General features: G+C 40.2%; 3 protein-coding genes across 8 annotated transcripts; 2 read left to right on the top strand and 1 right to left on the bottom strand.

Moving 5' to 3' along the window:
• The first annotated feature begins 79,166 nt into the window (after positions 1-79,166).
• Positions 79,167-82,466, top strand: MOCS2 (molybdenum cofactor synthesis 2). The gene is made up of 3 exons (XM_087759807.1): positions 79,167-79,377; positions 79,759-79,880; positions 82,328-82,466. Exons 1-3 carry the CDS (start codon positions 79,366-79,368, stop codon positions 82,452-82,454), a joined length of 261 nt encoding a protein of 86 aa, XP_087615933.1. The 5' UTR covers positions 79,167-79,365; the 3' UTR covers positions 82,455-82,466.
• A 1,231-nt stretch (positions 82,467-83,697) lies between these two features.
• LOC104012502 (molybdopterin synthase catalytic subunit) lies at positions 83,698-118,294 on the top strand. Of its 6 annotated transcripts, none has more exons than XR_015705242.1 (5): positions 83,698-83,833; positions 84,665-84,818; positions 86,239-86,362; positions 88,633-88,699; positions 109,671-109,805. XR_015705242.1 is itself a non-coding variant. In XM_087759804.1 (5 exons), exons 1-4 carry the CDS (start codon positions 83,713-83,715, stop codon positions 116,895-116,897), a joined length of 447 nt encoding a protein of 148 aa, XP_087615930.1. In that variant the 5' UTR covers positions 83,698-83,712; the 3' UTR covers positions 116,898-116,906; positions 117,950-118,294. The 6 variants fall into 6 exon arrangements, 5 of the variants coding, with proteins under 5 accessions (XP_087615930.1, XP_087615929.1, XP_087615932.1 ...); XM_087759804.1 differs by lacking the exons at positions 88,633-88,699; positions 109,671-109,805 and adding exons at positions 116,850-116,906; positions 117,950-118,294; XM_087759803.1 differs by lacking the exons at positions 88,633-88,699; positions 109,671-109,805 and adding exons at positions 116,847-116,906; positions 117,950-118,294.
• On the bottom strand, positions 88,634-142,338 carry ITGA2 (integrin subunit alpha 2). The gene is made up of 29 exons (XM_009464886.2): positions 142,139-142,338; positions 133,990-134,099; positions 132,724-132,815; positions 128,948-129,062; positions 128,432-128,559; positions 127,128-127,276; positions 125,840-125,990; positions 125,249-125,414; positions 123,871-123,944; positions 122,273-122,411; positions 120,106-120,251; positions 119,241-119,384; positions 116,894-117,097; positions 115,953-116,089; positions 114,297-114,436; positions 113,168-113,319; positions 112,001-112,111; positions 111,331-111,413; positions 110,368-110,509; positions 108,625-108,717; positions 107,824-107,900; positions 107,642-107,725; positions 103,952-104,054; positions 103,009-103,119; positions 102,379-102,483; positions 101,943-102,056; positions 99,552-99,641; positions 95,948-96,064; positions 88,634-95,189 (listed from the first exon to the last, which is right to left on the bottom strand). Exons 1-29 carry the CDS (start codon positions 142,336-142,338, stop codon positions 95,100-95,102), a joined length of 3,567 nt encoding a protein of 1,188 aa, XP_009463161.2. The 3' UTR covers positions 88,634-95,099.
• Between the last annotated feature and the right edge of the window lie 1,841 nt (positions 142,339-144,179).

Below are 144,179 nucleotides of genomic sequence, written 5' to 3'. Positions count from 1 at the left end.
ATACAATTATATTTACCAGCTGGCCAGACTTTGACATAACAATAAGCAACTTTCCTTTAAAATGTCTTCATAGTTTTGAAACACACTTTTTCTCAGCTGGTCTTACCCCTGTGGAAGACTAACTCATCTCATTTCATACCCTAGTTACAATACGATTTGGATGGAGTTCAGGAACAAATCTCCTGTTCTTAAGATCTGTATCCCAGAGCAGTGCTCTCACATTAATGTGAAGCATGTGGCTAAATCCCTTAAATGACTGAAAACTTTGACCATCATCTTTTTTTTTTTGGCTTAGCTCCTACTGTTAATCAGAAGATATGTTTTTTTGTTTTTTGTTTTTTGTTTTTTTGAACGTATCCTTTCAGAAAATAAAGAATAATGTGAAATCTAGATGAATGAGATTCCTCTGATAGTTTTCAAATTCTGTTCTTTCCAATTTTCATTATCCACCCTTAAGAATTTAGTCCATACCCAACTCCACACTACGGTTGCATTGCTAACAGTACATAAGCTAATTCGGTTAAAGCCAGTTCAGTTGGGCTGACAAGCTTCAATATCCCACTTTGACTGCAATGTAGGCACACCCACAATGTGGGAGAGGAAACAGAAGTAAAGCAATATGCCCAAGATTACAGAGGAAGCCTGCAGCTGAGCCAGCAAGGAACTCTAGACTTGTGGCTTCAGGACCAGTGCCTTCTTTTTCTTTCCAGGAATCTGTAGGATGTATTCTACCTTCCAAATTTCAGGCACAATGGGATTTATAATTTTGGAATTTATGATATATTGTGTTTTGATTCCTCTCATATTCTGTATTTTATTTTTTTAATCACATGAAGTGTTTGTGGATCTTGTCTGCCTAGCTTCTCTTATCATGAACTGGGGATGTTGGATGCCTGCAGAATTCTTTTTCTGCAGTTTTTTTACTATATACAGAGTTAAGACTGAAATATTTTCTTGCTGGTTTTTGTACTTACTAAGCCTGAGGCATCACTGCACTACTGTAGTTTTAGGTAGTAAATAATCCTTTTCCTCCATTTCCCACAGTGATTAGTGAATTAGGCCCAGTGTTTATGTGCAATTAAAAAAAAAAGAATAAAAACAAAAATGATAAAAATAAAACAATCTCTAGTGGCTCTTGGGGCTAATAGGAAAAAGTAGTAAGGAAGCATCCTCAGAGATTGTTTTAGTGTGATGTAATTTTGCTGGTACTCAGACAACATGGGAAGGAAGACCTTGGAAATACTTAAATATAAAGCTCCAGTTGATTTTAAGAGAGATTGCACATTAGGGTGGAATTTGGCCTTTCTAATTCACAGTGGTCTTATGATCAGACTCAGGCTTATTTCAGCTCCAGCTACACACTCTCCCTCTCCAAAGGCTCAGTGCCATGATCCTTTCCAGGACTGCACAGGAGGGGCATTTATAATGCAAAGCGAGGCACTGCGGCATGGTTTATTCCCAGAGCTGCCATTGTCTACCTGAATGACCTCAAACAAGCCACTTTACCTCCTGAGTTTTTCCATCTGTATAGCACTTTGAGATCTGCAGATGAAAAGTGCTATATAAAAGTGAGGAATTATTATAGGCATGGCTTAATGAAGTTATTTGTTTGCAATCAGTTGCTTGTATCACACAGTATGTTTATATTGCCTCTTTACACTTCACAGCAACATTTTCACTCTGATCAGTACTAAGAACAGGGAGGACGTGACTAGGAAGATGACTCATATGATCCTCTAGGATACAGAAATGATATCAATTATGCCTGCTAATCCTCATTATACCTGTCTCAGCCTTCTGGGAAAGAAAACTCTTGTTTTGGTTAGTCTTTTCTTAAGCAGTGGGAATTTCCCAAGTAATGTTATTTAAATACCATCTCTAAATAACCACACTAGTTCCCAAGACTGCCATTTGTTCTGAGGGTAAAAACAGCACAGCACATGCATTTCTCTGGATCAAAGCAAAGAAATGCCTAAAGGTTTAGTTTACTGGCATTACCTAGGTGGTTCTGACTCTCCAGTTTCCTTGGGGGGTTGTACTTGCAGTAGGCAGACTGCCTGGCAGAGCACAGGATGTGGAAATACATAGTGCAAAGAAATGCTATTGCCATGCAACAGTGGTTCTCATTGCTTTTATTTAGGGATGCTGGGCAGGCAGAGATTTAGGGGGGCAAAGTGTTCAGCTGTACACCTCCTTCCTAATTAACTTACAGTGTGGCCAGCAATAGTAGAGCACTGAAAGAGACTCCATTAGCCAACAGATCTTATTGAGAAAAATAAAGGGTGTGTGGCTCAGAAAAAAATAAGGCCTTCATAAAATTATTTTATTTGGATCCTTGCCTACAAAATCTCAAAAATAGTTGATATTCCCAGCTGCCCCTTTGGTCACTAAGATAATATCCAATCTTGTTTAAAGTCGTTCTTACTAGGAGAATGGATTTTCTTTCATCCCACAGGGGACCATTTCACAGTCTGATACACCTCATTCTCTCATTCGTCCTCCTTTCCTTTTCTTAGCATTTTGGTTGTCCTAAAATAATTCCTTTCCTATTAGACACCTTTTAAATATTTATCCATGTGGCCTTTTTTTTTTTTCTAGTTAACCAAATTTGACAGATTCAGTACTTAATCTTACCTATTAAAATCAATTCTCCACACCTCTATTCTTTTTTATTGTTCCCTCACTGCTCTCAAATACACCAATTTTTTTTCAGCACATAAGTTCCTAAAACATAGTGGACGGTTCTGGATGGAATAATACCTGCAATGTTCAGAAAAGGACTTTTGCCATACTGCTCACTGAGGATGTTACCCTTGCCTATGCAATTCATAGCTGCATTACCCTTTTGGATGCTATATCCTGTTCCCAGTGCATGTCTAACTTTCTGTCCACTCTCACCTCTTAACTTCTTTAAAATCACTGTTTTGCAAATTCCTCCCTTCTTCTGAATGTGTTTTCCCTTATATTCATAGGCCTCTTTAAAGGCCTTTATTTCTTTTCTCCTGTTCATTTTTCAAATCTCCCTGGATCCATTAATGTTATTTTATATCTTCAACATTTGCAACACTTACTTTAATATTACTTGAGCTCATATAGGCGTTTTGTTAGACAGAAATGCCTATGATCGACAACGAACAAAATAATTTCAAGTTATAAAATTCATCCCAATGAAAAATCCCAATTATGTTATCTTTGATGAAACTTGAAAGTTTGCAAAGCTCACGCTACAAAAATCAGTAGCGTCTTTCCTCTCACTACAGACAAGAACACTGATATTGAAGAAGCAAATCCTCTGTGAAAGTAGTTTGAAGCAGAGGTATTTTCCTGATGAATGCTTTCTGATTAGGGAGTGGTTTTGTGAACATGCAGCTCTTGTTAATCTTCTTGGGACACTTCCCAAGCTAAAAGCAGTATGGTCAGACAGTTGATATGTCAATTACATTCATATTGAGAGATTTTAGCTTCTGGATATTTCCAACATATCCAAAACCAAGGAACAGTTCAGAAGTCTTTGTTAAAAAGGTTTGGGGAAAAGATCACATTGCATGCAGCAGCTGTTTGCGTGGATTACCTAGTCTAGCCATTCTGTCAAGGCTAAAAAAAATACTGTCTGAACTGCAGGGAGAAAACAAGTCACTGAAATGTCAGTTGAAGTAAGAACGTGTTACAAGCAGCATGGCTGGACTTCCTCAGGGGTCAGACTCCAGCATGGACAAGTAAGTGGGACAATTCTAAACAAAGACCCTGCTTGGCTGTCCCATTTAGAGGTATTTTTGGAGTGAACAAGCTGAAATGATTATTTCATTGCTATGTAGAGCCTTCAGACGTCTGTTGCTTTTTATTACATATTTATGATCAAATAGAACAAATCTATATCCAAGGCTGAGAGCTTCATTTTATACAATGGTGGTACTTGGCTTGGCTTTGCTAGGCTCTCTGTGGTCTTCCACCATGTTTGTTTCCTCCCTCCCTCCTTCCCTCCCTCCCTTCCTCCCTTCCTTCCTTCCTTCCTTCCGTCCTTCCGTCCTTCCGTCCTTCTGTCCTTCCATCCTTCCGTTCTTCACTCCTCAAAAGAAAAATAACAGCAAAAGCTTCTTAGAGGTATCTGGCTTTACCTTTCTGAAACCTGCTAAGATGCATATTTATCCTGGAAGTCCTCTGCACTCTAGTCTGGTCTACTCTAAAATAGAAAGTTTTGGTTTGTTCTTGAATCACTCTTTAGCATCCTAGCTTCCATTTCTAAGCATTAGCCACTCTCATTTTCATGGAAAAAAAACATTAAAACTGATCACAGGATTTCTGCAGCAGACCTAGACCATCTGCAGTAATGAATTGAAGATATGATGATGACAAAGCAATAATTAAAACATGCCCAGTGACAGTCTGTTGACCCTAGATGGGGCATGGTGGACCATGTGGGCAAGTTTTCTCTTTTATAATTGTTAGTTAGTCAGCAATACAGTCATCAAAATTAATACCCACTAATGACGATTAAGACCTGATGAGCAGTTTTGATTCAGACTATTGTTGTTTATGATATTTTATTTCCTTTTTTCATTTTCCTATGGAATTACATATTTTGTTGTGTACTCTTTGCAAACACTCTTTACTGACATAATGGAGGGGGCATGGCTCCCTGGAAATCAGCACAGTTTAAACCAGTCTTTGCAAGTTTTATTCTTCTTTTAATCCCTCCCAAAACTTTAAGAAACCCCTCATTTAGTCACTCATGTCACTTGCTTTCCCTCACATGGGGAGCTGGCTTCATTTCTCATTGAGAAGACACAAACACAGCTCCGTACTGAGTCACTCAATGCTACTTCTAAACTAACTGCAGGAAAGAAAAAACCCAAGGGGTGCTCCTTCCATCAGAAAATGACTGCATGATATATTGACACAACAAATGAGGCTGATGTCCCTCTATAGCTGTCATGCTGTGGACCTAATTAGTCCTGAACCCCCAAATAAGAACAGCCATGTCAGATCTATCAACATTTTAGTTGGAGGGAGGAGGAGGAAGAAAGTCACTTGTGTTTTGCAAGGTTTAGTAAAGAATGATCCACGGGTATTGTCTACCAGCCACTTTCTGAACTTTCTGAACAGACCGAATCTTCTGCAGAGCCCTAAAAATCTTAATGAAGAGGCTGCAGACCCAGAAGAAGTAGCAAGGGCACTACCTTGTGCCTTGTGCAGGAGCAGGAGCCAAGGGCTCCAGTCTTCTTTCCCTCCATATGAAGAAGAGCAATTTATACTGTCTTTCTCATGTGGGCGCAGTTAATGTATGCAAAGATTTGTCAAGTTTAGACCAGCCTTTAAGTTTTCCGGATTTGCAGACTGCTGGAGATTTCCCAGTGGACATTCAAACGCTTTGGAAAAAATCTATTAGTAGGTTTTTAAGTCACCTAACAGCAGGCTTATTTTTCAGATTTGCCTTTTGTGGACCCCTCCCTCCATCCCAGGAGTCCAGAGGCAACAGTATGAGCATGACTGGACTCAGAAAAGCAAGTGAACTCCCACCCTGATTGTATCTGATTTTAGGTACTGGCACAATGTTGCCAGTTAAAACTGACACATTCTTTTCCTTCTTGTCTAAGCCTCAGCATCATGCTCAGGAAATTTCATATGCCGAGAAAAAATTATCTTATTGAAAAAAAATGATCTTCTTAACCACTGATGAGTTGTATGTACAAAATCAGTTATTTTCTTAGACATGCATTTTGATCAACTCCCTGAGGTTTTTGGGGCACAGATCATCGATGTCTCACTAGAACTGTCAGGACACGTATAGATTTCCCTCTTATTGTTCATTACAAGATAACATAACTCTAAATCGGGTTAGTGACTCACCTCCCCCTGAGGGGATGCAGTTGTAAGAGAGTTAATTATTCACCTTTCAGTCGTGGAAAGAGTCCATGCAGCTGTTGGTATTGGTCTGGCTTGTCTTCCCCCAGCCACACCTACAGAACATCAAGGAACTTACAGGGGGAAGGGGTTGGGGTTTCTCTTTCTTTCTTTCTTTCTTTTTTTTTTTTTTTTTTTTTTTTTTAACTGACCAGGCAAGATCCTCATGTGTATGTGACTCAATAGCTCGACTATGAACTCAGGTTTCATGAATGTGGAGAAATCTCCCTGAACTTTCACTTACCTCCCTGAACTTATGCTCCCTCTCTCTGTTTTAAAAGAAACCAAACAAAACAAAACATATTTTGCACTGGACGTGGCTAACATTCCCTGATCTAATCTGGTCTGCAGTTCACATTTTGAGTAAGAGGCGTATGCAATATTACGCTCCACTCAACAGGACATATCTCTAGGTCTGTAAAGTCATGCATTACCCCTCCCTTTCTCCCTCTTGCCCACTTCCCCACTAGCTGCCCACCTAACAACTGACCAAATCATTAGTAGGAAAGAATCCCCCACCTATGTTTTAATTTAATTGGCATTACACAGCCAACTGTCCCTACCAAGCCCCTGTTCAAAGATACAAAGCCTCTCCATTCTGCCTTGGGTTTCCTTTAGCACCACACCAGTCAGCACAGGTAGTAACCTCCCCTACACAAACACGCACACACACACGCACACACGCGCCCTGCATTGTTTCATTCTTCCTATTTCTGTCCTTGTCAGCTGTGTCTGCTTTCACTCAGCACTTAACTCTTTCCCCATCGGCAGCAAACCTAATGGCAAGTACAGAAACAGTCCTAGGAGTAGAGGTCAAAATCTGTGACTTCCTTCCAGGCACTGGGCTGCAGAAACACGCTTTCTCTTGTGCTCTGCCTCTTTAGCTGACTTGGTCTTAGACCTCTTCCAAGTCTGCTTAGCGACAACAGCTTTGTAAAGACAACCATTTCCTTCCAAGTGATCTGTGGTTTAGATCTAGCAACTAAGGTATTGTGCAAATATGGTTGCCACCACCAGCACCTTGAGAGACTGGATGAAAGCACCTGTCTGGGACAGAGAGTTCTGGGAAAGATGGTTGCAATGTGAATAGGGGTGCCCTAGTCACAGGGAAGAGTATTTACCATCTCCTAGTGGAAGACCTGACCTCAGCAGAGTATCTTCTGGTAGTTCAGCTTTCCCTTGATCTGTATAGGCTGATGTGTGCTCCTGGATGTGGTGCGGGGGGACAGGCACGTACACGCTTGATGTCTCCTGCCTGGGCTGTGTCTGGCCCCTGTGTCTCTGCTGTGCCTGTCCTGTGGAACAAAACCTGCCTGGGCTGTATTCCCACACGGGACATAAACCAAGCAAAAAGAAGGAAGATTAAAGTGTGTGTTGGAGTAGGACAATACTGTACTGAGCTTTAAATAGAGCAGGAAGAGAGATGAAAACTGGCTATAGCAGGGTATTAGATACTTCCCTGGAAGTCATGTTCATGCCCTGCCTCCCAAATCAAGAAGAAAGGATTTAAAAATCAGTCTTCTGGATTCATATCACAGCCCACTGGTAAATTAACTACATTAAGGTGTTCAACCATACCAGCCAGGCAGAAAGTCTTGCTTCTGGCTGCCTTTTGTGTCAGGACTAGTCCCACCTGTGTGCTCTGAATGTACCTGTCAGCTGGGCCCTGCATAAAGGGAATAAAGGAGAACATTTTTAATGCTGGGTTGAAGCAGGGTTCAGGCAGCTCAGGGATATCAGAAGTTTTACAGCTGGACATAGCCCCACTAGCATGTGATTAGGCACCTGCCCTGGGATTTTGAAGCTTCCTGTGATACCTGTATATTATACTTGAGTGCCTAACTTGGTGGGAAGGTATTAAAGTTTTGGGTTTTTTTTAATAACGCCCCCCCAAAGTAAGATTTGAAAGGTATTTTGGTGCCTGAAGAAACAAATAGGCCTTTCAGAAATGTCAGTTGGGATTAAGTTATTTGAAAACTCCACCATAATAGGAATCACTTAAAATGGCTGATGGTCACAGAGTATTTTTGTAGTGGTAGAGTATTTGTTAAATGGTGTTTCTGAATGCTGTTAATTCCGCAGGAGTGCATATTATTCTGTTTACACAAGGCCTACACAAGGCTTTTGACCATTCTGGTTTTATTAGTTTTATATATTGCTACTACCTTCTGTTTATAGTTGCAGCATAACCTGTGACAAGAAGCTGAATGACCATCTAAACTGACTGTTAAAGACTTATGGGTACTTTACTATAAAACACCCTTATCAATTCATGTTATCTCAGGACGCTATAAAACACTGTGTGGCAGCTTGCTATTATGGTAACCCAGAGTATAATAAACAAAGATGGAGGACAGCATGAGTTGATTCCCATAAAAATGTGTCCAGAGAACTTAATATCTATGCCATAAAATATGTTCACACTTAGCTTCAGTGTCATCTCATTTTCTGTTCCACATATATATATATAGTAGTGTATTTTTCTAAGCAAATAGAAAAGTATATATGGAACATATGGTCTGCTAGGAAATATAAATATAAATGACCACATATGTCTTCATTATTATTATTATGCTTTCATTGGAAGGTTCAAACTCCAGAAAAAGGCGCATATAAAATAAATATATAAGATAAATGGATAGAAAAATTGAAACTTTCTGCTCCAGCTGAACTTTCAGCTCTAAATAATTCTGGCCCCCATGTTTTCATCATCTGGATCAGGCTGAGGATCTGATTTATCAAATCAAATACTTCAGCTCTTGACTGTCTTTAACTTTGTGACTAATTCTATTGACTCCTAAGGAGCTACTCACAGCTACATATTTGTATATACATGTACATATGTATAAATGTTTATATATATACATTCATAAAACGTATATACAATATACATGTATACACATATTTAAATATATGCATTTAAATATGTATGTTAATAAAGACCAATATACATTGATATATTTGCAGAATTTGAGCCTTAAAAAGCAAAGGAAATTGATACTGCATTTCAAAAGGAGGAGTTGTTGGAAGTTAGAAGACAGAGATTCCCAGGCCTTTTAGACTAATGGTGAAGGTTCATGATGAGCATTTCTTGTAGAGCACAATTGTTTTTCACTGCAAGTACTGAAAAGGGAACTCACTAAATTTGCCCAATGATTCTGACTTTTCTAAGCCACAACCAGACAAAATTATCGATCTGATAGTTTTTACTGTTTGATATGGTTGCGGCCATGGTGGAAGACGGTTTGGAAACAACTAGTATAAAGACTTTTACATCCTTGACAGAAGGCTCATGTGACCAAGTGGAAATGGAATTTGTGTTACCAGATATGCACAGAGCCACTCTTATCTGTTCTTCTAATTTCTCCTGCTGTCACAACTTCTGCCATAGTGCCAGTAAGAAGTGAATCAGTTAATGATGGTTTGAGAAGATGACTGCGAGAGCTAGCAATTTTTTTCATCTCTTTTGTACACTAATGATTGAAAAGTGCATCTTGGGTATGAGTGCTATATTTCACTGCATTTGTCAAATTCAAAGAGTTTAGGAGTAGGCTGTGCCCAGTGCACATTATAAACACTCTTCCCACTTAGGGTAGGTATCTTTCTTAACCTTTCCCAGTCAGTCCCATGTCAAGAGGGTAATCTTGCTATTCTTTCTAATAGGGTCCATATATGATTTAGGTGCTCATACAGAGCTTCTGGCTCACCCACTAGCTGACCTGTGCAAAGGTCTTAATCTCAAGAACTGGAATACTGGCCCCTGATTCAAGCCCTCTGTCAAACAAACAGCAATGGTTGTCGTAAGATCTGCCCAGAGTACACTGTTTAACAAGAAATAAAACCAGACTCAGCTTACTTAAAGGTAGTGAGTGGAGATCCTGCACAATTTCACTGCCTGGCCAATGTAAGACTCTTCACAAGATTTTTCCCAACATCTTTCTTTACAGATAAATATAACTGTAACAGTAACTAGTGATAAACAAATACTTGTGACCAGAGACTTCTGCCATGTTTCCTTTAATTGCTTCCCCACACAGGCTAAGTAAGAGTTGTGCCTTTTATTCCCTGCTTTCTTCTTGTGATCAATGACAGGTTTCCTATGAATTGATTGTCAGAGACTTCCCTACCAACCAAGAAATGGGATCTCCACCACATGCATCTCTCTACAGTGACTCAGCCTTAGCCTTCATGTGTTATTATTGAAGAATCCTGTAACAAGTAATAATAATAATATAATGATAATAGCAAGGCTGATAATAATGATAGTAATGATAGAAGCAGTAGTAACAACAACAAGAAAACCCTCAATAAGCAATAAAGCACCAGTTCTGGAATAATGTTATTGCCAAAAACCCCCATATTTGCTTGAAAGAAGAAACAAATTAATCAGAGCCATGCAAAGATTAGCAAAGAACCTGCCATTTGTTGAAAATAAGCATTTATTCAATTTCAGCATATCTGGAACCAGAAGTGGTCAACTCAAGAGTTACTCACGTCACAGACAGACAGTAGAACAGAAGTAGAAAATATTTAAGCACTTAAAACTTGCTTTTAATCAGAAAATTTCCCAGTAGCTACAGTAGTATGGTACATTCCAGAGGTGGCACAGAGTACAATCATAGCATGGGATGGTCATTAAGACCTGAACACAGATGGACAAAGGTAGATCCATGTTGTTAATGTGAGCAGCTGCAAGGCCAAGCATGAGTTATGATAGGTCTGATACAAAACTTTGAGAGTCTGTTTCAAAGCACAAGAGGGAAGTTTCATGTATCTCTACTCTGAATATTAACAAACATAAACACTAGGCTAAATCTTAATTATGATGGTATGTTTTCCCTTCACATATATGTTATGTTATACCTTTTAATGATTGTTTGAGGTGGATGGGGAAAAACTTGTTTAGATTAGATAGACCGGTTAGCTTAGAGATATATCATAAGGTCCTCCTCGGTTATGGGAGATGGCAAGCAGACAAAATCAATCTTTCTTGACTTATGGGTAGGTCTGTATCGCAGTCAGGATGTGGAGGCTGCAAACATACATATGGAACCAAACCTAAATTAATCTGGTAAGCCGTGAAGATGTGCTGACACAGACTTTAGCTTAGGTTATGCAAACCTGTCTGGGACCTTCTGTGCTTACTTGAGTGGGTAACACATCCTGAAGTTAATGATGCAATGATTTCACTGCTATTGGTTCAAGTAACACACAGTCTGTCAGCCAGCCAGGACATGACAGGTTGTGGCTGGGGAACACTGCACCCCAGTGATCCGCAGCTAGCATAAAAAGCTGGTTGGAAAACAGCAGCGCTCAGAGGGGCCCAAAGTTACACTGCATAATAAACCGGTCCCGACAGTTCCAGAGACCATGGGAGGACAAAAGTGTCTTAGACTTACTATTCCTGCTGCCTCTCTCTTCTCAGCTGTTTCACGCAAAGTCCAAAGTTCAACCAAGTTTAACAGAGCCCAGGACCACTGTGAAGATGTGAAATCAACTGAGAATTAAAGGCTCCAGTACGTTATGTGAAACACCCTCACTGAAGCCTGATGCAAATTTCTCAAAACGTGTGTATGCATCATTTTTCTTCTGCCTTTTCCGCTTCTACATGGCAAACTAGCAAAGAGTGCAGTGTGAAAAAGCAAAAGTTATTGAACACAGAAACACAGGGTTAGTTTGGAAGGTTTGGGACCTATGCATACACACAATGCATTTCAGCCTCACTCATCCTGCCCTCTCTGCCCCAACCTCTTCTCTTTCTTTCTTACACTTTCACAAGTTCTTTTTCTACCTACATTAATTTTCTTGTTTTTAACCACAATGTATATTTGCTGAAGCCTGGACAGTCCCAGTACACTTGAACATGGTAAACACAGCATTTCACCATGGTCTCTATGCTTGGATATAGAAAACATGATATTTCCTGAAAAGTCGGTTGCACTAAACTAAATCGTGTGAAGCACTAAAAAAAAAAATAGATGCAAGGCCCCACAGAAATATAGGTCAGGCTGAGAGTTTTCTCTTCCACTTGTTATTGGTGGAAATTGCCATCCTTGCAAAAGTCTGGTTTTGTCCTTCTGCTGGGTAAAAAGATATAAACCAGAAATATAATAGCCAACACATTACTGTTTTGTAGGGAATTTGGCTTCTGTACGCATCTACAAGGCAACTGTGAATCATGCATATATTAATAGGTTTTAAAAGATTTATCATGTTTTTAACTGATGTGGTGTTCTCAGCAATGATTTCATAGAGACAGTTGTTGAAGATTGCCGTGTTTTGGTTTGCTGGGGCTTGACACAAACATTTTCTTTCTAGTCTCCTGAGTTTCATTTTGGTTTTTGTGTTTGCTCAAAGTCACATTAGCCAAAAACTGCTGGATTTGTCTGATGTGAAACTGAACCAGTGAGAAACCTCTGAGCTTTGCAGAGTTACAAGCTGGAAGAAAAGCTGGGCTAAGCGCTGTTTGCAGTTCAGTGCAGGCTGGTGCTCTGTGGTGAGCTGGCTGGGTGCCAGCGCAGTCAGCCACCATGCACCTTCATTGCCCCGTACAGGTCTGGCTTCATTCAGGCACCAAGAGCTTTTTTCCTTGAGCAGATGCACAGAGCACAATGCAATTTAAAATCTTTTGTTACAGATAATCTTCATCACATATTGTGTGCTTTTGTTTCTTTTCCTACTGTTCTGCGGACACATAACAATGATTCTTTTCAAGGCCAAGGCTATTACTAAGAGGTGACTTTTCTCCCCCTAAAATGAACCTTGACACTTGAAAAATTCCCCTGTTCTTCCTTTTGTAAAGCAGGGATGGGCACGCAACTATTTGTAGATGAATGTTTGCTTCATTAGTACGGAATAATGATAAATGAAGAATTGATACAAGTTGTTGGATCTAGTCAGTAGTCACACTAGCACTAATTCTAGCATAAGCAGTCTATATTTTAGAGATTTAAGCTCTAGGAATGTAACAGCATGCAAAAGGTTAAGAGAAACTGGAATATGGTCCAGGACATTTATGTGGCTTTATTTTTTTAGAAAAGTGAAAACTTGCTGTATTTCAATTAATTGTCCCCAGAGAATGTTCCTAAACAAATGTGAAGTTTTCAGATCAGCAGTTTAAATGCGTAAGAATGAGAAAATAAATCAGAATGAGATCAATACGAAATATGAGGTGTGTATCCAGATAAGGAACAGTCCATATTGAACACAGCTTCTGAAGAAGGGACACACTTTGATAAACGGGGCTTAACTGAAGCTGGAGGTTTCCTGCACTGCCAGGGAAGCCTGCGCACCCCTCGTCATTCCTCCTTTGTCCCTGTCCTTCTCCAGGCTGCCATGCTCTGCCCCTGTGCCCCTTTGAGGATTTCTTTCTGCCTCTGAGTCGGATAGACCAAGTGTAGGAGATAAAGACCTACATCTGAGAGGAGCTCTCACATGACTGGACGCTTCTTATTCTTGCAATCTAACAGCACACATCTATTCCTAACACACTGTATATCATAAAGCTTTAATAACTGTTTACAAGTTATGTTTTTTTGTGACTGCTGAACAGGAGTTTGGCCGTGGCCTTCATAAGATCTTCAGACAAGAAGGACCCTTTCTGCCTGCTGAATCCCCAGTCACCCTGAGACTGAAGGCAACCAAGTCCTATAATCCCTAGTATATGTTACTTTAAGAGAAGCAAGGTCAAGCCTTAGGCACAGGACACATATCCTAAGTCTGTCAATATAATTTCAGATCCCCAACTCATCCCTTTCCAAATTGCTTACAAGCCTTTTATGCATCTGTATTTTGACTAGAAGGCAGTAATTATTCAGGAGTACAGCAGCAATACAGTACTCAATAGTTTAAAACACCAAATAAAATCAAATAATGCATATCCAGGCAAATTTTCTGGGAGTATTCAGCTGTCAAGACATCTGCTCCCAGACTTTCCTGGAGGACCCAAATGAAGATCCATAGCTAAACTGACGAAAATACCAGCGACAATGCTCAAGACAGTTCTGCAAAACTGGGTAAAATGCATCATTTCAAGGTGAAATATCATGACATTTTTTGAAAATCCCCAAACTCTACCTTATCTTGGAGCAGAAGTTTTCTATATATCTTAAACAGCACAGCAGTCAAAACAGAGCTGGTTTGGTCCCACGGATGCCAGGTTGAGGGCTCAGACTCCAAGGAAAAGGTCAGGCTGGGGGACCACCTGCAGTTTTCCAGCCTATTCCCTCCTGAACTTCCAGCCAAATACAGAACAGCCTGATCACTCCCAGCCTACAAAGCTGATCACAAACAATAAAAATTACTATAACAGTTGGATTCTAGTAGTGCTTGGTGTGTGCTTGGGCCTTTCTAAACATATAACCACATGTAGACCTGGCCCCAAGGCACTCATAATCAAGACAACATGATAAGACAGAGTAAAGGAAAATTAAGCATCATTAAGGAAAGGGCAGGGGCAACTTCTTGAACCTGTCATTATTTACTGGTAATCTCTTATCAGAACAGAGGGACACATGGGGTGCATGAAGGGATCAGGACAGGGAAGGTGGTAGCTTTGCAGGTTAACACCCTTATTTTCCTCCCTGCTTAAATACACAGAAGTAAGGCCTCAGTTTCTGCTTTCTTTCTAAGAAAGAAAGTAGGTTGTTTCTATTTTGGCAGTTTATGAGTTTTTAAAAAATAATCTACATCAAAGTCTATGTGACTAATTTCACAATGAAAGCAGATTGGGCCTTAGATTTGAAAAGTGAAAAAACTTGGAAAAGAGAAAGGAAAGAAGTATTTCTGTCGCCTTGTTGCCAATATGCTCCTGGGGGGACACTTAATGAAGGTAAACAAGGATTTCCAACATTGTACATCGTGCAGCTTTTGAGTTCACTGTGTTGAAAGTGTCTTGGCAGTGAGAACTGACCATAGGATGAGTTTTAACCTTTATTTGGAAGAAAGCACAAATAAGAACAGTATCAACACGTGCTTTAAAGGCAGAAGGGTTCCTACCCTTTTGTGGCCTGTCTGTTCCTGGAGGTCTGCCTGGAGATAGAATCTCTTCTGGACTATCAGTAAAGGTATCTAGTGTATAACCTACAGTTATTCCCAAGAACCAGTCTGTGCTTCCCAAGACGTTGAGCCCAGTTCTGTTTCTTTGCAAATCTAAGAAATTCTTAATCATCTTCTGTATTTATCATTCTGATCTTCATTACAGTTTGTTTGCCAAACAAAATACAGACTTGCAGAGCAATAGAGTTAGCATTGGATGATAAAGCTTTGTTGACAATCATTTAAGACATTGCTTCTTTGCAGCTTTGGCCCCAGCCAGTTTAAACAACATACGCCTGATCAAGATTTTGGGAGACATAATAAGAAAACCTCTGGCAATAAAGATGAGATTATTTTAGCCAGGTTCTTTAGAAGCAAAAAACATAGCTGGGAGATAGCAGGTAAGCAAGAAGCTCTAAGAAGCAGTTTTGTGGGTTTTTTTTTTTTAGATTGTCAAAAAGGAAAATGGATCCTTTCAATTTGGAAAAAAAGAGGTCTTCCAAGGCTTATGTGGGAAGTCTTTTGTAATGTGTCTTAACTAATGTTTTTATGACACTGATTTAGAGCATGATAAGTGAAATCCATATTCCTCACTCTGAAAATAAATTATTTGCAGAATTAACACTTTTCTTTCCAGAATGAGCTGGTAAAAAATATGAAAACTGAAGTGACATGCTTTAAAGATTTATAGCCAAACTTCCTCATGCAGACATATATATTTCACTGTAAATTCTTGAAAGACTAGTGGATTTAGCTATGTGTATAAGAAATGTCTGGCAAGTAGAGTACATCAGTACACATGCCAGGTGAAGGAAGGAAGCCCAGACTACAGACAAGAAAGAAGAAAAATACTGTATTTCAGACCTTGAGCAGGGAGTCAGAAGATTAGATTTCAAGCACTGCCTAACCTAATGGGCCTTGATCACGGATGGGAGCTCTAGCCACTTTTCTAAAGCAATTAAAAAGTGATATAGGAAAATAGAAGATGACAGGAACCTCACCACAAAAAGGATTAGAGCAATCTGTTTCCATTGCTTGGGAGCACTGCACCAACAGGGCATAGGTTGTGATGTAAGAGAAGATGACATACCAACCTACCTACACACATGACAGGGAGGTATAGAGGTACTTGACAAAAGGTTCTGGTGGCCAGAATATTCTAATGAGGCAATCAGAACTTCCTGGTAATGGTGAAAATATGTCAAAGCCAACTTTGTGGGATACTATGTCTTGGCAAAGATCTTGCATTGATTTTGCAGGGGGGAATTAGCAATATGCCTAGCTGCAGTTAATGCTTATTCCAGATGACCAAAGTGGTACATATGACAATGATTTTGGCAGCTAAGACAATAGAAAGTATAGATGTCGCACATGATTTTGCATAAGGAAATCATAAGGGACGGTGACAATCATTTAGGACTCGATTTTTATTTTCTTGGGGAATATAAGATTTTCCCCAAAGGTCCCTGCCAGTTTAGTTTATTGCTTAGCACCACACATTAGCAAAACTCACATAGAGGCATTAGCAGACAAATACAGGTAGAGCCCTTAAAATACTGCAAAATTCCTTTAGTTTAAAGGTCAGTGTCAGAGATCACTGGACAGAACACATCATCAGAGTAATTTTTAAATTACAGTACTGCTTTAGTTTTATATGGTAAGACCAGATGCATCTAAAACAACCAACAAATCAACAACCAACAGATAGGAAACTCACAGAGTAAGAAATTAACAAAATAAGCTTCTCAGGGGTAAGTAAAACATTAATACTTTATTGACCTGTTATTACTAGGTAAAGGATATCTTTTCTTCTTTGCATCTTAGTCAAAGGCAATTTATGGTCCAATTCAGGGCTTAATGAGACTGCTGAGCAGAAATACTGACATAAAGAGCATCAGTCAGGAGTAAATGTTATGGTCAACACAAAAATTGTTTAAGAAACATATGATATTCAGGCCAAAACAAAACACATAGCTGTGGACTAGTCTGCAAAGCTACCAATAAATCAGTGTTGCGGCCTCAGAACCTTCAGCGTGCATCACAATCCAATTAAACAGTCACATCCTTCATGAAGGCTCCAGCACAAAGCACCAATCATCTGGAATAGTAGTCTCTGAGGATGAAGCATTCTTTTTTCAGGAACTTGTTACTAAAGTCCTTACTGGAAGTGATCAATCTGAACCCAAACTGACAGTGTTTAGATCAAACCGTAACCTGTTCCAGGAACAGGTTCCATCCTAGGAAGGATGTCTGTGAATAAATTCCATCAAATTAAAGACTGCAGGATGTAATTGTTCATGCATGACTGTATGTATTGCTTAAAAATGAAGGCTATTGGTAGCTAATAAATGCCTGAAAGCAGTTTGAAAGCATTCAAACCGAGATAAATGATTTCCAAGTATTCTTTGATTTAAATGCCCACATAAAATTTTTTAAATTGTAATTAAATTTAGTTAATTTTGTAATTGTCATAATTAAAGATTTCTTACACTGAATTAGCTGAATCAGTCCACAAACCTTACAAAGATACTTCAGATTCTTCCCATTAATTTTCTTCTTAGAAACAACCAAAACTCATTTATCATTGGACCAGTTGAGGATTACACCCCAAGCCTTGAGTGAAGGCTGTCTGGTGATGTGCTAAGGAAACACATGAACCTCAGCCGTCAACAGCCACCAGGCAGGTTTGCAGACAGACATTCCTTGCAAAGAGGAGTACCTTACTTGGCCTTTTATTTTCCTTTCCTCCTGCAGGATTTGGGGTCCACACCTCCATTAATCACCCCCAGGTAGCTGCATCTTTGGTGCAAAATCTGCTTCCTTGTGGCTTGGACTTCCTGAACTCACACTTTGTTTCTACTGCTTTAGATTACACAGTGACTGCTTGTAAGTCAGTGTGGAATGAAGTTGTTATTAGAAAGAGATGCTGTTTTGATTCAGTATTGCTCCAGCAAGTGGCTAAAAGCAGACATTTAAATGTGCAACAGATGAATGAATGTGTCTTGGGATAAATATCTTATGAACTGGAAATCATCGTCCTGTCCTTTCCAAACAACATTTCGATCTGCTTATGTGGTGAACGCCTGTGGTTTGTGGGCAGCTGATTTGGTAGGAGTTACGAAAAGCTCCCAGATAAAGTTAGCATTTAATCTTCATTGCCTCACAGCCTTTATACAGATGTTCATTTTTACATATTGCATGGATATATGACCAAGGTACATGCAGCATGTAAGACCAAATGTCTACATAAAGATTGGGTAATGAAGGTTATATTTTGAAAACAATTGGCAACTTACAAATGTTAAATGGAAATTTCTTAGACTTGCAAAGATCACTGGGAGCGCACGGTCAATAGCAGGCAGATGCTTTCATTTTCTATATTCCAGTATTCTGGAATCTCAGAGATACTTTATTTTTAATAATATTACTGTTTTGTGGATTCTTTTTCAAATTAACTAGTTGAAGTTGCAGGTCTCCATATGCCTTTGAGATGCTATTTCTGCTGTTTATACATGTCCAGATCCTGTTACAAATTTGATGCTGTGTATGGACAAATTACTTACAATAGAACTTTCAGAGGCTTTTAGATACAATGCAAAACAGCATCTAATTAGGGTTTTCAAAAGCTCCAAAGCCAGTTTAGGGTCTAACTCCTGTGAGATACTGGGCCCCATTAGGCTGCACATGCATTTTCAGGTATTTGCCATTCCCTTGACTGACTCAGGCTGCCTGGGCTCATGGGAACACCAGGGTTAGCCAGCACGCGGAGATATTAGCAATGCAGGGCTGGGAGTCACATAAATGCTCAGTCCAGTTCTCTGCCCTGGCAGCTAGCTTCATCCTGTACTTCCATACATTGTGAGATTCAGTTCATTATTGCCAGTGAAACTTTTTAGGTGCCCAAAAGGAAAGAGGAGAGAGTAGCAAAGAAAATACAGAGTGTAATTATTGTATTTACTTAACAATAAGCGTAGACTCCTGTTAATCTAAAGCACATTATTAAGAGACTATAGTATTGATATTGAGTTGTAGAATGATATTATAATGATTCCTGTTTCCAAAATAAATGAGGAAACTCATTAGCTAGCTTTACCTTTGGCCTACAAAATATATCTTGAGTTGTTTCACATGTTCTTTAATGAATACAATTTTGGATCTTATCTCTTTGTTAGCGTGATTCATACTTAATACTTTGAATCAATTCTGAGAAATGAATACTTCTCTAGTGCTTTGTTATGAGACAAGGTATCAACCACTCTTACGTCACAGTAGTGATTCATTAGTCAGACTTCTGATGCTGAAGCCAATCTCGTGACATTTGTATGGAAAACTTCTGTTCTTTGTTGGTAGCTCAAACAGTTCACTAGCTCAAACAGTTCAGTACACTCCACTTTTCATTTAACATAACATTAGTGACTCATTTGTATTTTCGGTTTTAAGCCCGTTTGTCAGGGATTCATGAATGGTATTCTTCTAACCTAGTAATTTCTTTTCTCTAAATTGCTTTCTGCCTTCCCAGACAGTGGTTGTTATATTCCAACAGGAATGTTCAACATTATACTGGAAGGGAACCCACTGTTTACCAACCTGTTTGAAATCAGGGCAGATGAGAGGGCTCAGCAGCTCTGTGAAAGTAGCTTTTTAATTAGATGCCTGCAAAAGGGTTCATTGGAGTAGCATTTTGACTACAGGTCCACAAATTTATTAAAACATAGAAGCTGTAATGGCAACAAAGGCAGGCCGGGGAGTCACAAAGACAATAAAAAGAAGATGCAAGTTTCTAACCTCCAGAGGTCTTTTTGGTTCAGTCTTCTTCATTCTAACAGCATGAAGCTGCTTCTCTTTCTGTCTGTGCAGAATAGAGGAAGGGAGACACACACCAACAAAAACGCAGTGAAAGAGGGGAGGTACCTCATGTCCTTAAAAGGCTCAGAAGGAGTCAGGGAACATGCCGTAACGTTAACAAGACTGTGTGGTTTTGGGGTAAGCATATCAAAAGTACTAAACACAGCCAATAGCAGCTCATGGCAATCCATACAGAAGCCTCTGCCTTATAATTTGGACTTTACTAATCAGAAGTTCCACGTGTTAAGAATTGCAGTGTGCCAGCTAATGCAAAGCTTTTCACTCTGATCCCTCCAAAGAACAGAAGGGATAAAGGTCTAACACAGGGCATCAGTCACCTGTGGATTGTACAAGAGTGGAGGATATTTATTTTGCTTTGGTTAGGTCTTGCTCTGATTTCACTTTTTCAATGGGAGTGTTAGAAAGTGTGATACCAGTATTTATACTATTATTCTAGATGGACTATATATTTTGTTCTGACTGAAAATAATTATTGACACAAAGGTTCAATAATTCAAAGGATATTGTGAAAAACTGAAATGGAAAAGACTCAGAACAATTTGAGAAAAACTGAAAATAAGCAGATTTGTCCTCCAAAGTTTTCCAGACATGGAACCCATAAACCTAGAAACTTAAATGCACTTTTTGTGCTTTCTCTGGCATTATATAAAACATAACACCAAATGTATTTTATATTATACAGTTAATCCAAAATATACCCTAAAGCAAGTCATAAAATGGAATGCACTTACGCACACCCAATTACACTATAAAACCAGAATGCTATATAGTAATTAATCCAAGGTAATTCATAAATCTAAGCAAAACCATTGAGAATAAAGTAAATTAAACATGATAATTTTGATTTGGCATTTAAAATATAGTAAAAATAAAATATAAAACTCTAGGGCTACATTTTGAAAGCTCATCCTTTTGACTTGTACCTGTAAATTACAGAACCAAGTCTCCATAGTAAAAACAAAATAAGTTATGTCACAAACGTGTTTCCTTTGAATGTTTAACTACTACACTGTGCTGACATATCAAATACGTAGATGAGTAAATAGCATACATTGCAGGAGCTTTCTCTTTTAATGATTTCTGTCAGGAGCAAATGTCACTTTTTGACATTTGCCAGCTTGCATGCACCTGCAAATCAGAGACATCTGAAATCCCAGAGAACTGTGCGTTTGGGCCAAAGTCCATTGGAGTCAATGAGCATCTAACCATTGACTTTTACAGGTATCAGCTCAAACTACAGGTGACCTAAATGGCAAGCGTAATTTGCTTCAGGAGCAGTGTTGCAGCCAGACCTGGTGGCTGTGCCTATGCTGTTAAATCTGTGCGAGCTTCAAAACATTCCCAAACACCAGGACATGGACAGAGCAGTCCCAGGCATGAACCTGGGCTATCCACCTTGTGCTCTCCTGAGCAATTCCTAGGCACAGTTTGGGAGTTCAGTGATCCAGAGACTGTTTCCAATAGGCAGTCTTCATGCAGCCAACCTGTGTTGGAGGCAAAGGCATAGTCTTGAGCCACTGGGTGCCAGTTGGCTTTAGTGCCTGGAAGGTTCCCAGGCATGAGTGTAGATAGAACTGCTGTGGGTCAAGAAGTGACTCTTGCAGAGAGTACAATAAGGTGGCCCTGGCCCATATGCTTCTGAGGGCTGTGTGTCTCAGGGTCATACAACAAGCATCTCAGCAATCCCAGCTAATAAATAGAGTAGAACTTGCCATGGAAATACTATCCCCCTCAGTGCAAAAGATGCAGTAAAAAAGTATATTAAGAAACTGAAGAACATGACATTGAAATGTTGTAACCTGCTTGAACAACGAGGGTTGTTGTATATCTCTATATGAAGGATGTGGAAAATTAGCATATAATAGTTTGTTGGTACACAACTCAGCATGTAAAGGTAAGAAAGTGTGCAAAGTATGCAGCGGCTGGGAAAAGCTGATCATCATACATCTGTTCAAAAATGGGGGAGGTCTGACTGTGTAGTGCTGAATCAGCTGCATTTGCATAGTGAGAAACTTGTGATAGCAGCAGGTTGAACTGCAGTGATCAGTGACACTTGTTGCAAAAAGTATGCAGCAATAGCTCTGCAGTACCAGACAAAAACTCCATTTGGTGTATGTATGAACCACATAGGGCAATCCATAAGTATAATTCATTAGGATCTCTCATTTTCATCTCTGGTGTCTTTGTGTCTATGCATTAACCTTTTAATCACTGTAAGCAAGCAATAACACAAGCAGATTAACACATTGTTTTGAATAGTAGCCAAAGAGACCTTTGTGAGAGACCACTCTGCTCACCTTCACTGGAGGTTGCTCACTGTAAACTCTGGGGAGGAGACTGCTCTGCTGCAGGTGTTCTGGGTGGTGGATGGGGTAACCCATCAGGACTGACACCATCAGACCCTGCTGAGCTCTGCAAGGGTAAGGCCAGTGCTGCCATGCTGGGTGGAGTCTACAAGTGCTTTTGGAGAATAATGGGTCTGATATAGCAAATGCTGGAACTTAATCACTTAATAAGTTTAGAGAGCTCAGTGCTTCAACATGAGAAGGTAAGGACTGGCTAGGCTTGGCCAGAATACAGGGAGCTCAGATACAGAGTCAGATTTACCAAATTAGATGTTGAAGGCAAATATTTCATGATTCCCCCTATTTAGATAGGACACCTAATTTTTTTTATGAATTCATTATATTATTAGGATATGGGCCTAAAATAAATACGTATTACTTGGCGAGTGGTTGGACATGGGTAGAAAAACACCTGAATGACATCTGCTATATTTATTTTGGACAGTGGTTCAAGAGCACCCTGCCAGATGCTGATGCTGGCTTGCACTCAGAGGCAGAAGTGCCAAAATGAAAGGAGCAAATCTTCCCTTCCCTTTCCTTTCCTTTCCTTTCCTTTCCTTTCCTTTCCTTTCCTTTCCTTTCCTTTCCTTTCCTTTCCTTTTCCTTTCCTTTCCTTTCCTTTCCTTTCCTTTCCTTTCCTTTCCTTTCCTTTCCTTTCCTTTCCTTTCCTTTCCTTTCCTTTCCTTTCCTTTCCTTTCCTTTCCTTTCCTTTCCTTTCCTTTTCCTTTCCTTTCCTTTCCTTTCCTTTTCCTTTCCTTTCCTTTCCTTTCCTTTCCTTTCCTTTCCTTTCCTTTCCTTTCCTTTCCTTTCCTTTCCTTTCCTTTCCTTTCCTTTCCTTTTCCTTTCCTTTCCTTCCCTTCCCTTCCCTTCCCTTCCCTTCCCTTCCCTTCCCTTCCCTTCCCTTCCCTTCCCTTCCCTTCCCTTCCCTTCCCTTCCCTTCCCTTCCCTTCCCTTCCTTCCTTCCCTTCCCTTCCCTTCCCTTCCCTTCCCTTCCCTTCCCTTCCTTCCCTTCCCTTCCCTTCCTTCCTTCCCTTCCCTTCCCTTCCCTTCCCTTCCTTCCCTTCCCTTCCCTTCCCTTCCCTTCCTTCCCTTCCTTCCCTTCCCTTCCCTTCCTTCCCTTCCCTTCCCTTCCCTTCCTTCCTTCCTTCCCTTCCTTCCTTCCTTCCTTCCCTTCCCTTCCTTCCCTTCCCTTCCCTTCCCTTCCCTTCCCTTCCTTCCTTCCCTTCCCTTCCCTTCCCTTCCCTTCCCTTCCCTTCCCTTCCCTTCCTTCCCTTCCCTTCCTTCCCTTCCCTTCCCTTCCTTCCCTTCCCTTCCCTTCCCTTCCTTCCCTTCCCTTCCCTTCCCTTCCCTTCCCTTCCCTTCCCTTCCCTTCCCTTCCCTTCCCTTCCCTTCCCTTCCCTTCCCTTCCCTTCCCTTCCCTTCCTTCCCTTCCCTTCCCTTCCCTTCCCTTCCCTTCCCTTCCCTTCCCTTCCCTTCCCTTCCCTTCCCTTCCCTTCCCTTCCCTTCCCTTCCCTTCCCTTCCCTTCCCTTCCCTTCCCTTCCCTTCCCTTCCCTTCCCTTCCCTTCCCTTCCCTTCCCTTCCCTTCTTTTCTCCTTTTCTTTTCTTTTCTTTTCTTTTCTTTTCTTTTCTTTTCTTTTCTTTTCTTTTCTTTTCTTTTCTTTTCTTTTCTTTTCTTTTCTTTTCTTTTCTTTTCTTTTCTTTTCTTTTCTTTTCTTTTCTTTTCTTTTCTTTTCTTTTTTCTTTAATGTAAAGGAATCTTGGCAGTAATTGGAAAAAGACAACACAATAAATTGCCTTTTAAATTCGAATAATCAATCCCATCTATTGCTTTGTTCAGCAATGATACCCTGAGTATTTTGGCCAGGTAATATGATGAGAGGAACTAATAGTGCTGTTGGGAATAAAAAATTGTGGCTGTCTGCATTGAAACAGGTGGTATAAATATGTTTCCAGTAATTCCGTGGCTGTATAAATTGTAATGTAATTACAGAGTTCTTTAAATTGTCACAGCTCTATGAACTATCACCTGTGGATTCGTTTAAAACAATTGCCTCCCTCTAGTAAGGGCAAAATCTTCTGAAATAACCATCAAGCACATATGTCTGCTGAGTCTGCAGCAAATTAAGAGATCGGAGGGTTGTGATTTCATAGGTGACCATTTTAGCATAGGCATCAAGCTAACATTTTGAGATTTTGCACCTGACATTGGATCCCTTTGTCTTCTCATTGCTATGAAAAGTTGATGAGTAGTGACAACTCAAAATCACCCCTGTGTCTTCAAAAGAAGAAGAGGAAAAGGAGATGAGGCATCACTGGCAACTACTGTGTGGATACTGAATATCATATAGCATCCCCATCTTTTCACAGAGCTTTTGTCTTTCCACAGGCAGCATCTACATATTAATTACTAAAACCTACTCCTGATGCAGTTATTTTGCGAGCAGTATATGAGCTGTTGATGTGCTAGTGAAGCACAGAAATGAGAGGGACAGCAATTTAACCTAAGCTAGGACCAAGGCTTCAGGGTGATCCTACAAGGTTTTAGCATTGTCTGTCACTTTATGCAGGCAAAAATCTGACTTTGCTGGGCTATGATGTGCTGGGCTATTCTATTGCCCCCCTGCCTTACACACAGATGTAGCACCGGTGATATGGAGCATGTCTTCAGAGTCACTCTTCTTACAGCTGCTCTTCAGCATAGCTTCTTATTTAGAAGAAGCAGGTGACCTCGTGCTAACTCTTTGTACTCTCTGAAGTTACTATGAGCGCTGAGGGCTTTGTCAAGATAATAAAATTAAAAGTGTGAGTTGTTCAGAAAGAGAAAAGCTGCAGCTCATCTCAGGAAAGAGCCTTTGGTGGCCTGTGGGATACTCTCTCCAATCTAGCAACGTTATCTGCTTTTGTCAGAAAAGGTAAAATAAGGTCATACCTCCCTGCTACTCTTGCTTTCCTCTCTTCCCTCCCTTACCCACTAACAGAGGAGCTTTTGCCAGCCTTAATAGAGGCATATTTGGTAAAATGGAAATTATCATCTGGAAAGCAGATAATTGAATTTGACCTATCGTTCCCTTAAATGCTAAAATTGGACCCTGAGTATTTCGTTTAGCTTTCTAAATTGTGTTTGCTTTATATTGATTTTGCAGTGTGGCTTCAGGGTTCTTTACACATGTAGATCTCATTAACTAGTCAACTGATATGGAAAGAGAGGGAAACACTCACTGTTTTTGTGGTGGCTCTTTGACAGATACATACACAAGCTGCTGGAACTGTCAACAAGGACAGCAGATCCAGTCAGATCATCAATCTTTGGCTTTTCTGTGGGAGATATCTTTTAATGATTCCAAGAGAGGAAGCTTTTAATTATGCTGTCACTTCTAAGATAATAAAGTAATGGGCATATATTGCAAGGAGGAACTCGTGCAACAGGAAATGGAAAGCAGAAGCGAGCATGATGCAACATAAGGGTCACCCATCCTCTCTCCATGTCTCGCCATGGGCAGCAAGTCCACTGGTTCAGTAATCCAAACACTGTCGGCAGTGTTTGTCCTAACAAATGCTGCAATATGGATTTCACTGGATTACTAGCTCAATACCAAACCACTAATTACCAAGCATTTGTTTTCAGAGACATGAAGCACACAGGTGTCTACTGCCTACGCTGTCCTACATATCTCAAAGCCACAAAGACAAATATTCAATGAATAGGCCAGAAAAGAGGTCAGAGAAAAGGAGGTCACTGTAAAATTACCTTGAAGCACACTGTGATCCAAAGATTATGGCAAATGCCTATGTTTGTCATGAGTAGAGGTTAAAGTCCTGGACATAGGAACAGAACGTGTAAAAGAGACAAACTCAAATAAAAATAATGGAGTGGGCAATTAGTACCAGCTCTGGGTTTGGTCTAAGAGCCAATGTTTCTCTTCTACAGAATAATAGCTGTGGAGAGAAACTTACAGGCAGCAAAAAGACTTCTGTAGGAAATGTGGGGTCACGGGGGACTGAGGAAGGGGCTGGCCACACCAGCCAGATGGAAATGCCTGGCTGGAGCCATATACAAGTTGTGATTTACTCAGACACAAGTTATTGGGCTTAATACAGGGGTAACGGAGGGAAATTTAATGGCCTGTGACATACAGGAGATGAATCTAGATGATTTACTGGTTCCCTTTGGCCCCCAGGCACTATGAAAAAAAAAGTGGAAAATTTTACATTGTTGTATAAACTTTTTATCTGGAAGAATATCAGATTTTTTTATTAATCATAGTAACCATCATATTTAGCACTTGTGGTGTTCTCTGTGTTTTTAAAGAATCATTTAAATGTGAACTCTAAAAACGTTTATGTGTATATTTGTGTGCGTGCCTCTGGAAGTACCAGAGTTACGAGTTAACTGAGACATTAGGCTTAATGTCCAACATTTGATTCTCTTTCAAAGACTTATCTATAATGACTTCAGAGTAGATCAGACCTCTGTGTTGCGTCTTGTCCAGATAAGTTATGGTGCCTCCAGCATGCAACTGTATGAGTGCTATAAGACATCAGTTCAGCACTGAATCACTGGCATAGCTTCTCAAATCAAAGATGAACAGATCTGTATGATACAGACTTATTGTATTTCATTGCAGTTCACATAGGCTGGGGGTGGGAATTATTAGGTGCACGTATTTTTCTGGCCCCCACGATAAGAATGCAAGTTGCACCCTGAGGTGGCAATTAGAGAGATGAACATGTGTGAAAAACAGAGACCTAGAAAGGACTGGAAGGCAAACTGATGTTTGTTTATTTATTTTTGTAAAGAAGTATAAGCCAAGAAATTTATCAGAGAAACCTTGAAGACCAAATTACATTGCCTGGGATTTCTGTCCTGTGTGCAGACAACACAAACCTTCAAATTATGCTCAGTACTGAATCCTGAGTATTAACAAAACAGGCATTGAAGAACATTTGTAATTGGACAAATCTACTAAGAGCAGTTTCAGTAAAAGAGTGCAAAACACCTGCCTTTTCCTCATGACATCAACAATACCCTATGGGCAGTGAGCTGAAATACATATGTCAACCTGCACCTCTGTAATTGTGACATAAGATACCCAGTCACTTGAAATATAAGAAAAATCTCTGCATTCCTGAATGCAAAGGTTAAAAGGTCTGGGTCTAGGAACAAAGTCCAGGGACATTTTATCTATTACACAAAAGCATGATGGAAACAACTCTTCAAGTTACCACCAGAAACACTTGACAAAGAATGACTTTTTAGAAAAAGCTCTTACATGTCTTCTTTATTATGCCAAAGCTAATGCTGCAATTATTGTCTTGGTCTGACTAGGGTGGGAATTCTGCTACTTTTAGCTAGTTACATACAGTAAAGTATTCCTATATATAGATCTTATTACACACTTCTTCAAGTATGAGGAGAAGTGAAGCTAATCCAATCTAATACAATATTGTGCTGCACATTTGTAGAAATCTTATGAAGAGAGCTTGCCAGAGGACTGCACTATCATGCTAATTAATGAACATGAAAACGGGTATTTTAGCTACATGGTTACTTAACAGGTCATTTTTCTTGGATGCTGTGTGCTGGAAGACGAAAATATGTGACAGAAAAATCAGTTATACGTCCCTGAGAGCCAGCAATCAGAAGTGAATGTTGAATATCTGCCTATTGGATTATATGTTTGCTTTCTCTGCTTGTTATATTGAAACATACTGAACAAGTTGGGAATCTTCTCTCAGGTCTACATGGAGTCTTTTCCACTCCTAAGTTGTTATTTTCAGTTAAAAAAATTCTGAAGCATCTCTCTCTCTCTCTCCAATCTGTCTGGCTAAAATGGTCCAGTGGTCTTGTAGGAGTAAGGATGATAAACATTAAGTAATCCCTTCAAGGTGATTCCTGACAGGATTTATCTTGTAACTTAGAGCATTCACACTGAGATCAGAGGCAATGCATACAACTGCCTGGGGACTTCAGGAAGGCTGCAATGGGGGGCTGCAGTGTTTGTAGTAAGGGGGGGAGGTCCACGGGCTGTTGAAAAATGACAAAAATTGACCTGCAGCTAGGACTGCTTCACAGAACCACGGAGCTTAGGGCAGCGACCGGCACGTGCACAGGGAGGGCACCTGGGTCTGGTCCATTTCAAGCTTGCTCCTGGCTGCCCAGAAGAGGAGGCTGGGTTTGGATGAGGACAGTTCATTCATGTCACGGTTTTGCGGTGGTTTGAGTGCAAGTGGTTAGTGATGTTCTTAATTAAGACTAAAGTAAATTAAAGTAACTAAATTAAATAGTAGAAACCATTAAACATCAGACAAGTCTTCCTGATCTTGTATTAGTGCATTAAATTGAGAAGGATACATACTTGTTTGGGAAGAGACCTCTTCAAAGGGCGGGCGATGACTCACCAAAAATTCAGTTCTGGACTATGAAAGTGCAAAGTCTAGCACTACCAGCCCACCAAGAAGCTACTCCAGCTGTTCAAGACTTCAGATTTAAGCCACCCGGGATGCAATCCTGTATCTGTGCAGGTAGCTGGACAGAAATTACATAAAGAATTAATTAGGCTGTTGGAAGGAAGAAAGTCATTAGTCTCCCAGCACAACATGATGAAAAAAACGGGGCTTATGGTGGAGGAGAAAAATATACAGCATTGCCAAGAACAAAAGTCAACTTGGGGAACACAAAATACAATTCAAGGTTTAACTTAAAATAGCAGTAACTTGCTTTGTTACTGACTAACGAAGAAACATAGTCAGGAGTGTTGAGAGCTAATGGGAACACTGCACACAGTTAAAAGGTCAAAATTTAATTAAACAAATCCATGGCTTAATTAGAACTCTAAGAGACAGAAAACACAATAATGTTAATCATTCTCGGCCTTCTTCATTTCAGAGTTGTCTGTATTGCAAGTAAAATGTTCCTATAATTTTCTGGAACAGAATCTAATGTAGCAAGTTGTGAGGGTCACTAGTGTTTTCTTAGCTGGCAACACAGTGATTTACAGTATTTTAGATTTAGTGTCTCCAGTAGGAAAAAAGTATGGATACATTTTACTTTTTCAAATAATCTGATTCTTAGCTTTCTTTTAAAAAAAAAAATTCTCATGATTCAAAGATACTCAAACGTAAGTTCAGCATCTGCTTTTAGTGTGAGTGGTCCCCCACACTATTTCTTATGGTGTATTGTGTTGCCCAATGTTTGCATCAATGTCATCTTTCCATTTTGTCTTGACAGACATTCCTTACATTATTTATTCCTACCATTAGGAAGACTTATGTTTCTTTACTATGCTGTAAGTCAGGTCCTCATGACTTTCTGACTTAAATATACCATCAAGTCCCATCTTTACTGCTCTTCTGAAGTACCTGCTATTGGGTCTGATCCAGCTGTTCACTGAAATAGTACAATGATTTCTATACACTTCAATAGGCTATAGATCATACCTACAGGATGCAACTAAAGATGATTTCTCTTCCACAGCATACAGAGGATTAAAGCAGCATTTGCTTTCAGCAAATCTTCTATAAATATATATATTCTATAAATATATATATATATTTATCTTCTATAAATATAATCATACCATCATTATTTTTCTTGTCACTTCATAATTATTATTCACTTGGTTTCATGTCTCGCACGTAATACTATTAAGAAAAAGCAGTGTGGTGCTTTTTTGTTTTGTTTACATGTAGTAGGAATGAGAGTATGTATTATCAGTGAGATAAAAATAGCGTTGCAATATTTATGTCCAACAAATTGCTTTTAGACAAGAAGTGTTACTGTCTGGATGGTAGTGTGTATTATTCATCTGCTGTGGTGTTTTAGCTGAAATTGAGTGGTCCCAGAAAAACTTGGTTGTAAAATACCATGTACATTCATGCAGGCGATTAGGATGGCCCACATCCTGTCTGTATACAGGACAAAAGCTGTTGTAGGGCTGCTGTTCTCCATCTGAACAGATACTCTTTAATTGGTTATATCTGTGCTTTTTCCCCATAACCACTGGGGCTTCAGAACTAAAATCCTTCTTTTTTTCCTTTAAAATGTAAGTTGATGTTGTGACTATAACCCCAGAAGCAGTACACTAGATACACATTGGGGAAAGGAAAGAGAAGGAAAAAGCTATGAAGTGGACAGCTTTGGCCAAAACCCAGAGCATACGCATCTGTCATCAAATAATTTACTGTGAACTGCAGAAGAAAGTTTTAAACATTTTATAATTTCTGTCATATCTGTGTGGCAGTATGGTACTCTCCTCTAGCCTGGCCTTGAGGTCTATCCACTCTAACCTGAGATGATAATTTTTTTCCTGCCTTGCCCAAGCAAACAGTGTTATTTATGATTGCAATACAAAATAACTGTAATAGCATTTGGGGCACATCCATTACACTGGTGCTTACAGACCAAATTCAGTGTTAATGAGATCAAGTGCATCTATTTCAAACAGTTGTGTCTCCTTAGCTGCAGTGAAAGTATTTTAAAAAATATTTGCTGTTGCATAATTTTCATTCCCAGCCTGAAATGAAATAACAAAATACTTCTTTTCACTCTTCTAATGACATTAAGAGTGTATAAAGTCATATTAAATGTTACATGAACTTCTCCATGTCATGAATTCAGTTACAATTCTTACTTCTAAATGGGAATAAGATATCAATGAATATAGGTTGCTCCAGTAGTATGGTTACATATGACAGGTGTGGTGTTTTACTGTATACAGCTTTTCAGTGTTTTTAAAAGTATTTGTATAGTTGATATTTTTTTCTGGTAGTCATATTTTTAAAGCATTTTATTTCATTGTAATAACAAGGATTGGCATTTGTCTTTTTCTTGGCCTAACATGCTGATAATGCAGTAGTAGATATATTGAGAAGTTCTAACACCCCTAATTCGTTGGCTAAACTGTTATGTCTCAATACCAACAATTTCAAAAGAAAAAAAATGTCCAAGTAGGATAACATATAACTTTATTTAAATTATTTAAAATAATTCTTTGGAAAGCCTCACCCCAGACATTCTTCATTTAAAGAAGGAACTAGGAAAAAAAGGGAAAGAAAAAAAGAGAAGTGTCTACACAGGGCTCTCCTGTTCTTAATTTTGGTTGAAACCACACATACCCCTTTGAAGTATTGGCTCTAGTAATACACACCTTATCCCTCTCTGTGCCAGCCATATGAACCTATTTACATTGTAAGATTCAGCCAGAGGCCAGGAAAGAGATATGTACAGTAATTCCAAACACAGTCTATAGGAAGTGCCTCAAAGATTTTCATAAAAGTCAATGACACCTATCAAATGGCATTAGAAACATGTAAGCAGGCATGGCCATGATTACCTCAAACTGACATGATAGTACCTGTCTCAAAGAAATTGCACTTTATTGAATTGTCTTTAAACATTTATATAAAGTAACAAAGTCAGCAAAGTAGTTTAAACTTCCACCAAAACAGATGTCAAAGAGTGACTATGCTTTGAAATATAAATGAAGTCAAGGGTCTTCTGTTGCTTTTGAGTAAGACAAGCTGACTGAAATGCAAAACAATTTAAATGAAAAACATTGTTTTTCTGTTGTGGTACTTTTAGCCATAACTATCTATCTGTCTGTCTGTCTGTCTATCTAATAAAAGTAATCTGTGCTCTTAAAAGTAAAGAAACACGACTGAAAATGCACTCCAAAGACAGCCTTTAGTACTTTGGAATAACAGGAGATATTATTTTCCATCCCTGGATCCCTCTTCTGTAGCGGGTACTGCATACCCTTATAAGGAATTACATAAATTTCAGCAAAACTTACTGAGTACCATCAATACACATTCTAGGTATGATGCTAAATATTTTGGAGATTACTTCAGCTATCTAGTTATGAAGAATGACAGTCTGGTGTATGTCATAAATCTACAGTAAATCATAAATCTGACATAAATTATCATAGTAGAAGGGGAACTGAGATAAAGCCGTACACATTCAGTGGTAACAGCTTTGGATCACCGCAGAACATATGCGTGTACTTGACTTTAAGTAGTGAAACCATCTACATTCCTCAAGGGAAATATGTGCTTGGGGGACTTTTTTGCTTATATCACCAAACCTTTGGAAAAACTGTGTTTTTCAGAATTTTCCAGGACTGAATTTTCTGGTAGTTTTTTTTTCACATTATACAATATTGACAGCATTTGTCTCTCTGTCACTGTCAACAACTGATTGGGCATAGATCCCTGGATACTCACACTGCAGCGCTTCTCTATCGTGATCTCAGTCTGTGTATGAGCATGTGTTGAACACATTAAAATGAATCATCAAAAGGCACCAGGTGCATGGAGTGAACAGAGCCATATAAAAAAGCAAGAAAGTTGTAAGTGCTATCATGCCCTGTTTTTCATGAAATAAACATGGGAATACTGTGCCATTCCTTATTTATTATGGTTAAGGGTTCATTTAGCTCCCACAGTAATCCAGTCTATCCCTAGGCCAAAGAGTTTCATGTACTAAGATAGGGGAGATGACAGAATTAACTTAGAAAGTGCTAAATACCCATCAAATAGTTGCTGTGGGCTATGTCCATATGCACTTTGCAACCCATTCTCAAACTCCAGGATTATTTAATAGTGTTTCTGCTTACACTACGATGTCTCAAATTAGCATAACATTTTTGTTCTGGAGGCTGACCCCTGGTGTTTTGGGATATCTGGCTTCCCCCAGGTTCTGGCCATTACCCAAATTCTGGCATTCCTGAACGTCCATATGGACATAAAAGTTGCTGGACTTCAAATTCCAACCAGGAGCACCTCCTGCTCTTGCTCTGCACACATCGCTGGATCACAGAGAGATTTGCAAGGTTCTTGGGTCCTTCTCTGGGTCTCCATCCCTGTTAGTTCAGCCTCAGCTTTGGATTCAATCTGTGGTGAGAGGATGCTCTGTGGATTCTCTGCAGTGCTGGTCAGATCTCTGTCTTTTCACAGATGACGTCCCTTAGGTACCTCACCTGCTCTAATGCTGATGTCCCATGTGGAAGCCAACCAAATTCAGAAGCCAAGCTCATGGGAAAAAACTGTTCCACCAGGCTCTGTGCTAACTTTGCCCCACCTGACAGGGACACAAGTTCCACTCTTTATGCCAGAAGCTCTGGAAGTCGTTCTCCAGCGCTTTCTTAATAATTTTCTGTTTACTACCTGTAGCATTACTAAGATGCCTCAAATGCCTATCAAAGTAAAAATTAGAAATGTAAGATTAATTACTTTCTGAACCTTTTCTCCCAGTGTAAATATAAAGCATCTGGCAGTGAACAGCAGTTTGACACTTCATTTGCATTACACTGATATGAAAATCTGCTAAAAGTAACCAAAGAAAATGTGTGTTTGTTACAATCAAAAAGGTTCTAGCATTATTGCTGGAAGGTTAGGATATATCCTGTTCGCTTTGCTGGTCGCATAGTGAAATTTTCCTTGTCTGCATACTGAACAGTGATTCTGAGAATTCTGTTGAAAAAAATACTGTTTCTTAGTATTATTACCATCAATTGTTCCTGTCACTATTATTACTTTTAATGCAATATGTTACAATTGACAGCTGATATCATGGGCCTACCATCCAAGCTCAGACCATCAATACCAGAATTCAGAAGTGGCCAACACGCTCCTGGAAATTACCTCAAATTCCCCAGACTCAGCCCTTTGTACACACACCACAGAGGAACTGTGTTGGTGGTCTCCGACCTGAGATCAGCTAGATGCTGTGAACCTTTGCTGGAGAGATGGGCAACAAATACCAGCTGGACCATTCAGGTGTCAGTCTTTCTTACCAGGAGCTTTTCTGGACAGTCCTGCTTACACCATTTTTCCCTTTCTTTCCAGCTTTATGCTGCCAGGTTTTGCTGAAATGTTGTCATTGCAGTTGATTTCCTGGAAAATGCTTTAAAAACACATTTTTTTTCTAAACAATAAAAGTGAACCCAGTCATGCTCTCACAAAATGATAACACAAAAGCAGCAGCTCATGTGAAGATACCCAGAAGCACAAGTTAGAAATCTTGCCTTTCTATTGGCAGGCAGCCTCTACGATCCCAGGGCGGGACGAGCAGGAATCATCATCCCACTGCTGTGATAGCACAGCCAGCTGCTTGCTAGCTTGCTTGCCAGCCTGCCAAGCTCTGTGCACCTCATGCAACGAGGGACTTGGCAGCCCTGCCTTGTCTATCCGCACCTCCAGTGCAATATTGAGAGAGGTAACCAATAGCCTTAGGGATGAGGCACTGAGCTGAAAATACAAAGTTTGGGCTTTACCACTTCAAAAGGCTGACAATAATCCTGTCTGCCTCACTAACCATATTTTTGACACTTCAATTTTTTTATATCCCTGCTGGCAGACAGTTATCATTCTGACCCGCACCCTTTGCCACAAGTTGCACAAGATCACCGCACCCAGCACGGGGAGCAGGTCCCAAGCGTGACAGATCCAGACCTTGGCCCTGTTGCTTCTCAGAAGGAATCACCCAAATCCAGCTTGCTCCATGCACATCAACAGGCAGGGGCTGAACAGAGGCATGTTTGTAGGGTTGTATTCTGTGTTGTGCATCTTCAGATCCGGGGTTTGAAGGGACAACATGTAATTTGATGATGAAAGATGAATAATAATAATAGTAGCCTACAATTGTAATGGACCACTGTTGCATGGCAGCCTTTCCCCAGGTCTGAATCAATTTTTTTAAAGCCTAAAGTGAGTCTGCAATCATAAAAATTGGCTCATTTAAAAATGCCTTAAAAATCAGACAGGGAACTGAACAAACCTGTGGCCACTAGACCCCTTCTCTGCATGACCCCACCAGTTAGCAGGCAGGGCTGAAGCAAGCTTGTTACAGCCCAATATTAAACGAACAAAGAGACAGAGTCTGGTTGCACTAGGGTGCACTTTGGAAAGAGAGAATGTGAAAAAGAGGTATTCTTTGGCAAATTTCATTTAAACGGGCTTCAATGGAAATTTAAAGAATTCATTGCATGTCGGTAGCAGAAATACGAGTGCTGTATTCAGTCGTACACCTCTCATTATATTTCTATTTCTAACACTTCATTTTTTCTCAGACAAAGCATTAGCATTTCTTTCATTTCTGTAATAATAAAACATGATATTTATTACTCAGAGGTAGAGACTAGAGACAGAAGGTGGGGAGCTTTCATCCATGGGGACAAGACAAGTGCTCTGTAAGAGCATTACTTAATGTGGAACCATGACTCACATGCAATGTCATTTTAACAGCTTTCTGTGTTTAATTTCCTTTCCTTTAACCAGTAGCCCAACACAGCGGCACTCAGACTGCGGTCTATGGACCACCAGTGGTTTGTGCGTCTCTCCCAGGTGGTCTGGGGAATTAAATGTTTTGGGAGCTACACCATACCCAACAGACCTCGGGAAAGGGAACCGAGTGCTCCAGAAGGTGATTTTTTTCTTGTTGCACGAATTGTCCCCAAAGCAAAAAAACCTGGGAAGCCATTCGGCTGGGGAGCCCTTTTGCTTTAATTTTTGTGGGGAAAAAAATGCTAACGGTTGTGTTTTGGACACTGGTTTACATTCTCAGAGTCTATAGCAGTCAGAAAGCTTTAAGCTTTTGCAAGGGAAGACAAAACAGAGCCACAGATGCTGCAGAGCAACACAACCAAAGAGTTGCAGAGGGGGCTGGAAGCCATGCAAGCTTTATCTGCCTCACACTTTGGGGAGATTTTGAGCAGTTGGATCTCATTACTTAGGCCAGATTTAATCTTGGCTTTGTGCCTCCCACCTCCTGTGAGGTCCCAACATCCTTGAGGGAGAGCTTCCCTGGGTTTCTTCTCCCCTGCTCCTTAAGAGGTTTTGTTTGGCAGGTGGGGGGTAGCAGGTGATGAAGTACATGGACCTGCTCATCTCCAAGCCCACATGATGTATCTCCCACAGAGGGACTGCATGGTGGCATGTCTTGAGGATGGATGCACTGCCAGCGGTGTCCATGGGGCTCAGCAGCCACAACGTCAACCCTGGGAGAGGGAGAGGACACTCACCGCTCTGCTTGCGGCCCTCGTGGACTTGAGTGGTGACTTGAACTTGGGTTGCAGGTGTGGATCCATCTAGCACCCAGCAGCGGCATTTCAGGGTGAACTCCAAAGGAAAGGGTGCCACCTACTGAACTGCCACCCATGACTCCCACAGCACCCGACTTCTCCTTGGAGATCCTCTCCTTGGAGTACTCACTGACCTAGCCTAACCCTGCTGCGGCTTATGAGATCCAGTGAGCTCATTGCCTAAGGGGGCATGGCTGCAGGCCAGATAGGAGAAATGTAATACTTAAATAATGTGTGTGCTTCAGTCTTCAAAAATGCAACAGTTTGGAGAGGGTAAAGAGGATGGGAGAAAACTGGAAAGCTGTTAGCATGTCCAAAATTAGAGCTTGCACCAGAAGCAAGAAAGAGGACAATATAACTAGTTTACAGGGAAAGAACACTTCCAGTAAGGTTCATTTAGCTTATTTCTAGCAATGAAGTCTGTCCTGGGAAATTTCCATTGCATTATGATGGGCTTAATTAGAATTGTTATAATCAAGTAAGTGCATTTGCCAGAGCAGTGGGAAAGGAGAATGCTACCATTGCAGGGTTAGCTGCATGTCCATCTTTTGCTCATCCTGTCCAAGAGTACCTGCTCAGACATTGGTCTTTACTTTTCCTCAGGTACAATTCCAATCGTTTCCCAGGCTCAGAATCAACTTGGGGATGCTCAGTTCTGAGCATTAGCCCCAAATGCCCAACAAGTCCAAGTACATCTGGGGCATGCAGGTCTTCTACAGACACATTTGAAAAAAAAATTAAATACAGAAACATGTTCTGGTTAAATTATTAGGTCATGGAAGCCTGTTCTGTACAGTCTAAACCCTTTGCTGTCCCTAAAAGCTAGATTGACTTCCATGGCATCAGTTTGGATCCTAACGTGAGACCTTCAGTGAGATTAAATTTAAGCTTCACATAGTGATGTCAGGTCCTGCAGTATTCCTGGGAGCCTCATAACTGCTCAAAATTGCTAGATTAGAGTATGGTGTGACCCTCTCTTGCATCCTCACTTTTGGTTTCTCTCTTGCCTCAGAGAGATTTGGGGAATGCTGGAGGCCAGAGCAAAGATGAAATGGGAGCTGCAGGAGACTGCCATAAAGAGGCTTATTTTTGAGAGAAAATCTTCCTACAACTGTTATTTAATGCTGTTTTGGCCTTTTATGTTATATGGGGTTTGACAGGAAGACTAAAGCTTCTTTCTCCTCTTATTTAGGGCTTAACTTGCAAATGTCTTTAGAGCCACAGGTCCTATCTACATTACTGGTATATCTTGCCTGGAAACATTCACGGGAATAATAGTTCTACTTTCACAAAACAGATTTTTTAGTAACATTGAATCAATTCTTCAGAATGTTTTTTTTTTTCTTCCTTCAAAGTGACTAAAAAATTGCTCTATGTTAGAAATAAAAATACCTCAAGAGCAAGAACTAAGGACCAACATCAGAACAAAACTTTCAAATGTATCCAAACAATAGGTTCTAAAAAAACCCTCCCCCCAAATCAAATGGTAATTTTGATATTTCTCCTAATTTGGCACAAAGAAATTCTAAAATGCCTTTTTTTCCTGCCCCCCATCCCTAATGGAGAGAAGAATTACTTTTCTTGTGTAGTCTTTCAGTCAGGGTTGAGGATGCTGAGCATCTTACAAGATCATGCTCTGGAACAACTCCACTGCAAGTCAATGGAATGATATTAGAGCATAATGGGGCTAAAAAAGAGGATCAGGCATGTAATACAACGCAGCAATTCCGAAAGTTCCGGTTTCCTTTCCATAGTCTTACATTACTTGCACTAGTAGCAATGCCATGAATACCTTCAGAATTTCAGTTGTTAACAGTAAGCCATTTTAATACAGAGATCACTTTAAAAATGGTGTAAAACCAGGTGATAGCAAATGCATGCTGCACTACAATCGGGAGATTAGAAGATAACTAGCCAAGGAAACCTAGGAATATTTCACATTTGGCTTCTGGGCTGAGAATACTTTTTGCCAGATTTCAAACAATTTTATTGTAGCTCTTAAAACAATACACCACTAAGCCACCAAAATGATATTTTTGGAGTGAAACAAACTTTCAGTAAAATTTGATACTTCCAAAGTACTGTTTGTAATCACTTGAGAGAGAATTTTTTTTGCCTCTTTTTTTTTAATCTTCTTGTGAAGTGAGAGGAATGTGCAAACCAGTATGGGCTAGTAAAACATATGACACAAAGTTTGGCTCTACTGAAGTCATAATTGGAAGAGACTATGATCCACCCACAGAAATAACACAAATCCTTTAACAAGAGACTTAAGAATAGTTAACTAAAGCCAACATAGCAACAAACTTCCCCTGAAAACACACCTTATCTCAGGAAGTGAAAACTATTCACTGCCTAAATTTCAATTAACTTTGTCATGCTTTTCAGAACCACAGCAGTTGCAAGCTTGATTCACGTTATGATGACAGATAATTGCTTTTACAGGTCTGGCTTGGTGGAACTGTGGAAAAAGGCTTGCCAGACTGTATTACATGAGTGAAAAACACTAAATAGACAGCTAACATGTCTCATCTCTTCCTCTACCTCTTCTCTCTTTTTTTCCCTATCTTTTGTAACCTCCCATAGAGGTTTATGCATGTGCATCTGTGTGTGTCTTTGTGTCTGTGTCAGTAAAAGCCCAAACATTAGATCACAAGTTCTTGTTTATATAAGCTTCAATTTACCCTTCAGGCAGAAACTTAGATTTCCAAACACACAGATGCTTGCCACTATCCAAATTCAATTTGAAATGCTCTGCACAACATCTCCTTTAACTTAACTAACCTTGTATTGTTCAAATACTTCATAATGTGTTTTGATTGCCAAACATCATTACTAACTTTGCCATCGTTAACAAAGCTAATTGAAACACAAATAAATGGAATTCCATAAAATGTCAAACCTTCTGAAAAAAAATTGTATTCATTTTATTAAACACATAAATCTGATTTTACAAATACTTATTATGCAAAGTTATTAAGGAAAGGCTATCACAAAACCAAAAGAAAATGTTGCTACCTGGTATGATCTAGACCCTGAAAGACACCCTACAGGAATCTGTAGGAATGGGCCATCATCTGCCAAGACTCTCAGAACTATAATTTATTCACATAGAGCAAAACCTAAGGAAGGGAGGCAGAAACCCCAGGAAACAAAGCAAGGTTTACTTAGGGAATTGCCAAAGAATGCTCCCCTCAAGGGAAGATTTGGAAGTCTGTGGAAGACAGAGGGAGAAGGGCTGAACCTAGCATGGTCTGGGGAATGTAAAGTTTTCAGACCATGACACACTGCAGTTTCTTTCCGTGGGCACGCTGTGGAGGCAGTAGTTCTGCGCTCTAGAAATAATTGAAATAGGAGAGATTCAGGAAGAGAGAATCAGTGTCGCTGACTTCCAAAAAAGCTCATGCTGCAAATAACACAGAGCAGTCTTCAAGATCTCACCCCTTATGAATTCATTTCAAGAGAATACACAAAGCAAATGTAACATAGTTACAGACAAGGGAAGCAGAAAGTTTGTCATTGTTAATCTCCATTTTTGCCCCCATGTTGCCAGAAAGTAAGGCTGCCTTTAACGGCACTTTTTTTTTCCCCCCAGAGATAACATGGTTTAGAAAGTGGCTGCACGTAACCCTTCCGAAAATCATGAAAATCTCAGTCTGTAGCAATGCCATTATCTGCTAGATTATGTGCTGAATCAGGAAGTGATATTCTGCGTTGAGGTTCTTCTGCAGGATGTGCCTGCTTGTCCCTGATCCACCTCTGTCTCCCAGAAAAGGGATGTGGGTCCCCAGCCTGCAATTTCCATCCTATGGAATGGACATTCGCAAACTCTTAATAGCAATTAGCTGACCCGATTTTACTGTTGTTAATTATTCTCTAATGAGCTAGCTGCTGCAGAGTAAATTTGTGGCAAAGCATTTACTCTGTTACAGCGGACTGTGATTTTGCAGTGTCCTCTACCAGAGATGATGTTGTTTACCTCTCAGTGAAAGACTGACAGGATGCCCTGGGTAGACTGTGAGATAAAGTAGGTAATAGTGTGTGCATGGGATGCTGCCGCAAACAGCTGAAACACTGCACGATTACTTCCTAATTTACTGAATAGTAACTTGCTCTTCTACCTATACGTGTTTGATGTATATTGAAAAGATGTTGTTCTGTGCCCACAGGATATCCATATATTGTCCCATATATTGTTTCTGGCACAACATAAATCTATTGCAGGAATTGTTGCATAGCTTGAAAGATGTAAGCACAGTGCGTTCTCCAAGATTCATAGCAACATATGTCTGTGTATCTTGTTCAGAGCTGTGCCTGAAACATGTTAATGTGCGTGTACAAGTAACGGCACGTAAAGGGCGTTTTGGTTTAGGCACATTTTACCACTGGATTTATATGGGCATGAGGTAACACCTACTTTTTTTTCTTCAAAGAGCTAATCCACATGCATAATTGAAACAAGTCCTTATTCTGCTCACTATAAATATGTACCAGATGTATCTCTTATAAATGTTACATTTTGTAGCATGGTGGGATTTGCTAGTACCTGTGGGTTATATCAACCTTGATCCAAAGGGAAATAAAAATTAAGAGCATTACATTGTAGGATATGGTGTGTCCTAGACATGGTCACAGGCACATTTGTAAGTACAGTAAACAGCTACATTATCACCCTATTGATTTACTTTGTGTAACATGATGGCTTGATTGCTGTAAACAGGAATTATGCCACTAAAATAACAAACAAAATTGATTGTACTGAAGCACACACATTGTAATTTCCACTGGCTTTTAGGCTTGCTGTGGTATACACTCACACATCATGGGGTTATGATTAGCTGTTCTTCATGGTCTAACAAGAGAATAAAGATGTGAAAATGTTGTGAATACACTGCATTGCATCCTTAAGAATTAACTTTAAGTATTGGGCTGCTTGCAGTTTGGAGGCATTTTAAGAGGACTAATCATGTGAGAGTGCCTTGGCTTTAGCTAAATAAACACTCTGGGACTTCCTTCAAAACCCTTCTGATACAATACAAGTCAACCCTTTCAAAAATACGTACCACAGAAAAAGTTGCTACTACTTTGGGTTCTCTCAAAATCTTATTTCTCTGAAAAATGCTATCACAGGATGTCAGATATGAACGGTTTTCTCACCAGGTCCAGGTGACCCAATAAAAAGGCTTTATGCCCATGTTCACCAGCAGAAAATCCTGTGTATAATCCAAAAGATACAAAACAAACTGGAGAAAAAACAACACAGCTTCAAAGCTTTCTGAGATGTTTATCCTCTCATTTGTGCATCTGCTAAAAAGTCTCTGTTTTCACTTAATGTATTAAAAAAATATAGCAAAAAATAGAAAAGCAACTTGTGAACCAATTACTAACAAGTAAAAGTATAACAGATGCAAACAAAGAGCTGCAGTATTTTTCACCATATGTTTCAAATCAATCTTATTCCTTCATCAGTTGGAAACAAAGCATAATGTTGTGGTTCTAACAGTAACGAACCTTGATCTACCAAACCATAGAAAAAACAGCAGTACTTTGACAAGCCATTTGTTCTGTATATCATAAACAGTCAATAGGATTAACTAAGATTCACCGTTCATTTAGAATTATATTATCTAATTATTCCCGTTTCAGCTCCTTTTCTAATTGCCCTCTGGTGTTCAAATTCCTCTATTGCTCATTTACTAGTTTCTGCTCTATTCAGTTGGCATTTTGTTTAACCACCTCCAGTCTGCAATTTCAGGTACACAGGTCTGGAGGCGAACAGGGTGGTGATGAGGAGGAGGACCCAGGGAAAGGGCTGTGCAGGACTGCAGCTGCTTCCCCCTTGCATGATGCAGACGGTGCAGAGCACTGGGGAGTGCCAGCGCTGTGGCTACAGTCCCTGACGTCCTCCTGAGAAATCTACCCACACGTCCAGGTACCTGCACAACATGGCATTTTTACTGTCTTTAAAACAAGCCATTCATCTTGAGGTTAATAGCAAAAAAGCTCTACATACTTTGGTTGCCACAAGACTACCTGAGAACCTCGGCATTCATTTTAAAACTAGAGGCTCTTTCCTGACTTCTATCTTCCTCTCTCTCTTTTATTTTTTCATTTAGGCATTTATTATGGCTTTTGCACCATAGAGCCCAAATGGTACTCCATGTCTGTGAGCCTGTCAGCACACAAGGGGCCTGAGAAGATGATAGTAAGAGTGAAGCACTGGAGAGAACCCCACAGTTTCAAGCTTCAGGTGGGACGCACAACTGGATGATCTCCAGAGAGCCCTTCCAACCACTGTTTCTATCACTCTCCCTTGCAGCTTCCTCATAAATGCACAGAGACAGGTTAGTAAGGACTGCAGGTGCATTTTTGTCACCTGTCTGCATTGTGTGCCGGAGTGGCTAATATCATGCAACGCTGCTTTCGATGTGGATGTTAGGGTCTCCTTTACCACCTGTAAGCAATCAGCCACCATGCCAGGATATTACATGCTGTGCTCACAAACATTTCACAGGTTTGTTGAAATGCAGCTGCCTGTGCACTCAGTGGCTTAGGCAGTGCTAGCAGGGGGATCTTCAATGTCACAGCATTTACAGGCACACTGTTACCAGGTCAGACTCTCTGCTCCCTCCTTCGCTTCCCTCCCAGCTCTCTGCACAGAGCTCTGGTCAGGCTGATGCTAGGGGGGGTAAAAACAATCTCTCTTGCTTTGAGGATGTATGAACTGTAGAAACCAAGCATTGTAGGTCTGCCAGATTCCCAGCTCTCTGAACCACCTTAGCCTGTGTTTGCCAAACTTTCATGATCATTGGCTTATGTTCATGAACTCAGTGAACTTTGCACCCAAAACTAAGGTGAGAAAGCAGTGACTTTTAATGTAAATCAGATCTAACCATGACTTTGGGTGAGCTCCAAAAGAGGACTTAAGCACTTTATTTGGGATCTAGGAGCTTAAGTCCAAAACATGACACTGAAAATACCTGCCTACCCCTGGAGACATCTGGAGTTAATAGGCAGTTGACTTTTTTCAATTTAAATTTTCCTCCAGAGTTCCTCAATTTGTGTATCTACATTCCGTCTTTACATGGACAATCAAGTTTAGTTCCCTCTTCTTTATGAGATGATTCAGAGTTATACCTCCTCCCTTAGAAGGAAATGTCCTGACATCAGACTATAAACTGATCTGGGCAGACGTACAGTCCATCACTATGCCACTGCACTGACAAGATTTCAAGGTTTATGGACCAAACACGATTCAGTAGTTTAGTGGGTAAGTGGCTCAGTTCAGTAGGAAGATTTCTGAGTTCTGGTTTTTGCTCCCAAGACAGTGTCTGCATTTTAGATGAAATAGATAAAATAAAGGAACAATCATGGAAACGGGCACCAGAACTGTGTTCCCTAGCTGTAACCCTAACCACTAGACTATACAGTCATGCTCTGCCTCTCTCAGTCAGTCTTTCTTATTTTCTGTACAGCAGCCCCATTTTCGCAAGGGAGTGAGAAAATTCCTCTTCTACCTCCTGCAGCAGCGTATCAGGATTAGGTAAACTCCTGGTGATCTCCATCTTCTGGAAAGCAGAAAAAGAGGGATTAAAGTATTTTGAGACGAGGAAAGAATTGGGTTTGTTTCCCCTGAGCGCTCTCGCCACTTTTGAAGGGCATAGCACAAGTTCTGGCTACATTTTAAAAGAAACAAATGAGCCCTGCCTAGTTCTTTAGAGACATATACTTTCCAGAGAGGGCCCTGGCTGTACGTATCAAGTGCATAAACGCAATTTCTTGCAGCCCTGAGTAAAGGGCAAGATCTAAGACACACGATATCCTTGGGGTTTCTTTTTTGGCTGGCTCCTGGCGGCTGTATGCTGACTGACATAAGGTAGCTCCTGGCTTAGCTTGCTCTTCGGTTTTTGCTGTCATTCTAAGATGCCTAAATTTGCATGGAAAATTTATAGACAACTAATTTGGGGTTCTGTTTTCATGCTGGGGTACCAGATGTCTGAAAGGTTTTGAAAACCCAGGCTGGGTATTTAAAATGGATCAAGCCTACAGTATGGGAGTACTAAAATTTCTCTCCTTTCTTGGTCTCTCCAGCCTTTCCTGCCCCTGCCCCACCATGTGCCAGTCAGAGGCAGAATGTAAGCAAGACTGTCACTCCAGAACAAGTCCCTTGGTCTCTGCCCCATTATTTTCTCCTTCATTTTCATATTAATCTCTCTCCTCCCTTCCTCCCATGGAGGGCAGCTGAGACTATGTCATCAGGGGCAACCCCCCTTTCTCCTCTCCTCATTTGTGTTTATCCTTCCCATTGGTTAAAATACAATGGTTCCACAATGATGTCACCCAGAGGAGGTGTGTCCCAGCCTCCCTGGGTGCTCGCATTGGCCGGTGCAGAGCCAGAGCCTTTGTTAAGTTAAAGATTCAGATGAAGATGAATTTGCTGTGTCTGCCCTTGCAGGCAGCAGCAACACTCCCGGCTGGGTTCTTGTGGCCAAGAGTCACCAGAAAAGCCCTTCGCTCCTGGCTGGCTGAGTAGTAAAGGTGTAGATAGACAGATGGACTCGATGTCCTGTACGGAAATAAAACTGGTTAAAACACACACACAGAGACTGGATTACGACCTCCTTTTCTGTTCAGTGTCAAGCCAGTATTAGCCAAGCAAAGGTCCAGCAAGAGCGCCATAACTATCTCATTACTGATTTTAAAATGGGGTCATACAGAGCACTTTCTGGCTCATTGGTATCATCCCTGAACTGAGGCCCAACATCCTGCTTTACAGAAAAACAAACCAGTAGCAGAAGTGAAGACCCTAGTACCTGGGTTTCTTTTCCCATGTAGACATAAAGGGGATGACATTATAATACTCCCACTGATGACTGGATGTAACTGCTTGCTCAGGCTGAAAATGGGGCACACAGTGGTCATTTTCCCTCCTGCTCTATGCAAGGACAGTGGGTCCCTCTCCAAGGAGAGAATATTGGCGCTTAATCCCATGCCTTTGCATGCATGCTGTTCTTGTCCAATGGAGTCATTACTTCAGGCTCTTTCCTGACTCAGCAAGATGTAACTAGGTCTTCCGTACTTAGAGTAAGTTTTCTTCACAGCTTTGGTTTTCCTGAAATAAAACCCCCAAATGTAATACCGCAACTGGAGTTATTGGCTCTTACACCAGTTTTGACAGGTACCGTTATGGACAGCTCACAGGACTGTGCCACTGTCTGTGGATGTCTGATCTGCCTTGACTCTGTCATTGATCATTAACTGCAGTCCTTGACACTGCCTTCAGGAACTGAGACAGAGAGCTCCTTAGTCAAAAGGAGGACAGTACCAGGTCCAAAAGGTTCATTTTTTTCCTACATAGAAAGATCGTATGCACATAGAGGCTGCCCATCATCACAGCACTTGAGTTTCTCTATGATTTGGTGTTCCTACCTACAGGACAACTCCTGTGGTACCAAAAAGGAGATGTGTCCCACCGTGTACTCAGAGGAAAAGTATCACAGCTAAGTGACCTGCGCCGTGGCCTGACAGTTTCTCACCCCACCTCTGTCTGGCCAAATCCTACACAGGACAAAGCTCAGGGTGGTGGCTGAGGATGAAGTTTTACATAGCTGAGCCTATAATTTTCAAAGATGGGTTTGGAGTCAAATTATTCTTATTTATCACCTTACCATAACACAATAAAAGCCATGCTGTATCTTTCGTAGTTGAAAATAATGCAGATGGATGACTATAATTAGTTTGTTAATTTTTGGACACAAAGGGCATTGGAGTCACAAAACTATGCAGTATCCCAGAGTGATGGATTTTGCATTTGGATCTCTTTGAATGCTGTCTAAAATGCAAGCAGGCAATTTCCTACTGAATCAGAAGATACTAATTTGTATTGCCCATTCCTTGTAGCCATGTGGGATACACTGTACTCATTAAATATGCTGCTGACACCGTACTGCCAGGAAGCATAGCTGTTGAGTAGGGGCAAAACCCACAAATATTTGATCAGAACATATCTGTCATCACAGCAATGCAGCCACATATCAAAGCAACATGATGTGGGTGGTTTAAAGCAGAAATAGTAGTAGCGAACGCATGGTTTCACTGCTGGGACAGTGGTAGGAATTGATCTTTACAATGTTGATCCCAAATAACCTTATAACCACGAGCAAGAGCAAAGCATAAGCAATGTGAGCCCAGATGGCTCCACTGAAGGTAAGAAGACATGGATTCCCTGAAAACATAAATATTTTTGCTCACCAGCATTTGTCCAAGGTAGAAGTTTGTGGTTTCTCTATCCGTTGACCAAGATTGACCAAGAGTCTTGTTACTTAAAGATACTTGTGCCCCCACTCAGCAAATAATAGACACATGCTGGAATTACTATTCTCATTGACAGACTCACTAATTTGAAAAACCGTGGGGTTAGGGTTTTAAAAAAAACCCTTATGATAATTTACACTATTTCAGCTTTATGAAAAGGACAAAAATCGTATGAAAAGTCTTTGGTTTATACCGCTACCAAGGTGGAAAACAGACATACGGTGCTTCTTTATTAGGAAAATTGATTTGTTCTTAACCAAAACATTATGACTACAACAATACACAAGCTTAGTAAAGACAAGGCAGCTTACAGTTTTCACACATTTTGGTAGGTTATGCAAACAGCAGGAAAAAATAAGGCTATGGGTAAGCCACCTCATGCTAGGAACAGAAGCTGGGTTGTCTTCAGCAGGATTTACCCTATGTTTTTTCTGGTTCTTGGCACATGAGCAAGTCACTGCAAGCACAGTGTGGGTACAGGGCTGCTCGTGATAACTGTCCTGGTGCCTCCTCTTCAGGAAATACACTCCTTAACAGCAGCAGGAGTAAGTTTTTACTTACCAGAGAGTACGGTGTGTGAGGAACAAGTACAGAGCGACCAAGCTAACGCACAGCTCTGTGGTAACAAGTTCATGTGACAAAGTTCAGCGTAGGCAAGCTCAGGGAACTCACCTCCTTCCTGATGAAGACAAAACAACTGTGTAAATGTGCAATGGGTCTATCCATCTTCCAGGGTGTTCTCCTTGTTTACATCACAAATCACTCTTTTGACTGAAGTACATGCTCATTAAGAAATCAGACACCATCTATTACAAACAATAGCTCATTGCCTGCTATATTGCTTATCTTCCTTTTAACTGTTGAAACTGTAAGAAACTTTCCCTAGCCAGTGAAATCCTCTTATTTTAGGAGATAAAGGAGAGCTCCTTTACAGCTGCTGAGGGCGAGGAGAAGGTGGCAGCTCTACCTCTTCTGTTGTTGAGGTCTTCAGTGAAAACTCCCAGTCCTTCTCTGACTTACAGTAACTTGGGTATTCCCAAAGGTAGGAATAAGTATTTACAGGTAGTACTCAAACACTGCAACTACTGCTAATAGTAGTTCTTCTATTAGCTTCAGAAAATACTGATCAAATTTCAAGGATTCCCAGTACCTTTTAGTTTGAATTGGGTTGTTACTGGAAAAAGCTATGCTTTAAATTAATGTCTAAATTGTAAACTCAATCAGATTATGTTCTCAGTATAATATATTAATTGGATGCAAAAGCAAGAAGGATATTGATGACGTGACTCAGAAACTACTGTAGAGTCCCACCCCCAGACTGTGGCTGTTTCTATATTTCTGACCATTGTATGGCATTGCAGTATTTTTAATGGTTTGGTTCTTTCACTTCCAGAACCCAAAACCCAGGAGTAGTAACACTTGTCTACTGCAGAGAGGTGTTGTGAGGTTTTATAAATGATCTGTACTGAGAAAATGTAAGCACTATAAAATATAGGAAGCTAGGCTGTCAAACTAGAGAAGATCAAATTAAACAACCAGTTCCCTATTCAAGCACTTAGCTATGCCAACAGCTACTGGAAACTTGTGTGCACCTGTAGCCCTTGGTGAAAAGTGAGGGACTTCCAAAGCTGAGACTGTTAACTTGGGTGCTCATATATCGAATTAGATTTTTAAAGTTCACAAAGACTTGAAAATGCAGAGCTTATATTCTCCTTTTTTACATAGATATGTATTACTGTGGGTATATATTTAGATATATATTTGATACATAATCTGTGCATTCTGCTCCTCCATGTCTGTATTTCAGAAATTCTCTTGCTTCCAGGAACGATTTGCAGGTGGCTGCAGCCTGCTTCAGAGCACACAGTAACATTAATACAAGCTGACTATATGTTGTTTAGTTTGAAGTTGGACTGTTGTAAAAGTCCTGAAGCTCAGTGTCCTTCTGCCCTTCCATCCTGCCATTACTTTTACAAGTTCCCTCCTCAGGCCCTTTCTAGGATCCTTTCCTGGTTTCAGTTTGTACTAATGAGCTTTTTTATACATGAGTTTACTTTAGTGCAGATGGTATTTGTCCACAGCCAGAAACACTTCCCAAGAAGTACCATAGCTCAATAAATAAGTTTAAAAAGCATCTTAGCGAAAATAAACAGTCAAATGAAATATTGCTTGGATCAAAACAGAGATTAGCAAGTACCAACCCCTATGAGCACCATAACTGGCCTCTTTTCACCTCCCTCCTCTTAGTTTTAACAATTTGATCTAGTACACGACTATAAGAAATAGAAAATTGATTTCATGACTATATATATATATATATATATATATGATTTAATGAGACTTGGTAACTCGATCTGCCAACACCTGTGCTGCATTAAAAACAGGATATTGCGCGTCTCTTTAAACTGTACCAGATAAAACTGTTCACTCAGGGTGTAGTGTACATTGCGTTGCAGGAGTGTGGTAACACAAGTCTCTTAGCAAAGACAGCGGAGAGTCCCTGGAGAAATCCTGGCTGTGGCTTTTTCCATATAGGTAGAATTTCTTCTTTGCGTGCATGCCGTTCATTTTATTTAACTTCCCTTCATTTTAATTTTGCATGTAAAGAAAAAAGAAATGCAGGCATACTGTTGATACTTCATGATAAGCATAATTCCTATGAAAATATGTCACAGTCCCTTAGAAAGAACATATGAATGTCCCATTTACCTGTTTCTCTTAGTGGGCTTTAAGAGTAGGCATTCATCCCCTAGCATTGAAGACTTTATATCAAGATTTGGCTCCAGCATTTGATATACTTGAGAGGAACAAGGTTGAGATACAACCATAATGAATAACATGATATCATCCCAAAAGTGAGGGATTGCTGCTAACGTGTACTGCCACCAAATGGTCGATTAAATGAAAAGCACCAGTTTCCCCTATACACTAGGCAAAATGACCAGTATTCCCAGAAATTACTTATATGTGGCCTGTTAGAAAAACATGTTTTTATTCATAAAATAACAAATTTGATACAGTACTTAGTATTTAATGAATAGAAAATAGGAAATTAGGTGTTTCAGATCAGAATTATTCAGAATTATTATTGAATGAAATAAAAATGTCTAACCTTTTGAAACCCCTTTCCTCTGCTTCATTCTGTCAGTTCTAGTCTTTATTACACCATGCCCTCCCCAAGAGCTGAACATCTCCTGTCTGAACTAGGATTTCCCCCTTCATTGCTGCACCAGGGAGACTTTTTTTCTCTTTTAATACAGCTTTTGTTCCCCAAGCCTATCAACATTATCTTGCCAGGTATTTCCTGTCCCTTCATTACGGCAATAAAGAAAAAAACCCTAACCAAGCTACATGCCTCCCCCTCAGTCTGCATGGCTTTGCCTACTAAATTCATCTTATCCACTTCAAGTTCTGGTTCAGGACTTGCTCCTGGTACAAAGCCTGCAAGAGACTGACACTGGCTAATGGCTGATGACAGAGTCACAGTGGGTCACTGACCAATGCTCTCCTATATCATAGAAGTCCCAGTGCATGATTTAGCACCATTCTTCGTTGAGCAGTGCCTGCCTACAGCAAGCAGTCACCCTGATGCCCATCTCACCTTGTTTACGATCCTACATTTGCTTCCTAAATTAAATTTTAAGTTTTGCAGAGCAAAGCCTGTATCTTCTTATATGCTTGTATAGTGTTAAGCACAGCAGGACCCTCATTGGGACATCTGGGTACTATTACAAAACAAAAAATGAATCATGCCAATAATAACTGGGACTTAAAAAATAGCAGCAAAACTCATGGTCAGATTTTGGTGTTTGCAGCATGGGAATGTAAGAAGTACATCTCTTTTCTCATGGTCTCATGCACAGGCTGTCCTAATTTTGATAGTTGGGCTAAATTAAAAAACACATGGTAACAAAGACTGACTTATTTGAGGTGAGGGCTATTCTTGTACAGTATTTATGTACAGTACTTAGTGCACAGGAGCTCAGAGGGACTTGCAGGCATTGCCCCAGTACAAAAGTGCTACCCCTGGCTCTGACACCCATGCAATGAGATGGAAAGGTCAAGGCTTCCCAGAGACACTCTTCTGCCCCAGACATGGAAGTGGGTGCTGAGCCATGGGGAAGGGCAGCACTCTGCCAGCATGCCACAGACAGCAAAACAGCTAAAACCTTCATAGAATCATAGAATTGTCAAGGTTGGAAAAGACCCTTAAGATCATCGAGTCCAACCGTTAACCTATCACTGCCGAGTCCATCTATACCATGTCCTCAGGCACCACATCTATCCGTTCTTTAAATACCTCCAGGGATGGAGACTCAACCACTTCCCTGGGTAGCCTGTTCCAATGCTTGACCACCCTCTCAGTGAAGAAGTTTTTCCTAATATCTAACCTAAACCTCCCCTGGCTCAGCTTGAGGCCATTTCCTCTTGTCCTATCACTTGTTACTAGGGAGAAGAGACTGACCCCCACCTCGCTACAACCTCCTTTCAGGTAGTTGTAGAGTGCAACAAGGTCTCCCCTCAGCCTCCTCTTCTCCAGACTAAACAACCCCAGCTCCCTCAGCTGCTTCTCATAAGACATGTGCTCTAGACCCTTCACCAACTTCATTGCCCTCCTCTGGACACGCTCCAGCACCTCAATGTCCTTCTTGTAGTGAGGGGCGCAAAACTGAACACAGTACTCGAGGTGTGGCCTCACCAGTGCCGAGTACAGGGGCACGATCACCTCCCTGGTCCTGCTGGTCATACTATTCCTGATACAGGCCAGGATGCCATTGGCCACCTGAGCACAGTGCTGGCTCATGTTCAGGTGGCTGTCAACCGACACCCCCAGGTCCTTTTCTGCCAGGCAGCTCTCCAGCCACTCCTCCCAAAGCCTGTAGCGTTGCATGGGGTTGTTGTGACCCAAGTGCAGGACTCAGCACTTAGCCTTGTTGAATCTCATGCAGTTGGCACCGGCCCAACGATCCAGCCTGTCCAGGTCCCTCTGCGGGGCCTTCCTATCCTCTAGCAGATCGACACTTCCACCCAACTTGGTGTCATCTGCAAACTTACTGAGGGTGCACTCGATCCCCTCATCCAGATCATCAATGAAGATGTTGAACAGGACCGGCCCCAACACTGAGCCCTGGGGAACACCACTCGTGACTGGTCGCCAACTGGATTATACTCCATTTACCACCACTCTCTGGGCTCGGCCGTCCAGACAGTTTTTAACCCAGCGTAGAGTGCACCCATCCAAGCCGTGAGCAGCCAGCTTCTCCAGGAGAATGCTGTGGGAGACAGTGTCAAAGGCCTTACTAAAGTCTAAGTAGACAACATCCACAGCCTTCCCCTCATCCACTAAGCGGGTCACCTTGTCATAGAAGGAGATCAGGTTAGTGAAACAGGATCTCCCTTTCATAAACCCATGCTGGCTGGGCCTGATCCCTCGGTTGTCCCGCACTTGCTGCATAATGGCACTCAAGATGATCTGCTCCATGACCTTTCCCGGCACCGAGGTCAGGCTGACAGGCCTGTAGTTCCCCGGATCCTCCTTCCGACCCTTCTTGTAGAGGGGCATCACGTTTGCTAGCTTCCAGTCATCTGGGACCTCCCCGGTTGACGAGGACTGTTGATAAATAATGGAGAGTGGCTTGGCCAGCTCCTCTGCCAGCTCCCTCAGTATGGGTGGATCCCATCTGGCCCCATGGACTTGTGCACGTCCAGGTGGAGAAGCAGGTCAGTGACTGCCACCTCTTCAACAACTGGGACTTCACTCTGCGTCCTATCTCCATCTCCCAGCTCAGGGGCCTGAAAAACCCGAGGATGACTAGCTTGACTCTTAAAGACTGAGGCAAAGAAGGCATTAAGGACCTCTGCCTTCTCCTCATCCTTCGTGGCAAGGTTACCTTCTGCATCCAACAAAGAAGGGAGATTCTCCCTGGCCCTCCTTTTGTCACTGATATATTTATAAAAACTTTTTTTGTTGTCTTTAATGGCGGTGGCCAGTTTAAGTTCCAGCTGCGCCTTCGCTTTTCTGATCTTCTCCCTGCAAATTCAAAATTCAGCCTATGCAGTCCTCTGGGCAGCACCATGCCTTCCTATCTGCCTGCACTGGATTTATTTATCAACACCCAGAGGCTCGCTAGAGCTAGAGCAGAGGGAGAAAGCTGCCTTTGGCATGAGCCCCTCACTCTCTGAGTTTAGATGGGATGAGAAAAAAAGGGAAAGCAGAAGTGGTGAATGAAGAAAAGATGAAGGGCAAGATAAAGTACGGAGATTGCTGGTAGTTAGAGAAGGCATGTGACCAGCCTGGGATAATAATTTTTTTATTTCCCAGCACTACTCTTAACAGAAGTAAAGCTGTTACTCTAGTCCATGTTTGTTGTTCTGGGGGACGCAATGGTTAGGCCAGATTGAGGCATAGTAGAGAAAAAAGTGCAGCTGAGATCTGAGGCAATGTAAAAAACTGTATTTCTGAGATGAATGGGGCATCAAAGCTGTCACTGCAGGAAGGACAGAGGGTGACAGCAATGCAAAAAAAGCAAATCTAAGTGCTCAACGGACAATTAAAATGGCAACAATAGAAGAAGAAAGTATAAATCCCTTTTATTATTATGCACAGCATAATTTGTAAATATGAAGTTAATTTTTTTATGAAAGGAAATGCTGGAATATAAATACCTGTGGCCAAAAGACAGGTTCCAGTATGCCAAAACCAAGCTCTGGTATGCTGTTCCAGACAGCTCAGTCACAAAACTAGACCTGGGTTAACACAAATGTTAATGCATGTACTTAGGCATCTGAGCACACCTTATGTTTTGTAGACTTACAAAGGAAAGTTAATTCCATTCAATTAAAGATAGTTATGAAAAATTATATCCTGGAGGGCAAGACATATAACAAACACTGAGATCTTATCCTATACTTGTCTGTGGCAACAACACAGGGTCTAAAAAGAAATCAAGTAAAGGGGAGACTTTACAAAACCATGGAAAAATTAGTCTCAGTTTGCATATCCTCTGGAAAATTTGTCACTGTGATGGTTCAGGATTAATTAGAGTTCTGACTGTGCTTTTAAGATAGAAAGCCAAATATCAGTCACAGTACAACAATAATCTGATTACCTCAAATAGTCACACCTACTGTAATGTCCTGAGAGGTCTCTTCAGACCTTTGGTGTCCATCCTACTACACATATGACCCTTCTGCAACTGTAGCTAACAACATAGGCTTGAGCACCAAGACCTCCTCCATATTGATTTATGGGCCACAGAAACGTTGCCTAAAAAGTTGGGGAAATAAAGCCTCCCAGAGAGGACAATAGGTTTTCTCAACAAAACATATGTGCTGAATTTCCACGTTTTTACTCTTCTCTGTTGGTTTCACTCAAGATGCATTGGAAGTTAATTGCTTTATCATTTTTCACATATGAATATTACCCATCCTGGAAAATAATCTCTGCCAGATTTCATGAAATAACAACATGCTTTTGCTTTAATTGCAGGGGGGGGCGGAAAGGAGAAGAAAAAAGAAGAAGCCTTAGTTGAAAATGTAAGACTTGTGCCAGACAGACTGGATCTGTATTTGCAATACCCTTGCTTCAGGGTATTTGGATGTATCCACAGTTTTGATTCAGACCATTAGAGAGACAGAACCCAACTGTAAAACTCTAAGTGAGATCTGAGCAATGCTTCAAGTGTATTTGGATATAGAGTTTTGGCTGACCTATTTAAAGGATGATGTTGTGCAAGCGATTACTCCATAATCTAGCCAAGAGCCAAGACATATTTAATAGGAAAAAGTAGCCAAGACCTAAAATTTTTCTTTTTTTTTTTTTAATAAAGACTGAAAAAAAAAAGGATTATATACCTCATTGTAGAGTTTTGCAGATATCTCTCTGCAGAAGTCACCATTTCTCCTAGAAAAAACAGCATTCGAGTTAGAGGGGGCAATTTAGGATTATTTCTGTAAAACAAGACAGATTTACTGTGGTTCTGAAACAACTGTGATGGTTTCTTTTCCAGTAAGCTGGAAAAGTTTAGTTAGCTACTGCTTAGTGATCTGTTTGGGCAACTTCACCCTACAGAGGATCGAACCCATGCCCTTCTCCCAGGGCTGTGTTTTATCTCTTTCTGGTCTTCTCTTGGCCTCTGCACAAAAACCAAGAGGGTTCAGCCATTATTATTCTAGTTATTAGGTTCCTCTGGAACACTGGACCAAAACTCAAGTGCTGTAAGAAACAATGTATTGCATTAGCACACTGAAAAACAGGACAAGTTAGCAAGGAAAAGGCATCATCTAAATACCGGACAAGGAATCAAGATTTTAATCTGCCTTCTGCTAATGATTTCTTTGTGGCCTGGAGGAGTATCACATATTCTGTCTGCGTTTGCTTCCACATCCTAGCGGCTCAGTAAGAGGATAATGATCTCAAAGCTTGTTGTAAGAATTAGTTAATAACAATAAGTGTGTTGATAAGGTCAACTAGCAGTTTTGTGTAACAAGAAAGTGATCTTGAGCATGAATGAGTCTTTTTTCTGATGAAAAGCTAGTTTAAAGAAAACAGATTTAATCAAGAAAAAAATGCCTTTTGGTCAAACCAGAGTGTTGAAAAGACAGAATGTCTATTACCCAAAAAAGAAGCTCTGGATTAGAAATTCAGACATAGTATTTCCTGGTAAAAAGCAAGGCCCTGTTTGTAAATATTTGCACCAAGCCCCAGATCCACTCAAACACAGATCCTGTCTAGTCTCAGAAAATAGGTCAAGTTTATAAATGTACTAGCTAACATGCGGATAAGCACTACCACACACAGAGCATCATTGCTAAAATACATTAGGTGGGCTGGCTGACGCTGAGATGCTTCTCGTTGTGGGATGACATATTCATTGAATTCCATCCATGTTTGCAACAGCTTGATGGTAATAGGCTCATTTTGCTTTCTCTTCTGAGAAAAACATCCCGTCCTTCCCACTGGGATCTTCAACTCTCTAGTAAGCCTCAAGGCATACCTGGAGACATCTGAAAATAAAAAAAAAGAAAAACATTCCAGGAAATGACATTTGGGATTTAACTTTATATGCAATCAACTGAACAACATATACGTGCAAAAACCACTAACTGTGTAAGTCAGTCTTGTGCAGGCAGGGGAGGGCTGGGAGGCTGGTGCTGGGGGAGGCTGTGCACCGCGTTGCTCTCCCCACTGCAGTGCCACAATGCCTGCCTTCTATTAAACTCTCCTCCTGGTGGGGTGGGAATTCTTGTGCTCCTAAACCACTCATGGACAATTCATAAGCATAATGGAAATTAAATTCATTGAATAAAATATGTGCTGTAAGTTAGGCAATTGTCTTTAGCATGTTCTCTGAAAGCTTTGTCCATTCAATTTCAAATGATTCCAAAGACAGATACATGGATATAACTTTTGATTTCCTCTGGCCCTCAGGACTCTAATGTCTGAGTACTTTACCATCTGCAGCGTATTTATTCTCACAAGACCTCTGTGATGTAGAGAGGGACTATTAAATCCATCTTAAGGATGAGGAACGAGAGCCAGAACAATGCTGGGATCAAAGAGGTGATCCAGGCTTGAGTAAGGTATGAATCGAAGCCTTCCTGATCATAGACTAAAGACTTAATTACTGCGTGTTTCCCCCCCCAGCACTGTCTTTGCTGGGAGCCTTTTCAAGCTGGGAAATTCTGTGGAGTTGGCAAAAATTCTATGAAAAATATTTCTTTCCTTTTTTACAGTCTATAGGGATTTTTCCCAGAATGGAAGATTGGAAGGAGCTGGAGAGTGAAATCTGACATAAGGGGAATAGGTTTACAATCATAATGTGAAGGTAGCTTCCGTGGTATCAGTGAGATAAAGATTCAAGCAAGTCCTCAAGGAGGGAGGGGATGGGAGAATTTCCTTATAGCAGTGGGCAAAAAATCCACAGGAATGATGCTTTTCACTTTTCAGATCATATCAAACTAAAGAGCACTACATGGCTATTACCCAGCACAGTCAGCTCTCCTATCAGAGCCGCAGACAGGTTCAGTTTTTCAACTTGATTTGTAACTCAGCCCCTGCTGCCCCTTACTGCCTTCTGTTGTTCCCCTATGAGTGTCTAGCCCTAAAATATACTTTTTATTTAGGCACTAGATCACATTACACATATCTAAACTGCTGTCCATTGTTACTGCCTTTCAGTTGTGCTAATTTCCAGAAATTCTAGATTCTCTAGTTATATTAGGTTGGATTTTTTCAGGCTGAATCACAGTTTAATACTTACAACCCATATTCCTTACTTCTCAGTGTGGACTTTATTATTACTCCTGGCCTCCTTCATCTTTATTTCACTTCCCAAACTTAATTACTGTAGTTTTACTATCCTATTCCATGGAATCAATACTGACATGCAATGAGACTAATGCCTACGACACTGTATGGATAATTCACCACCAGCTTAACCTACTGCTGTTAACTGTTACTCTTCATTTATAACCCTCCAGGTAATGACTGCACTGATCACATGCTTATTCACTTCCCAGTCTATTTACAATAATTTTCCAAGTTTTCAAGAAGAAATTAACAAATTCCTCTCTTATATCTGGCTAGATTTATTCCACATACAGTATCATACAAATCACTGATGCTGATTTACGTGCTGCAATTAGTATCAATAAACAGAGGATGCTAGGATCCCTTTATCTCTCCCTAACTATCCTGATATGATAATTTTTATTTTTCAATAATTCTTCGCAGCAAAAGCACATGATCAGGCTGCAAAGTGTGCAGCACATCAAATGAGCCCACTAATGGGGAGCGCTGTTAGCCCACAGCAAAGAGACTTAGTCTGCAAAGGAAAAAGTTAAAGTTCTTTTCAATGACTTTGCAACTAGTAAAGGCTGGAAGAACATACACAGTCAATTACCATGGCTTGGATGACTTATGGCAACTTAGTTGTATTTTGGAAATCAAGAGTGGTAAATTTATACTGTAAATGCTTATAGCTCACAGTTCCATTGGTTCTGACATTCCCAGTACCAATGTATGCATATGTATCATAAACCACTGAGAGCAAATATAACATCAGTCTTGCCACTGCCAGCATTGCATTGCACTAAATGACACCCTGACTCAAATTCTGATGTGACAGGATTCTACCTGGACATACTCAAAAAGCCTTTTTGTTTGAATTACACCAAATGGAAGAGTTAGAATTGTCAAGGACTTTGGGAGAAAATGTGAGCATTTTGAAGACAGGTTTTAGTGACTAAATGGGATTTTCTCATTTTAGTAAATTTTGAAACAATTCTTAAATATATTTTTTCTTTTTTTTTCTTTGCTGCTTAAGGTGCTGTTTCTGAGGAAAGGCAAAATGAGCCATAAGAACTTGTGGCAAATGAAATATTTATGGATTCCCATATCCCTATTACTGGTTCATGTATTTACAAGAAATCCGTTAAATGTGTTGACCAAATGCAAATGCTAGTAATTAGATCTGTCCTCCCTAAATATTCCCATTATTGTTTCATATGAAGACATTTTTCTTAACTTCCCTTACTCAATAAAGCTGTTATTCCTGGCATGGTATGGTTACCCTATTCTTCTCCAGCAGTAACTGCATTTCAGTGGTGGGTAAAGAATGATTTTTATATGTATAGTCTGTAAAACTCTTTGTGATCTGTCATGATGAAAGGTGCTCTGTATACAAAACTATTATTAACTTCTTGTATTTCATCAGGTTATTCTATTTCACATCATGTCAGTCTACTGAAAAAGCCTTGCCAAAAATAAAAGCTGTGCAATGTCATCAATTGAGAAAACAGACTCCTTCAAGAGGCAATGTAGCATGCAGATAGCATGAAAGCCCCCAGGAGCTCAGGCTGGCATTGCTATAGCATGTAGGGACATCTGCGGTTTCAGTGTGCATTAGGTGTAAAACACTTTGTTTTCTAATGTACAGTGAGATGAAGGATAAGAACTGAAATAGATTGTGAAGAATTCTTAATATATCAACTTTTGAATTAATACCTTTTCAGAACTACTGGAAATGATCATTTATATTTTATTAGTTTATGCAGATGGATGTAATTTGGCAAATTCTGAAACAGTTTGTTAAGCTTTTTAGCGGTCCTAATAAAAAACATCTGAGTCTTCTTAAACGGAAAGCTTCTATTCAATTATTCATTACTTTAAGAGATAAAATAAAACCATTTGTTATTTCCATTTATTTTACTGGAAAGTCAGTGTGTATTACCTTCAATAATCCCCTTTTTTTTCCTAGCTAGTTATTTGTAATGCTATAAATTGTATCATGTCATTTTTGTAAAATTTCTGGAAGACTGTTGCAGCTAAAGAACAAAGACAATGAAGATCAAACTTAGGATCTGAATGATTTTTAATAAGACTTGTGACTGTGACACCTGAAATCCTAATCATATTCAACCAACCCCTGGCTTCGTAGATGTATTCCAGAATAGCTCATTTTAAAGAAAGAAACTAGACCAGAACAAGATCTGATGGATTTTCAAGTAAAAAAAATCACATCAACACTTTATTACTTGTTTTGCAAATCTTTACACAAACAAACAAGTACTACTGTGATTAATTTATTGTATTCCTAAGGCCTCATAAATCTACAGGCATTCTGTGACAATATAATAACAAGTTTTGTTTTGAAGGTTGTAGCTAATATTCTAGTTAACAAACTTTCCTTTCCTTAAGGCTGAATGGCAGATTTGTTCCAAGCCCTAAGCAAGAGGCAGTGCATTGCTGCACTCCCACCAGCAAAGACTAGGGCTGTGCTTGTGATTTTGGGAATGACCTTCTGCTTTGCCCACCTCAGTGATGTGAGAAGGCAGTGATTACACCAGGTTTCTGCCCCTTAAAGGGTGTGTTTCATGGGAGAATGGCCAGCACAGCATGCTGTCCCCTTTACACTTCCACACTTCCAAGCTAATCAGATGGCCCTAAATTATTATCCTGATTTTAACTGAAAGGAAAAGAAAAACTGTCAGAGATGGATCAGATTCTCTGGTAAATCACGCTGTTCTGGGCACAGGGGAGTTAAAACTGAACAAAGGTGATTCTTCTCTTCATCTTCCTAATTCTGGCCTATGCCTGAAAGTGGTCTTTCCTTAGTCCAACTTAAAACAGTCCAAAAATTGCTCAAAATTAGACTAGACTGAAATAGGTCTTCATGGGCTGCTTTCTGGGGAAAGAACTAGCTAGTAAATGCAGGATGGCTATAATCTCTGCAGCTGTGGACTCCTTATCAGCAGCTCATCACCTGCATTGGAGTAAAGTGGTACCCACATTAAAGTTGTTAATGTTGCCGTATGCTAAGGGACAGGCTGCGCTCTCTTCACAGCTCTTCTTTAAATGCATAATAATGCAATATTAATACAAAAATAAAAACCTATGTTAAAGTAATATAGTTAACTTAAAAACTAAGAAACAGAGGCAGCTATACCAGAATATTTTTACCACACTGTTGTTAAAATCTCATAGGGTATTATTCTCAGCCCCCTGTGGCTGTAACTACAATGGGTGGACTGAGCATTCACTCTGCATATGCTGCTTGGCTTTAAGTCAGACTTTTTAACAGTATCTCAGTGGCATTTTCCCCAGGCCAATTCCCTTTGTTGTGTGTTTGGTTTTGTGTTTTTTTTTTTTTTTTTTTTTTTTTTTACAGGGAAATAATATATGTCACTGAAGAACCACATAAGAAACAGTCTTAAATTTGTGACATATCCTTCATCTCAATGGAAATGCCCCCAGTGTTTCATCTTAATGAAAATATTGTAGGGCTGCATTGAAATCTAACTTCTTATAAGTAAATGGAAGCAAAACCAGAAAAAACATACTTGCTACCCTAGAGTGAAGTAAACTAAACCCCACTGCTTCAGTTTGTTAGAAATGACTGATGAAGAAGAAGAAGATCAGCAGATGTAAAGCAATAAGGAAGAAGGTGAGGAGGTTTCAGCAGAAAGGAGAAGGGAGGACTGGGTGGAGGATGCTGAACAGCTGCCTGCCCCAATACCTTGTATGAAGAAAACAGAGGTGGTTTTAAGACATCTCTCCATTCAAGATCAGTAAGAGAAGAATCATGTATGACACATTTTATTTTCCAAAAAGTTGGGTTAAGCTAACCCAGCACAAGCTTTTGCAAACTGTACTGACTGGGATCTTTTTGGTAAATATTTGGGTTCTGCTACTTTGCAGAACTGCCATAAAGAATTAACAATTATGTTACCTTTAAATCAAATAAATCTGCTAGTAACTGACACTTAATAAATATAACTGAGTAGCAAACACAGTGTATAATGGTAATAATAAAATCAATAAATTCCATATATTCATATTTATAGAGCCTCTTTCAGACTTTGAATGTACTCTTGGCTTAAGGCTTGATTACTTCACACTACTTCTTAGAAAGTTTTAATCTTCCATTAATGGTCAGAAGTTTATTTTTTGTTTACAACAGTTACAGGGGTTTTATGGGTCAAGCAAGAGGCCTTAGAAAAAATGCTGGGATGGAAGGGAGGGGAAGTGCTTTGAATGTCGATGAAGAATTAATTCAGAACTCAGTTCTTCCAGGCTTTTAATGATGTTTTCTTTCTGGAAAGACATTAGAGTTATTTAATTCATGTGACCTCTACGGTACTGAGGACAATGCTTTGATTTTTTTCTTTACTATGCTTTCTGTTTTATCTTTTTTATCTGTTATATTTAGAGGTCTTTGTTACTTATCAGATGTGATGTTTAAACTCTGCTGTAATTACTGGCTTTTTTTCTTTCTCACATTTAGTTTATTAATGTTGTTGCTCATATCAGATTGTCTAAATATTTTGAGAACTCTTCAGGGATTGATAGAGGGCAATTAATATCAACTGTTGATATTGTCTTTTCTTTTTCCCGTGCTCCCAAGATCTTATCTTTAATCTAGATTAAAGGGGTGGGAGAAAGAGAGGAATTCAAGTCATTTGGACCAGGATTTAGAATCTAAATGTCTTCAAAGTTGTGCTCAGCTGTTTTGGTTTAGCCTTCTGCAGTGACAGGGACCATCTGAGGACTTTGGATTTGGATCCAGGTTTGGATTCCTTGGAAATGAGCCTCACACACAGAGGCAAAGATAAACACACAAACGTACACACAAATGTTCAGGCTGGACTGGGCCCACCTCTAGTTGCATATTTATAAAATTAATCTGGTATCATAACAAGGTTAATAGTGGAATAATCATAGACATAAATAGACAGTCAGAGACAAACTAGGAAATGTCTAAGACAAAAACCTAAACAGTATTGCTAGACCCCATTCCCTCTTCTATTAGCCAGTTTGGCACATAAAGCCAGGATATTAATTCCATGGCATGTTATGGATCAAGCAAAATGTCTTCTAGAAAACACTGAAACTTAAAATGCTAAAAGATGCTGTCTGTCTCTAATGAGATACAAGATGGCCCCAAATGTGGGCTCAGCAGTTAAAACAAGTGCACCAGATCCACTGCACTTATTCATACACACAAGCTTCAATTGGACAGAGAGTCCCAAACCACTGCAGGACTTGCTTTGCAGCAGATTGAAGTCTTTTCCTATAAAAAAATGTGGGCAACACCTGATAAAGCTGACAGGAGCTAAAGAAAGCTCTCTTTGACCCCGAAAGTGTGGGAAGCTAGCGAGATGCACCTGGTATTGACTAGTGGACAATTATTAAATATTGACAAAATGACAGCTAGGTACATGATCTGGAAATACTTAGCCAAGAGAGGAAAAAGAAATTCCTACAGAATCCGGGGCACATCAGCTGTAAGTCCCCTCTCCTCTTAGACAACTTTGCATTTCTTCCTTTTTTTCAGCTTCTTCATATTTCACCTTTTCTGTACTTCTAAACTTGTTTATCACTCATTGTTTGGGGTGGCAGGATCAAATCCAAATCAGGATCTGAATCTCATGGATCATTTTTGAGCTACTGCTGGACTCCATTCTATAACAGGGCGGAAGGGCTGGAGCACAGGGTGATGTGCAGAGCAGTTGTTTGCACTGAGGCAGGCCTCATACAGCTTTGGCCCCCACCAGGATTTAGGGGTTCCACATTCCTCCCAAAGGCCCAGATGCATATTCTCCTAACCCAAGACTTTCTACCATCCCCTCATCTTCCCCTCTTAATCTTCCTGAAAACTGAGAGAGGGTAGATTTAGATTAGATATAAGGAAGAAGTTCTTCACCATGAGGGTGGTGAGGCACTGGAACAGGTTGCCAAGAGAGGCTGTGGATGCCCCATCCCTGGAATTGTTCAAGGCCAGGTTGGATGGTGCTTTGAGCAACCTGGTCTAGTGGAAGGTGTCCCTGACCATGGCAGGGGCATTGGAACTAGATGATCTTTAAGGTCCCTTCCAACACAAACCATTCTATGATTTCATGATTCCTGTCTTTCACCTCCTCAGATCAGCACCTCATTTTCTCTCCCCTCTACCCACTGCTGTTCTGCCTCCCAAACCTGCTCGATGCCTCTGCTCCCATCCTATCTGATTTGTGGCACCTGCTTGTGGGTAGGACCTTGGGACATAACAGGTAGCTTGCTGTTGCCAACCCCTCTATAAAAGAAGAATGAATTATTGTGGAGCCCACATGTTGCTAGTAAGGACAGTGCCATTGGCATATGATTATTGAAGGACAGAAGAAAGGTTAAACAGGCCACGATGAGAGGCTAATAGGAAAACAAGATTGTTGCTTGGACTGTCTGGGATTAGGGCTGGCCTTGTTAGCATTTGTACTCTGGTTGGTTGCATGTCACCTAAGTCCAGGTAGCTGGCCAGGTACCTTAATCAGTACCTAATTTGTTGTTAGCTCCCTCTTGAAAGAGAAGGGAAAATCTTTCCAGAGTGTTATTCAGCTCACCCCTAACACCCCCTTGAAAATGTCTCTCTTTCTTAATAGACTACTAATGTAGCCTAGGGCAAATATGCTCCTAATTTAAATCCCTCAGTTAAACAGGGTGAATCAGACCTTTGCATTCAGTTCATGCCCCACAAACTTAACTCTACATGCATAAAACTGAGGAAGAATGAGCGGAAAAAGTGTACACCTGCAGGCAAGAAAGTGATGCAGCTGAATCCCGTGTGACATTTTTATTCAGCCAGTAGCATAGCACATGTCGTTGCATGAGCTGGCACTATGCATTTGTGTGTTGGGACATATGGTAACCAGAGAAGCCACAGCATTGCTCAGCGCTACAGGCAAAAAACGTGCCGGTCTTTGTTTCTTACATCCCCAGAGACTCAGCCAGCAAGAAACAAATATTGAGAGGTCTGAAAGAAACCCACAAAAACGGGTCAAATAGTGTAACCAGGTCTACTCTCTGAGGAAGATACACAAATAATGACATTTTCTGCAACTGAACAGTTTGCAACCTAATGGATTGAGAAAATATCCGGGTAGGAAGACCCTGAATGTTGGGCTAGTTCCAGCTGTGGATCAGCATTTTGTTGTCCAAACCCAATACCTGGACAGAGAGCAAAAATCTAGACCATGCCTCAGCTGAAGAAAAACATGAACTTGATGTTTTTTTCTGTCTCAGGGCTGACTGCAAACATTTAATACCGCTGACCATGTGAAACTGCAGTCAGAACAGCAAGCACACAGAAATATTTTGGCATCCAGGCTATTAAGAAAAAACGACCTGGTTCTGGTCTCAAGAATATATAGATCAGTGTTAACCCCATTCAAGAAAATGGTGTTAGGCTGCTATAAAGGTAGTTTTTGTGAAAAGAAATTCACCTTCTATTATTGGTTGACCAAGATTATTTAGTTCTTACCTAAGTTCCTAAGAAAAGTGTCCCACTTTTTAGATACCCATGTAATTTGTAAAAATCCTTTGGCTCTCTCATTTTCTCCCCCACAGTCAGCCTTGCTTAGTTGAGTTTTGACTGGAGATTCCACATCCCTTCTGGGCAACCTGTTCCAGTGCTTGCCCAATCCTGTTCTGAAAAAAATTTTCCTTAGCATCTTTAAGTGGTAATTGCCAGAGTAATAGCAGGTGTCCAATTATCTTGAACTGATTCAGACGTCCAGTGCTTGCTCCCCAAATTAAAAAAAAAAAATAACAAAGCAAAACAAACTAAACAAGTCTTGCCTAAGCCTTTCTTGGAAGAGATGAAAAATTATTATTTTTTTTTTCTGGAAACTTTAAAAATGCATGTTATAGAATTATTCTTCTTCCTTTTACCCCTTCAGAAAGTTATTCTTGGAACAGCAGCCTCTTCAGAAACTGGTATAGCTGGAAACTCTAGAAATGTCAGAACAAAACTAAAATAAAAGGGGCAGATAACAGAGCTACTAAGATTTTTGTTTTCTTTGCATAAATCTGTTGCAGAGTAACCTACAGTTCTGTGTTTTACACTCAGCACTATGTATTGGAATTAGGACAACAAACATCAAAAGAGACGTCATTGCCATCCATGGTGTGTTGAAATTCTGGGAATATTTACTCAGAACAACTACACTCCTGGCAGTTCATTCTGTTTCAAGGCTGACAAAGTTTTAGTGTCTCAAAAACAGCAAGAAAAATAAATGATTATTTTAACAGGCCCTGGCTGCAGAGCCCTGTGATGAGTCCACTTCATTGTCAGTGTCAGTTTAAGTCAATTCTGCCATTGATCTTTGCTTCCCAAGACTGTTTACAGCAACTATCCTGTTCTTTCCCCATGACTAAGTGTAATACTGATGTAATGGCCAATATTGTTGTTACATGTCAACAGTTAAAGGCAAGTGGTATGAGAATTACCCAGTTGCAAATTTTACCAAGCAAAGGTACTGAACTTGGAACAGTTGCAAAATTTATAATATGTATAATTGCATATTATCAATACCTCTTTTTTCCTGTCATATACTCTGCAAATTTGTCCCTCCCACCAGAGGGATCCTAGTCCCCTGGGATTGCTCAGTGAAATGAAGCTGAGGAGCTCCATGGTCATCTCCTGCTCCAGGGAAGACTAGTGAATTCCCAGCACATCAATGACCGAAGTGTGCAAATTCTGGGAGAGTTTTGCAGCAGATGTCAGTGACAAGCACACATCAGTGAATATCCACCCAGATTTCTCACTTACAGACACAGTGGCGTTATGTTTCTTCTGCAGAAACATACATGCTTTACCTAATAGTGTGGCCAAAGACATCTGAGTGATTTGCTTTTCCTTAGAACACCTCTCAGTATTACACTCTCCATGAATGCTAACAGGCTCTGTTGCTTGCGACTTTTGTGCTGTCATGCCCTCTTTCCAGCTTGACATGTTTTTAAGCTTTAAGATTATGGTGATCTAGTCTGCTTTAGTCTGCATGGTAATGAAATTATATAAAGTGGTCTTAAAAAGGATACTTACTAGCATCATTTTATGTATTTTAATCATATTTAAAGTTTCCTCTTGGGGTAGTAGTACTGTGAAAACTCTCATATGCTGGGAAATATTTAGTTTAAGAGATTGTTACTCTATTTGAAGTACTTCAGTTCCTACAGAATGAAGTACACTCTGTTCTTGATAATCAACATTATTTTTCCCCTTTATATTCTTAATAGTTAAAGCTGAGATACCTTCCTCCACATTTACTAAACTGTAGCAATGTCTCTGAAGCCCCAGTAGTCTGACTTTAACAATAAAACATCTTTGACAGTGGTCAAGACAGAACTGAAGAAGTTTCAAGATGCATATGTAGAAACAGTAGTAATGCAAAGTCTTTGAAAGATATTCTGCTTTTCCATCCCAGGTCCTACTTCTTTAAAGTGTTGCTCTATCTCATTCATGTGCTGGTAATATGTGGCATATCTATATACAGTCCTTTCAAATATTCGTCTTTGAATGTGAGGACATGAATTTTCTTTCAGAGCTGCCAAAAGCAATGTGCTATAATTTGCCCCAGTGTCCTGAAAAGACCAAAGAGAAGAAGGATCCATAGTTGGAAGAGGCAAAAAGACAAACCTCTGTTCAGCAACATACAAAGGCAATGCCAAAATGAAAAGTCTTCACAGCTTTCATGTATAACTAAAGTGGTGCTGTAATTTGCATCAAGCATTACATTTTCTTTATCTCTGCTTGGTCAAAGAGAATTGTGAAAAGCTAGAACAGGTACACATGAGGTATAAATGATACCAATACTGGTGAGTAATTACTTGAAGTTAATTCTGGCCCTGTTACCTTCAGTTTCACAATATCTAAGATCCCAAGAGAGTCTACAAACCAGGATTGTCACATATCAGGAGAGTAAAAAATGGAAAAGACAGTAGAAGTGATTCTCAAACCACAGTTCCTCACGTACACTATATCCCTTGTCACATTTACACTGGATTGTAAAACTAACTCTTTTAACTAACAACTCCTGCTCATCTTGCTGCAGAGAAAAAGCATCACTACACTGAGCAAGAACTTTTAGAAAAAGAAATCATGAACAGCTCCATTCTCTCTCTGATCAAATCCAAGGGAAAGATCCAAAGCAAAAGCTCAGATCTACTATAGGCTTGCAAGCTACAGGCTCCCACTAACCATATTAATTTATGTGTGGATGACTGTGTGCGTCATTCAATCTTAGTAATAAAGAGGCTAAAACTGGGCATGACCAGTTTTAAATTGGACTGGTGCCGGAGCTGTGTGAAACTGAGATGGGAGTTCAGGAAGAGAGGTCTAAAAAGAGACATTTTCCCTCAGTCCTGAGAAGCATTCCCAAGATGCTTTTACCAAAGGAAAAGTAGCAACAGAAGCACTGAAGAAAAGAATGATTACCTTGGGGTCACTGGAGGAGGCTGTGTAGCATTTGAGCCCCTGTTAGGTTTGTTATAGATCACATTCATTTCCCAGATCTGAGATCTGAGTACTGAGCCCAAAGGAAATTCCATATCAATTTCTACTTTGGAGAGTTTACTTTTACAGGGAAAGCTTTATTCCAGATTAGCTGAGTAATCCATAGGCACTCACTTAATGGTAGGAGGTTACTTGATATTCTAGAGATTTCTCCTTGTAACTTCAAATACCACTCCTTTAGTTCAACTAATCACTTGTGAGTTTCTAATTTGATAAACCAATCACAGGGTCTAGACTTATTCTCAAAATATAGGACAACTTTACTTCCAAGGAATCACCCCTAGGTCTGCCCACAATCACGTCCTGTGCCTGGGGGTACCAGCACCCTGACCCCAGCTGTATAGGTCAGCTGACGATGTGCATGGACAGCAGATGAAATGCACTCAACTTCATTAACTTGCACCTTCATTTATTTGACAACGGCATGGACATCTTTATGCACAAACTTTTAAACTGTTTCTTTTTTGAATTTAATATTGAGAAAACAATTACATTCTGGTATCAGACACCTGAAGTTCTTCTGAAATCTGGGTTCACTTTTCTGTTCTTAAATTTATGAATGACTAACAAAAGACATTATCAGTGTGAGTTTCTACTTACATATCACTGTTATATTGGCAACCCTTAGTTAGTAGATCCATGAGCAGTTTATTTTGGCATAAACCCCACACTACTGCTGAAATAAATGATCCCACCTTCCCACTGCTTGTTCCCACCCGTACCTTCTCTCCTGAGCTGGCATCAATGTCCATGCAGCTGCATGGTGAACCAATACACTTTCTTTGCAAAGTTTTTTTTGGCTGAGGCTAGATGGCTTTCAGCAGTTACCACATTTGATGGCAAGGCTGGCTACACTAGCTGAAAGTGCTTACAGAATGAGAAATGCTACACGTGTACATACTACAGCAACAAATGCTTTTGTTAGCCCTTTAATATGAGGCCAGTAATCATTAGCATCAGGTTGATTGAAGTGTATAAAAAAAGGGCTAATCACTAACGGTTATCAGCAATACTTTAAGGGTATTATGAATTTTGACAAGACTTGTAAGTGCAAATTCTGCAAAAGAGACTGTAAATGTCCTCATTGCAGAAGGCACATAAAGCTGTATGAAACTCAAGCCTGCAGATACCACACTGCAGACATGGTATGCTTCAAACTTTCCAGCTATTTTTACTTCTCACTGTTTAGATATATAGGCTTAAGAGGAAGTGACAAGACTATTCTTTGATTGAGGGACACCAGTTCTCTAAAAAAGACCCAGGTTTGCAATTCCTAGAGCCCTATAGAGTTGCTGTACATCAGTACAGAGTATGCTTCTCTCAAGCAGCTACAGGCAGCACTTTTACCACACTCTTGAAGCATTCTGCAGCGTATCTAGACTCATTGCAAATGTGGGGAAAAAAGGGCAGCTGCCATCTGTCCTTCAGAGCAAACACCAGCCAGGAGCAAGTATGCCCAGGTCCTGCTGCTGCCTGGAAAAAGAGGTTGCAGTTCCCTGGCTGTGGGTAGATATATGTATTAAATAAAATTGTATAAATATTTATTAAAAAGAAAAATTTGAGGAGGCCAAGAGAAGTCCAGACTAAGGAAGGGGAGGCCAGAGGACTGCCTTGAGGCTGAAATGTGCTGGGGAAAAACAACTGAGATGAGCCTTGGAAAAAAAAAAAAAAAAAAAAGAAGAAAAAGTAACACCATAATTCTAGTCAAATATCATTTATACTAGCAAATGTTTGTCTTTACCTGGCAGCTGGAAAAAAATTGCCATAACTGCAGTTTGCCATATCTTTGCCAATCATACCACTGCTTGATCTCCATGGTAGAGATATCTGGTAAGTCATCTGAGTTAATTCATGGAAAACATGTCAGTGCTTCTGCTCAAGGAAGGATTATTCTTCTAATAAACAGATTGTTGGCTTTTTTCTGTTAATTTTCATTTTAATTATTGAATAGCATTATTCCAAATACAGCACTGGAAAAGCAGGAGCCTATTAGGAGACTTTAGGGTTTGTATCACACAACTTCATGTTGTTAACAGATTTGGATTCAGTCTGTGAAACAGTCCGTTTGAACTGATTTACTCTATTTGTGAATTGAAGCGCTAAGGAAGAGAAACTCTTAAGTATACAGGAAGATCCATGCTCTCACTGAATACCTATTAGCAAGAGAGTTGGCGAGGAAAACACCACACATGACAACTGTGTAGTTACTTCTAAATTTTTGCCAGAGTTGCCACTTCCCAGTACAAGGATTCTTGTGTGTTCAAAGCCTGCATTCTTTGTTCGCACATGCATGACCACGCATCTGGATTGCTCATCTACATCACTGCTTTCTCCTGTGCCACATTGGTTTCATTATTTTGGTGTCATGTTTAGTACCTGGGTCTCATGTACTAAATATGAGAAAGAGTTCTACCATTAAAACTTTCTTATTTAGAGTTATAAGCCACATAGAAGTGATCATTATTCAGACACGAGCTGCAAATGCACAATACCACCTACAAATTGATGGGACTATTTCACTTAACTTTAGCTGTCTAAACATTAGGCGCCTAATCTAGTCCCAGATGATCCCTCTATAGTCAGCGAAGCTCCACAGTTGCCTCTAGACAGCAGATATCTTACCCAGATAAGGATCAAAGTTAGTCCGGTGTAAAAGATCTGAACTGCTTTCTGAAGATGTGTCTACCTCTTCATTCACTATAGGAGAAGCCTAGGCAACAAATTAAGGCTCATTAAATAACCCTTGGACAACTAAAACTAGGTCAAATGACTCCCATCCTTTCAGACAGATCTCAGCTCAGAAGCTTCTCACAGAAATCGCTGCTACTCTAGCCAGTGTTGCCATCACTCTGTGCTACAGCTTCAGTTTAGAGTCTTTTATTTTTCATCCTTATCTTAGTTCTTGTAGTTCCTGCGATGCCTTCGAAATCTCATCTGAGTTGTCAGTACCACTTAGCCTCAAGAGGCCATGACTGACACGCACCAAATGGATCCCGGCACACAGGGTGTCATCAGCTTCAAAATTCCCCTCAGGAATGAACACTCCTATAGTGCTTAGGGGGTACCAGCCCTCAGGGTTTTACTCACCAACAAAGTTATATTTTCTGCATTATTTCTGTTGTCTCAGTGTGCAGGCTGAAGTCTCAGGTTCCGTTAGGCATCATTAGATTTCTTACCTTCTCTTAGGACACGGAAGTTTTCTTTTCTCCTGTATTATCAGCTACATTGAGCTAAACTGAGGTCTGATCTATATTAAGATCAGTTATCCAGAATCTCTAGAAATCTTCTGGTGTCTCCATGGCATCAGGCTTTTCAGTTGATGAATACATATTCACCTAATCCAGCCTTCTAGATAGCTGAACAAATACTTTATGGATCAACCAGAACCTCTCTTATTGTAACACTTGTAACACTTACAACACTTACTGGCTCTGCTAATTACTTCTCCTTAAAAGTGCTTTGGAAAAAAAGCAATGCAAGAAGACAACCAAAGCATTCTCATTCCCCTCCTCCCTTCCTCTGACATACAGATGTCATTGAGATACCAGACATACTTGCTGGGGCATATAACAAACAAGCATCCATTAATCTTCTCTTGCATTACTCTTGGTAATACCTGAAGAAAGGAAATGATCACTTAACGTATCTGTGGTGCCAAAACAATATCCCAAAATACAGGTCCATATACATAAATGCCTTAACATTTTCTGGCATGCATCTAATTTATATTTAGTGGACATGAAACACTTGCATGGAGAACTTTTCTTTTTCGGTGTATAGGTGATGCAGGGAGGGATCTTACAGATATCAACTTCTTCCTCTTTCCCAAAAATAGTCACTTGAGGATTTTGGACCTAGAGTACTTTTGCAAATTTTGCAAGACTAAATTACTGTGCTAAAGGGAGGATATTGTCCTTTCAAATTACCATTTTTTTTCCTTAGAAAAAATAACCTAAACATTCTTTAAAGTCACTATTTTCCATCAGGATTTCCAGTAGATTCACATCTTCACAATTTTTTAATATCTGCTCCAATGCCCAAGTTTGTTCTCATGCTACGAACCATGCTTCTGTCTATGTATCTACATTGCAGTAAGGAGTGAGGATAGTCCTCAGATCAACACCTTTTCTGACTTTTCCAACTCTGTGGCTTTCTGACGAGAAAAAATTTTCCTTGTCTTTCCTCACTCCACAGGACTATACTATACCATGATATCTCTAATCTTTAAATAATGGTATTTTGTTTCTCCGTCACCAGGAGAGAGTATTGACTAAGACCAAGATTAGCCCCGAGAGGCCAACCTCTCCAGACCACCCCAACAGTCAATGGAGAAACAGGCTTTAGCCAGGGGAAAGCAAGAGAAGTTGTTAATTTTGTTCTTCTGAATCACTCTTTGGAAAAGCCTATGGGTTTCCATTGCTTAGAGTCTAGGGAGATTAGCCTCAGTAGGCTAAACAGCTTTTGTGAATACCCTCCAAAGCGTTTTGAAAGTTCATGACAAGTTTCTCCTTCCTTCAAAATGCTGTCCAGTTGATTTCAAAGAAAAATACCCTTTACATCACTTCATGTTGTGTGCAGTCACCTCTGTCAAATACCCCTGCAGTCTGCCTGGCTAACCGTGCCTATTTAGCTAATATATCGTTACATTCTCCTTATAGCATGCAGTCAGCTGGCCCCTGAAAAAAACCTCAAGCCTTTGCAGTTTTGATTGCCTGACACTCTGTGAGCTGGGAGAGGAAATGCAATCGTTCCTGTACTGTATTTACATTGGTCAATGTTCTTGGAGTTTAGCAGGGAAAGGAAGTGGACAATCTTGGTCCTGAATCCTGAGCCTAACCCAGAGTAGAGCACCAATTACTCTTTGCTTTTTTTTAAAAGATTGTATAACTTCAACAAATGGAATGGGTGTTGACTGCATATTTTTGTGGATTTAATAAAAATGAGGCTAAAACTTGGGATTTTTGTTCTCCTTTCAAAGATAAGAAATAATAAACTTCAGCAATTTTAATGAGAGTTCACTTACATTCCATTTTGCAGCCAGGTTAAAAAAGAATTTAAATTTTATTACTTTTAAAAACTTAACATCCCCACATCTCTATGTGATTAAAGTTTATTTCAAGATTTCTGTTGAATGTAGAGTTAAGGGAAAGTAAAAATATTGCTGCCCTAAGAACCAAAAAAAGAATAAAAGAAAATTTGGGAACTGTAGCATTTACCGTAATCTTTACTCTAGCTCTGTAAGTATAAGGCTGGAGTGATCATTGATTGATACGTTCATTTCAGAAACAGATTACACATTGGTCTGAGAATAAGATGTCAGCTGGTGCCCTCATGTGGATATGTGTGCCGTTATATATAATAGTAAATGAAACTTTTAGTCAAAACAAAGCCATAGAAACTTTAGCATCTCAGTTTTGCACACAGAATTTGGACAGTTTGTTTAAGACAGGCTTTCATTATTTGCCTGCAGTGCGAGCAATCCCATATTACTTAGTTGTAAGCAGAATTTCCTAGTTGGATGCCAGGACATAGCATGGCTCTTAACGTAAATTTGAAGTACAAAACTGAACTCATTCTTAACTGCACAGCTGCAATCTATCTCCCTCACAAAAACTACTGATTAATTTTGAAAAGTAAAAGTTATCAAGTGATTGGCTTTCATGACTGATCACACAACTTTTTTTCCAAGGTTTGGAAAAATTTCAACAGAATATAATCTTTCTTGAAAAAATACCTTTCTTATTGTCGCAGTTTAACCCCAGCCAGCAACTAAGCACCACACAGCCGCTCGCTCACTCCCCCCCGGTGGGATGGGGGAGAGAATCGGAAGAGTAAAAGTGAGAAAACTCATGGGTTGAGATAAAGACAGTTTAATGGGTAAAGCAAAAGCCACGTGCACAAGCAAAGCAAAGCAAGGAATTCATTCACTACTTCCCATCGGCAGGCAGGTGTTCAGCCATCCTCAGGAAAGCAGGGCTCCATCACGCGTAACGGTTACTTCGGAAGACAAATGCCATCACGCCGAACGTCCCCCCCTTCCTTCTTCTTCCCCCAGCTTATATACTGAGCATGATGTCATATGGTATGGAATAGCCCTTTGGCCAGTCTGGGTCAGCTGTCCTGGCTGTGCTCCCTCCCAGCTTCTTATGCACCTGGCAGAGCACAAGAAGCTGAAAAGTCCTTGACTGGTGTAAACTCTGCTCAGCAAGAACCAAAACATCAGTGCGTTATCAACATTATTCTCATCCTAAATCCAAAACACAGCGCTCTACTAGCTACTAAGAAGAAAACTAACTCTATCCCAGCTGAAACCAGAACACTTATTCACAAAGAAAGCATTCCAGTTGTCAGCCAACACAGTGGACAGTTGATTATGAACAGGACATATAGGCCGGTGGAAATAATTCCAGTTTGATCAACCTCAGTGGAAGACATTATCAGTCAAGATCTACCCATGTTTTTTTTGGAAAGGTGTAAAACAGGTGAGTGAAAAGCATACACCACTTCCAATAAGAACATTGATTCAGTTTTATATATTGACTGTATGATGGTGAACATCTGCAGACTGTCAGCAAGGGTTCTATGTAGATGGCAAGGAGGTAGGTATGGCAACACAGCATGATGCCAGCTGCAGCCAACCCCCCGCCTAGGGTCAGTTCAGGTCTGCTCCTAGTGTCTCTTATGTCACTGTCTCTTTGGAGTGCTTATAAAAGTGTATGCATTTTTGACTTTATTACTCAAAAATACTGAACTTTAAGTGTAGAATTAATCAGGATGTTTAAATATAAGCCCAACATTCTACAGAATCAGCTATATAATCTTTACATCTAAAGTGTAAGGGAAAAATTGAAGGCAAACCAACTAGAATACTTTAACAGATATCGAAAGAATTCACCATGTGATACAACCAGAATCTAAACCTAAGCTAGACTGTCGTTTGCAGAACATCCTATCACAATTGTGCTGTGTGTGTCCCAGAGTTAGGTAAAGATACTGATCTGAAATATTCTAAAAACTTCAGCAAAACTTCCATTTTCAAGCTGAGCGAAGCAGCTACAATGATTATAAAGAACTGAAGGGTAGGGTAGCTGCAATCTGTAATCTGATATGACAAGTATCTACCTCAAAACCCAAATTCTGAACTGGTGGATAAAGAGGCTGGTTTTATTTTCATCAGCCACCCACAGATCAGAGTAAGTCTTGTGGAATTCCACCAGCTTCAGCAAATCCATATTGTGAAATGTTTCCTACCTTGTGCAGTGTTTCAAATTCTTACACATTTTGATAATTAGAGGGCCAACAATTTAATCTGGGAATATAAACTAACACTTTATTAGTTATCTGCAGGTGTTTCATGTCTCCCTGTGCTAGGTGCTTTACAAAAGAAGGAGAGAAAAGCATACAAGCCAAGCGAAATACTACAGACAAGAGAGAAATTTTATCTTTTTAAACATAATATCAGAGTCATGACTTGAGATTTGGTAGCATTCAAAATTCTTTGCCCTTACAACTACTTTGTTACATGAAGTTGGGGGCTTTGCAGGAAGTAATGCATTTTTGACATTACAATTTTTTTTCTATAGTGACAGATAACACATCTGCTATTTTAAATATTTAAATTATCCAGATCAAATATTAGCCAGGTAGTTCAGCACCAGGCACTTTAAAATATGAGGTTCTATGGGTTAAAACTTGTGTTTTCCCTTGGCATCAAAGATTGAAGAAACAGTTTTTACCTTACCATCATCACTGAATGCCCTAACAGCCTTTTCTATCATTCTTCAGAGCATGTGTTATACTGCTTAATCATCAACCAAAACTCCATAGCTAGCTTTATTTGAATGATGCTGGTGTGCATGCTGGTTTAATGCAACCTTTAGCTATCCTGAGGCAAAGGACAGTTTGAAAATGAAAGAGGTCACCTCTTTAGGAATACTGTAGCCATCAACAGAAAAGGAAAATACTTTATACAAAACCCGAAAATTTATGGATTTCTTTAAATCTAAAAAGTTACATATTTCACTTACTGCTGTTGCTTAATAAAAATAAAAAGAAATTCTTGTACAAAAGACTTGGCCATTAATGAGACAGCTGAACAGAAAGAGTTGTGTGCCTATGAATTATAGTTTCAGACTGCTTATACTCTGCCTTAAAGCTGTGTATTCTTTCTCTGTACTTGTGCAATGCATTTATATTGGAAGGCCCTCTTGAAACTGGGTGATCTATTGGTTTAGGGAGCTAAAGATTAATTCCAGATGGGTCATGCTTTTCTAGCCCTTCAAAAAGTAACTACTGCACCATCTGTTTCGTAACAGACAATTTCAAAGAGTGCCAAGGGGAATGTTAAAGACGTTGGTCAAATGGCCACATATACCCCACACAACGGAATCCTAGAGGTCATAGTGCCTCAGACAGATTCATATTTTCACTTTTTTCCTCTCCATTGTTCCACCATGGAAACTCAAGGAACAGCTCTCCTTCCTCCCAAAATAGGAAGGAGATGTTTTCCAGATTATTACCAGCGTTGACAAGTATGAGGCCAAATTCAGACCTGAATTCAGTGGAATGACTGGAATTCACTCTTATACCTGCCCCACTTTTGGATCCTTGTAGATTATTCCAAACAGCTTTTTTTTTTTTTTTTTTTTTTTTCAAATTAACTCAGTAGCAGGAGGTTAATGCTAAACTGACTTGAGATCTGGCTGGTTGCCCAAGACAAATGAAGGGTGGAACAGGTAATGAAGGGTTATTCTAGATCATGATCATTTTTATTTTTCCTGGTTATTTCAGGAAGCATGAAGTAAAGGAGTTGTGTCTGTTCTTCTAAATACAGTGCTATGCATCAGTATCTACATCTCAGGTGTATACCAAAGACACACTCAGGTCTAGCACCAACATAACTTAAATTCTTCACAACCATAAAACTGGAGTAAAAGAAGTTCTCTGAAGACTTCCTGAGTACAAATCTCAACTTCAGAGCAGTAATTCACAATTTATACCAAACAGTCCTGAGAAAAGGTCTAAACTGAAAACAAAAGGAAACAGAAAATCTACTGGAGGTTAGACAATCACAATCTTGTGCAGTCCCAGACAGTCATTTTTGCTGCAGTGACGTTAAGTAAATAATTGGTAAAAAGAAATAAAGATTAACAGTATGTCGCCACTTCATTCCTCTTTGTTTTTTCCAGTGCATCCAATCATGTTTCATACCAATTCTTGTAATAAGTTATTACAAAAATAGCTTAGGACTACCAGACTAGTGTACCTACTTAAGTTTCGTTCACTTTGCTGTGGTTCTCTCCATTCAACAGCATATTGCAGAAACAGTGCCTTAGACTGTAAGCTTAGTGTCTGGGTATACTCCAGCTAGATTTCCAAGTTCAAAGTTTGCTGCTGGTAAGAAATAGAGTAACAGGAATAACAGCTCCTCACCATTTGCCTCTCCTTAGTATTATTAAAATTGAATTTCTCTTAAGCCACTGTCTGTTTGGGTGGTGTAAGGGAATTCCATAAGATTTGCACTTTTTCAGTATTAAACATTACATGAAAACAAAGAAAGGTTGGAAAGCAGAATAGGAAATGTCTGCTTTGGAGGGCTTCATCACAGCTTTTAAAATTAAAGACATCCAAAAGAAATATGTTCTGAGGCTAATACACATATTGGTGTGGAAGCATGCATATACACCCGTTAGAGAAAGCAAAAGCCTCGTGGCTTAGGACAAGATTTAATTCAAAATACTAGACTCAATAAATAATGCTTAGAACTAGACATTATACATTGCAGCTAATCACAATTACACTCCAAACCAAAAGCTGCAAGAAGAAAATGGTGCCTGAAAGAAGGCTCCAAAACAGAAAACATTTAAAAGAATATCATGTGGAGCTAGCCTAGAGAAATCATAGAGATGGTTTTGAAATCTCCGTCTCTACTGAGCTAATATTTCTCCTCCAGAGCTACAGAAACATCTCTCATTTCATCTTATGTAGGTATCGGTACTCCCCAAAACCCCCACAAAACAAGCCAAACAAACAAACAAAAAAGCAATCTGAATAAAACGCACTCTTGCAGACGAAGCAGTGTAGTAGTCACACCTCTTGCGGAGGCTGGTGTTCCTGGAAGAAAAGACCTCCAGAATGCACAGGTATTCAGGAACAGTTTTGTTTTAGACATTCATATTACACCTCATCTTAATTCCTGCTTTTCTTTAAGAACTTCTAACCTCTTTTTATCCATTCTAGAACATTGTTAATAGATTATCAGAGTCACAAATCCTACTCTATTCCTGTGCTTTCTGGACACAAATTCTGCCTTTAAATCATGCAACACAGGGCTGAAGACTGACTCATTCTTTGAAAAATACTCAAGAATTAGCTTAGGTGAGTCATTAGTTGGAGTGCAAATAAAGAAAATCCAGTAATTCACTGCCAGTAATTTTTCTCTCCTTATTCCATACTGGGACTAACTCTAAATTCAACCCTAAATGTATGGATAAATCTTTCAAAGCTCACTGTTACCTGGGCTGAGAGGCTAACTTGCTCCAGCTGAGCCCAGCACTCACCCACTTCACTCTAAGGACACACACCTGTGGCACATCTTTTGCATGGGAAAAACATGCCAGCCACTTGCTAGCTACTGCCTAGGTCATATCCACTTTGTCAACGTGATCTATTCGTTTAAGACTTATAAATCCAAAATTACACAGCCCAGAGAAAAAAGAAAGCAATTATTTTATTCACTTGACACATGCTATCTTGAGGAGAGTTCAATTTGTAACAGTAGTTAATCATTCACAAATAGAATATGGTTTTAAAAAATAACTTTATTTGTTCCTCTCAGCAGAAGATTAAGACACGGTGTACTGGATAACTGGTATAAAATACATGCTCCATGGAAATAATTGTATTTCTATTGCACATTTTTTTGAAAACTCTATCACTTGAACTTTCATTGTCTTTATACCTCAGACACAGGAATTACTATACAGAAAGGTCTGTTTCCTTTCTCAGTCATCTTTTGAAATGACTGGATAGTAGTCCTTTACTTGAGGGCTTTTTTTCTTTTTTTTTTTTTTCTTTTGCTGATAGTGTTACATCCAGCTAGGACAGATGTTTTCCACCTGACCACCTGCCTGAATCGGTTACCCACCACAAACTCCGTGTCACTGATAACGAATGCAGCGTTCCCCCTGGTTCGCTTGACAGAAGGAGCTCCGCCTTTACTGTTGTGAGGTTACAAGTGTTACCAGGCAAACAACACAGAAATAACCCTGGCCATGCACGCGGACACGGTTTCGGGGCACAGCTGTGCCCTGTGGAACAATTGCTGCAGGTCTCTCGGTAGCACCTACTACATGCCCCGTGCTGCCTTCCCCTCCTCCCTGGTGCCGAACTGCTGGAGGGTAGCCAGCGGTCCTCCACCATGCTATCTTTCCATGCAGGCGATTGCTGAAGGCGTACAGTCGTCCACCATGGCAATCTCGCCACTGAAACAGCACCTACCCCAGAAATCCTCTATCAGCATTTTGTTGGATCTTTGGCTTTTACACATTACGTATACCTGTTATGTGTATGTGCAGTGGGTGTATAATGTGTGCAAGGCAGCAGACACGTAATGTTTGCAATCATTTGCAATCCCCATGCACTCTGGGGACTGAGCCCATGGGAAAATCTGGCCTTTAAGGTGCTGTCCCCACAACTACCCCCTGCATTTTGGGGGCACAGCCACGGCCTCTCACCCCCTGCTTCCCCCCCCGCCCCGAGGGCCGTCTCCCACCTCCGTTATCCACCCGTGCGGGGGAAGGGCCCCGGCGGGGGGCTCCGCCACACCGCTAGGCCCAGCCCGGCCCAGCCAGGCCTAACGGCGCCGGAGCGGGGCCGCGCCGCGCTCCCGGCCCAGGCCGCAGGGGGCGGTCCGGGCCCTGCGCCTCTCGTCCGGGCGCAGGCGCCACCGTGAGCCCGCTGCGGAGGGCTGCCCGCCCGGGGACGGCGGCTCCATGCGCTGCCAGGTAGGTGTAGCCTGCCGGCGCCCCGGGGGAGCGGGCCCCAGCTAAAGGCGAGGCGGGTGCCGGGGAGGGCGGCGGGGCTCCCTCAGCCCCTCGCCTCGGCGGGCAGAGGCGCCGGGCGGTCGAGGCCTGGACGTCGGGAAGGGGACATGGATCCGCGCTGACTTACCGGCCCCCCCGCCCTCCTCCCTTGCTCTCCTGACAGCCGGGGCAGGAGGAACGCGACACAGCTTATCGTCATTAAAAAAAGCCGGGGAGAGCTTTTCCTCAGGCTGGTTTGGCTTCGGTTGTTCGCTTTGGTATTTTCGGAGAAGTTAACGTGCAGTAGCGGTTTTTCTTTTCAGTAGGCCCCGCTCCCCTGACGGGCGTTTGTTCCCCGAGCAGGTCTCGGTGCTGTATTTCGCCAGGAGCGCGGAGCTGGCGGGGCTGCGCTGCGAGAGCCTCTCGGTGCCGCGGCGGATCACCGCCCTGCAGCTCTGGGAGGAGATCGTCAGGGTTCACCCAAGGTAGGCGGGGGTGAGGCGCTGAGGTGCACGAAGTTTAACGTGCTTGGGGGTGTTTTGGTAAATGCACGTTTAGAGTTGAGCGGGGACACGTATCAGTGCTTTGATGCTATAAAAACAGTGACATTACCTGGTTCTTGTGACCTGCAGCAAGTGTTTTGTCCAGTTGGAAATGCTGTAGCTTTATGGATGTAGGAAAAACTAGAAATGTACCCGAAAGTTGAGCCCGAGGGGTGCTTTAAGACACGTGGCCCACTGTCCAGGAGGGCCACGGTGCGGTAACTCCGCTGCAGGTGAAAACTGAGCTGTGTTACTAACCTGTGGAGAAGGTGAGATGTCTCAAGGAGGGATCAAGCACAGCCAGGGCAATCAATAAGAAATTCATGATAATGTGCAGGTGTTTTTGATCACTTATCTTTAACTGTACTAATGCTAGCCGTTGGTCTGAGCATGTGGCACGCTCTGGAAGGCACATCGGGAAGGGAACTGAAGCCCTGGCACAGGCTTCCAGCCATTCAGCCCTGACATAGGAAACGGGCTCAGCCACTTTCAACCTCCTCTGCTCTGAAAACAGAAAAACACTGTCAGTTGCATTTCATAGGGAGTCTGGTCCTGAGAGAGCGCTAGGTGTGTGCCGAAAGGGCGCCTGCAGCGCTGGTGCTCTTTGGGGGTGTCAGCAGAAATCCCTGCTCAGGTTAAGGCTGAGGGAAGGCGCTCAGTCCTGTCAGGAATGAGTCGGATAGACAAAGGTGCAGCACCATTTTGGAGAGGGGAGTAAAAAAAAAAAAGTAAGGTGTAACAGACTTGAGGTCTTCAGGATTTAGTGCTGAATGGACTGGAATTCCTGTAACTTTGGACTTAGGTGTCGAAGCCTTCCTTTAGGCACCACCCTTCTTTATTAGATCTACTCTCAAAGGCTATGAAAAAAATTAACTATTTAGCAATGGCATCTGCTTCCAAATGAGATCTAACCAAGTGTTAGACCAGGGGCTTTTTCCTCACAGAGAATTGAGACTAAGAGTGTTTCGGGGGAGGAGGCAGTAGGGAATGAGTGTATTTTACTTTGCAGCCTAATACTCGGTGTCAGAAGCAGCAGCAGCACCTTTGGTGGGTTTGCCATAATTGGTCAACTTTGTCCTTTTATGAATGCTGACGTGGGGCAGTGCATTTTGCATGTGCCGTTGCTTCACAGTGGTCTTGGAAAATGCTTCTGCTCCTAGCTTTTCTGGAAAAACTCAACATAATTGTAGGGCATTGACCACAGACACACATTGCTAATGCATATTCAAACTGCAGCTTGAGCGTACTTGACCGTGCTCTTCTGTTCCACCCATTTTTTCCAATGAATTAACTTGCAAGTGACATTAATTAGAGCCCACCCTTCTAATGGGCACTTCAGTTCCATAGTTGTGCTCAGTTCCTCAGTGGCTTGCTTTACTGTCATACAGTCCTTCCCTTCAGTCTGCCCTCTGAGTCAGCGCTACTGTGTTTTGCTCAGCCTTTGCCTTGCCTACTTTTGTCTATCTGGCTGGTAGGAAATAAGATGATTTTTACTTGTACCCTTTCGGCATGCCTACTTGTTTCTAGGCAATACAGCTCTCCACTGTCTGTGCCAGATTTTTAGTCTCAAACAATAACAGTTATCATGCCTGCACCTTGTGAAGTAAATTGTTGGCATTCTTTTTCTGGTGTCTTACTGGTGTTGCCCGCATATTCACTGTGTGATTGCACTTAGTCATGAAAGTGACTCCCTGCCTTATGGTATACAGAGCTGTGGACTCTCACAGAAATACCTCACAGATGTGAAACCAAAAAATCTATAGAAGATCTGCCAGAAAATGCACCATATCTGCCCTCTTAGTTCTGTTGCCACTCCTTATCAATAGCAAATTTCAGACCTTTAAGTACAAAAGACCCAAAGCCTCTGAAACTCTTGAGGTTACATGACAAGAGCTGAAACTCTGAGGTTATACAACAAGAGCAACTCTTTGGCCACTGAATCTTCATGAGATCTCATGAACAGCATCCCATAATGCTTCTTGCTGTATAAGAAAATTGCTTTAGTCCAGCCAGACTGAATCAGGGGAACATTTCTGTCTAACCCCAAATTGGATGGTTGCTACCTCTTGAGTTACCTGCCTCTTTGTTAGAAGCTGCTGAAGTGGGTCTGGTATACATTGGTTTGTTCTGATGTAGGCCTATGACAAATCCAATTCTTGACTTCTGAAAATTATACTGAGTTGGTTTCTCCTTGGCCACCACAAGAAAATCCAAGAGTAGAAGGTGTGTGTTTGTTGTATTTTTGAAAGTGTATTGAAAACAGAGTTGAGTAAGTCTGTGGTATCTACAAAGTCTAGACTGTGCACCAGTTTGTTGTAAAATGAAATCTCATGGTTAAATGCAAACACTCTATTTAGAAACCTATTTGTGCTCCTGCCAATCCCCCTCAGGCTTGCTGTCATCCGGGATCAAGTGGTTTTTGCTGTTCGGCAGGAGTACGTGCTTCTTGGAGATCAGCTCCTGGACCTGCAGCCCGGAGACGAAGTTGCCATCATCCCACCAATTAGTGGAGGCTGAATCTGCCCAGGTTCTGTTAGGTAGGTATCACTTCTTGCTTAGTTTCCTATGGAGTGTCATCCTGTGCTAACATATCTCATGGATTCTGTATAATGTTCCAATAACCTTTTTTTGTTTAGGTCCAGAGATGTGATTGCAATTCTCTCCCTCCACCCCAGTACTCTTTTGAGAGAGCATAACTTGCGTTTCCCGCTGGAGAGAACCATTGTGCTGACCAGAAACTATAAGCTGGTGCACCAATAAATGGTTAATGCATATGCAGTAAATGGAAGAAAATTGTCAGAGAGGTCAGGCATTGTTTTGAATTTGGGGTTTAGGTCTTGTTATTCTTTGGTAGTTGTTTCTGGCTGCCAGTAGATACCCAGCTTGCCTAAATAAGATAATAATGAAAAACTTGCCACTTTTTAACAGAAAAGATGATACAGAAAAAGAACTGACTGCTGCTTAAAAAAAACCTTTTTTATGTTTGTTTGTTGCTGTCAAAGGAACGGTTGTTCTTAGAATAGCTTTATTTCTTAGCATGCTTTCAGGTGCCAGTCCATGTATTCACTGCAGCTTCTTCCATTGCTGCTGCTCAAAATACTTCTTTTCCTCCTCATTCTTAGATGAATCGAGGACTGGTTTCTTTTCAGAGAAATTGGAAGTATCTCCTGTGTCACTGAAACAGACCGACAGTATGAGGTCCTGAATGTCCTGGAGAGCATATCAGACTTTAGGGTCAGAACTCTAACCCGTGTTTATCAGATATCTCTGTTTTAAACTGTGTTTGATTTCAGGATAAGATAGGGAGGAGGGGCTGACAATTGTACCACAGATTTACTAGCACAGTGGTCCATGCTGGTTGATTGTACTGTTAAACTGGGGTCTCAGACTACTTCTAGTTTCGTCCTACTGGACCAGACTTTCCTACCAGGAAGGAACCTGTATGCATTGAAAAACCAGGTCATTGCTTGATACTTGAATTGGGGTCTCATACTACCTCTAGTTTCGTCCTACTAGACCAGACTTTCCTACCAGGAAGGAATTTGTATGCATTAAAAACCAGGTCATTGCTTGATATTTGCAGTTAATACTCTCTCAGCAAGTCTGCTGAGAAGTGAATTTGTCATGGAGACTGGTTTCTTGGGGTGAGGAAGTAGGTGGTGCACGTTTTCTGCATAAATCGGGTCATCAGCACTGCATAAAAAGCAGTTGGCCAATGCTAGTATCGCCAACACCAACAACAGAGTTTGTTTGGTTTCAGCTTTTCTAGTGAGCTATGGATGAAAGCGAAGATGTGCCAAAAGATTTTATCAAGCTCAAGTCTGAAAAGCTCTCTGTAGATGAAGTGTCAGAGCTGGTCATTTCACCATACTGTGGGGCAGTGTCTCTGTTTGTTGGTGAGTTTAATATTTCTGAGCTGGATCTCTGAGTGTGTTAATAGTCTAGTGAATGGAACCTAGATTGTCCACACCCCAGACTTGTGCTTCTCAAATAAATTCCTGGACTGCACCCAGGATGTTTAGAAAACACATTCTGAATTATTTAGAACAAGACCATGGCAGCTCTTAAACAGTTGCACTGGGACAAAGTGGTGAGAAGCTTCCCTGCTGGTGTGGCTATCCTAGGGCTGAACAGAACAGCAGCTCTGGAGTACAGGACTGCTTGGGAGCTATTCTCCCATCCCCTTGGACACAGCTTGTCCAAGGTGGGAAGTGGAATGTTGTGGCTGTGCAAACTGCAGGTCCACACCTGCATGAAAGCTCCTGCAACTCAGGTCTTGGTTGAAAGTAAAGTATTATTTTACCCATGGGCTGGTGAAGGTCAAGGCTGATAGCTCTGTCCTGTTGCTTAATGTACATGGTACAGATCTTGAAACCCCTTTGTGCTTAAACCTTAGTGCTACTGGGCTCCTAAATACTGAGCACTTAAACATTGCCTGGGCAAATGCAATAATAGCACCTTAGCAGTTACCACAGAAGATGTCCCAGCCTTGGGCATTACAGACTGCAGACTTGTATAATGTGTAAACTAAATTCTTGCTTGTATGTTAGGGGAGGTTGTTTATATTTGCACAGTGCTGACCTTGACCATAGCAAGAGATCGTGGGTTTTACTCAGTATTTATATATAATATATTATTATATAATAAGTATATAATATATATATTATAAATATATGATATATATTTATTTACTCAGTGCTTTTGGTTGATAAATCATTTGTGTTTAGGTACTACAAGAAATAATTTTGAAGGAAAAAAAGTGATTCACTTAGAATATGAAGCATATACTTCAATGGCAGAGACCGAAATAAAGAAAATCTGCAGAGATGTTAGACAGAAATGGCCATCAATCAAACATATTGCAGTGCACCATAGGCTTGGGTATGTATGACCAGATCCTGTCCTTCTGCAAGTGGATTATTAATCCTTGTCTGGTTCATGGCTGTGCTTACATAGGTGCAGGATGTGCAGGAGTCGTTATAAACAGTTATAAACTGTAATGTGGCATAGCTGGCTGCAGGTTCAAGCTCTCACTGCAGAGCTAAGTTTCAGAAAACATCTTTTCAAAAATGTGTGTATTGGTAGTGTTTGCTGGAGTCCACATTTAGCCTGCAGGATCCTTGATGCTGGTGTGATGGTTTGAAAGTGGGGAGAAGGGACTGAGATTTCATTCCAAACAAGGGGAGGCGGTTGGTTTGTTTTGTCTTTTTTTAAAGATGTGAAGTTGGCAGCACTTTCTTTTTTCTGCTCTCTTCCATTGAGGTGCCACAGAATGTTCTTATTGACAGATTTAAGTCAAATTATGCCATAGGGAACCTGAAAGCTTAGACTACGGGGAGGGGAGAGGCATGGTAATTGCCAGCCATGTTTGCCAGAGAACCTCCTGTTGTTCCTTGAGTCTTCGATAAGCGTTTTCTGTTGGGTTCAAAATGTGGAATACTAGTGTCTGACATACTCTTGAGCCTTCACTGTTCATCAGATTTCTCACTGAAGCTAGCAGGACTTGCAGAGTCTGTTGCAAATGCTTGTTTCCTTTCTCTCAGCAGAAGGAACTTAGGAGGCGATCGCAAAGGGTAATATTATCTCTGAGGGGTAGTTTCCTCTATAGTCAATAGAAAGAGTGATTCTCTTGAGGGCAGCTCAAAGCATTTAAGCTTAGATATTTCCTATGAACTGTTTGCTAGAGGAGTCGTACTACAGAGGGAGGGTTGGGAGGCAGCTTTTGGGAATACTGCCCTTGTGAGGAGCAAAACAAAACCTTGTGCTACTTCTGTTAAGTTTGGAAAACAACACACTAAACAGGAAAAACTTCATAATTTGAAATGAGAATTTGTAAAAAATTAAGTTTCATTGCAAAATCTGCATAGTTTGAGGCACTTAATTTCTTCTTTCACAAATTCTTGTGCAAACTTAGATAAGAACTGGCTGTTCCTAACTTGTTATTGTTCATGGTTAAGCCCACTTCCAGTGAGTTTCCTATGCATTGTTGCAAGTTAGCAATTTTCCCCTCTTAATTCCATAGACTTTATTTAAAAAAAAAGAAAGAATGGAAGAAAAAAGCCTATGTCTGGTGGGTTTATTTATTCTAAAGCATGGAATTCTCACATCTGGTACTGATTTTGGTTGTGGTTTTCTTTCTTTAAGAAGTGTATAATCCTTTGGACGTGGCTTGACACTTGCTCAGTATGAATGAGTCAGGAGAGCGTGTGGCCAGAATACTGACGTGACATGGCCACAACTTTTGGGTGCTCTTGATGTTAAGCATTAGCTAAAGCTGTTGTTGTTCCTCTTCTCTCCCTAGTGTGGTTCCAATAACTGAAGCAAGTGTAATTATTGCAGTCTCCTCTCCACACAGAGCAGAATCGCTTGAAGCTGTAATGTACTGCATCAATACCTTAAAAGCATCTGTGCCAATATGGAAAAAGGTATGTTTGGGGACAAATTTGATTTTAGGCCTGTGCCAGAGTCTTAGACCGCTGGGCTAAAGGCTGCTGCTGCTCTTAAGGGAAGTAGCTGAAGCATTACTTGCAGCAGTTGCTCCTGATGGGATGCCAGTGTTTAGCACCACTTTGCTTTAATGCAGCCAGACCCATCTGTGGCAGGTAGGGCACTAGGAAAGCCCTCCCTGCCTGTACCATGCAGCTCCTCTTTCTTTTGATGCCATCCAGGAGTCAAAGTGAAGGAGCCCTAAGCTCTCCTCTTTTGAGTGGCAAAACTCAGTTCTGCACAGGCTTGTGAAAGAACTTCGAGTCAGCTTTGCTTTGGACAGTCTTGCAGTTTGCAAGTAAAAGTGGCATTTCTTGTCTTTCTGTTTTCCCCTGATCCCCGTGGCCTTGAGAAAGCACAAAGCATTAAGCAACAACACACAATGAAGGGACGAGCAGAGGTCCCAAAGCTAGTATGGGCACACAACAATGTGTGGAGAGACCAGCCTGGGTCTAGAAAGAGCCTCATTGCGTAACAAGTGTTGCATGCAAGTCATGAGCCGTTACCTCTGCCTTCTCTCCCAGGCAGAACTTGGCATGTGTTACAGTGATGGTCTCTGCATCACTGCACTTTTCTGACATCTCTTCCAGGAGACTGGAGTTCTGTGGTCTAAGAAAGAATAATCAGGGGCTCAGAGCCCTGCTGAATTTGCTGCTTGGGCCTGGGCTGCTGCTGGGTAGTCCAGTCTGTCCTGAAGATCTAATACTTACTGTATTTTGTATATTGTTGTCATTTTTAGTTTTTTAATATTGACATTTTGTATAAACTTAAATACTCTCCTAAAAATGATGGTACAGTAGGTTAACATGGCAACATGTAAAAGGGAGTTTCAGACACGAGTGCTGTGTACTCTACAGCTTTTACATCATTTCTTCTAGATCTCTTTCTTGAATTGACTTCAGTATAGATGGGCCCTTGTAAATTTAATGGGGCTCAGCCTGAGGTTCAGCATCTTCCCACATGTAAGTCAGTATGTTCTAAGGGTGGTGCCCTCTTTTCTGTTTGCCCGACAAGTGCTATGTAGTCCTGTTGTGATCAGTAAATAATAGCAGGATGGCTGCTGAGTTGTTTGGCCTGGCTTGTGGCTGTATGTAGCAGACTCCCACAATATTTCCCGTTCTTTGTTTATATTTGCAGGAGATTTATGAGGATGAATATTCTTGGAAAGAAAACAAGGAATGCTTTTGGGCAAATTCAGAAAAATAACTGTACTCTTTTAAAAATAAACTGTTACTGTTCCTAATGAGCATACTGGTTTAGCTTTGAGTTGTTTTTACAGAGAATCTGTATGTTTTTAAGCAGTTGTAATAGAAATTTCAATCTGAATAATTTAATTAGGACTGAATGAAATGAATGAGCAATAATTAGGGTTTTTAAGTGTTCTTGACTCTCCTTTGAAATCATCTCTGTGCATTTTAACATGGAGTCAGTTTTTAAAACAACCTTCCCTAAAATTCTTGGTTGCATGGTGTTTAGTCCTCTGTGATATATACTGCTTTAATCCCTGTACATTGGTAGTCTGTGTTCAGTGTCTGTATGGGAGGTTACAACAGGACAATTGAATTTTTTTAATCTTAAAAAAAGTCCTCAGTAGTTTAATTTTATATGACTGTAGAATCAGTTTGCAAACTCTATGCTATTTTGACGTTATTGTAACATGAAAGCTACTTGAAGTAGATAAAACATTTTGGTACAGACAGAGAAGAAAATACAAACTATACCTCAGAGTTACTAACTTCTTAGTAGTGGTTATGTTCCAGTAGCTCTGTCTCACAGAAACATTTTTACTGTGCAGCTGATACTACAAGTCCATTGCATTAAAAAAATATGGACAGACCTTGATTCAAAGTTAGATCTCTACCAGCAACGGACTTGCATTAGCAGTAACACGCAAACCTGTAACTACTTAATGCAAACCTGTAACTACTTAATGATGTCTAGACATGATTAATGTTGAAGGAGCTTCTTTGACTGTGTTATTGTATGGTGCTGCAGGAAAAAAAGCCAGCTATTAATACAAATAGACAAGTATAAGTTTAATTAGTTTTAGTAGTTTGACTTTAGACATGTTAGGATTCAAAGTCATTGAAATGGGTTAGTTTTTCATAGGAAAGTGAGTCTATTGAACTTTTTGCAGTTTATATATGCATTTATATTCACATTTATGATTTTAATACAGTTTTTCTCTTCTTACTGTTTTGAAACCTAGTGAAAAGAGAAAAAGACTGACATAGTATGCCTGTGCTTCCACTGGAAACAATGGGCTGCTCATCTGAGTAAGATAATTTTATTTATAGTATTGTACTGTGGCGTGATAGTGTTTAGATGCTACGAGTCCGAAGTCCCATTGTGTGCGGCATTTTTACTAATGCTGAGAGGCAGTTTTTTCTAGTCATCATTATCAATGTAGAGAAGATAGATAAAAAAGAAGGGAAATGAGGTAAAAAGAAGTAAAATGATTTGCTCAAGTTTATACATCATCACATCACAAAACACTTAAGCCTCAGCTATACAATCCATTTCATTGTGTCTGCAGCAAAAATCTACAAACAGCTGCTAGCTGCACAAAATAAAATGAGAAAAATGGGTGATGATCTTTTTTCCCCCAATGATTTCAAACAGTTTTAATACTTTAGTGATGGTTACTGTACCTGGATTAAGTAAACCCCAATGAAACACATCTTCAGCCAGAAGCATGGTTCAGCTGTGCTTGTTAACTTACTGAAGCACTTTTCCTCAGTGGAAGTGAGCAAGTCCTTCAGCTGAGCAAGTTCAAGGTTGAATTTTCCTTTGCTTTGGAGGTTAGAGAGAAGCCCTCTGCTATTTGAATGTCATTTTTACCAGGAATTATACAGAATCCTCAGTACGGATCACATCCTCTGTCAAATAATTATTTTTGTTTTTAGAAAAGAAAGACATACACAAACTTTCCCATTTTTGGTGTTCATTTTTCCACATTCATGTTTGCTGTTACCATGCAACTAATTAGTGTATTAATTTCACAAAAAATAAATGGCTAGCTTGCCTTGTAGTGGATCGTTTATGAATGAAATAAAACCTATGCAGTGCTTGCATACTGGTGCTGTGCTCTGATACAGAAAAATAGTGGTATTTAGAACAGTTAAATTGTACTTGGGGCCCTATGATCCGGGGCAATTCCTGTTGCTGTAGTGCTTCTCTAGTGCTGCAGTCTCCTGGAGGATTTCTCCAGGGTGACCTTAAGTGCACCTTCCCCCTCAGCAATGCAGCTGGGAAGGAGGGTGCAGAAAAGAAGAGAAAGAAGAATTGTGTACTTCCCCACAGTGACCGGGAACAATGAATGGAAGAGATGTTGTACTGAGTCACAGCTCAGTGTTACAATGTGTGTACGCTGCCATGGTCAAAACAATGAAATGTCATTTTGTGTCCCTAGCTGTGCATGAGGCAAGTACTGCTTTGTTCTGGAACAATGATGCATCAGTCTTGTGTAACTTTTGAGTTCTTCAGCTGGCATCTAAAAGCGAAATGGAAATACCCCTAGGAGGGATGATGTACCTAATTAGAGGTAAAATGTATCTCACCGAAATTTAAGTCCATACTCTGACCTCGATGTTCCAGCTCCCTCTGTAGGGCTACCCTCTCTGTTTAGGGTAATATTATTGTAAGAGGGCAAATTACTCGTAAGATGTCTGCCTAAAGCTATGTCTGGAGCGACCCAGAAGTGCTTCCAAATTTCCAGGCCAGGGGATGAATCCCCTCAGGCAAAGATGTGGCTGCACATGTCCTGGTTTCCACACATGCAGAACTAGACTGCTGGATGAAGGCTACCTTGTGTTCTGGTGAGGTCTGTGAGTGGGATGACTGGCAGCTGCAGATCAATATATAATGCAGTCTTAGCTTCCTGGGGTGAGTCCAGCTGTTTCTCTGCCTTGGCTATAGGGGAGGGTAATCCCACCCCTCCGTGGCTCTTCCAGCTGTCTGTCCCAGCGTGCTGCGGAAGTGGTGGCTCCAGGTGCAGACAGCTGTTCCCAGGAAGAGACGCTGCAGACGAGAGGGTCAATGTGCGATTCCTGTAGACATCTGCCAGATGAGGGGTGTTTGTGGAAGGGAAGCGCATGTCTTCAGAGCGAGAAGTTATCCTTCTGAAAAGATGTGTGGGTCTTGGCTGGCAACGTTTGAAGACACTGATCCATCCCTTTGTCTGGCAGAACGTCCATATACTAGCATTGCTTGATTTGAAGAGTTTCCTTTCCTGATTTTGATCTTTCCTTCTGCTCCATCCTCAAGAGGAGCTCAGGCTGATGCGCACTATGCAAACAGTAACTGATGGATTGTCATGAAATAAACGGGGGAGGGGGAACGGGACTCTGTCGTAAGGAGCCTACCCAGGAGATGGCAGCCGAGAGACGGCTGTGTGGGAGGAGCGGCTCCCACCCTGCCCAGGTGCTGGCTCTGCTGCGAGGCAGAGGCGCTCGCTTCGGCTGTCACTTATTAAACCGCCACTGTCGCACTCAGGAATGAAGCCTTTCCGTTGCTCAACTACTAGATTTTTGGCTTTTCTCTCAGCTTGCTTTTCCCATAGCTGTTCAAGGAATTTGTAGTTTTATAGACTAACGCATTCATTTTCTCCATCAAAAACATTACAAGGAAAAATACTGCCAAAATTAATTATTAACAAAGTGAAGTTGTCTGTGAAAGCAGACAGTGCTACCCCTTGCCCCCCCAAAAGCTCTAAAAACTCAGTCTTGAGCTCTTCCATTTTAAGAGAAAGAGGCAAATACATTTTAAAAACTGCTAGCACACCAAAGCCTGTGATTGCATATTAATAATTGATCATAAATGAGGGCAGAAAGGTTGACTTAAAAGATAGGACACAACATTTCTGAGGCTGTGAAAATTATGTACACTTCATTAACTTTAAAGGCAATAAAAAGTTCAGGCAATTAGCTATAGATTTTGAGATGCATTTTCATACCTTCATTTTCTTTACTCTTCAATTTGCAAGCTTTTGTTGTACCTCCGTTTTGGATGTAAAGGGTAATACACAGAAGTCAGTATATAAGGAATCTGGCTTTCAATTCTGCAGAATACTGAGACTTGGTGAAAGATGGAGTTTTGTGCTTTAAGATTAGGGTGATCTGGTTCTGTATTATGGAAGTGTCAAAAGTTGTTAGCCTGAATGTTTATGTACCACCGTTAAAAGTACAGAGGAGTTGAAAGTGGAAAAAAAAAAGGAAGCTCTGTGAAAGTGGCTAGTTTTCAGGTGGTAGTTACTGCCATGACTGTCTTCCTATTGTCTTACTATTCACAGCCAAGTTCCTCCCTCTCTTCCTTTTCCACCGTGCTCCTGCTGAAATACTGCATTTGGCTTTTCCAGCTCATGGTGGCAAGTAGCCAGAGTTGGTGTCAGGACATGCTACTGCTGACCAATTCTGTACATAGTATACAGTGCAGGGCATGAGACTGGCAGAATACGGTGTAATTTAAGATGCCAGTAGTGATTACCCCATGTTTATAGGAAGGCCTGACCATGGTAAGGTTTTAACACCAACTATTCAACCAGAGCTATTCAAATACAGATATTTTGCACTAATGTGAACTGACTTACACTACAATGTAGCTTTGCAGTAGTGTTATGACTATAACCTACAAGACTTCAAGTGCAGCTTCTTTGTATACCTGGCAGATTTATCCCCTTTGGGTTTTCACTGTGTGCTACTGGAACAAAGACATATTTAGCCCCATTTCATGTAGTGATTTTTCAGTAGCATTTCTTCTGTTTAGGATGCTGTTTAAAAATAAATGAGTCTGTGTTCAGCAGTATTCTTCTTTTTATTGTAGTAACACTGTTAGGTGCCCACTGTAGGCACCACAGTGATACAGTCCCTGCTCCTACAGAGCTTACATGCTAGCTTTCAGAAGTCATTTGATTATAAACTCTTTTGTACATCCCAAATCTATACATAGGCTCATATGAAACTAACTCTGATTTTGGACTTGATTCTAGTACTTCAAGAAGTCAGCAGCTAGATTTCAAGACCAGAATCAGATATAACTTGAGTTTGCTGAAGGTATTCCTGACTTTACTGGCTGCAAGCACAAACAGAAGCACATGCTGAAGCTCAGCATTTCAGAATATTTCATCTATAATGTGCTGTTTTAAAAAAGTAAAACTAAAAAAACAAACCAACCCCTCACACATAATACAAAATATACATAATATTTCCAGCATTATTTGCGGCTGTGCCAACATAAAAGTGCAATAAACTCACCCATTACAAAAACTAAATTAGCCATTTAAGTATTAAGTGTAAAAGAAAAATAAACTAGTAACTTGAAGTGGTTAGGATACAAAAACCTTACCCATTGCTATGCCTTCCCTTTATTTTGGGAAAAAGTATTATGTGCAGGCTAGGGGGAAAATCCTGCTGTCTGGGACAAAACCCAGTGAAGACTACTAAATTGAGTCATTGCTACCTGATTGATAAACTGTTAAATCCCCAAAGAAGTTGGATGTCAGATATTGACCTGTACCTCCCACCAAAGATGGAAGAAGGAAATCTGGCTGAATGCCTAAATTTCCCTTGCAAGCAGCACCAGAAATGAAAGATGCTGCCATCTGCTGCATTGTGCAATTCCCCCTTCTGGCCTGGAGTGCATGACCCTGGTTATGTAGGAGCTTCCCACACATATGGGTGTAGGGTTTTGTTTTCTTCCTCACAAGTTTATACAAGAACTGAGGCAGACAAATTTTTATCTTTACTTTCAGAGCATTTGCCCTCAGGGTTTGTAATTACAGGTCAGGAGCTTATTCTTTAGCTTTATGCAATTGGTACTTTTTAGATAATTGTTTTGGTCACAAATTCAGCTGATGGCAACAGTCTTGTTTGACAATCGAGATCAGAATCTGGATTGTTTTTCAGAACGTTAAAAAAAAATCCTACCGCAAAACATAACATTTCATAGATAGAAAATAAATCCAAAACACACATAAAACTACACTGAGCACAACCCAGCTGTCACTGCAAGTGAAGCTATTTGCCAAAGACATGGTTGGCTCCTGACTGATCACTGATTAAAAAAGACTGAGTAAAACTTTCAAACATGCTCAAGCCTAGTTTTTGAAGAGTCCCTCAGAAAATAATCCGAAAGGTGCCTGAGCATAATTACAGTCCAGCTGTGGGGGAAAGAAAACATGACTTCGGATTCTGAATCAGGCACATTTAAATGTTTTGCTCTTCAAGTAAATCACCTCAAACTGGAAACAATCTCACTTGCATGGCAGCGTACATAAGGACAACACACACATCTTCTTTCACAATTGATTATAAACATAACTGCCAGCCATGAGAGAGAAAGGCAGCCAAAAGGCCAGTTCCCCTGACTGTTTACAGTCGTACAGCATGGGCCTTTTCAAGACTGAGCTTTCATTAAAACCAGGCAGCATAACGGCATGTGATAAACTTGAGGTGTGCAACCAACACAAAGTCACCCAAGTGTTGTGCTCAGAGCTCCTTCCAGAGCACTACAGTACTTTACTGTATAAAACATAAGTTAACTTCATCAAGACATGGACGTGTGGGACCAAATAAAATGTGACAGGTAAGGAGGTCATACTCAACTTTGGTCTCCTGGAGGGCACTGAGAGGCTAAAGAAACAAGTGCAGTAAACAATTTACAGAGCTTAGATCTTCACTATCCTCTGCCCTAACATGCATACTTCCTCCATTATTATCCCCTTTAGTTCACTTCATGCTCTTGGTCTTGCAAAATCTGTCAGTACAGAATTAAAGGCAAGATCTTGACTGTCTTCCCTTTTTACATCAAAAGCCAAACTGATATCAGAGGCACTGCAAGCATAAAGCCAGTGTAACAGTAGTGGTAGTGCTTCTCAAGATGAAATCTGAAAACCAATCATAACATTGCAGAGAACATGCTGTGATTACGAAATTCGTATTTTCTTCTTGGAGAGAAAGTATGCAGAAGGCAGTTATACATACCATTTGGCAATATTTCCCTAAAACAATGTACTTCAGTAATTTAGTTGTGACCTTAGTGCAAGGAATACAGTGAACTTTTGGAACAGTTTGCTCATCCAGTTGTCCTGTAGCACCCAGACATCTTCATACGCAATTCCCACTTTATAGATTAGTTAAGACAAAGGTTTGCTGGTGTGAATTCTTTCTCTAAAACAATAAGGATGGAGCTAGTCAATGAAAAAATGAGTTTTCTTCTCCCAGTCTGGAAGCAGTATTCACCACACATTCATCATCAACTTAATAGAAAACGTCCTTTACACATATGGTACTTGTCAACTGAATTACGAACTGATGCTGTTCCACAATAATCTGAAATAAATTGCTCTGTTTCACTCTGCAGTGGATCAGGAGAAGGGTTGCTGGCACAATATGTTACTGTAAACTCCGGACCTGCCAGTTCTAAGGGCTAAGTTTGTTTGAAAGGCAAAAATTTATATGAAAAGGCACTATAAATCATTTTTGAAAAAACCAAACTGTCCTGCAGTTACTCTTATAATAGAGTAAAATCTGTAAAATATTTTCATCTATAAAAAGACACTTTCATTAAAACTGTGTAAATGTTACTAAGCTTTAAGGCACTCCAGCTGAAGAACCAACTGGATCACAATTACTGTTGGTGGCTCAGATCTCCTCTCTTTATCCACATAACTCATCATCTTCAGTCTTTGTCCTTTGTGAGTTCTGTAATTTCATCGACATCTTCTATATCCTGTGTCATTTTCTCATACTGTCTCTTGAAGAAGCCAAGCTGTGAGAAGTATTAAAATAACACGACATCGCAGTGAGCCATTGATAGTTAAATTTCTCAGCTAAGCTAAATAGTGTGGTGGTAGAAATGCACATATGTGCATGCACACACATACAGTGATTTGTAGATAATGCCTAACTCTAAAATGAAAGGAGCTGGGCCTTAAACTCCTGCCTGGTGCAGCTGAATGCCAAAACAGCAGTGCTGAGCAACCAGCTGTCTCCCTGCCAAGATACAGGCATCTCCATGCTGCCTTGCTGTGCCAAGGAGCCCTTCCAGCACCAGTGCCCTGGCACAGAGAAAAAAAACTTTTCTCTTGCCTTAGTCTAGGCTTCCTTTGTAAATGACTTTTTGCCCTCACCCTTCTCTGTTCTTTTTTTGTCTGTTCAGTTTATATTCTCTCCCTCCTTGCTTCTAATCCCCAGCCTTGTCACTGGCTTCAGAGCCCCATTGGTGAGTTATGGAAGGAGGCAGGCAGTGTCAAAAGGAAAACAATAAATGCCACAGCCCCTGTTTTGAACCATTGGAAACTCATCATCTTCACGTTGCCAGTTTCTATGGGGACTTGTTTCAGAATTTTGATTTTTAAAGCCCTTCTAAATCCCATCAAGGGTGCAATACCAATGCACTATTATTCATACCACCAAACTGCATGTGCGGTTTTGTTCAGCAGCACAGAAGAGAGATGCCAAAGAAAACAGCCCAAATGTATTTATCCCTTTCTGCTTTTCTTTTTAAAAATAAAAGCACCTACTTACTTTCCACAAAACAGCAACCAATACTAACAGCAAGAGGAGTCCAGCCAATATACTGCCAATCACAACACCAACTGGTATCTCAGCTTTCTCATCCGGCTTCATTATTGTAACTGGGATCTGAAAGCAGAGAGATTGTGCATTAGGGGTTACTGTTAACTGCATATCAAGGAGGATTTGTAAACCAAATGCTTCACTAATCAAGAATAGTGGGACTGCACATATTCCATGGTCAATGACTGGAACACACCAGGCAATTACAGCCCTTTCACTGCTGTCCACAGGTACCTGGTTGCACCACCACAGCACATGGCAGCGCCAGTTAAGGATTAGGGGCCCTCATCACTCTTGGCCATACACAACAGGCAGAGAAGCAATCTCTTCCTGCCAGCCTTATACCTCTCCAGTAACAGGAGGTCTTTCAGAGTTGTTCCCATAGTACACGGACACACAGTAGGTAAACCAGACATGCTTACATGCAGGTGGGGAATAGCCTGGTGTAGAGCCCCATCTGCTCAAAACAGACTTCTGCTGCATCAGCTGGAGAAGAACTACTTCCAACCGAGCGTTGTCAGAGCCTGTTATCTGTGGTGGGCAGCTGTAGGAGGCAATACTAATCATGGAGGCCAGACACCATCATGCACTCACTGCATCTGGTTAAATTTCTCCCCTCCTGCTAGATGATTACCTCTGTCTCCTTTGCCTGCTATTTCTACCTTCTGGGAAACCACTAACAACTTGTCTCATGTTAATCTGTGTTCTCCTGAGTCAACTGCATGAATTTCCTGTAAGATGTATGGGTCAAACAGGAGTGTTTCTAGCATACCTATGTTTCCTGAACTACAAGCAATACCGGAGAGCTCCCAGAACAGCATACGGTGTCTGGAAGTTAGTATTGAGGTGATACCATATCTAGTTGGATTGGGTATGGCCAACTATATAGTTACATATAACAGTTGCTCAGGGAGACACTGTGGTAATGTTTATGAACTGTCAAATCTTTGGATTTAATCTTGGAACGATATGCATTTAGCATGAAGGTTTTTTTCCTTCCTGAAACATGATAAAAGAAGTCACATTGGTTTACTTTCTCAGAGTTGCTTGCTCAGTGCATTTGTCTGGTGTAATTTAATCTTAAGCTTTCTGGGAAACTTGCAGTGGACTGACATCTCAGTGATTTAAGTAATTTCTGCTGGAAGGCTCCAATGTTGTGCTAGGTGTGGCTATGTGTATTCATTTCACTGAGACAGGATGGCTTTGTGTATTTTCTAACTGAATGGCCATAATGATGATTATAGCAGGTTAACGTTCTGTCCTCCAGCTGGCAGTCCTTTCCAACTTGGAAAAAATCTGAAAGCTTTTACGCAAAGATACCTAAGCAGCTTCCCCACATAGCATCACAAGGCAATATTAATTCATTTGGCTACACAGCAACCCAGCTCATCCAAACTAAGGACCTCATCTCATATGTATGTGCAGTTTGCCTAGTAATGCTTTCTCCATTAGATTAACAGTGAAGTGGCACTTCACTGTTTGTGGTGGTTGGAGAGGTGAATCGATGCCTAAGAACAAATATCTTCTCTGAAGTCAAACTGTGGTCAGTAAGACACCACGGCAGGGATTCACCTCATCTAGTGTTATATCTACAATATAGTTCCTTGGCTTCCAATGGAGAAGGATAGGCTCTTTTAGGGCCTAATTCACCCTACTTATTTTCAGGATCATCTTTAAGATGAGATGAATTGCATCTCAGAGATACCTATTCTTTCTACGGATTAGGGTTTATAGAAGAGCTAACTCTGATGTGGATGACTAATGTAGATATTAAGTTGGATGAATCCTACTACCCTTGTCTAAAATAACAGGGTAAGTAGGGAAATAAACTCAGATTGCTTCTGCACTGTCCTATTCCCAAGGAAGTGTGAAGGGCAAAGACTGGGTATCACTGCTGGCCTGCCGAGAAGTACATGCAGTGCTGGGTACTGACTCCATCACTGAAGTGTCAAAGCAAACTGTCTGCCCTAGGGAAAGCGTACCTCCACTGGCTGGCACATTTTCCAAGACTTCTCACAGGGCAAGAAGCTGTCGAGTAAGGATCAGGCTGTAAGCCTCACTAAAAGCCACTGTGTTTCTTAGGAGCCCTGTGGATAAGTTTCAGGGTCTGTTCAGCCACTGCCTCAGACATGTAAAAGTCCCAGCTGCAGATGTTTCAATGGCTGGCTGAGGAATTACTTTTTATTTGTCAACTGACTTAATCAACAGTCATTTGAATAATTAAATGCTGGTTCTCCTGAAATCACCAAGACAACTGCTGGTAATATAAATTTGGCAGTGTTGTGCTCCAACTGTGGAAAAATACCTAATAATACGTGGTTTATGAGCTACCTAAAAAGCCTGTGCAATTAATTGGAATATTTGCATTGTGTATTAATGAGTTTCATCTCCCATCAGAAATAATACCGTGCCACAAAGTTGAGGTACTCAGCACACTTCAAATATAGGCATGTAATTTTTCTGCAAAAATGTGGCATTATTTCCAGAATTACACATATATTCCCTTTGCTTCTTCAGGCACTGGGGGCTTCCCTGAATACAAATGGGTCTATTTAGAGGTTCTTCACAAGAAATGGAGTGATCCATGAGAAAACAATGACAAAAAATAGTACGGAATTATGGTCTTATTTGCACATTGAGATAGATCAATCAATAACCACCTTTGTATGTATTTCACTGAATTTTCCATTGCCTGTGAATGGACTATGCTACACATTCTCACAGATATTTGACTCCCATACTAACTTGAATTTTGGTCTTCAATGGCCTTCGCTATTTTTATGGATAAAACAGGCTGGTTAATCATGTAAAAATAAATCTAAACTTAGTATTGCAAATGGAAGAGTGTTCCTCTCTAGATCGGCCAAGAGAACAAGGTATCTTTTATTACAACAGCACCACAGCACTAATGTATTCTTCAAATGTTGTTTATGTTTGTATATAGCAGATGGAAACCTTGGGAGAAGGATTCTACACTAATAAAGCAGTGGTTTGGAGACTTTTCTTGAGATTAGCCGTGTCCATATTGTCCATATGACAGCCATTCCAAATGCAAAAAATACTGCACATTCTTTTAAAAATGAGATTAAGTATATTTGCTGTAGACCTGTGCCAAACATCTGTCTACAAACATCAAACCAAATACACTTACAGAAGTAAGACTATAAATCATATCTGTGAAAATGTTTCCCAGAGCTCATTTATCTACAACAATTAATTCCGTTGTAGAAAGAAGTCCAAATTTTGATCTTTTCATGAACAGGATGCTAAATGAATTTCAGAAGTTGCTAACTGAGTTTTGCTGATAGTTCTACAATCTATTTGAGATCTACAGATTTTAACTAAGTCTGGTTTATATAGCAATTGGCTGAAATGAAAACATTTTAGTAACTTAAGGGAGGTTGTATATAGCCAAAAGGATATATTCGTTCAACATAATCATCAGAGTTTGTAATTTGCTATGTACTCCTATAGGACACTGAAAAATAAATATTATCACTTTAATACAGTAAAAGATGGAGAAGTTGAAAAAACATACTTATCTATCACTTACTGTTAGGGTATTCTCTCCAATTATAAATAACTCAGGGTTATGCGTATCAATTTTTGCCTCTGCAGAGAGTTGTAATGTCTGGAAGGTCAACTGAAAGAGAAGATTAAAAAAGACTGTAAAGCTCTATTACAGGGCAAATTGATCAGCACGTAGACATCCTAAAATAATTCTCTTGCTTTGAAATGAAGATGTCAGAACCAGAAAAAAACATCACAGTATGAAGAAAATTAAAGTGATCTTTTTATTTGTCCAAAGCTAATGTGTCTATGAAAGTAATAATGTATCATTAATCCAGACTTAATTTTGCTGTTCTTACTTTTAGCAATGAAATTGGAGAACCGCCTTTTTTTCTTTAACATACAGTTCAAGGAAAACAGGAGGAGTTGATTATGTATCCATTTTTATAGTTATTTCAAAGCTGTCACTGCTGGTAGCAGGGAAGAGATGGGGGAAAAATAACAGTGAGAAAGGGAGAAATAGATCAGCAACAAAAGACAGATGGGGGTGTATCTCTGGCCTTTAAAAGAAATGGAAACTGGATGTTCCTTCCCTCCCCCCCTCTCCCCCCCATGCTTCTGGTTTTCCCCATTGACTTTTTCCTATCACTATCTGTTCCTCTCCACCGCTCAAATTCTGACCTCGCTCCCTCAGCTTAAACAAAGAAGATGACAAAAATGTTAAGCCAGTTCCCATTTGAAAAGGGACCTTATGCCAGATCCCACTTCCCTCTGCACGTGTCGAGAGGAGAGGAGCGGAGCATGGCTGTGCAGACACTGCCAGCTCACCACTGCTTTTCTCCTTGTGCGTTGGGCACGGAGAGCCCCATTGCCTACAGCACCACTGGGATTGGCCTCAGGTTTGTAGGAGCGCTCGCTAGCCATACCAGATGCAATGCCTGCTCTGTCATTTTGCTCTGTCATTTTGCCTCAGCCATTTCTCTGTGGCAGGGCCAGGTATGGTGGGCTTGAAACAGGGAATGGGAGCAACTGTGGGTCCACAGCAGTCGATGCACGCTGAACTGGCCATCCCTGCAGCATACAGTTATTGCATGCCTGCACTGTGGCCATCTGCCCAAGTGGTCTGTCCTGCACTGCTAAATGCTTAGAAACCTACCTGAGCACTATTCAAAGGACCTCTTTAGTTCCTAAACACATCTTTGCTTTGCTTTGCTTAGCCGGTACTGGCAAGCCTGCTATCCCCTTCTTGGACAATGACTGATTGCCACCAAATATAAAAAGGCTGATTCTGTGCATTATTGAGTGCTTGCAAGATTATTTACACTGAACATTGACAATCAAATAGAAAAATAACAAAATGGGAGATGAGGGGAAAACTGTGACATGTGATCTTTCCTTCCCATCGCCCAGTGGTAAACAAATTATTTCCATTCACTGTCTTGCAAGGGTAGCAACCTTTAGTTCAAGTCTTCACCTTCTGCCTACCTGATGGTACAAACAAGTGGTCTTGACCCAGCTGACTGGAAAAATACAAACTTTAAGGACAGACAGATGATTTCCTTCACACACTTGCATACATATATTACATTATCAACCTGACCTTTTCCTTTTAGGAGCTGAATGCTAAAGCTGACAACAGCTCTGCTGTTAAATGTCAGTACCTGCCGTAAGACTTGCCAGACAAACTAAGGAGACTGCGTCATGTTCCTGACGCTCTAGTCAAACCCAGCACTCCAAGACAGTTTGGTTGGTTGCCTAGTTAAGAAGCAAACATGGTCTCATTTCAAAAGTCTGGTAATTCATGATGAGTTATATCCTGCAGGACACATGGTGATTTAAAATGAGAAAGCCAAGATATTATTGATGGATATTTTTAAGCATCCTGTAGGTCTTTAAGCAAGGACTGTTTCCTTGACACCAACTCTAATAAAAACAAAAAATCAATTAAAAAAACTTTCCACACCTTCTCTAACAAATATAACTGGCAGCACTAACAGGCTTTTGATATTTTGATGTGACTTAAAATGATCACTATGTAGGCTGTTACGTTCAAAAGCTAAAAGCAACATTCTTTTCCAGTCTATGACGATACTGTACTCTGCTGTCCTATGTTGAGTTTTGTGGAAACTGCAATTCCCCTTGAATGAATTTAACAGATGCAGAAGATGTTTTTTTCAGCTGTGAAGATTGCATTATCACAGCATTTTCTTAAGTTTTGTGCTGGACTGAAGGTTATCATCAGCTCCTTTATGCAGCCTCACTATTTATTTTACTTTCAGATTCAAGTTTTCAATCTGGAAAAACATACACAACAATGTAAAGTAAAGGAAGGTCTTTCTAGATTGGAAGGTCTCTTTCCTGAACTTTAAAAAATATCAGGAGTTAGGAAATATTTGAGTATTGGATCCTTCATGAAGATGCAGCTGATACTCACTGCAGCAAAGGTTCCGTTCCAGATTCGGGTGGACACGTTCACGAAGTACTCTCCCTTCAGCATAGTGTCTTCCAGTTTACATATGATGGTACTGCACTTCACATTCTTACAGTTCTTCCAGGGGAAACAGCAAGGAGAGGCAACAGCATGCATTAAAAATACACTTTAACAAATGTTCTTTTAACATCCAGATTTTTTGCCCTTGCCTTTGCCATTCTGTGCCTACAAATTAAATGCTTGCAGGCTGTGAAGAACATGCACCTTTTCTTCCAAGGCAGATGCAGTATGTGTGAGAACATCTGTAGGCTGCACTCCTGCACTGTGAATGAGGAATGCCACCCCCACCACAGCTGTCCCCACAGGTACAGCAGTGGGCTCATAAGGATGAGCTCTGCGCCCCTGTCCTGCGGTACCGCAGCCCTGAGTCTTAACTCACCAGTTCTTTGGAAGCTCTGAAGTTCTCCTTCGTGAAAGATGCAGAATAAGGTCTTTTTCCTATCTGCAGTGGATTTATCTGAGCTTGACAAGTAACACCTCTGGCCTAGGAAAGATGGCAGGAATGAAACTGGATGACATCATAGTCAGGAGTTTATAGTCATCATAATAATATATATTTCTGGGATGAGACAGTGGCTGTGAAAGGCTAGATCGTGAATTATATAACACTGGATACTTCAGGAAACTAAGAGATTATATGTGTTTTTAGTCAGAATTAAATGGCTCTTAGGGTAATTTTTTTCCCCCTCAATTGACCTGAAGGGTTTGTTCCGATCTAAAAATTCCATTTTTACTATAACCTTCCCAGGAACTTGGAGGAGGATCTAGCTGAAGAGTTCCAGAGTCATATGAAAAGTCAGCCATGGACCATAAAGATAATCCACATCTGCCAAGTAACAGATTAGTGTATTGCTAACATCGTGGTCCTCGCCCTTCCCTTTATGAGGAAGGGACAAGGAGAAAGCACATAGATTCTCCGAACCTCAGCCACACTTCGAGGGAAATAATCGATGTTTATGGTACTGATTAAACCCCAGAACAGAGCAGTTCATGTAATTCAGTTCCTCACCTGATCTGTGGTGACTGAAGTTATGTACATCAGTGGGTTGTTTTTGCTGGTCAGTTCTGGAAGATAGATTTTTATAGATGCCATCTTTACTGGAATACTTCCTGTTGTTACCTGCAAAGCAAATAACTCACAATTAATTCAGGTAGCTATACCTACATATGCATAAATTATTTGATACAGCAAGAAAATCAGAAAACATGCATAAGCATGGAAGAAGTGGACTCGTTTTGCATCAATTTTTTGTACTAAGACACTTACTAGGGTAGTAATTACATTATGCCAATACTAAAGCAGAAAGTGTACTGTATAGCTTCAGGTCCCTGTCTGTTTCCTTAGCAAAGCTCATATTAACTGCATGAAGTACGTTTTGAAAAGCGAATATTCTGCCCCAGCCAATAGTCCTGTTCTTTAGTCCTTTCGAGTAGCAATTACAGGAATGTAAATGGAACATTATTTAAGTTTCTTCCACGTTGCATATTTGGATCTAAGTTTTTCCAAGTTATGTAATAAATGCTGTGATCTGGCTAGTTCTTGCATCTGGTTTGAGCACTTAACCCTTGCTAAACTTCACGTTTCAAAGTCCAAGCCTGCAAAGACGTGTTTGCCTTTATCAAGTTGGCAGCAGACAAATACACTCGGTGAAAAAACAGTCTAAGTTGGCCTGAAGTTAAGCATTAACCATCTTCTAAATATGTAAACAGTGCAAGACCAATCCCTCCTCCATTCTACCTGTGCAGTATGTGCAAATTTCATCCTTAACCTTATAAAGACTGTAAGCATTTATCGCCCAGCTATTTGCAATTTTTTTTTTCTTACTTGACTGATTCAAAAGCATCAAAATCAGACAGTGAAATCAGGAATGTTTTTTCAACTACATTTTGGGACAAGGCTACAGGAGGAGGTAAGGCAGCTTCTCGAACCAGAACCAGAAACATTTACTAACCTTAACTGAGAAGTTGAATGCGGGGCCAATATCTTCAAAATTATTCACAGTGGAAGGAATGTTACAATCAGAGTATACTTCATAAAAGTTGATGTTGGCAAGCCTAGTTAACAACCATAAAACAATACATTTCAATTTGGCAGCTGCTTTGAAAACATAAGTTACTGGATGTGCCTTCATGAAACAGGTCAGAAGTACAGTCAGAGGAAAAATCAGTCACTTGTACTGCTGTTTGAATTTTACAAAGTTGGTTAAGAAAATACATGGTGTACTGAAGCCCAGAGCCAGAGCAAGCATGTGAAGGTAAGGCAGGAGGGCTGTGTGAGATGCAGGCTCTGCTCAGCCTCCTGCACCCTGTGGTGTTTCAGTGCCATACTGCAAGCTCCTCTCCTGGGCCCAAACTGCGACTTTCAGCCTTGCAGTGGTCTCCCTCCTCAGAAAGGGCCCCCCAGCAGTCCCCCTTGGTACATCTATAACAGCAAATGCCAACAGACACCAAGGGATCCCTGGGCCCTGATGCCATAGACCACAGGCAGGCTTGTTTCCATGCTGCCTGGGTGTTGAAACACACACAGCACCCTGCTCGTATGCCTGGTACGTATCACATAGACCTTGGTCTCCTCTGGCCCACTTCCTTTAGTATTTATGGGTTTCAACATTCAAAATTTCCAAAGTAACATGAGGGTGGTTGCAGCCCACCACAGCATGAAATTACAGGTGTGTGGTGGAAGGACATGGTGCGAGGGCCCGTGGATGCTTGAGGGGCTCAGCCAGCTGGGACCATGCTCAAAGACAATGAAAGCATCTCTGTGTAGTGCATCGCATCCATGTGCTACCTGTGAGCAGCTGCCTTGCTGAGCCATCCCAGAACTGTGTCTGCTCTTCATCATTAGCTTTCATTAGGAGGTTAATTTGAGCAGTCAAAAAGCAAGCTGGGGAGTGAGTTAACAAGGAGCAGGGGCTATCATGATTCTACATCAGCTTTTCCTGTAGCACAAAGTGCAGATCCATCCTCTTTACCAGTGCCACTGTCCCTATTTAATCTGGGTAACATCGGTGCATACAATCCCAAATTAACACATGTGCAGTCTCACAGAGGTGCTTCCTGATCAGTTCTGCTCCTCCATACTGCATCGTGGATCCTTTTCGATCCTCCATACTTCCTCCCATGGGCCCTTTCCTTGAAGGGCCTCCTCACAAGGACTCCTAGGAAAACCTGCGTGATGCATTTTCTGCTTCCTTATTGCTCAAATCTCCAGTCCTTCCAGGATGCACAGTATCAGCTTCCTTGTCCTTGCAGGAGTCACTTGTAAGACTGATTCCCACCTCTGCTCCTGGAGACTCAGATTAGGTGATTTTCCCTAGAAAGGCTTCACTTCAGCAAGACAACACTTTTTTTCTCAACCCTTGTATTTTAAGATGTTGCTCCTTGGCTATATTACTTGCCTCAAGAAGGAACTATCTATCTCCAGATAGGTATTTCCTAAATGGAAGAGTGTAAAAATGAGCTAATTCCAAGGGAAGCATTTAAAATTGTACCTTGGCTTAATGTGTATTTCCTTTAGTTCTTTTAAATTGATTCGGCTCCAAGAATGTGTATTTCCTTTAGTTCCTTTAAATTGATTCATCTCCAAGAATAACTAATCCTTTTGTGGCAGTAGGGATTCCTTCATGCCTTGACTTGCATATGAAATTGCATTTTCTCATACTCAGGAGATGCACCTGAATTCAAACTCCTGTTTTTCCTTGAGTAACCCTTTTATAGACTCCATGCCTGGCCTTTTCTGAAGCACTGAGTTTCTGTTCATATTTCTTAGCTAATTAAATTTGCTGTCTCAAGTTTGCACCATCCCAGTTTCCTAGGAGGCTGCTTAAGTTGCTGTGCTAGCCTCCTACTCAGATGCTCCTGTAGTCTCTGTGCCACTGCACACTTTAGTTACAAACACTCTGCTTCTGCTGAAGTCTCATGCAACTTTCTCAAGGAGCTGAAAGAACTTGCACCGCTGACTTAAATGCTTCTCTGCAATTAAAATAATCTGAAAAATTCTGCGTGACTCCAGAATTGGTGCATCTAGCCATGGTGAATGCAGGGCCTCCAAATATTCTGAAACTGCCACTGCAAAGCAGGTTATTAAACTAATCTTCTGTACTGTGGTCCCTATTCCAGCTCAGGTCATCATATGCAGCCAACAGTTCTTGTAGTTATGGTGATCTTTGAATATTTCCTGAATTCATTGTTGCTGTGCATTTTTAAGCAGCTTGCTCTTTTTCAAATTTCTTTCATTCTTTGAATAATTACTGTTTATTTTCTATCAGTTTATGTTTACAAATTTTGGAGTGCTTTGGGATGCAAAAGCATTTTTGGTGACCAAGTGCATCAAATCTAACTACACGTAGTTTATCCTAGAAATTCAGTAATTGCGAAAGACAAATCTTTTCTTTGATGAAAAGTAAAATATCCTATCTTGATCCGAGGGTCAAACCAGTGTATTTTTGTTTCAGTTCTAATTTAAGTTAAACTGCAACTGAAATCATTCTTGTTTGGAACAGTAACAGACTAATTACTGTTTCAGTGCATGCGAAATCACCAGGGGTTTCCAGGGCTGAAGATAAGAGGTTACGGGACACAATAGGAAGATCAGTCTTAAAGAGATTTTTGTCTGTCTCTCTCCCCCTGCCTGCCCAGCTGTCTCTCCTTACAAACTGCCCTTCCCAGGGTAAAGGATCCCTTTTGGAACAGCCCCAACCTGCCTTCCACAGGAAGGGGAAAGGGCTGACACCAGGAGGGAAGGGGTAGGTGTGAGCCAGAGTCTCTGGGCAGGTGCATGGGAAAGCGGGGTGTGCTGCTCCCGATGCCAGCGCAGCTCCAGCAATCTGCCATGTGCCACCTCAGGTTTTAGTTCAAATCATTATCTCAAACTGCTAACAAGAGTTTATCTTTTCAGTCTAGGTTCAGCAGGTATGTCCACAATTATTTCTTTTTCTTCTTTTTCCCCACCTTTGCTGACAGTTTGAGCTGGGGCATTTTCTTCTTTCTGTTGTTGTTTTGTTTAGTTTTGATCACTTTAACTCCAGATTTGATCCAATGCGACTACATTTGAGCCCAGAGGTCCAGCCTTATATATAGACTAATATTAGTATATACTAATATTATAGTGTGTGTATATATATATATTAGTGTATATATATTAGTGTATACTATATATATTATATGTATTAGTATATATATTAGTATATACTAATATTATAGTGTATATATATTAGTATATATATTAGTGTATACTATATATATAGTATATATATATTAGTATATATATTAGTGTATACTATATATATTATATATATATTAGTATATATATTAGTATGTACTAATATTAGTATATACTAATTGTATTATCAAAACCACAAGCACTGTTTGGTTTTTATAACACTTTCATTCACGTGAGCATCTGTAACAATTGTGCAGAGGTAAACATGGATCCACAATTTCTTACTACACATTCCATAATTTTTTACATGTAAGATTATTGGAAGAACATAAAATTCTGCTATTGTTGATGAAGAGGGAATCTCTTACGACTTCCAAAATGAAAACAAAGTTTCACTATCTTTTCAGTGGCCTTTCAAGACCGTTACTATATTCAAATGCCTTTGCAAAATGACAGTGATTCTTTACACTATTCAACATACCTTGTGAAGTGAATTTCTGCATCATATCGCAAGGGAACTGATAAGCTGACCTGGTTGTCCAGTTCTTGCTCTTCCTTACTTTCGCTGTTCATCAAAACACATTTAAGTCAGGTGTTATAATTTTATTTTATACAAATAAGATATTAATATCTAAATTGCTTTCATACAATCATATACTTTACCTCAATGCACGAAAACTTAGAACTGCCATATTCTGAAGATTTTTCAGGTTAAAATCAAAACTAATATCAAAGGATACCTATGGAAGAGACAAGGAACACACAGTAAGTGAGTTGATGGTACAACATCCAAAGGACTTCCCAATAGCAACATAATTATTGTTATGTGCAACAATCTAGAATTGCCCTCTGTATCTGAATTCTCCACCAATTTCTGTGTCATATTTTAGTAATTTCTAGTACTCCAGAATTGCTTTGTTCTCGCTTTCCCCTACAAATTGGCATTGTTACATAAACATGAGCTATCCCCAGATTTATGATATATATGAGAAAAAAGATTTATGATCTATCCTAGGGCTGTGTGGGCCACCCACCTCCTCTCAAAGCAATACTGCTTTCTTGGCGAGATGAGATTCACAGAGCAGGACAGGGAGCTACCCCAGGTTCACGCAGCAGGAGGGGTTTCATGGGAATTGTGCTCAGTTCCCGGGAGGCTACGCACGATGGATACTCTCTGCTTCTGCCCCCAGCCCTCACCCTCCAAGCGTTACAAAGCTGCAGTAGCATTTGAAAGCCGTGGGTAGGGACAAATGTGCTTCAAGAGCCTTTTTTACTTTAATCTGGCAGGGAATCACAAAAGTTTAGCCCTTAGTTTGCTCTTTTAATGCCCCTGAAAACCAAAGGGAAGTTAACCGTTGCCAAATCTAAGAAATCCTCACCAGCAGTAAATGCAGATTTCGGGGAAAACAACAAGAAAAAAGCTTTTGGATATCATTCAAAGTTATTTAAACATGCTAGCTGTACCTGTTGTCCTGTTCTGAAAACGGGATAGCTTATTTGGCAAATAACTGTACTTTGTGCTGTTCCTGTCTGACACGAGACTTCAGTCCCATCACTCTGCAGAGGAAAACAGATAGAAAAGTCATCTTAATGTGAGGTTTTGATAAAGCAGAGAGGAATTTCTCAGTCTGTATCTTCAACAGGACATGTGTTACGCTAAGGAGTAGTCCAAATAGGTGTTATGGCAGTAGTTCCTAGAGATGCAGCAGATGGGTGGAACATAGGCAGGGGTAGGAGAAAGGCAGGAGAAAGGTAGGACAAAGGACCAGTCCCATGAGATTTTTTGTAAGCTGTAATGATCTTGTTAGAATTTTGTGCTGGGCTTGGAAGAAGGAATACAGGCTAGAGAGTACAGGTCACCTCCAGCATTAACTCCAACAGTGCTTTTTTACAGCATTTTTACAGAACATTTGCAGACATATCTACATGATATGAGAGCTAATTAAGTACTCTCACTGTAGAAGTTAGTGTGCAGAGGGGAACTCTATTGTACTTTTTGTAGGAAAACCTACAATATGTAAGAGCATATTTACTACTTTGCAGAATATTTAGCATGTCATCGTCCTACATCAAAGACAAACTCATAGACCATAGCATATCATCACTTTGAGAAGAATTCATTAAAATGTACTGTCTTTTGTTACAAGCATCCCTAGCAGACATTTACCATCCATGAATTATGCTACAAAAAAAAAAAACAAAACCAAAACCAACACCCATACATTCTCAACTTATGTTTTTCTTCCTGCTTTGAAGCTGGCACATTTTTCGTCAAAAGCTTCACTTGCAGGCTGAAATCCTTCTAAGTAAATGGGCTTTTAAAGCAAAATAAAATCCTAGCTCCAGTGTGGTCTTTTGGTATGAGTGGTATGAGCAATTTTGCTGTACAACAGGATGGGGAGGTAGAAGGGCACCCTCTGCGCTGTGTGTAGTACTTCTGCCAGTTCATTGTTCAGGAAAATGCTGCTCTTGCGCAGTGATGAATGTTCCTATCCCTCTTCTCCCTTCAGTATAGAGACTGCTCTGGATTTCACCCCTAGGATTATCACGCACCTCTCCAGTAGCAGCCTGACCACGTAAGCCAAGCACTGAAGTCTGGATTTCATCCTTCATGAATTGTTTGAGAGCAACAGTTGAGATTATAGATATACTGCATTCCCCAAAATAGTACGTATAATGCCTTTCTTTTCCCTTTTATAAGACAAAATTCATTAGAAGAGCAGCTTCTGGTATAGCAATCATTTCAGTCTGATCAACTGTCTAGCTGGAACACGTGGCCTTGGCACTAACACTATGTCTAGATCCAAAGTCTGTGCTTTAAGGCCGCATCATCGATGCTACATGCTTGATTTATCAAATACAAATTCCCTGTGGCACAGCAACTGCATTCAGGCATGTTGTTGGGAGTCAAGCAGAAGATGTGGGTGCCAAGGCCTAAAGTGAGGAAAAGATGACTGAAATACTGAGGTGAGGTCAAACTCAACAGGTTGCCAACTTTTATGCTGAGTTGGCAGTGTCTCTCCTTGACCTAAATAAACTGATACGCTGAAGGGAATAGTTCTGGTATCCAAGAAAATAAATTGGGAGAGAGGTTTGCACACACATTCTTTCCTGGGACAGGTACTACTAGAAAGAAAAAAAAAATTTCTCAGAGAACCTGGAGAGTCAGTGGCAATAACAGAAACAGTGAGTTTTGGTATCACATACCGATAAAGACGATGAAGCAAAAAACAAGTTGTCTGAAAATGTAGCCTGGATTCTGGTGTTATATGCATTTTCCTTTTTATTTCTCAATTTCACGTTGAACGTTAGTCGTCTGTTTTTGCTGCTGACAACAAACTGCTGTTTGCTGTTGGAAAATAAAGTCCATTGTTGTAAACAGAGGTACTAGAACAGCTGTGGATCATGAAAATGTGTTGCCTGTAGCCAACAACAAATAACAAGCATAGCAAGACACTTCTTACGTTCTACGCACTTAAACGCTCTGCTTTCTAAACTCTTTGACATAAGAAACTCTGTGATGGTGTTTCTTAAAACCAAATGGAATTAGTGTCTTCTCAAAGTGCAGGACCTTGATTATGTATGGTCAAAGTCACTTTGCTGACTTTTCAAGGGCTCTGCCCTGGTGGGAAGGTGGGCAGAGAGAGGGCAGCATGCCTGGATGGCAGCTCCAGAAGAGGCAGCCCTGTCTCTCTGTGTACTGTACATGTATGCGTATATGTGCATATGGACTTGGGAATATGTGCTGCCGGAATGGGTGACCTCAGCTGCCCAGTGGCACAGCCTGCTGCAGGATCATTCCCTGTGGGAGGGACCAAGATGGCTGCTGCAGCCACTGCTGCTCTCCCAGTGTGTTCCCGTTCCTGACAGTAGCCAGCCAGCCAGGATTCCTCAGAATGCTCACTGTGTCCTCATCCCTAAGGTACCAAAAATTTGGTTTGTCTAAGCTGACAAGAGTCCTACTTCTATATCTGTGTTCCTATCATGCTTCTTTTTCCTTGATTAGTTATTTAGACAGAAATGCTATTGCTTTATTTATCCCTGCTATTTCTAAGTAGATATTGAACTAGAAAGACATTCTTATCTAGAAATTAATCCAAAGCCTACAGACAAACCAACTGGTGAAAACTTAACACCTGACCCCAACAATTCCACTGATTTAGGTCTTACCCATCATCTGCCTTCCGCTGAACATTCAGAACAAGATCACAGATACAAAGTTCATCTTCACCACAGTCTTTAATAAAAGGTATCTACAAAAAACAAAAATTGATTTCCTGAATGACAGGCCTCAACTTTAAAATTATCTACAGACAGTAGAGTGCAAACACCTTTGAGGTGAAGCACATTCTTCGTTTGCAGATAAGAAAATCCCTCCGAAGCATATTAAAAACTCTGATACATGAACAAATTAACATCGAGTAACATGTTACTACATATCTATTGATCCATAAGAACAGTGCAGGTAGGTTGTTGTTAACCCACAACAAATGTGATGTAATCAACAGGGTTCCATTTCTCTTTTATGTACTCCTTTATGGTAGGATAAACTAACTTAAAATAGTTCATCTTTGCCATCAACTAGAAGGTCACATCAACAGTGGCATGGCTCAACCACCATGCCATGGTGGCAGATACGTGCGTGTGTGCAAGCCCATGCAATACAGACAAAGGTATAAAAGGAACCAGGGGACACCCTGCCACATGCCTGCTTTCAGCCCAGTGACTTCACCAGAACACTGGTTTTCACTTGCCTGTACCTGTTTGGAGTTTGTGGGGGGCACACATTATGGATGTGTGTATAGCCGTACATTTTTCAATACTAAGTCTGCACACTTACACTATAGGCCACAGATGCAGGAGAATATATATCAAGGACAGGGCTGGAGCCAGGATTTGCAAGGCCAATGTCAATGCGCAAACTAAGTGAATTCACTGCATCAGAAGGTTCCTGTAAAACACATGGTTCAGATGATAGCTTTCAGGACAGCAAACAGGGTAAAAGTGGTAATTCTTTTGTAAATTGAGAATGCATAGTAAAATCATACTTGCTCTAAACAAGAAGTAACAGTACAAAGCTTCATTTCTTGACCAAAATAATTTTGTGAGATTGCCTAGTGTGGGCTCCTCTTGCTAAATAGCTTTAAGTGCTATTTCTGTGATAGAACTAGTCTTCCTAGGATTCCTAGAGACGCTGTTCATCACAGTCACTTGTAGGGCAAAGGAACATGCAGATTCTCTGCAGCTGCACAAGCTGGTTCTCAAAAGCCACCACCAGGTGGCTTTCATTCTCACCTGGCTGCACAAGTCAAATTCCTGTTCCACTCTGCCTTACCATCACAGAGAGCAGCTGGGCCTGAGCGACACTAAAAAAAAATTATACCTCGTGTCTTCTCTGTTTCTTAGTAGTGGATCAATACTCTTCTAGCCCTATGGCTCATGGCTCCACAACAGCACTAAATGTGATCAAAAAGTCATAGATATTTGCATTGCAAAGCAGAGCAGGAATCGAAGTCCTCTACCTGACCTAGCATCATGTAGGGGGCTTAAGGCAACTCTCAGGGCTGTGTTCATTCTTTGGTTCTAAAGAAAGATGGAAACTGGCTTTTTTTTATTTTTTCCTAGGTGTATACCTAGGGCCAGTATGCACCAGAAGTCTGCCTGAAACGTTGTTAGTTTGAGAGAAAACATTTGCATGTATGTCTAAGAATCTACTCAGAGGGAAACTAAAATCTATTGGAACTATGGACTATGAGCTCTGTGTTACGTCAGAGCTGAATTACATAATTAAGAACTGCCTCTTCTATCCTAAAAAGCTGTGCCGAACTTGAAAATTATTAGTTTCTTTGAAATCAGAATCTTACTAAGTATTTTTCAGTTGTGGGGGGTTTGAGAAATGTAAATCATTGACTACACCATGCGTGAAATTCATCATACAGACATAAAATTCATCAACAACTTCCTCTGATCATTTTTGTCACATAAGACTACTTGCAAGTGCACTTACCTGTACACTGAAGATGTCATGAACACAGTTCTCCTCATGACGTACAACAAGATCCCTCTGCATGTACCTTTCATTATTTTCTTTGAACAATCCTCTAGAAGTCACTCTAGAGGACTGGAGATCGGCATCCAATGTTGCGTTGTACTTTATAGCTACAAGAAGAATAACAGTACATTTTTTGCTGAGGATGACTGCCCGTGATCTCATTACTATGCTCAACATTACAGAGTGACCAGGCTTTCCAAACCACAAAATATTTTACTTTTTTCATAGCTTGCTAAACACAGAGCAGTCTCAAAATGATAAAATTTTCTCTTGTGTTTTCCAAAGCAGTCAAACAGGTTTAAAACCTGACGTAAGTTCTCATCCACGGAGAGTACATTAAATGGCAATCAATCCAGTCTCCACTGCAGATGTCTGAGCCTGCAGCTCAGGCAAGAAGCCACTCAGCTGAGCCAGGTTTACGCTAGATAAAGGGGCCTTGCAACCATATCCCTGAACTCTGAAAACACTATAAAGAATCTGCATCTTCTCATCAATCACATAATAATTTCTGTCTTCTTCTCTTCATATTATGACTGATACACTGTGAAAGTTCAGCATTATTTTACAGCTCACAATCATGAGTTCATAAAGGCACTATACAAAGCACTGAAGCAGTCCAGCTGGTGTTATCCATGACATGGATGTTTAACTAAATAGCTTCATGAGAGGCCAGTGCTAGTCTCAGAAAATTGGGTGCTCTCCTGTACTGTGAAAAGAAGAGCTTCTCTCCACTGGTATCTGCACTGGGCCTATGGGAATTTTTTTTTTTTTTGGAAGAGAGAAGAAAAGTCTTCAGTCTGCTGTTGAAACCAGCTGTTGAAAAAATCAGCTTCTCACTAATGACATTTTCTGGGGTTTGTTGAACAGCAAGGATACAACTCTCCTTTATACTGTTAATTCCTCACTTTTCAAAGATTATGGAGCCAGTGATGAAAGTAGGTCTTAAAAACACTTTCTCAAGCACTTAAGTTTTTTCTCCCTTTCTTGACATTCAATCTAATATATCTTTAGAATTTCAACTTCTCATTTGAATAATGGACTTCTGAAGAAATTCATATAAGGCAAGTCATTGAAATACTCTTACCCACTTGATTATCTCTCTTAGCAGGTCTAAATGTAGCCTGAAAACATATTTTGACAGTTACTTCTGTGTGCTTGTTAAGCAGACTGATTTTCTCAGGTTTAAATGAGGCAATTATGGACACATTTGCAATGCTTCGTGACCTGAAAAATATTTTTAAAAGGTTACATGTGATTTTCAAGAGCACTGGGTAATGTAAAAGCTGTTGTCTATTACTATCTGTAAATGTAACATTGATTTTCTTGGTTCCTAATGTAAACATTTTTTAAAGGCACCGGTAAAATTGTTTTTCTTTGCATGTAAGTGAATTTGTTGATACAGTAGCTTTCAGTAACGACAATAAATAATTTATCATGTCAAATTAATGGATAATCAATGTCTTTATTCCAATGCTTTAATCCTGAACTGAGAATGAAGCCATTGTCCTGTTTTCCCAAGAAGTAACCTTCTTCTGCTCCTTTAAGGAAGTTACTGAACTCCTCTGGGAAGGCAAAGAAGGGTAATTCTTCATTTTAATTAATACTGTTATTTTTCAGAAAAACAACTTTCATGTAATTAATCAAGATTTTGAAGAACAATTTCAAAGGAACCCTGCATGTAAAAACAAACACTTTAATCAAAAGTGAAACTCATTAATCAGACCGAATGCCAGAGTGAAAGAAAAATGAGCATCTTCATTAATTGAATGTAAATAAATGCTGGTACTCCAAGGAGCATAAGTTTCTTCAGTGCAATTCCCACCAGCACCAGCAGCAGGTCTATTGTGAAAGGTCCAAACTGACCATTCATTTTTAATAATCTTGTTTCATTATGAAATAAGTAGCAATTCAGTGATGTTTTTCTTCTTACAGTGGGGAGCCTCAGGCAAGAAGACAGGCAACAGATAGGGAATAAAGCTGCATTTTAATTTAGCTCCTCAAGGAAGTAGTGGAAAATACACAGTACTTCGGAAGGCAGAAGATTTGGGTTCTGTGAAGCCTTTTTCTTTATTTTGTGAAACTACTCAGATTGCTCTGGCAAAGGCTACATGCCAGAAAAGATGGGTTTCTTGCCAGACATAGGTTCCAACTCTTTCACTGCTCTCTGTCCTTACCCTGCAGGACAACTCTCTCCCCCAGATCAGCCTACCACTCAGTAAAGGTCACGCAGGTTGTGTGGGAAGTGGTTTCATAAGGTCAAGCACGTTGTGTGGGAAGTGGTTTCATCTGTCTCAGGCTCAGCTACCAGAATTATACTGCGGCTACTGAAGTACAAACTGCTGTTACAAGTACTCTCAAGCAAGCCCCACTCCCTACTGCTGTCCCTTCCCTCTGGACCACGTGCCTGCACAGCAGCAGTGGGCAGGAGTGTCTCCTGGCCCTCCCCATCCCTGCCTAGGTCCCTCCTGGCAGCCTCCACCACCCAGCTTCCCTCTGCGAGCCCTGGCTCTGCCCCCACGCTGCCTTGGCTTTCAATGGTTTGATGATACATGCTTAAAAGAGGTTTAGTCTAATGCTGTTTTTCAGCTAGCTATGATAGCAGCGATTACGCAATGTGTGTTAGCTCTGAACACATGGAATGAAAGAGCTTTTTCGTTTGTTTGTTTTGCTGTTTAATTAAGTAAATGCTCAACTTGCATCTGAATCATTAAGTGCTTCCTTTCTAAAAGAGTTTACCAACCATAGCAGAACCACATTTCCATCAGCACCAACTGACACGTCAGTAATGTCATCGTCATCTAAGTCTCTATGGCCATCTACTGATCTTCCAAAGAATTGGAGCCGTTGTCCGAAAGCAGAATCCGATCCTAAAATTTTCTGGGAAAGAGAGTTTCATTACTGAGTTTGCCACAAGTGTGCTTAAGTCTGTAGAGAGCAGCCTAAGCAATACATTTTCACCTATATTCCCTGTATATGCCATGTATTGTTTAAACAAAATGCTTTTGTGCATGTTTTCTCAGATACTTTTAAGCACTTTTTCCTCCCCTGTTGGAGCAGACAATGGACTAGATTTTTCTGTCTTGGGAGTAGATCAACTGACTGCTGTATGCCAGCTAGGACTTACTGGAAACTTTTTCCATCTCACATTGAGCAACTCAAAGAATAGGAAGCGTACCAGGACTTCTAACAAATACTTTCTGCAACCAGAAAGTCTGCATGGAAAGTGACATTAAAATTACCATTATATTAGCATATATGACATGCAAGGACACTTGAAAGTCTTTTCCTTTAATATTACATATTCATAATTTACAGAGCTGGGATTTATCTAATCTTCATTGCTGTACATCAACCCTAAAAACCTGAATAACGTGTGTCAAAAAATGTATAGGAAATTAGCAGACTTCGTACGCAGGCACCAAAAACTGTAAGAGGCTCAGACGTTGCATCTTGCAAGTCCTTTTCCTCTATATGCTTCAGTTATAAGCACCACAACATCAACCAGGGCATGCTGACAGCTGAAGTAAGGAGAGGTACAAAACTTGAAATAAGCCATGAAAATAACAGTACTCCTTTAAGAGGATGAAACAGTAGCCAATTAAAAGATAGAAAATCCTTCTCTGTTTTCCTCTAGCAGATCGAAAGGCACCGAGTACAGCGTTATGCAACAAAGTTATTTACCTGAGAATATTTGGTACGTATAGTCTTTTGAAATCCATTGTAAATGTAAATTGCTCCAGAGTTTTGGTTTTCCAGTGGTGCACCTATTACAACATCATTAAAGCCATCCAAATCAATGTCTGCAAGCGCTGCGATTGCTGATCCAAAGCGAGCGTTTTCTGACCCCTGCGGACCTTCCAAGAGTTCTTGTTGATCCAAAATTCCCTTTAAAAAAGGAAAAACAAGAAAAAGCAAAAATACAGCTATCATTGCACCAGATTAGACATAGGAGCAGTATCTGTGTGTATTGTTTTTTGTTTCTGTTTTGCAGTACATTCCCCTTGGACTGCTCAACCCTGAATTCCTTCCCCATTGTATTGCCCATTCAGTTTGCATTATGTCTCAGAGTCTTGGCAAGCATTACACAGCAAAATCAAAGCATGCTATGCAAAGCACTAATAGCAAATATAACCATATGTATGAAGCTTAAATGCTCTCATTGTCCTCATCTGACTCTTCTAAAAGTTTCACAATACATTGAAAAATACAGTTTCCAGTTTTGGATTACAGGTTTTTATGCAGAGGGAATGGAAATTATGTAACTGGACATAATTCTTTGAAACAGAAATGGAATTTCCTAACTAAACTAATGTGAAAAACATGTGTCCAAATGCTAAACTCCTGATCTCTCCAGTGCCAATAAAGAAAGGAAGATTGGAGATCTTTATAGTTAAATAATCACATTTACACTAGCTTACATTCAACTCTCTGGCAAATATCGTTCTCATCTTTAACCTCAGTTATCATGCTGTGCTTAAAATTTTAGAAATACCAGAGAAGTTATTTATTAAAAATGACTAGAAAAGTATTATTTGCGCAACATGGACAAGTTGCACAAATCCAGGTTCTTTAAAAAAAATAAAAATCATTCTTTCATTATTCTTAATTTTTAAATAATTTTAAACCTAACGTTTGACAAAGACTAAATGTTGTAAGGATAGTCTTCCAATTTATTCAGTTTTCAAAACATGAAAAAAAATTCCTTCATTTTTCTTTTCTTCTGTATTTCGTGTCTAGTTCCACAGTCATAAAGATGAATGTCAGCTGTCAGCAGTACCACTTCCAGCACCTCCATCTACCTTGAAATTGCCTTAGGGTAGAGTTTCCTGTTGCTCCAGGATGATCTGACTGTGAGCCGCCACTGGAGAGGATGGTCCTTCCTCTCTATTTATTTGATTGCAATTTACCTAGTAAAAAGGCCATGTTCTGTTTCTCTGATGGATGGAAGTTATTAATTTACTTTGCATATCCAGACATCCAATGACTGATTGAGAGACTGTTCAAAAGTGCCAGAGGCTTCAGGACTGTTAATACAGACATTCTGAGAACACCTACTACAGGTCTGAATAAAAACCACAGTCAGTCAAGCATCAGACAAATAACATAGCTTCACTGAACAAAGGAGATAACATGAGTAACAGCAACCATCCGGTGTGAAAGTCTATGAAACAATGCAGAAAACTGGCAGAAGAGCATTTATTAAGGCTGTTTTGGGAATACTGTTAAGTGTTGAATAGATTTGCCAAAATCAAATGGCAAACAATTAATTAGCAAAAGCCTCAGGCTAAGTTTTTCAGAGAAATGGTCAACCTTGTGTTATATTTGTGTACAGTGCCTAGCACAGTGCCTCAAACCAGGACCAGGGAGCCACCTAGAGCAGCAGGCCCCTGGTCCATAATAGTGCTTGGCTAGTAACTTGTTTATTGACTCCATTTTGGTTTGTTCCAGCTGCCTTATTCCCAGATTACATGCACAAGCAGTTATGGGGAAAGTTTGCAACTGCTCCTGAAAAGCAGAATGGGAGAGATCGCACTGGGAAGGGCCCCAAAGGCAGTCCTCTAACCCAGCATACTTGGCATCATTTACCTCTGCCCTTATGCCACACCCTGGGAAAAGCACATGCTCGGTTTCTCCTTACAAAAACACCACTCGCAATATTTGTAACACTTTGACAAAGATACACTAAATAGGCACTTTGAGGGTCTGAAGAGATCCAGGCCCAAAGGCTTTTTAGCATGCAGGTAGCCAGTCTGCTTTAAAAGAAGCTAGCCCTAAGCAATGCTGGCTTGAGCAAGTCTGCGGCACCTGCTGGCTGCGCAGCCAGGGATCGCTCTTCTCATCACTCTCTGATTTAACAGAACTGACACTGCCACTAAGTACTACTGCAGTTCGGATTGCTTTTTCCTTGGTAAAACTGTAGTCCAGTGAACAACAGTAAATCCCTCCAGCTACAAATACAAATATCAGCACTTAGCATGGATGGAGAAGCAGGAAGCTGACTCCAGCTTTGCTACAGTGCCATTCTTACCTTTGTGATGGAAAACATGTATACTCTCCCTTCCTCTTTCTTCAGGTCATTCATAAACATTGGTGCACCCACAAGCAGCACATCTGTCACAGAATCCCTGTTAATGTCCACTGAACACACCACACTGCCAAAGTAGGAGCCAATCTGAAATCAGTAGTAAGAAAGTCATGTTTTTATGTGGATTTTGTAAAGCATAATGTTTCAGCACCTGACTCAGAAAACTTACACCCAGAAATAGTCCAATACTAATGAATGAAACAGCCCATTGGAATGAAATTACTCTATAACATACTCCAGTGTTTGAAGAATCATATCTTTACTATGTGTCCACTGTTTCTGCCCAGTAGCTGCTGCTATGGCTTTACCACTCAGCAATAAGAATGCAAACAGAGAATAAGCTATGGGAGGTATATTTTTTTGCATTAAATTGTAAACATGAAACTACCGAATCTCTGATTTACTCTCAGATTTGTCTTACAAACAGACAAAACCAAAACCATCTAAAGTCACTGCTCTTTTCCAAATGGAAAAAACAGAATGAGCTTCCAAGTCTCTCTTTTGTTGTCATCTACTTCCCAACTTCTCAGAACCGAGTGGAGCTCACTGAGTCTCTCCCAATTAGAAGTGTTGACACATTAAGTAGCTTTGTATATTATCTTTTACCACTAATTGGATGACTTCCTAAAATACTGTTGAAGAGTTAGATTAACCTCATTGAAATAGTCTAGTAGCAGGGAAAAGTTCAACTGGATTCTAAATGCATTGCAAGATAGAGGAATTTTCAAAACAAATGCATTGCAGTTTACTGCTGTGTCAATAAAAACAGATGCCTGCAAAATCTGCATTCATGACCAAATACACTTGCCTGCTCTCCTCTCTGGGACTGCACAATTGCGATATTACCATAGCTGTCAACATCATAAACCACTACTCTGCCAGTGTAGTTGGATCTTGGTGCACCAGCAACAAAATAGACAGAGCTCTGAGTTGAGAGAACAGCAACAGAATAACCTGGGGAGAGAAGCCAACATTTAATATGTGTGAGAGACCATTAACTAGAAGTCATCAGTTGGTTATCCATAAAAGCACAGAGGATTAATCAATCTGGTATGTTAGTCGCAGAGAATGATGCTTCCAGATGGGCAGTTAAGCTGTCACACATGCTTAAAGTTTGCCATAGTCTTCTGGAGAGAACAGTGACACACAGATCAAGCTGAAGCAGGTTTGCAGAACAGCACAGGCAATAGTTTAGCCTATTCAGTAAAACGTAGACCACAAAAATGTCATGCTTGTGAAGCAGATAGAAAAAGAGTGCAAAGAGTATCCTTGGAATGAAGAAATAGAGAGAAACATGAGATGAACATTTGGGCCAGCCTTCAAACTGGAGAGGAACACCTAGCTTCTGCAAAGGTTGCAGTGTATTTTCCCACAGCTCACCAAACCACAGCCCAGTGCTTTGGCTGAACAGAACAGGCTATATTAATAGCTTGTCAGCTGAAGGGCTTAGGTTGATTGAACTTCTTTGAACATTTTAATCCTCATTCCCATTATTCTAACATTATTTGCTTTCAGGCAACACCTTTTAATACCTGCAAATATTTTAAACATGTATTAGCACTATAAATCTAGCATTAGTACATATTTTACGTTTCTGTGGTTTAATTACAGCAAATTTATTTTAACAGAAGAAAGCAAAATCATCCTTTATAAAGACTATAGCTAAACTGAATAACAAAATCCCAGTGACTGGGCAGAATATGCAGGTCTTTAGCAAGCTGCAGGACAATGTGAGGAGCACAGTCTAAAAAGATTATGCCTTGGTCATTACATATAGCAGTATAATTCAGATTTGTGTTCAGACACTGTTCTTCTAGGGAGAGAACATCATTGGAGACTAGAAGTTCAACAAGCAACAACAAAGTAAGATTTTATTCCACAAGCTAAGGCCACATATTCCTAATTAATATAGCATACAGCCATTTGAAGTGATATGGTGCAGTGCAGAACAAGGGCCAATATAGCAAGCAGTGTTGTGCTAGCAGCCCTTTAGCTTGGGCTCCCCTAGAGCTGGTGAGAGAAAGCCAGTACGGAGAGCTCTTAGTGGGGTACAGAAGGAGGTGGCAGGGGAATGAAGGGACAGAAAAGGCAACAACATTGTTTGCTCCAAAAAGATTAAGGCCAATATTCTAAAAGTGCCTTGTGGAGAAGTGCTGAAAGGAAGTGACCTGACCTTTTAAGAATTATTCCAGAAAAGGGAGGAATAGAAAGTCTGAAGAGGTCACACATGCAAAAGAGCTACTGCTCATTAGGTTAGGTTTAGATTTATTCATTGTGTTGGATCCAAGTAATGCTAAGCCATAGGGAAAAGGATGTGTTAGTTGCAAAAATAGCATCTCATTAAACAACTTCAAGGACAAGAAAGTCATAGGTGCTTAATGTAGAAGCATTATTCAGGGATGAATTGCCAGAGCAGACATGCTGTAGGTTTGCAGAAAACATTTCAATGAACTAAGACGACAAACTGAGTGGCATTACTGGGTCACAAAAACACCCACCAGAAAATATATGTGGGTTATAAGACCTCTGTTAAACTGCAGCAATATTCCTAAAACTATAAACTGAACTGGGAAAGGCCAAAAAAAGAGTGAGCACTGACAAAGCAACAAGTCAATCAACTTCTCATCCACATGTAACTGGGGAAGTACGTACAAATATTAAAGCAGATGGTACCCATAACGATCAGTATGATATACTAAGCAGCCTTTTCAAATGCCATGACTTCTTATGTCTCTGTGACAAAGCGTGACTTTTTTTCAGCTTACCACATTCATATGAGTAGAATTTTAAAAAGACAATAGAGATTTCATTCAATGAACTGTTAACCAGTAAATAAAATCTTTCTGGATGCAAAATTCTTTTCATATTCTCAAATCAGTTCTTAACACGAGTCTGGTTAGAGCAGAATTTCCCAAGTTCTTTAATACCTTAACAAAGGTTTGATACACTTCCAGATTTGTATTTCAGCCCCTTACCTAGATAAGAGCTATGATTTCTGTCCTGTAGAATTTTCTCAAACACATGGCTTGGAAAGGTGGTGACTCTGTCTGAAGACTCCTGAACTACTGTTCCACTCCAGTCATAGGCCCCAACAGCGCCCAGCAGCAGAACATCCTTTAAAAAATAAAAATCAACATTTTAGAACTACCTATTTCAGAAAAGGTGTGAGTGAAGTTGAAGTTACCATATGTAATTTCCTACATAGTGTTTAAGGCAGTGATGTACAGTCTAATGACGGCATGCAGTTGACTGGAGCTGCTTATAGTTACCACTTACACGCAGGACTTTACTGCCCTATTAAGAGGGATTATCACCCCTCTACTGCAAGAGGATAAGTGACTGCTTTGGCTCCCAAGGCACTGCAAGTCAAAATAAAATGGGTTTGTTTAAACCCTGTGATAATTTCGTAAGCCTGTCCACCTTGGGGTTGGGCTTGCCAAGTCTATGCTTTTATGCACTCGTGATCCCCAAAGACTAAGGATCAGACAAACAAAACTGTAAGAAAAAGCTAAAGCCAACAAAAGTGCCAAAGACAGCACACAAAAGCTGATGGAAGAAGATAAGAAATTTCATTCTTTAAGTGTATTGTAAGGAGATGTCCTTGTGAGAACAGTTAAATCTAAAATCCAAATTAATATAGCTTATTATAAAGAATACTTAATACAGAAATATACTTAATCTTAGACTTGTACACATAAACCAAACATAGTTTAGATTCACATCATTAAAATTCTTTACTGAACTGAGATACTGTTATAGAAAACTGCAGTAAAAATAGTATGTGTAATTTTCCTGAAGAAAACCCCAAATCTTTCTTAATTTTTGCCATTTCCTAGCATCAAGTGCATTGTAAATTAAAACTTCAATTTGTGCAAATACAGAGGACCTTTTAAAAATTATTTCGTTCATCTTTAAGGTATATGAGAAAGAAACAACCTTCCTGTATTTTCAGTTGAAAGCTACTTGAACCACACTTGAATTTTACAAAGAGGACCTATTGGTCAAGATAATCTTAAAACTGATTAGCAAGAAAACTATATCTGATATATTGTTCTTTCTAATTTCTAAGTGAACTATGCTTTAAACAAATGTTATTAACTTTATAAATACTAGACGAATTCTTTTCAGACTTGATTTATTTCTATCTTGGTGACTGCCTAGAAATAGGCCATGTTTACAATATGGTTTCAGTTCTTCTGAGTTATTCAACTACAAAATATTAACTTGGAGCAACTGAATTTTTCACGCTATGTGAACTCAGAAATCACTGAAATAATTGGATTAACACATCTCAAAATCATTACATGAAAGCAACTATTACTCAACTTCACACATTACTGTATACCTTTTCATTTTAGGGACATACAGCATCTACTAGAAGTAATTTTTGCGGTATTCAAATAAAAAAAAAAAAGAAGAGGATAATTTGACATTCCCCTGCTTGTAAAAAAAAAAAAAAAAAAATCTTAAAATCGGTCATTGTGTTTTATTAGTCTTATTTTGTTGCACTTCTAAGCACTCATGTCTATGTAATTAAATCTATTTGTATCATTAAATAATTAAATTCACATACCTTTTTTTGTGAGTAATGCGCACTGAAGCCCACCTGTGACATTTCCATTTGGAATGTATCACCTTGATCTGTACCTGGGAAAACAAATATTCACATACGGTTAACCCTATAGAACCACACAAGAGATCCAGTATTGCTGCCTCTGAGCGTAGCTATATAGGGACTGTATGTTATTTTTTCCAAATCCACCAATTCTGCTGAAACATTTCCAACATTTACAAACAACAGAAATACAAGCGCTAATAAACTGTAGAATATTTGGAGGATTTAATGGCAAATTGGTAAGATGGAGCCACGATGCTATGAGTCTCTTCCAAAAAAAGGCAGAAGATCCTAATGATAAAGATGGCTTGAATCAGTCTGCACAGTGTTGTCACTGTGGCTAATCTCTTTTTATGTTTCCTACGAAGCACTAATAATACACTGAAATTAGCAGCTTTAATAACTGTATATTCACAACTTTCAAATGAATGTTTATTATCATATAGGACTTAAAAAACTGTTGTAATTGTCTTGAAAAATACTGTTGACGTGGAGGAATATTTCCTAAGCTCGATGGACAGGACTCAGGTAACAGGAATTCAATGGGAGTACAAAAAACCCAAGAGGGGGAGCTCGCCCGATCCCCTTGACTTGATTAGCAGCATGGGCCTGGTAAAGAATAGACAGAGGTGAAAGAGAAGAGAAGGGAAGATTTCATCCTGAGCACGGGAAGGTTGCAGCTATGAAAAGCTCCTTAGGGAGGGCTGAGGGCAGGTCACAAGTCTCCCAAGCACAGTCTAAATTTGACTTTAAAAAGCTGGCTTTTGGGGGAACAAAGTGCCTCTGAGTTGCCTCTACAGCACCTTTCTCCAATCAGTACACAGAGGACTGTGGGCAATGCTAGGGATACAGCCTGGTAAATGCCACACAGGTTGCATTACTGTAGTGTTTCAGTTCTGTAATCAGTAACCTAGTCTTCTAATTTGCTTTTTAAATTCACAGTTGCTTAGCATTAACAGAAAAAAAAACAGGTGCGTGTGACAAGCATAAAGATACCTTTAGTCCTCTGGTGGTAATAGGTCTGAATACATTTGGACACATACGGACAAGCCCCCATTGGATGCCTGAAGCCCAGGACGTGACTGAAGTTTTCAGCACCTGGGGAATATTTCCCACAAACTGCAGAAACTAACTTGAAGCTCAGGCTCATTAGGGGTGGAGTAGCTGGGGAAACACCCGTGCAAACCAGAGCTCTCCTGGGGAGCAGGCAGCAGCCTGCAGCTCCAGCTGCCCCTCGTTTTCACAGTACTACACTAAGGTAAAGCTTAATAAAATCCTTAGCTCTCCTTAGCTGGGAGAATCTGATCTAATTTTTCAGAGACATTGAATATTTTACCTTCTATACTAAAAATGCGCTCTCCAAGTGTTCCCGCTTCTTCCAGTAGTGCAGCCTCAGATGACACATTAAAGAAATACTTTTCTGTTGGATGACTAGCAATTCCTTTGATTTCTTTAATTAAGTTTTTAGTATCGAGTTCATGCCTGATTAAGTATCCCAAAACCTTGAGTAAAAAAGAACAAAATAAGAAGAGTGAAGGCAATCACGGTGTTACTCTATTTCCTTCTGTATTATTTGAGTAAATATTCTACATATTAAAAAAAAATTACCTTCATTCATACTACTGAATTGCTTATCAGACTGTATTCCTACACAAAGAACCATTCAGACAGGAAAAATACATAAACCAAGGCAAAGGAGAAAACCACTGAAGTTGCTCAGGTAATATTGGTTTTGCTTTTTCAGTCAGTTAAAGACAACTGATATTTCACTAGTTCATAAAGATTATTTTCACTTAGTTTCAGTCTCGCCAGTGTAACAACGCATGCATTATATAAAACTTATACATAGAACATGCAGTTTCATACATATACAACAAAAAGATCTTTCAAAAATTGCAATAATGTATATAATTACAGTATTACTTACAGCAATGCCAAATCTGGTTATATTGTCTTCATTGCATTTACCTATCACTGTTTTCAAGTTGGAGCCATCATGTGATTCGCCATCCGTCACAACCACCATTACTTTCGTGGCTGTCGGACGTCCTCCGGATTCAGGCGAGAAGGCATACTGTCTGTTATAAAATATTGGATTTATCACGTCAATTTATAATGGATGGAATTTGGTATATATACTCTAATGAATATGTCTGTCACTAATGTAGAACAAGGTGCATCTGTAGTGCTTTTTGTTTAGAAAGTAATTATGATCCTGTCCTGGTTTCAGCTGGGATAGCATTGATTTTTCTGAAACCAGGACAGATCCTGATAGCTTCTTCTCAAAGCACTGCTCAAAGAGCCATCAGAAATGTACTCAAGGAAGCAGAAAAAAAAAAAAGGCAAGTAGGACTGGATGGTATTTCTGATAGAAATGCACATTCCAGGGAAAACAATTTTTTTTGGTACAAATATTTCTAAATAAAATGGATTTTTTTGTCAGAACTATTAATGTTTTGTAACACCAGAGTAGCCAGGAATTGGCTCCATGAAGTTCAAACAAAAGGGGAAGAGTATTAATAATAGGTTCCTCAATACTACTGCAAATATTGACACACCATTGAAGACTGAGTCTGCCCCTAAACAAGATTTTCAAGGCCATTTGATTCAGCATATATTTTGGCCTAGAGCCCTGTCCTCGATTCAACTGCAAAATAGCATCTTCCTATTGAGAAACAGATCTGGTTTGTGTACATATTCAGAATCACGGCACATTGTTTTAAGTTTTTCCTATTTTTCATGCTGCTGGTGCTGCAGTGACAAACTGACAACAGACAAGATATTTCATTTACTGTGCAATCAACCAAAGCCTGACCTGCAAACACAAATGTTACTGGTCCCACTGAATCCCTGGATAAACTTTACTTCTTTCAATGGTTTTGTATCTTTCCTAAAAACTTGTCCATGGTGTTCCATGTACTGTCATGTTTAGACATCTGTGACAGCCCAAACAATTCTGCTGGGTACCAGAACTACTTTAGCGTAGAGTTTAACTCAATGGTTAAAGACATGCTTTCCAGCAAGTCTAGTTTATATATCCCTGTACGGTTCTGCATGGGGCACTGTAAATGTACCTGAAGGATTCTGTCTGGCACTGAGAATCTCCTCAGAGGCTTCAAGCACATGCACTTCCAATGGGAAAGAAATTCAGGATGTGCCCGTTGCCTCATACGGTAAGTTACAAGAGTTGCACAGTAATCAGCGATGTGTTTTACCTTGCATTGTCAATGGCTTTGAAAGTATTAGTCAGATCTCCTCCCTTCTGATCTGTTCTCGCCATTGCTTTAACAACCTCATCCTTTGTTTGATATGTATTCAAGTTGAACACTACACGGGGATCATTAGCATATTGAATTAAACCCACCTATGCAATAAAGAAATTATGTTAGATTATCATGCGTTACCATCAGTTACACAGAATTATGATGCTTACTTATTTATCAGGTTGGAGCGAAAGATCTGCAGATGCACATGGGGTTATAATTTTCTTTAAACACATATAAACCCAATTAATATTAACACATTTGGAAAGCAAAGAAAGCTAAAATGCTCTTGCATCTTATGTGATTTATTATGGACTACAATATGTTAATGCAAACAGTCTGAAATAGTAGGCATTAAATGTTTGCTTCGTTACTTCTGGGAGAGCTGATGGGTAGCAATAATACAAGGAGCTCTGGGGAAAATGAAAAAATAACAAAAATTCTACAAGCTGACAGCACCTTAATCTGATCTCTTCTAAGGAAATCCTAACGGTTAGTTACTTCACAGCACTGCAAACCCTATTTATTTTTAATACAGGTGAAGCTAAAGACATATGCTAAGATGTACATTTAGCAGGAAAGAAAAAAAGAGAAGATGCTAAAGGTGAGGTTCAGAAAGGACTGAGCAGGAAGCCTAGCTTTTAAGCACCTCACTTCCAAAGTCGCCCAAGGAAGAAGGCAGCCTTTGGGAGAGAGATTTCCAGTGCCCCAGTCTTTGTTCCCAGAACTGTTTATCGAAAATGGACAACTGTAAAGACAGAAAATGTTTAAAAAAAAGGCAATAAAATTTTCCTTACCATCACCAAATTAAAAGGAAAAAAGAACGCAAAGATCAGACAGTAACCAAGCAGGAAAAACTCCTATTTTAAAGATGCAGCAGTTAGAAAGTAAGAGCCATACGAAAAGCCTATAAAAAAATCTGTTCTACCACATCCCCACAGACTACATTTTAATTACTTTTACACCTAATGCATGAAAGAGATCTGACTCCACTGGACATGACCTAGACTTCTATTTCAGTTGGTTTATGTTTTTAATCAAATTACAAATCCCTTTTGAAATCGGTTAGTTGCGAGATAAAAAAAATAACAATACTGAAAGATACAGGACAACTGCATAATCTCTGGCTTTGGGGGAGGTACTGTAGTTATGCTAAAGCACACTTGGTTTCCTTTAAAATTGCTAATAAAACCCACAGCCTTTTTTTTTTTTTTCTTTTTTTTTTTTTTTTTTGGTAAAAGATGTCTTTGACTTACCTGGGTTTTGTTAACGCCTATGTCTAAGCCTTGTACAAATTTTTCCAAAAATGCCCGCACTGCATCCCAGGGATAAATGCTGTTTGACTCATCACAAACCACCACAACATCTATGAGAGAGGAACACTCTAAAACAAAAATAAAAAGTGGAGATTAAATGCACTTTCAGTCTCAATATACTTACAACTCTTTGGCTAAATCCAGAGGTGCATATTTAGGTCTCATACAGGCAACACTTCAGATCAGGAAGGATTTGCCAGAATGAGGAGACAATAGAAGAATATCCAGATTTTGAGCCTGTGCTGGTACAACGCCTCTGAATTCAGAGGAGTGAGTCCATCCACATTTACATCAGCATTGGATCATGATTTGTCAGTCCTTACATCTGAATCACAGGACTCTGCATTTTGCACATACATTTTTTTAAAAATCCCAGGTTAAGAGTCCCCAAGACAATTTATCTTGATTTCATTTGATGTTTCTTTAATTGAATCTGTTTCACACATGTTGCCTTACTTTGAACAGCAGGAGAAAAGCTTCTTAGGATCTGGAAACTTGGACTGATTTCAGAACAGACTCCTGTTGCATAGTATTGGCTTCCACACTGCTGTGCCCACAAGGGACCACAAGTCTTTAAAAATAACAACAAAAAGAAACTGTAAAAATAACTAATACTTGTCTCACTGTATCCATATACAAAAGCACAATAAGCAGGACTACAGGCATCTAGGATCAGAGAAGCCCTCTTAGGTTATCAGGCCAAATCCCCTGCAATCACGGTGACAGTGTAACCCCTTTCATAGACTTTCTCACTGTGGATTTTCTATTCATGATCATCCTAGTGCCTCCTTCTGCAAGCTGGCCCCTCCAGACTATACGCAGCTATAACATCTAGGCAGCGTGACGCAGTCTGCAAGAAATGTGTCCTGCTTTAAGCCACCTGCTCTGCAAACTATTGGTTTAAAACCAGGGCTAGTATTTGCAAATCGCTTATAAGCGTGCCGAGAGGTACTGCCACTCACCAGGAGGTGGCATTAGAGCCACGAGCATGCAGAGAGGAGCTTTTCTTGCCGTGCACCCGATTACCACCAACAGCGTGACCAGACTGAAGAGTTTTGTGACCAGTGCGCACACACACATTTATTAATTTGAGAAGTCTTGTTCCCAAGGGAAATTCACTATTTACAAGTTAAACTTCATCATCATCTCCAGTGAAGGTGCAGCCTCACAGTATGCACTGTCCTATTTAGCTGCAGCTAAAAGAAGATTGGCCCTGGCCGCACACACCCTCGGCTATGTGTTTCATTGCCTTCCAGGGAAAATAATCTTGTTTCTTTGCTGAAAATGATCTCTGTAAAGAGAAACCAGCTGGTTGCATGACAGCCACACCTCTGATATTAGAAGAATAGGTACAAAAGTACCTAGATAAAAAAGACAGATACTCAGACAGTATTTTGTCATGAGAATATTTGAGGGGGAGGGATTTTCTTTTTAAAAGAAAATCATGTTAGGAACTCAAGAAAAAAACATAACCTCCACATCACCTCTGTCCAACAGTTCTGAAAGAAATGATAGCTTTGTTACATACACTTCTGATTGCCCTATCCAGTTGGGAGAGCCTGGAAAACAGAAAATGCACCATCTCTACTTAGGAAGAGAAGAGAGAGTGAACAGCACTATTACACTTTTCTCAAGAATATTAAAAAAAAAGGTAATTAAAGGCAGAAGTAAATGGAAAATGAGCTAAATCACACACTGGTTTACCACTGGTAGACCACATCACACTACCCTAACATATTTGGCAAGAGGGCAGATTTTCTAGACAAGGGAAAGGAAGTATACCTATGTTATCTGATCTTGAGATAAGTGGTCTTTTTAGCTGCTACATGGGGCATGATTAGTTTTACTGGAAAAGACAGATATTTATCGAGGTGAGAGGTACAAAATAAATCCTCTATATGGTTAACTATGAAGCTGGAGGAGAGTTACTAGTCTTAAAAAAGGGAAAAACCCTAATGTTCTAGCATTGTTACAGTCAGAAATTTAAGATATATCATTAATACAGGGGAAGACTAGGAGTTCACATATGAAGAACTGATAAACTTTGAAAGTGGAATATTAGAAAGGGGCATAGCCTTGCTCTTAAGGACTAATGTTAAGTAACATGGACATAAACTGGGAGCTCACTGAGTGGAAGAGAGGGGAGCAGACGGATCAGGCACTGGCTGATTGCAGTGACCATGAGCATGCAGCCAGCACGCAAAGCAAATATGGCCTAAAGATACGTGACAAGAAGCACTTGGAAGTGAGTCAGGGAAATACCAAATACACTATATAGTGCCCTGGAAAGACTCATGTAGAATACTGCATAGATCTGGTTATTCATGTCCAAGAGAGGTGTATTTTAAAAAGCACATTTCAGCCAAAAAACTGTGTTTGTTTAGCAAAGCGAAGGACAAAGGAGAATGATTGTGGGGTGTTAAATATAGAAGGGAGATTTTACATGTAGGGAGATGGGAGCTGTTCCTTTCAATTAAAAGCACAGCACTGCCCCAAGAACGAACTGATAGAAACTCAGATCAGAAATCTGGAAAAAAGTTGTTAACCATCAGTGAAATTCTTAAGCACGTTTCCAACAGGACTAAGCATGCCTGAGAAAAATTTAATGAGCGTATGGAAATTACTGCCCTGTACTTATGATACGTGTGGGAAGCAATCACATGGCATCAAACAGCTGAACCAGCAGGACTCATGAGCTACAGCACAGACACGCCAGGCTGGGTCACACTCCAGCCAAGCAGCCCAGGGATGCAGCACAGACTGGTGCAAGCGGATGGAGGCTGAGAGAGAAGCAGCTGCAGGACGAAGGAGCACAGTGAGCTGGGAGGAGGAAGCCCTGAGCATAACCCAAAAAGCCCATCACAGAGGCCAGCTGAGAGAGACAGCGTCTCCGAGCGAAGTCCTGGCCGGCAGCAGCTTGCAATTACGAGCAGACAGTCTCTGCTTGTTGTCCAGTTCTTGCCACAACTATGTCATGGGTCTTTTGATATTCGTTGAGGCTGAGTCACAGTTAAGCACCTGTCTCCATTACCCCATTCTCCTTATGTCAAGAAAAACTCCTGTCACCAAAGACGTGGCTAAACGTTCACATCTTAGCATTCAACTTTTTTTTTGTTACTTTATGCAATTTAAGGAGCGTCAATCAATAACATATGGATCAGGAAATTCTTTTTAACTGAGAGTAGTTCAAGTATTATGAGAGAATACAATTTTTTCTGCATGAGATGTTTTAAATCACTGCAATTGCTGGTACTGATTGAAAGTGGGTATGCATGGGACAATATTAACAGTAATTAAAGGTATTATGCAAGAGACAGAAGATATTGATTAAAAAAAAATCTTATTCTCAAACCAATAATCAAGAAAAGCTGTATTTTGAAGTTACGATTAACCTTACTAACTCCAAGAAAGCTGCTGGAAAGGTTGGAATTAGACTTACTTTTAAGTACTTCAGTAAACTGGGCTATGTGGTAATGAAGGTAATAAACATTTGAATACTTTTGCGATTACTAGGAAGATGCAACAGAAAAATACAAAGCTTAAAGTGAGCCTCAAAGCTCTTTTGTCTGTAGTTTATTTTTTCACTTATTTACTGCACGTGCCTACAATGTATGCACTAAACCAGGATACACCTACACTGCAACAGTTTTCATGCTTACAGTTAAGATTGTAAAAAAGCATATTAAACAGGTGTTAACTTCCTTTCAATTATGAACTCTGTTTTACAGGCTCCAAGGAGAGTGGTTTGCAGAATATACATAGAAAATGCATCTTCCTCCAGCTCACTAAACAAATAAAACTTATTGCAGATCCATGGGACTAGAAATCCTAACATCTCAGGAGAACAGTCACTGTGCAAGTGCATATGGTGGAGGAGAGATCCCATACTGTCTTTTGAAAGCGTAATCAGAACTATACAAGACTGCCTTAAAGATGTCCATGGTGGAAATATTCTTGCCTATGTTATCTGACTTAAATTACAGAATCTTTAGTTACGTGCCCTTCCATAGGATATGTAGATAAATGATGAAGGAGAGAATTCATAATTTTCCTGATTTTGGACCCTAGGTAATGACAGTGGAACGAAATATTTTAAAATATGCAAAATATGGATTAATCGATGCTGCATAATAAAATACATTCAGCTTGGACTTATCAAGAGCTGTGGAATTCTAGTTTCTTCATTCTCCAAAGGAATTTCTGTGTGTACTGAATATGTCCTTGATACATACCAAAAATCCTCCTGTTTTTGAGTTCTGTATCAGAGTCAAGCCAAGGTTCATGACTTCCTTTATCTCAGTCACATTTGGAATATTTATTAAAGCTGAAATAAGAAGAGATTAAGTAATGACAGAAGAGTAAATAGGACGTAGAAGTAATTTAGTAAATTAAAATTCCTTTTCAAAAGCTTGATTTCTCAGAATCTGAGACGCCTTTTCTGTATATAATTCTGAGACGAAATGAAAACTAATCTTTGTCAAAAATTTGCTAACCATTAACTACAGACATGAATTAAGTATGGCCATTTAGAGTACCTGCCCTCAAGAGAGCCGAAGGCAAAAGAGAGGAAGAAATGGTCTACCTATTGAGCATTTTTGGCTGGCTGAGTAGCTGCACCCAAGCAGCTACTGTTACATTCCTCAGGACACCAGACTCCTCTGATCCAGTATCAGGCTTTAGACAAAAGCCTGGAAAGAGCGGTGGAGGAAAGAAATGCTCTGCACCACAAATAAATGTAAAGTAGGCGTCCCACCTCAGTCTGCTGCCCCATATTTTCACTGTATCCAAAAGTGAATCCCATTTTATGCTCAGTTTGCAAACACACAGAGGCAGAAAAGGCTTCACACCCACTCACACACTCATCCCTCATGCACTCCACATTCACAAGTCCCCCTGGGTGTACCAGCACAGACCCCCGACCCGGCTGATAGCTGGACCCAAGGCCCCCCTAAGCTGGCTGGTCCAGCTGAAAGTTTGCTAGGGAACCCCCCCCCCCCACGCACACCTGGTTTGGGGAAGATATGGACACCCACTCTCCATGGCAGCCCGCACCAGGCCCCCTGGGCTGTGACCCACCGTCCTGGTCCAGCTGTCAGCACAGAGCCCCTCACTGATGCAGAGCCCTGGCCCCCCGCCCCCCCCCCCCCCCCAAGCGGCAGGTTTTGGGACACACACCGTTCCTGTCCCATGGCTGGAGGTTGCTCCCGTAGCTGACACTGAGACCCCAGTGGCTCCAGCAGCTGGCACCATAGGCCAGGGCACCCACACCCCCAGCCCAACTCCAGTGGCAGGCACTAATTTTCACTCACACACACATGGGTCTCATCAGTAGCTGGCACTGAGTCCTTGCAGCACACACACACGCAAAGACACACATGACAGAGACTGAGACTATGCAGAGAGATAGTTAAGAAAAAAATTAATAAGACAGATTGGCCTGGTGCAAAACCAAGGAAAAACTGAACAACTGTAGCGAGACGTTCTTCATTACAACTTACCTTGTAAATTCAATTTTTTACATGTTGTTTTGGATGTACCAACAGGACATGCATAGATATCTCCAGTTCTGTTAGCTGGATAGCCACTCCAGGGTGAACCAACCAACAACCTAAAGTAACAGGAACTTCATTAGGTCTTTAATGATACTGGGAAAGCCCAGCAGCATTATTGCACTGCACACTGTAGGTAAAGAGGCTTTTACCAGATATAGTACCTAAGGCACCTGGGAGTCTTCTCCACAGCTGTTCAGCAGCTTTACTTGCATGTTAATACACTGGATTCACCATGGGAAACTTTGGTGGAGAAACCTCTGGGGATTAGGCTGCCTCAAATATGTATACTGTTGTTTCTGTGACATTATGTCACAGTGTCAGAAGAAATACAGCGAAGATATTAATATATACAGATGCATACAAATTTAGAAATATATACATTGGGGATTGAGAGACAAAAAATGTTTTGTCCTGTCAGTTAACTGATTCCTTTGAAGTTATTCTTTTTGCTCATAAGAAGCATTTCCTACAGGATCTGCTCAGCAACAGTCAAATGCTTATGTCTGAGCTTGAACACTAACACACCTTGACAACACTGAGTCAGAGAGAAAATACTGCAAGTGATAAGAGTCCACTGTGTGAAGTATTTAATCCTGAACAAGAAAGTTAAGCTTTATGATAATTCGTGCCTACAATGTAAGTGATTAACTTTCTCTGACTCATTCCTTTGTCTGTCGTAAGATTTCCCCTCCAATATCTGCTCCTCAAGATCCCTTTAATTTTTATCTGAAAGCCTTCACAAACCCAATTAATTCACCCCCTGGGAATACTGCTTAAGAACATCTATTTTTCAGCACAATTCTCTGAGGGAGTGAAACCACCAGACAGCATAGGGCTGTGTAGGGCTGGAAGAGAAGCACCATTCTTTATACAGTTTGATGTGCAGTGAAGTAAGGGTAAGGCAAAACATGACCATAGGAAGATGACCTCAAGGGATATGAAAAAATGAAACACATTACTAGAAAGCAGAGACTCTGATTATTCGCTCCAGCAGCCATATGACTTTCCTTTCATACAGAACAGTCTATGGTAGTAATTAATGCATTTACAGGACAACAGAAGGACAAGCAATGGGACCCCAGGACAGAATATGCAGTTTCATAAGAAACCACCTTTTTCAGTTGGTCAATAGATTGCTAAAAGCAAAATTGTTGTCCTCTAAAATTTTACAGGTAGCTACTGCACATATCTTGCACTATAAAAAGAACACATTTTATGAAATCATTATGTTTCAAAGCAATTGCTAGATATCATATTAACTTTCCACGGATCATCTGATTTTACTGCTGCAATTTCATAACTAGTTTGAATAAAATGACTTTGATAAAAGTACATCGTTTTACATGCACAAGCAAGAGTCTGAGTCCTTCTTAGCTTTCTCAAAGAAAATACTGCTAACTGCATTTTTTTTTAGTTTATTTCATCTCAATTAAACACAAACTTAAGAACAGAGACAATGTTATTCTGTTTTACCAGTTTGACTGGGGGTAACTTCGGATTCTATTTTCTCTGTGCAGCAACATTTTAAAAATACCTACCTCCTTCTCAATTACCTTGCTGAAAAACAGTGATTATGCAGGCAGCAGGAACAGGATTTTGTGTACTTTTAGCATCTCTAAACCTGCAATTCAGGTTCATATAAATACCTCTCTATATAAAACCAGTGTATGTTACACTAGCTGTGAGGAGGCCTCTGATCATCTGCTTGTTTTCTGAGGAATATAGCTTTTTCTGCATAGCTCAGGACCAAATAACTAGAGCTTAAGAGAAACTATGCTATTGCTCATGTGCCAATAAATGATACAACCCACAAATAGGTGTGGTGACACAGAGGGCTGGAGCCAGTCAATAGTGATTGACAAAAGGAAGACATGGTCTTACAGTCCCTGCCACCTTGCTAGGTACTACAGAGTTATGTGCAGTTATAAATGCTAACTTGGCTGATGGGAAAGAGGAAGCCCTAACAGTTTTCATGGAAACAGAAAACAGTTTTAAAAAGGATAGCAGAACTGCATGTGTAATATGTGAAACTGGAACAGCTTTTCAGCATTAACTGTCAAGCTGAACATTGCACTGTGTATGTTTATAAATATTTGTACGTTTTTTCTAAGTTTCCCAGAAGGCAAATGTATTTCCGAGTCCCTACAGGAGGACAGCTACTGTTCAAAGAATGACCACAACAGATCTTGGAAATACCCCCTGCACCGCTCTGTCTGGTCACAAAACAGACTGTATATCTCTGCACCGCACTGGCATCGCTCTGCATTCATGGGTTATCCTGAAGCCCAAAGCCCACAGTTTCACTCACAGAGTGAGAACAAGAGAAGGAGAAGTGTCCTTGAGTACTAGCTGTTCACAAATCCAAGCCTAACTCCAAGCCTAACTCCAACTCTCACCCTTGCTATTGGCATAAGCTAGAGACAACCACCACCCACAGAGTTTAGAAAAAGCAGTTCTCTCCCTTTCAGCATGCATATTTGTGCTCACTCCATGGGCTTTATGCTGCTTCAGCGGTAATATGGGCTCTGAAACTCCTGTTTTCCCCAACCTCAACATTAATCCCAAGCCAGATATCTATTTACACCAAGGAACCATCACTCTTTATACCCAATCCACTTCTAGAACTTAAAATTCAGAACTGTATTGTCCTTTTGCTAGCCCTAAAACTAACCTTGTAGCTGTTGCATGGTACAAACAGAAAAATGTAAGCCAAACAAGACAAACTCTTATAATTTTAATCCCAAATTGAAATCTATGCCAACTGTGCCCGAAGCAAACTTAATTTTGTCTTTGATTTGGCTTGCACTCCTCATACTTTACTGGAAGTTATTATACTACTTTCCCCTTTGCTGTACTAGCCTTCCTTGTAGATTTGTAGGGTCCATGAATCTCAATGCCGTAACTATGCTGTAAGCCAAAAAATGCCACTCGATACAGAGAATTTAACACTTAGAACTGACTATTACCGACACTGATTTTCAGAAATGAACAGAGCTATTAAAACCCTTCCCTTATTTGACTTAACTAGTCTAACCTGCCATCAATACGCTCCTGAGAAAAAGTTATTAACTGACTTCTGCCAAGCCTAGCCCTCTACTTTTAATTGCCAACCTTAAAAGTCCTAGGAAATAATTTAGTTATTATTTCTCTCATATCCTAAGCCTTACTTAAGCTTAGTACTAGCCTTAATCTAGATTAGAAATCAGCAAGCCTTTGAAAATTAACATAAATGACGACAGTAGAGAGTTACACAATACTGCTCTGGGAAAATGTATGTGTATATTTCTGAAACATCAAAAGTGAAGAAATCAAGAGAGTATATGGCTACCATCCTGCTAACTACAAAAATATTTTTTTACTGTGATTAAACAGGATGCACAGGAAGTGGAGTGCAACAGAATGTATCAGGAAAGCATGCAAGAAATGAGTACTAAAATACTTGAAAATGCTTGTTTCCAAATAAACTTTATCATGTATAGTATATTAATTAAGGGTCTGTTTCAGCAATGAGTTAAATATTTATTTTTACAAAACTTCCTTATGTGTCCTTGTAGACTGTCTTTACACAATACTACAGTGATTAGCATGTAATATTGCCACTAATTTTATTATTCAGCTCCTCAATCAGTCTCCAACACTGTATACAAAGCAATGGAACTACATGAAGTCAAATAAAGTTCAGCGGCAATGCCATACCACACAGGCTGCAGGAGTGGCAGATCAAAGTGCAACAGGAATTATTTCTGGGAAATTACACCATGACAAAGCTAGTAACTGGCAAAGTGTGATGTAGCAGAAAACAAAATCAGAATTCATGGCGAAGGGCTGAATTCCCAGCTGTTGTCAGAGCACGTTTTATATTTTCTGGTTTCTGTTTTTCTTTTCATGTGTTTGCTCTTTAGTGTGTTTTTTTAAACACAAAGATGGCTAACAGGAAGTAGGAAAATAAAAGTAGAAAGGACCTCTTAAATCATCTGTCCCTTTTCCCTACAACTGCAGGAAGCAATGAATAGATATGAAGACCAGAAAACTCTTCACTCTCATAGATGCTTCTCTGCACACCCTAAAACACTTATCGCCATCTAAAACTTTCGATCCTTTGAACAAAAGACTCAAAACTTCAAAAACTACAGCGAGCTATGCCAAGAGAGTTTGACTGACAAACTTAAAAGGCCTAGAAAACAGAAGCCAGAGCTGCTTCTCCAAGCAGGAAAAAGGCAAACTGTAGGGCATGCAGTTGGGGGAAGCAAAAGCTGGGCAAAGAACTCAATGTTAGCAGTGGTGCTGGCACTGAAAAGATGGAGCTGTAACAATGGCAGCATTTCGTTTTTGTTTCTGGTGGTTTGTTTTTGTTTTTTTTTTAAAGTTGGCAGAAATTACCCTCCTCATTAAAATCAGAAGGCTTTGAAAATGTATTGATTTCAACAAGAGTTGCTAGAGAAATGTGTCTTTTTGGCAAAACATCTTACAGGTCTCAAGAGGCAACACACCCCCTCAGGAGAAAGGCTGCTGGGCTTTGATGACTAGTGAGCAGTGTGCAATGATTTTTAAAACTATTTAGTAGTGCAATGATTATGTGATATATCCATAAGGGCAGTGCATATTAAAGTGTCATTACTAACACGATATGGAAGGAAACAAAATATTTAAAAACACAGAAATTCCATAACATAAACTCCAAAACAAAATTCAAAAATTCCAAATCCTAAGCATGCAGACACAACTGAGCGGGGTGGCTGCAACTTAATACTAAACAGTCCCACAAGAGCAGACCATGATTTTAGCTCTGTTGTGGGATGTATCCACAGGCTGAAGACACATATGGGTAGGAAAAAACATTTTAACAGCTATATACAGCTGTTCAATCTTCCTCACCTGAGACAGGTATAAAAACAAATCTCAGCATGGAGTAAGTACTGTTATCTTTGCAGAATGTACTATCAGCTTCTGTTCAGGGCATGCACATTCAAGACGAACTTGACAGGGTACAATACACCTTTCTAAAAGGTTATGTTTCTAAAATAACAGAGAATTTGGTCTCAATTTAACGTTCAAATACAGATCATCTCATGACAGGGAGAACCAGAGCATAAACTGAATGATGTTTCTGTTGTGGCTAATTACTTGTGTGGTGGACTGCCTAAACTTTTCTAATTGATGAGTTTCTTTGGTGTTCACAATTTTCCTTGAGTTCATTAAAGAGCTCTTGTTTTGAAATTCCCACCAGACACCGTGAAATGCTTGAGCTGTGCTTGACTTGCAAGTTTGTCCTTATTTACGAGCATCACATGCCATCAATGCCCATCAATGCACAGCAGACCAGTGTCCAATTATCCTGGATCATCTGACTCTACACAAAAAGGGCTCCCTTGCTGGTTTGTGTCACAGCTTCCCAACATGTACCAGCCCCCTCTGTAGCCCTGCGCTCCTGGTTGGACTGTCTTCCCTCTTCTCTCTGAGCTCAATGCCAAGCAAAACTGATAATATACTGCTGCATGCCATCCCAATTCTGCAAAAATTCTCATATCATTTTCTGTAGCCCTTATTGCCTCAGAAGATACACCTCCCAGAACTACAGCTGAATAATACAACTAGCATCTGCTGTTTTTTTCTTTCTCTCTCCTTTCTGCTCTTAGAGAGTACAGGAGGATTTTTAAAGCTGTATTTAATATAGCACCATGTGATTTTACAGAAGCAAGGTCTAGGAGGTGATGAAATTTCTAGTGGATCTCAGATTCTGGATAACCTCTCTCTTGGAGAGAGGTGCCACCCCAGCAGCATCTGATGTGGTGAGCAGCCCCACTATGCCTGAACAGAGTTTTCAAGTGCATCATATTCTTGCTGCACAATGACAGTCCCTTCATAAAAGCATACGGTGATAAATGCTTCCCTCTCACAGAAAGTAGCGTCTCAAACTCATGCAAAGCTCGGACTGTTGATCACCCTCTTAGTTCAGCCATGTCTAGTGCTCTACACATGGACTGCAGCCTCTGCATCACTTATATGAGAAACCAACTCTACTGAACAGCTTGAGTGTTGTTTTTTGGGTTTTTTTTTTGTTTGCTTGTTTTTTAAATAATGCACTCAAGAATAAGCTCTATTGTCCCAAGAAAAAGAAAACAGCCTAGAAATGAAGAGAACAAGAGAGTAAACCATGACTGACTTATTTTTTTTTTATGATTATCTAATGATTTATTGAGAGAAAGACTGAAAAGAGCTTTTCTTCACTGAAGAGTATGTAACAAGTCATGGTTACTCGAACAAGAGCTGATAAAATCTCTCTGACTTTTGGAGCTATGGTCAGACACCGTGCAGTGAGTGAACAAATGATGAAGTGCCTATTTACAGAAAAGTATCCCAGATTAATAATATTCATATACGTGGGAGAAGATAAGAAAAAGTTAATCCTTTCTTTCCCGAACTCCACCACACGTTATCCAAGAAAGTGGTAGTGGAGGAGGCTTTATATCAGAAGTAAAAATAAAACAGGGAAATATAAAACATAAATAGCTTGGTTGAGTCTGGAACCTAGTGCTCCTGTTGCAAGCTTATAGAAAAACTTACAAGAAGAATGAAAAACAAAACATAATTTCTCCATGTATGAGCCAAAGCATTCGATTCACTTCAGGCAGACATTCTTGTTCTCCTTCAATGGCTTTACACAGAAGTTTCAAAAAAAGAGAGCTCTGATCTATGGGTGACTAAACACATAATTAAAGCAGGCAGAAACACAGCGAGAAGCCACCACAACATCAGGCAAGGAGTGGGGGTAGGTTGGGAGCCTACCCAACAGAGGGAGAGAAAACGCCGAGCTCTTAGTTTGGAGGCTACAGCTCTGCTCTCCTCTTAATTTACCTCCTGGTCACCAGTGGTAAACACAGTAATGCAGAGACACAGTGACATCTAAGTAGTCTTACATCTTTGCATATGTAACCAATTGCAACTGCACAGTGTCTCTGTGCAGGGCTATGTATAAATGTCTCAGCTAGCTCAGTGGTTTTGTATGGGCTTTTCCAAACTTGAACATAAAAAACATCTTCACATGCATTTCCATGGATTTCAGATTTTAACATCTTACTTTTTATTGAAAAAAGTTCAGTTATTTACTATCTGTCCATCATCACTTAAGCAAACATGCCAGTTTGTGGCTATTTTGGCTCTAACTCTGTTTCAATCTATGGATCTAAAATGTTGTATCAGCTTATGATAATATATATAACTTGTGTGACTTTCCGCTATAGACTTAAAACCATGTATACCCAAATAACCACTTAAAGTATTTGAGCAACACTGAACTATTTATTGACACACAGTCCTTGCCATGAAAAACACCTAAAGCTTTGTAGCTGCTGAGGCTGCAGAAGAGGAAACAGTATTTTCCACTAAACGGCCTTACTCTGGGTTACTATTATAAAGTTCTTTTTGAAACCAACATTACTAGAAAAAATATTTTACTAATTACTCATCAAGCCCAATATTGTGGCAACAGTGGATTTCACATCAAATTTTATGGCTGAAGAGATGCAGCAGACACAACGCCTTTGCTAGTATTATGTTATTATATACATCCAAATATGCCATCCCTTGAGAAGTGAACACTTAATACTGTATCAGACACAAAAGTATATAAATTTAAGTTCACTTAATTTTAGTATTAATAATTAGAACTTCCCAGCCCTAATCATTTGTTTTAACCTCAACAATGTTAAAATGGAAAAATATCCCACATATATGTAATGTGTTACAAAGATGCTATTGGTACAGGATGGAATGAAATGAGTTAAAATTCTACAGAAATTGTGAGTCTGAGGAAACATGTATTGGAAATGAAAGTAAAAGATTAACAGAAAGAAAGACCTCAGATCGCACTGCGTAAAGGAAAAAAGCCTGAACCTTCACATGCATATCTTCAGAATATTTCAACTTTTGTTTTAATAACATAAGTATTTATTCATAAGAAGATAATTCTGATATAAAAAGGAACTAACCGGAACACATTTAAATGAAATGTGGAATTATAAAAGAAAAATGAGTTGCAACATTTTCTTCCTTTACCTTTTAACTGGACGTATAACAAGTTGTTCAAACTGCTTACCATTTGCCTTGTTCACTTATAAACTGTTGAACTGCATATCCAAATTGCTCTCTTGATGGACCAGAAAATGTTTTTGCTTCTAGGAGCCCAACATTGTAGGCTTCACAGCAGTTATGAAGAATGCCTGTTAACAGAAAGGTTATGATTATCACAGAAGCAATTAAAGAAGAATTTTGATCCCAGTGAAAAAGGCTCTTCATCTGTGCCAGCTCCCCTGATAGAAGAAAATAAAATGTAGCCTTTGACACGTGCAAGAAAAAAACAGCCTTTTCCCTACAGTATCCGTTTATGCATGCGTAATGACTGTCTAGCACTCTTTACAGGTGTTATAATATTGTGGGCAGAGATCAATGACTCATTCACTGTTTGCCTTAACAAAAATTGCAGCATTACTAATGGGAATATTTTAGCTGAAGGGAGACAAGAAATATGATTCAGAGTCTGTTATCCTCCTTTACCTCAAGGCAGAAGTTAAGCTTATGGCACAGCAAACACGTCAACGGCCTGCTGAGGTATGTTAAAATCAAAATGCACTGACTGTAACTGCTAATACTGTTTGTATTCTAGTGTCTATCTGCAACTTAATGTTTTAAGCACTGGAACAGAAATCAGATTATCTACTGCATCAGAAAACCTATATTTTTGAGTCATTTCATTATCATGCCAGAAGCCTTTGTTTTCAGTCCAAACAGTCTGAACAGTTGTCCAAACAGGAAAACTTATAAATACAAACATGCAAGATAGAACTGCATTAATAAATCATGACACTTAACACTGAAACTCCACTTTGCTGTGGTCACAGTATTAATTGCTTTTCCTTGGGCACTTGTGTGCATAGGAATAAGGGTATTGCCACTTCATGCCATTTTGGAGGGAACCGGCAGTGTGGACTGGGGACAAGGTCCTAAGCGTCACAAGTTTGCAGGGCATGGGGGCCCACTCCTCATTCATAAAGGACGTGATTTCTTTCTGATCAAGAGCTGTAGGTGGACATCTAGGAGAATGTACGCTAAAGAAGCTGCAGGAAAAGGGCCAGAGTCCCCTAACAGCCGGGAGCAGATAACTCCTCCTCCAGCTTGGACGTGGAAGGACTGAGACAATGGTGGGATCCCAGGAACAAGCTACAGCCCAGCTAAGGAACACCTTAGGGCTCCTGACAACCCTCCAAAAACGGCAGCGATGGAAGAAATCATGACCTGTGGTTGCACTGTGCAGTTACTGCCCGAGGTTCCCAGGTGAGGCAGATTCACGGAGTTGCTCACTGGTTAAACAACATCCCTCATGTTTCCCCTCCCTTCCTGTGTGCCCAGACAGAATGAGTTTTATCTGCTCTACACATAAAACACACCTCACCATAGGTATTTAGTATGAGTCACTGTGTAGTAAAGTGGCAGCGTTTATGATAATCCCTTGTAACAGGGACACTTTAAGGAGAGATGTGCCGATCTTTGGTACTTAAAAATATAAGCTTAAATTCTAAGTGTTTCTCTAGTTTTGATGGGCAGAGGGCTCATTGTTGGTATCACTCTCCTCCAGGTCCCAAAACCAGTTTTGGAAGGGAGGTTAACAGGGATTATATCAGCATAAAATAACCCATCACAGTAGCTTAGCTGTAATAGTAAGAACAATAATAACATCATAGTGAGAACATTAAAATCACAACTGCAGGTTTGCAGGCAAAGTTCACGACATGTAAAAAATTTCAATGAATTCTGTACCTTTGCCCATAGAATAGAAAACACAAACGTTACTAGCAGAAGACTAAATACAACTCACACAGTTACTGCTTTTTTACCACAAACTCAAAACAGGAAATCATATATTAGTTACTTCTAACAACCACTATCTACAGCTGGCCTCTGGAAAGTAAGCAAATCACCCTTTGCTAAAAGTATAGTTCCTTGAGAAACATCCTTAGAGATAAATATATTTCCTGAGTCATGGAGAAGAGAATGTGTACAGACATATCTCCCTGTGTTTTGCAATACTTTTGACACTAAACACAACCGCATATATTCATAGTTCAAGCCCGGGTTTTGGG

This window comes from Nipponia nippon, unplaced genomic scaffold, assembly GCF_047370975.1.
Source record: "Nipponia nippon isolate SJK-2023a ecotype South Korea unplaced genomic scaffold, ASM4737097v1 scaffold_20, whole genome shotgun sequence".
Taxonomy (NCBI): domain Eukaryota; kingdom Metazoa; phylum Chordata; class Aves; order Pelecaniformes; family Threskiornithidae; genus Nipponia; species Nipponia nippon.
This window is presented reverse-complemented; position numbering and strand designations above follow the sequence as displayed.

Excerpts from the sequence above, each read along its gene's own strand:
- MOCS2 (XM_087759807.1), top strand. Across the intron at positions 79,881-82,327 it reads ATCGTCAGGGTTCACCCAAG|GCTTGCTGTCATCCGGGATC; the intron begins GTAGGCGGGGGT and ends AATCCCCCTCAG.
- LOC104012502 (XM_009464883.2), top strand. The coding sequence starts at position 83,713 with ATGGATGAAAGCGAAGATGTGCCAAAAGATTTTATCAAGCTCAAGTCT. Across the intron at positions 84,819-86,238 it reads GCAGTGCACCATAGGCTTGG|TGTGGTTCCAATAACTGAAG; the intron begins GTATGTATGACC and ends TTCTCTCCCTAG. Across the intron at positions 86,363-87,560 it reads CTGTGCCAATATGGAAAAAG|GAGATTTATGAGGATGAATA; the intron begins GTATGTTTGGGG and ends TTATATTTGCAG.
- ITGA2 (XM_009464886.2), bottom strand. The coding sequence starts at position 142,338 with ATGAAGAGCCTTTTTCACTGGGATCAAAATTCTTCTTTAATTGCTTCT. Across the intron at positions 127,277-128,431 it reads TAGGCGTTAACAAAACCCAG|GTGGGTTTAATTCAATATGC; the intron begins GTAAGTCAAAGA and ends TTTATTGCATAG. Across the intron at positions 111,414-112,000 it reads CTGCATCTGTGGCCTATAGT|ATACCTTTTATTAAAGACTG; the intron begins GTAAGTGTGCAG and ends TGTTTTTTGTAG.